General features: G+C 39.1%; 6 protein-coding genes across 20 annotated transcripts in view; 2 read left to right on the top strand and 4 right to left on the bottom strand.

The window, feature by feature from the left end:
* Window positions 1-46664: 46664 nt before the first annotated feature.
* gart (phosphoribosylglycinamide formyltransferase) lies at window positions 46665-74201 on the bottom strand. Of its 2 annotated transcripts, none has more exons than XM_017457894.3 (22): window positions 74108-74201; window positions 65920-66074; window positions 65725-65820; window positions 65425-65599; window positions 64916-65027; window positions 64245-64313; window positions 64020-64145; window positions 62755-62842; window positions 62519-62604; window positions 60670-60838; window positions 60017-60251; window positions 59020-59114; window positions 57958-58067; window positions 57669-57867; window positions 54960-55211; window positions 54156-54308; window positions 53703-53906; window positions 51940-52092; window positions 51465-51595; window positions 49962-50103; window positions 47734-47849; window positions 46665-47495 (listed from the first exon to the last, which is right to left on the bottom strand). In XM_017457894.3, exons 2-22 carry the CDS (start codon window positions 66062-66064, stop codon window positions 47304-47306), a joined length of 3048 nt encoding a protein of 1015 aa, XP_017313383.1. In that variant the 5' UTR covers window positions 66065-66074; window positions 74108-74201; the 3' UTR covers window positions 46665-47303. The 2 variants fall into 2 exon arrangements, with proteins under 2 accessions (XP_017313383.1, XP_017313384.1); XM_017457895.3 differs by lacking the exon at window positions 74108-74201 and adding an exon at window positions 72138-72309.
* A 1974-nt stretch (window positions 74202-76175) lies between these two features.
* Window positions 76176-85905, bottom strand: LOC108258902 (uncharacterized). Of its 3 annotated transcripts, none has more exons than XM_017457897.3 (7): window positions 85798-85886; window positions 85372-85440; window positions 83179-83293; window positions 82138-82453; window positions 81551-81817; window positions 79280-79432; window positions 76176-77718 (listed from the first exon to the last, which is right to left on the bottom strand). In XM_017457897.3, exons 4-7 carry the CDS (start codon window positions 82415-82417, stop codon window positions 77552-77554), a joined length of 867 nt encoding a protein of 288 aa, XP_017313386.1. In that variant the 5' UTR covers window positions 82418-82453; window positions 83179-83293; window positions 85372-85440; window positions 85798-85886; the 3' UTR covers window positions 76176-77551. The 3 variants fall into 3 exon arrangements, with proteins under 3 accessions (XP_017313386.1, XP_017313387.1, XP_017313385.1); XM_017457898.3 differs by having other exon boundaries at window positions 85366-85440; XM_017457896.3 differs by lacking the exon at window positions 85372-85440 and having other exon boundaries at window positions 85798-85905.
* Window positions 85906-89237: 3332 nt separating this feature from the next.
* Window positions 89238-97165, top strand: wu:fa56d06 (uncharacterized protein LOC795664 homolog). Its single transcript, XM_017457900.3, has 13 exons — window positions 89238-89381; window positions 90366-90503; window positions 90681-90851; window positions 90963-91088; window positions 91321-91557; window positions 91662-91787; window positions 91939-92175; window positions 92280-92405; window positions 93370-93498; window positions 94183-94278; window positions 94359-94460; window positions 95421-95524; window positions 97007-97165. The coding sequence occupies exons 1-12, from the start codon at window positions 89345-89347 to the stop codon at window positions 95501-95503; spliced, it is 1608 nt and encodes a 535-aa protein (XP_017313389.1). The 5' UTR covers window positions 89238-89344; the 3' UTR covers window positions 95504-95524; window positions 97007-97165.
* A 2293-nt stretch (window positions 97166-99458) lies between these two features.
* Window positions 99459-120571, top strand: LOC108258904 (SON DNA and RNA binding protein). 8 transcript variants are annotated; one of them, XM_017457901.3, is made up of 13 exons: window positions 99459-99615; window positions 102587-102690; window positions 102775-102946; window positions 103270-104816; window positions 107933-108351; window positions 108856-108990; window positions 109402-109623; window positions 110461-110571; window positions 112211-112327; window positions 115448-115595; window positions 115685-115750; window positions 117510-117625; window positions 118885-120571. In XM_017457901.3, the coding sequence occupies exons 1-13, from the start codon at window positions 99533-99535 to the stop codon at window positions 119041-119043; spliced, it is 3399 nt and encodes a 1132-aa protein (XP_017313390.1). In that variant the 5' UTR covers window positions 99459-99532; the 3' UTR covers window positions 119044-120571. The 8 variants fall into 8 exon arrangements, 4 of the variants coding, with proteins under 4 accessions (XP_017313390.1, XP_017313393.1, XP_017313391.1 ...); XR_006981115.2 differs by lacking the exons at window positions 115685-115750; window positions 117510-117625; window positions 118885-120571 and adding exons at window positions 114814-114901; window positions 115249-115276 and having other exon boundaries at window positions 115448-115585; XR_001810767.3 differs by lacking the exons at window positions 115685-115750; window positions 117510-117625; window positions 118885-120571 and adding an exon at window positions 113685-113781 and having other exon boundaries at window positions 114814-115589.
* A 1306-nt stretch (window positions 120572-121877) lies between these two features.
* Window positions 121878-132573, bottom strand: LOC108258906 (DNA replication fork stabilization factor DONSON). Its single transcript, XM_017457905.3, has 10 exons — window positions 132019-132573; window positions 130481-130567; window positions 128330-128533; window positions 126602-126780; window positions 126241-126419; window positions 125718-125832; window positions 125450-125584; window positions 124376-124574; window positions 123528-123743; window positions 121878-122348 (listed from the first exon to the last, which is right to left on the bottom strand). Exons 1-10 carry the CDS (start codon window positions 132361-132363, stop codon window positions 122214-122216), a joined length of 1794 nt encoding a protein of 597 aa, XP_017313394.1. The 5' UTR covers window positions 132364-132573; the 3' UTR covers window positions 121878-122213.
* Window positions 132574-135585: 3012 nt separating this feature from the next.
* The window catches only part of runx1 (RUNX family transcription factor 1), a 41003-nt gene continuing 32409 nt past the window's right edge, over window positions 135586-144179 (bottom strand). For 4 of the 5 annotated variants that reach the window (XM_017458162.3, XM_017458160.2, XM_017458165.3 and 1 more), the window contains 3 exons: window positions 143354-143521; window positions 138295-138420; window positions 135586-136970 (listed from right to left, as the gene is read on the bottom strand). In XM_017458162.3, the coding sequence (XP_017313651.1) occupies window positions 136465-136970; window positions 138295-138420; window positions 143354-143521 (800 nt within the window). In that variant the 3' untranslated portion in view covers window positions 135586-136464. The remainder of the gene's footprint in view (window positions 136971-138294; window positions 138421-143353; window positions 143522-144179) is intronic. The other variant, XM_017458163.2, reaches the window with a different exon arrangement.

Here is a 144179-nt window from a genome sequence, read left to right on the forward strand (position 1 = left end):
ACTTGGAAAGAGCTCCAGAAACACTTGGAGGCAGCAGGCACAATTGTCACAGAGAAAACAATAGGCCATGCACTCCACTCAAATGGCCTCTATGCACGCTCACCCTGCAAGACTCCATTACTAAAGAAAAGGCATGTCGAAGCTTGTTTAAAGTTTGCTAGAACTCATTTGGACAAGTCTATGAAATACTGGGAGCGAGTAGTCTGGTCAGAAGAAAGCAAAATTGAACTTTTTGGCTGTCATATTACACACCATGTTTGGAGAAGAAATGGCACTGCACATCACCCTAAAAACACTATACGAACAGTGAAGACTGAAGGGGGAAGCATCATGGTCTGGGGCTGTTTTTCCTCACATGGTACTGGCAGACTTCATATAAATGAATGGAGCCCTTTACCGGGAGATTCTTCAGAAGAATCTGCTGCCATACACCAGAATGATGAAGATGAGATATGGGTGGACATTCCAGCAGGAAAAAGATCCAAAGCATATAGCAAAGGAAACTCTCAATTGGTTTCAGAGAAAAAAAAAAATCAAGGTGTTAGAATGGCCAGTCAATCAAATGACTTAAATCCAATTGAACAAGATTTAAAGACAATATGTTTAGAAGAATGGGCCAAAATCACACCTGAATACTGGGGCCGATTAATTTCTTCATACAGGAAGCGTCTTGCAGCTGTCATTACAAACAAAGGCTTCTCTACTAAGTATTAAATAAATTTCAGTTAGCGTTTAATAAAATTAATAAATTTTATTTCTACAACTTGATTGGAGTCCACCTGTGATAAATTGAGTTGAATGGACATGATTTGGAAAGGCACACACCTGTCTATATAAGGTCTCACAGTTAATATTGCATGTCAGAGCACAAACCAAGCCATGAAGTCCAAGGAATTATCTATAGACCTCCAAGATAGGATTGTATCAAGGCACAGATCTGCGGAAGGGTACAGAAACATTTCTGCAGCATTGAAGGTCCCAATGAGCACCGTGGCCTCCATCGTCCGTGAATGGAAGAATTTTTGAACCACCAAGACTCTTCTTAGAGCTGGCTGCCCGGCCAAACTGAGCGATCGGGGGAGAAGGGCCTTAGTCAGGGAGGTGACCAAAAACCCGATGGTCACTCTGACAGAGTTCCAGCATGTCTCTGTGGAGAGAGGAGAACCTTCCAGAAGAACAACCATCTCGGCAGCACTCCACCAATCAGGCCTGTATGGTAGAGTGGCCAGACGGAAGCCACTCCTCAGTAAAAGGCACATGACAACCCGCCTGGAGTTTGCCAAATGGCACCTGAAGGACTCTCAGTCCATGATGAAACAAAGATTGAACTCTTTGGTCTGAATGGCAAGCGTCATGTCTGGAGGAAACCAGGCACCAGTCATCACCTGGCCAATACCATCCCTATAGTGAAGCATGATGGTGGCAGCATCATGTTGTGGAAATGTTTTTCAGCGGCAGGAACTGTGAGACTAGTCAGGATCGAGGGAAACATGAATGCAGCAATGTACAGAGACATCCTTGAGGAAAACCTGCTCCAGAGCGCTCTGGACCTCAGACTGGGACGAAGGTTCATCTTCCAACAGGACAATGACCCTAAGCACACAGCCAAGATAACGAAGGAGTGGTTCCAGGACAACTCTGTGAATGTCCTTGAGTGGCCCAGCCAGAGCCCAGTCTTGAACCCGACTGAACATCTCTGGAGAGATCTGAAAATGGCTGTGCACCGACGCTCCCCATCCAACCTGATAGAGCTTGAGAGGTCCTGCAAAGAAGAATGGGAGAAACTGCCCAAAAGTAGGTGTGCCAAGCTTGTAGCATCATACTCAAATAGACTTGCGGCTGTAATTGGTGCCAAAGGTACAAAATATTGAGCAAAGGCTGTGAATACTTATGTACATGTGCTTTTTTTGTTTTTTATTTTTAATAAATTTGTAAAGATTTCAAACAAACTTCTTTCATGTAGTCATTATGGGGTATGGATGCACTATATGAGACAAAAAAAAAAAAGCAAATAGATTAATAAACTTTGATCAATCATTTTGAAGAGTGACAAGTTAGCATTCCCTCATGGCTCATTTAAATCTCACCCTCTCAGGAGTTGGCTTGACTTTCACAAGCACTAAAAATACCCTAGTGGTTTATATGTTTTTCAGTCAATAGCGCAGGGCAGGAAATCCACTTTGCACTCAGATCGATAGGTAAGGGTTTCCTGTCAGGCTCAATGGCAGCCTCTTTAGTCATTCAGCAGCCGAGCTGAGAAGCACTGAGCTGAGTCCTTCTAACACTTTCCATAGCACTGATTTTAATTTTACAATATAGGGAGAATGATTCGCCTTTCCACCATAGGTTGTTTTGAGGATCAGGAGACATGGAGAAAGAAGAAGAAATAGCAAGATTAAACTGTGCTGTTTTATTTTTTTAACCCAGAAATGTATTTTATTCTTGGACTCTCCAATCTCATATCTTGGTTCAGGAACAGGCCAAATTGAAAATAGCTTATGTCTGAACTAAATGTATTCACAGATCAGGCTTTGTGTGTGTGTGTGTGTGTGTGTGTGTGTGTGTGTGTGTGTGTGTGTGTGTGTGTGTGTGTGTGTAGATACAGAACACATGATGCTCAGCACTAATATGAACGCACACACTTCCAGAAAATCTTTACCTCCACACATAAGTACTTAAAATAGCTGAAATTACTGTTACAATTTACGTTAGTTAGCAGGAGGTTGTGAGTATAAATACCACACTTTAAACCTGTTTTATATCTTAGCTCTGTAATTGTGTTGCTTCTTTACCAAAAAAATAGAAAAACTAGAAGTGGAAGTAAATATGTTGTGAAAGTGAGTGTAAATGTGTGTTTGATCAGGAATAATAAAAAATCTAATAAAGAGTAAAATATGAAATAATCCACTGTGTATGCTGAAGAACAACAGCGTGGTTCAGTATTTCAGGCCTGAGTGACATTTCTCCTGAATTCAGGGATAAAAAAAATAAATATTATTATTAATGTGAAGACAAAAATTCAGTCTCATGTCAAACACCTACACACAAGTGAGTCACTACATAATAATAACTTTTACTTGTATAAAATACACCTTCGTCACACACAAACACACCCACTCTTTACCTGAGGAGGAAAATAAAATGAAATACTAAACACAGAGTGAAGACTCAGGATATCAGTATATGACTTACTAATAATTAATATGTAATGTCCTGATTATTCTGAGTGGTCCATTTAATCAACCAATCACAAAGCTAATCATGTGACATCAACAGTAGCGTTTAGTTTAATTTCAGCACCTCAACATATTGATTATCATAAAATACTGCTTTCAATTATAAAACTATACAATTTAATACTGCTTTTAATTATAAAACACATAAGTTAGCTACTTAGCTGAAATTAATTGTAAAAACCCACAAGTGAATTCAGGTCATTTTTGACACATTTTTCTCAAAATGGATCACACTCAGGTTTTTATTTTATCATAATGAAGCTTTTGTGGAAGTAATCAGTATTGGATCAGTAATGATCCAATTTAATCTTGTTTCATGATTATTGTAAGGAAATCAGAAACCATCAGGAAACCATCAGATCTTGCTGGAGAAAGAAACTGTTTAGTGGAAACCAATAGATCAAATCCCAGAGCTGGCATTCAGTTTTGAGACATACACTAGTGGGGGTTTTTGTGTGAAATTGTTGAACATTATTGAACAGCAGATAATATGATGGTTTGAAAAGCATGAGATCGGGTTGGATTATTATTGTATTGTGAATTTTCATTGTATTGTTCATCTCTAAATCAGGTTCATAGGAGACACCAAAACATTGTGATGAAAGAAAACAATCCTACAATCTTACAATCCAGAGACCTTAGGTATAAACTACAGGCATGTGATGTTGTTTAAAATAAGCAGCAAGCACTGTGCGGTTAATTACACTGCTAATTAGTGGTTTGTTTAATACACTACATTGGGGAAAATTAGCACATTGCTATGCTAATAGCATGTTCATGTTGCCTGGATACAGTGAATTGTTTTATATGTCACATGTCTCTTTTTATCCTATGAAATTATTTTTTCTTCTGCCTGCGTTTCAGGAACAATCCTGTGTGTTTGTTTTGCAGACAGACTGGCAGACTGAACAAGTGTGAGTCATGAAGCAGAATAACACTGTGTGTGTGTGTGTGTGTGTGTGTGTGTGTGTGTGTGTGTGTGTGTGTGTGTGTGTGTGTGTGTGTGTGTGTGTGCGTGTGTGTGTGTGTGTGGGTGGGTGTGCGTGCGTGAGTGATAAAACATTTTCATAAAGCCAAGGCTCATATTAAGCTGTATTTAATTAGCACAGCTCATTCTGTGAGTGCTTGAGCATCTGCAGCAGATGGGAACTGAGTTATAAAAGCAACAATATCAAAACACAACATTTCAGATATCTGCTTTTGATTAGCCACTAAAAGCTTCTCAAAAAAGCTACACATGCTACACTCACTACATACCACAGCATGCACTACACACCATATGCTACACACCACACACACTATACCATATACACCACACACTACATGCCACACACTTAATTCATTAACTTTAATTGAACAGCAAACTGTAAAATGTTCAGCCTGCAAACATGTTATACTATTAACTAAACATGAAACACACCTCATACTCCTCATCACATGCCAAGTACTGCACACCACACACCACATGTTTCACACTATGCACTATACTTCCCCATGCAACACACAGCTAGGTCCAAATCTAGACAACAGTCTACTCATTGATGACTCCTGCTGTAGATGTTCTGAATATTTGAATATAATTTAAACTGCATTTTAACACATTTCTTTTATTATTTTGTACAATTTGATCAATATGTTGTCCTGTTAATTGCCCATCACCAGCTTTCTCTCTTTATTAGCAGAGTTAGCAAGTTTTGGTAACACGAGGAGAACATGCAAACTCGCAGGAATCAAACCTCCAACCGTGGAGGTGCAAACATGCTAACCTTTAAGCCACAGTGCCCTTTGTAATGATATGATATGTGTTACAAAACGGGAGCGGAGGCAGAAGCAGGTGCAGATCAATTTCTTTATTTTCTAACAGTCTTTGCACTTCGACGCTGCAGCACCATCTGCCGGCGGGAGCGTAACAGAACCTCCCTCCAAAGAGCACCCTCCTCCAAAGAGCACCCCCTCCACCCCCATCTAGGGCCCCTGTGTGAGCTGTCTCGCTATGCATCGGAAAACAAGGTGTCCTTCGCCGGGCTGTAGACAGGCGGAGCACCACCCCCAGTGGGATTGAAGCTCAGGGCACCATCCTTGGCGGGACTGGAAGGCTGGGCGACATCTTCAGCGGAACTGGAATTCTGGGCGATGCCCCCAGCGGGGCTGGAACTCTGGGCGACGCCCCCAGCGGGGCTGGAATTGTTGGGCGACATCCCCAGAGGGGCTGGACAGCAGGACAGCTTCCTCGGCTGGGCAGGACAGCGGGACAGCTTCCTCGACTGGACAGGGCAATGGGACAGCTACCTCAGCAGGACAGAGCAGCGGGACAGCCTCCTCAGTGTCAGAGACCTCCCCGCAGGTCTCTGGCTGGAGCTCTGAGGTCGCCCTGTTGACCTCGGGTGGAGGCTCCGAGGTCACCATGTTAACCTCGGGCTGGGACTCTGGGGCTGCGACCTCCTGCTGCCTGAATTGTGCAGTGTAGTCCCATGGCAGCGGTAAGCCCCAGTAGTTCGGGTAGCTCTGCTGCCTGCATAGCATAGGGGTATTCCCCTAAACAAGACCGCTTAGCATACTAAACGTATTTGCAACTACATTCATTCATTCACTTACTCATTTAATACTGCGCGAAGTGCACCGCAACACGAGGGGTTTAAGTAACCAACAAAATCACACTTAAGTGCTGGAACCAATAATGAGACACCCTCGAACATAAACCAATACCTGAACAGGAAGAGAACAAAACCAAAACAAAGGCACGCATCCATATTTAACAGTCTTCTTTACGTAATTTTGTGCACGCGCACGCTCTGCAGCGGTCTTTGCACTTTGACGCCGCAGCACTATCTGCCAGCGGGAGCGTAACAATATGATACAATATCAGATTTTCAGATTTTACTGTGTTTAACATTTAGACTTTTTGTAAAAGAAATGCATTTTTTCCTGATGTTATAAAAATCATGTAACATATTTGAGATGATTTGCTCGATGATGCTCAGCAGTGTTTTTTTGTTTGTTTGTTTTTTTGTTTTTTTGTATAGTGTTATTGTCTTTTTCTCCACTCTACTAGGATTTTGTTAATATTTTTCTAAAGCTATGTTACAGCATTACCTCTGACCGAAAGTGCTGTCACTGGAGACTCCATCCATAAATTTTCTATTTTTTACATTTTTTAAATTTTAATTTTTGTGCTGAATTAAAGGTCAAGTACACCATTAAAAGGTTTAAATGAAGATTAGTTGACAAAAAAGTATATATATATTACCAGTTTGATGTCAATGATGGAGTAGAAATGCTTTTGTTTGTTGTGAGTGAGTGTGAGCCTAACAGGAGGTTTTTTAGAATTCAGTCAATCTTAATCCATCCATCCATCCATCCATCTTCTATACCGCTTATCCTTCCTTCAGGGTCATGGGGAAACCTGGAGCCTATCCCAGGGAGCATCGGGCAAAAGGCAAGGTACACCCTGGACAGGGTGCCAATCTATCGCAGGGCACACTCACACAACCATTCATACACTACGGACACTTTGGACATGCCAATCAGCCTACCATGCATGTCTTTGGACTTTGGGAGGAAACCGGAGTACCCGGAGGAAAACCCCGCAGCTGGTTTTATTTTTATTTTATTTTGGTTCTGACTTTGTTTATATCCTCGACCCTGTATATCTGCCTTGCCTGTTGCCTTGTCTTGCATCACTGCAAGAAGTGACTGGAATGAACCAGCACTAAAATCTGTGTTCTGTAATGGACTAGACCCAGAAGTATTAACTGAGCTGGTATGCTGGTTTGGTATATGACAAACTCACCCTCTACTCACTCATCTGTCTCGATTGCCTGCATCAGAGCCACCATACAGCCCCAAGCAAAAGAGCTTTCACTGCACCGTGTACGACCTCGCAACCCATGCAGCTGGGATCGCACAACTCAATGAAGAGGAGAGGGAGAGACATCATCGACAGTTTCGTTGCTTCTATCACGAACAGAATAACCATCTCATCCTACAGTGTCCTCTCAAGTCACGTCCGGACTCCGGGGAGAGTGGGAGTTCCCAATACTGCTTGCAAAAGATGAGTCCATCCCAGTTACTTTCACTTAAAGCTTTTGTGTTACCAGTCATAGTTGAATGCTCGGGGGTCTCTTCTGTTCCCACAGCATTAATCGACTATGGAGCAGCGGGAAATTTCATCAACCGAGACACAGCTCAATGGTTCAACATCCCAGTTCATCCTTTACTTCAACCACGAAAGATTCAAGCCATAGATGGAGATCCCATTGGAGGAGGGATTATTTCATACTGCACAGAGCCTCTCTCCCTTCAGATCGGCGCACTCTATAAGGATAAATCACCCTCTACATCACAGTTTCGGCCCGACATCCTAGGACTCCCCTGGCTGGACCAACATAACCCCACAATCTCTAGGACAGACAGATCGCACTCTGGTGTCCGTATTGTCAAGCACATTGTTTCCAAGGGGCTGTCATCCCTCTAGCTACGACCACCATCAAAAAGGCCAGCTCAGCTCACCCATGTCCACATTCCAACCGAATACCAGGACCCCCAGGAAGTATTCAGCAAAGAAAAGGACAAGGGCTACCACCACACTGCCCCTATGGCTGTGCCATTGACCTGCTTCCTGGAACCAGTCCACCTCAGGGAAGAGTGTATCCATTGGCTGAACAATGAGCCACGTGGGAATACATTCAGGAGGCACTCCAACAGGGATACATCAGACCCCCACATTTCCTGTGTCAGCTGGGTTCTTTTTGGAGAAAAAGGGAGGCGGACTCAGGTCATGCATAGATTACTGGGGCCTCAACCAATGTTCAGTCAAGTACTGTTATCCCTTACCACTGGTTCCTGCATTCCTGGAACAGCTCAGTTCAACAAAGGTGTTGACAAAGCTGGATCTTTGCAGTGCATATAACCTGCTCCATATCTGAGAAGGAGAGGAGTGGAAGATAGCCATCAGTACCACATCTGGCCATTATGAGTACGTTATCATGCTATATGTGCTCTCTAGCACCCCCTCAGTATTCCAGTGTCTCATCAATTTTTTTGTCAGTGTAAATGACTCTCTGACTCACCTAAATCATCGAATCATTGAATCACTCTCGTGCTCTGTTCCTGGACAACTCTGGACCACTGCGGAGGTTTTCACACCCCAGTTAAAATTTCAAATCCATTGAATTTTTAATCAAACAGTTTATTTTGTTCACCAATTATTTGATTACCTGTTAATGTAATTCACACCTGTTTTTTTTTATCCTTTCAGTACTGTCTTAACTTTCTTTCTTTCATCCTTTGATCATACACAACGTACCTACACTTCAGCTACTGCACCAAGCTTCATAAATAACCTCGCAGAAACATCAATTAGATTTGGATCACCGTCAGATCACACAGAACTCGATCAGGCGACTGAAAGCTTGGAGTCAACACTCCGCTACACGCTAGATAGAGTGGCTCCACTCAAAAGGAAAATAATTAGAGAAAAAAAATTAGCACCCTGGTATAACGATCAAACGCGAACCTTAAAACAGACAACTCGGCAATTAGAACGTAAATGGCGTCAAACCAAACTGGTGATATTTCAAATAGCATGGAAGGAGAGCCTACTGAAATATAGGAAATCTCTTGGCGATGCTAGAAAAATCTATTTCTCCACCTTAATAGGAGACAACAAAAACAATTCTAGATTCCTTTTCAACACAGTAGCAAAATTAACTAGGAATAAAACCACTACAGAGAGAAACACTCAATCATTACATAGCAGTGAAGATTTCATGAAATTTTTCAATGATAAGGTTGAAAATATTAGACGTGAAATACAGGCCATTAAATTAAAACTGGACAGTACTGTAACAAACCCATTACATGACAGTGTAGCAATATCAGATCAATGTTTAGAGTGTTTTGCTCCGCTTAGAGAGACCGAATTAGCTACATTAATCTCTTCAGCAAATTCATCAACTTGCATACTAGATCCCGTACCTACATGTTTGTTTAAACAGATTGGTCCAGTAGTAATTGAGCCACTTCTAAATATAATCAATTCTTCCCTAAGCAGTGGCTATGTACCTAAATCACTTAAATTAGCAGTTATTAAACCCTTGATTAAAAAACCTGATCTTGACCCGTCTCAATTGTCCAGCTATAGACCAATATCAAATCTCCCCTTCATCTCTAAGATTTTAGAAAAGGTTGTAGCAAAGCAGTTATGCTCGTACTTAGATAGGAATAACATTCATGAAATGTATCAGTCAGGATTTAGACCTCATCATAGCACAGAGACAGCGTTAGTTAAAGTAGTAAATGACCTTCTACTGACTTACGATCAGGGTTGTGTCTCGCTGCTTGTGTTACTCGACCTTACTGCAGCTTTTGATACTATAGATCACACTATTCTCCTTGATAGATTAGAAAATGTTGTTGGTATTAAGGGAACAGTCCTCTCCTGGCTCAGGTCTTATCTGACCGATCGTTATCAGTTCGTAGATGTAAATGGTGAATTCTCCATGCGTACTGAGGTTACTTTTGGAGTTCCACAGGGTTCTGTTTTAGGCCCACTGCTCTTTACTTTATATATGCTACCCCTAGGTCAAATTATTCGTAAACATGGAATTAGCTTCCACTGTTATGCTGATGATACACAGTTGTATGTTTCAGCGAAGCCAGAGGACAGACATAAGCTTAGTAAAGTTGAGGATTGTGTAAAGGACATTAGACATTGGATGTTAATTAACTTCCTTCTGCTTAATTCTGATAAAACAGAAATACTTTTATTAGGCCCACGTGTAGCTAGAAGTATCCTTTCTGATCACATGGTTACTCTGGATGGTCTTTCTGTTTCATCATGTGCAGCAGTTAAAGACCTTGGAGTGATTATTGACTCCAGCCTATCATTTGATGCTCATGTAGATAATATTACTAGGATAGCCTTCTTTCATCTCAGAAATATTTCTAAAATAAGAAACATATTGTCACTACATGATGCGGAAATACTAGTTCATGCATTCGTCACCTCTAGATTAGATTACTGTAATGCCATACTGTCTGGATGTTCCAGTAGGAATATAAATAAGCTCCAATTAGTCCAGAATGCAGCTGCTAGAGTCCTAACTAGAACTAGAAGATACGACCATATCACACCGATATTATCCACACTGCATTGGCTCCCAGTAAAATCTCGCATTAATTATAAAATACTCTTATTAACCTATAAAGCACTAAACGGTCTCGCGCCACAATATCTAAGCGACCTTTTGGTTTTATATGATCCGTCACGCCTACTTAGATCAAAAGATGCAGGCTATCTGACGGTACCTCGAATAGTGAAGGCTACAGCAGGGGGAAGAGCTTTCTCTTATAGGGCCCCACAGTTATGGAACAGTCTTCCTATTAGTGTTCGGGACTCAGACACAGTCTCAGTGTTTAAGTCTAAGCTTAAAACGTATTTGTTTACTCAAGCCTACCCTGACTAGATTCTGTTCTACTTTCTCCCTCTCTCCTTTCGCCGAGCCCCACACGAATTTATGGAGATACTAGAGATCCTGATCCTTTCAGCCTCTGGATGGAGCTCAAATCTTCTTTAATTCCAGACTGCTGGGACTACGGCTGCTCTTAACACCATACAGACTTCATATAAATCCATAATGAACTTTTTCACAATATCTGTTGTTACCCAGATGAGGATGGGTTCCCTTCTGAGTCGGGTTCCTCTCAAGGTTTCTTCCTCTTAAAACATCTTAGGGAGTTTTTCCTTGCCACCGTCGCCACTCAGTGGCTTGCTCAGTTGGGATAAATTCACACCTTTAATATCTGTATACCGTGTTGATATTTCTGTAAAGCTGCTTTGAGACAATGTCTATTGTAAAAAGCGCTATACAAATAAAATTGAATTGAATTGAATTGAATACACTCTTCAACATTGACCTTGAACTTGAATGAATGCTATGTTGTGCTAGCAAGTCTCTATGGCTATTGATTCACCCCTTAGTATGCCAAGCATACAGACTTTGACAATGCAAGTCCTAATCTTGTAGAGTGCTTTTTAAAAGCACAGATACTAACCACACAGTCTCCTCTCTCAGAATATTTATGCTAACCTATTTGACCTAATTTTAACCATACCAGCCCCCTCCAGAGAGTGGTAATGCTAACTATTCAGCCTTCACCCTGTGTTTCAGGGACACATCACTGTAATTTGTTCTAAAATGCATCCAAGCCATTTCTCTTTCCTCTTGCAGGTTTACAAAATGTCTGCTCGCTCTGTAATGGACCTTCCACTGATCGCCACTCAGGAAAACCAGATGGGGGTCTAAATTAGCCTCAGCATGTGTTCACAGTAAAACAGCATGTAGCCAAGCCATAACAGCTGGAGTGGGAGTATTGACCCACCACACACACACACACACACACACACACACACACACACACACACACACACACACACACACACAAAGAGTAAAAAGTAGGATCTCTTGGTGTTTGATTTGTTAGCATACATGCTAAATGTGTGTGAATGGAAGTGTTAGATTATCACAGACAGGAAGCCATGAAAAACACAGGATCACATTAATCTAATGTGTACATTACTACTGATTATAGATCATTCATGTGTTAGTTAAATTACTCATATTAGCTCTCCCTCGTGTTTATTTCATGTATATTTTATATACAACATTTCCCCCTCTGAGGCTATAAAGCCTCACAAACTACAGATATATATTGTTTTGAATCCTGACTCCTTTGATTACACGTTGATTAACTGTGTACCCCCTAAATAGTGATTATTACTACTACTGTCATTAGTATGAGTGGCTAATACGAGTAAATATTTGATTGGATCTACACGTCCCTATCATTCTCAACTGGGTCTATGAGCCCTCAGTTCTGTATTTGTCGGGACTGTGCAGTGTGTTGCTTCTCCCCAAAAACCAAACCTCACACTCAGGGATGGGCAAAAAAACCTCTAAGGAGGAAAAAGTCCCACCCTGCCAGCACCATGTGCTCGACAGCACCATTATACTTTTCTCATGCCTGATTGCATCACACTTCATTGCACATCACATGTCATATCACAAACATTTTATAACAACCCAAATTGACAGTCTCTGTTGGCAGTATCTCTCTGTATGCTGGTTATCGTCGGCCCAGACACTTTATGTACCTTTGGGCCACCCTTGGGGAGAGGTTAGCACTTACACCCAGGGCATGGCTCATCACATCGTCTTCTCATCCTGGCCTGCCATTGAATTGAGAGTTCTGCGGTAATGTCTCTTGAGGGCAGACCACCCGTTGACAGCTTCGTACAGGACCTTCACGTGTTCCCCACCAACTCGTCATCGGAGGATCCTCGAGCATCCTCGGGGATCGGGGGTCGCATGTTCTTGTAGTCAGCTGCTTCAGCCATTCTCTTGTAGTCAGCTGCTTCAGCCATTCTCTCGCTGCTCATGGTGACCACCACCCCCCGTTGAGGCGGTAATGCCTCACCCTTCACTCCTGGGCTGGAACACCCCTAGGTACCCAAGTCGGGGGTCACGGGACAAGGAACTTCTGTCTCCTCTCTCGGTCCCCAGCTCTGGTCAGTCTCTCTGGAAGAGTGGAGTTGGGTCAGCCAGCAGGACAGGACTTCCTTCCTTTGTAGACACGTTCACCAATGCTCAGACCTTGTCAAGGTACAGGTACTTTCTTGAATGGGCAACCTGTCATAGAAAATAGGTGGAGGAAAAATAGAATGGACAGAGCTCATTTGTTAACAGCTTTTATCCAACTTGCATGTCTCATATTGGACCTTCTGAGGTCAGAACACCTGTTCACCTGGAATTAAAAAGTATGATTTACTGTGGGACAAAGGTCATTTTAATTTAGCACATATACAACACATCAAGCAATTTACATACATAGTCGTCTAGATGAATATTGACAGCACCTACGGACTGAGAAAGGTTAGTAGACATTTTCCAAGCCGTGGGGAAAGGTCGACCGAATAACTAACACCTCAAAGGGTGAAAGGCCTGTGGTTTTAGATGGGGTCATTCGAATTTCAGTAAGAACGGCATGTCAGATCAGGCAATACTCTTTCGGCAAAATCCTGACAATAGTTTTAGCATTTACCCTTACGCATAGAAACGATATATAATGACCAATAACATTCTATGCAGTCAAAATGGTTGGCATATGGGTAAAATTGACCTGCAGAGACTTTCAAAAAGTATCAAAAGGCATCTGAGTGGCGTAGTTTTGTAGTCATATCAAACATCGTAAGAGATGTGTCTTTATTTGAGGACGTAAGTCACGTATACAAAATGTGGAGGTCATATTAGACAACACTCCTGATAGAGACCGATGTGAGACGCCATCTTTGTTTTGACGATCGCAAGAGCCGTTGGTTTAGCACAGGAAGAGATTAGATCTTACATCGAAGGCATAGCGCGAGTCTGTAAAAATAGTGATTCTTTGACCTTCAGATATCGTGCACACACGAATTTGAGCTGAATTAAATGGCAAAGAATGTGCTTCAGTTACCACATCTGGTAAACAGTTTCTTTTAAACAATCATGATTTTCAGGTAAAGGAATGGTGTCAATTTAGCAGACAAATTTAATGGTCAAATTTGTGGTAGCACAGAGAATAGTTTCATAACCACTTCTGCACTGAGCCGTCATGTGTTTCAATGTTGGATAATACCCGTTTCACCTGTGCAACACCAAAGGGTTTCAGAACCAATCATTCTGCATCTATTACCAAAAGAGCAGCACTAGCACTCTCAGCCACTGCACGCAGACACATGCGGGTAGTCCAGCATGTTCCTGTGCCACCCCCGGAGTGTTAGTGGGCAGATGGTAAAGTTCCGTGTAGTCTGACAGACCCCGGGCTGGAGAGAGGAACATGATACAGTTTTTTTAAATGTTTAAATGCAGAAACAGTCTCAGATGTGTGTGTGTCACATGAGTATAGGTCCCAGGAGTCAACGTGGATCGAATGTTCTACGATGGCCCAGAGCTGCTAAGTAGCGGGCAGTTGACTTTGTTTTACATAGGTGCAATGTTGCACTTGGAACCTTGAATCCTTTGCGAGCCAGATGCTACAGCAGTCTCAAGGTTGCAGTTCAGCAGCAAGCTTCTGACTGGCATCGTCTGTGACATGGAAATCTTGCAGAGAGTCTCAGAGGCTCGTCTCACCAAACAAGAAAACACAGGGCCAACATAGCCCTTTGGCAGGCGTGTCCAGGTCAGCTGGTGTCCCCTTGCGTAAATGCAAACAGTGGCTGAACACTGAAACCAAAAGAGCATAATCTACCACACTAAACCACGCATGGTGTGAAGCTATTAGAAACAGGAAAAACACAACATTGAAACACAGCTTCTGCCTGAGGTCTTGTGTAACTCATCACGTGACATCAGGCTTGGGAACAGGATTTAACAGGTGTGTTACACGGACTCACACAGGGGTTCAAAACACCTTGCTGTAACAGATAATTAACAATAACATCAATATCAAGGGCTTTCGATTCAGATAAGGGATATTGTTGTTTTACATACACAGGATAATAATTTTTTGACTTAGCTGATAGGACATTGCATGTCCTTGTGGTCTAGACAGTTAGGCAGAGTCTGTAACCTGGATCTGATTCTGATTGAGACATATTCTGACAAATTCAGCTGATTTAGGAGATTTACTGCATTTCCACAATCAGAGGTTTAGAAATTTAGACCCCGAGAATGCAAAATTAAAAAGAACACTACGGCATGTTTACAAATTCAGGCAAAATTAATTCATGATCCAAACATAATAATTTGTACTCATATTCATTACAATCCCTGAACATTATATACAATGGCAATAATAAGAAAGTCTTTCGTTTGGATTCCTTTTTTTAAAAAAACAACCTGGTCATTTTATGTGGATTTTACTTTTCAGTTTTTCAATTTTCAATTTCAATTCGCGCATGCCTCTGACCAGCCGTGTACCCAATCTAAATATGGAACTGTGTACAATCCGCTCAACACGGTCTCAATCCAGTCTCCTGGTGTCATGCCAGGAGACAGAAGAGCCTGTTTTTATATATTACAGGTCTAGAAGTTCTGATTTACACAACGGGCAATCTGGCAGATGTCTAAAATATTTACAATGTTCTTGACTGCTCCCCAGTTTTTAAAATATTCATACAGCAGTTATTGATACCAATGTAATTTTTATTATACAAACAGCCCCACCAGACTCACACCCCAAAGTCTGTACCAGATTCAAACATTCAATGAAAAAGCAGAAATATCTCACAAAGTTCTGTGTTACCCATCTCAATCTGAAGATCATGCACACTTTTTTTTTTCCCCTTTCACACAGAAGCAGGTCTGCACAGAAAAGAACACACATTCACTCACACTTATTTCCAAAACTAATTTTTGGAGTTTATCACACACGCATGCAAGCTCTCACACCAATATTATATTCACACACTGTTACACCTATTTATATTATTACACACACATTTGTTAATACACATTCATACACCGGGCACGCTTCTCTTGACGGGACCTTTCGAGTGGCCGGTATCTGGGGTTTGAGGCCTCATTTCCACCTGCCTCTATTGCAGCCCTGGAATCTTTCACCAGCGGTATTGCAGGACTTTCACTCACACAACACATATACAATTTCATTAACCAACTTTATACACCTTATACATAACCCTTATACAATCACATATCGGTTCACACTTCTCTTACCTTTTCTCACTCACTCAAGGTTCTTTTGGAGACCAACTTAGTTTTTCTTCCCACCCCAGGGCTTCCCACTCGTGACAACAGATCATTAAGACAGAGCTTTGAAATAACAGGCATCTGCAGTGCCTTTTTCCTACACGGCCTATCTGTTGCCTTAGAGAGTGAAGTCCCACAGGAGAGATTACAGACGTACGGGTCTTAGCCTAGTCACATCTGGGGTGCCAAATGCTGGCTCAAATTTTGCCTATTACCTGAAGACACTTAACATAGAAACAGATACTCACATATTCAATTGGAGAATCAAATAATTAAAGCATGGTCATGATTTCTCAAGGCTATTACTTTGATAATAATCAGTTGTTTGAGTGCATTTCAAGCTACTGAAATTTACACCTCACCGGTTTTGTTTCGGTTGCTGAACCTTGTGTGTGCGTGTGTGTGTAAAAACAGCTAAAAGAAGTAAGCGCTAGGCCTATATATCATGCTTGTTTTTTCAAGGAAAATAAACATCACTGTCACCTTCACCATATCATCATCAGGTGCTGTAGAAATATGAATGAAGCACTGTGATCTGAAGGGGAAACTTCAGATAGATTCCATTCCACTGAGCAAAAGCTCAGCTTTTATTTAAAATATTATCAGCTGTCACACTTGAAAAGGTTCCCAGTCAATTCACAGCAGCGGTGATTACATCACCAGCAGACTGTAAATTGCTTGGTGCCATTTAAGTCTTTCAGAAGTAAAGATGGGCAGAGGTTCACCAATCTGTGAAAAACTGCATCTACAATTTGTGGAATAATTTCAGAATAATGCTCCTCAATGTAAAATTGCGAAGACTATGAATATCTCATCATCTACAGTACATAATATCATCAGCACTGCATTAAAAATAGGCATGATTCTTAAATGGAAATCACTGCATGGGCTCAGAAACACCTCCAGAACTCACTGTTTATGAACACAGTTCGCTGTGCCATCCACAAATTCTGGTTAAAGATCTATCATGCAAAGAAGAAGCCATATGTGAACATGATCCATAAACCCTTCCGTCTTCTCTGGGCCAAAGCTCATGTAAAATGGACTGAGGCAAAGTGAAAAACTGTTCTGTGGTCAGATGAATCGAAATTTAAAATTCTTTTATCAGCACTCAGTTCAAAAGCCTGCATCTCTGATGGTATGGGGGTGCATTAGTGCCTATGGAATGGGCAGCTTTCACATCTGGAAAGCCACCATCTATTCTGAAAGGTATATAGAGATTTTAGAGGAACATATGCTTCCATCCAGATTCCATCCCATCCCACTCTGCCTCTCTAATATACACTTTTTATACCCAATCATGTTACTGACCTGTTGCCAATTAACCTAATTAGTTGTAAAATGTTACTCCAGCTGTTTCTTTTTAATAACACTTACTTTTCTGACCTTTTGTTGCCCCTGTCCCAAATTTTTCAAGACATGTTGTGGCCTTCAAATTCAAAATTACTTTATTTTTTCCTTAAAATTTCCTCAGTTTAAACATTTGATATGTTTTCTGTGTTCTATTCTGAATGACATATTGGTTTATGAGATTTGCAAATCATAGCATTCTGCTTTTATTTACATTTTACACAGCATCTCAACTTTTTTGGAATTGATGTTCTGCAATAGTATTACACATCATATAACTCTGCAATCTCCATATCTCCACCTTCTCTCTCCCTCTCTTTACCTCCCTCTCCCTCTCTCCTTCTGTCGAGCCACACATGATTTTATGGAGATGCCAATGATCCTGACCCTTTCTGCTCTCTGGACCTGCCTGATCCATCCTGAAGCCCTACCTCTGGATAGAGCTCTCATGAACTGGAGGTTACAGCTTGGAGATTGCTTAGGATGGTACCGCTTGAAATACCATGGAAATGGTTTTGCACCTCAATTCCACATGCACATTTTCACTGTGGTTGCTGGGACTATGGTTTCTACTATGGCCTTGGAACTGCAATTACCACATAAAGTTTTGCACTCAGTTCTCCTTTTGTGAACAGTGGACTAGTTCAACAAACAGACTTCATGTAAAAACCATAATAAACTTTCTTTTACTTTCACACTGTCTGTTGTTACCCAGATGAGGATGGGTTCACTTCTGAGTCTGGTTCCTCTCAAGGTTTCTTCCTCATATAATTTTATAGAATTTTTCCTTGCTATCCTCTGTTCATATGTTTCTGTAAAGCTGCTTTGAGACAATGTCCATTGTTAAAAGAGCTATACAAATACAATTTAAATTATGTTTAGATTTAGATTAAATTAGATTAAATTATGTCTGTGTTTTTTTTTAAGGAAAATGCCTTTGTGAACATAACTGTCAGCTTCTACAACCACATAGCAAGTTATAAACAGTGTTGCCAACTTAGATACTTTAGCACTTCAGTATAGAACTAAAGAAACAAACTTCACACTCTGAACACATCTCAGTTGGTTGTCTAAATTTCAGGTAAAATGACTTTGTGGATGTTTCATTCTTAGTATAAATCTTAGAGGTTTATACCTGATCTATTAGGAATTGTTCTAGTGCACAATAACGTTTGAAACACAGTGTCACTCCACAGTCCCCCATATGTTCATATCTTTCCGGTTCTATGGCTCGGTACTTTAGGAAATGGCTTCATAATCAGAGACTCGATGTCTGAAATCCCAAAACCCTTCAGGTGCAAGTGAATGTAGTACAGTGGCAATATAGTGGAATGAGAATGGAATGAGTGGCATGAGTACAGTGGTAATGTAGTACTCTTGAAAAATAGTAATAGTGGGAATGTAGTACTGTGGGAATGTAGTAAAGAAGGAATATAGTACAGTGAGAATACAGTACTGTGGAAATATAATACAATAGGAATATAGTACAATGTGAATGTTGTACAATGTAGTAGATTTATAAATTGTGATTGCAGTAATTTGATTAAGGTTAAAATGAATGTGTTTCAGAGATACCAGGTAAACTAAAACTGGTCATCTAAACAGTATTTAATTACAGTGTTCCTCAGGGCATGTTTGGTATCATTTCTATCCATATTTCATAGTGAATGATGTGGTGATATCATAAATATCATATAGGTTTAGCAAACAACACATACATTATTTGTTGCAATATGTGCTCTTTCTTCATGTACAAACACACAGACACACGCACACACGCTGGTACCTCCTGGTTTGCATGGGAGGCATTTTGCCTTTGGAGCGGCTGTGGCTCAGGTGGTAGAACAGGTTGCCTACTAATCGTAGGGTTGGCGGTTCGATTCCTGGCTCCCATGACTCCACATACCAAAGTGTCCATGGGCAAGACATTGAACCCCAAGTTGCTCCTGATGGCAAGTTAGCGCCTTGCATGGCAGCTCTGTGTGTGAGTGTGAATGGGTGAATGAGACACCATGTAAAGCGCTTTGGATAAAAGCACTATATAAGTGCAGACCATTTGCCTTTTGTGCCCACCGACTCATTCTCAGGAACGTAATTAACAAACAGTTCCTTAGGGTTAGCTAATCAGCTGAGGGTCCATCCTGCCACAAACCACATTGTTTCATTCCCATTGGTGTCATGGACACTATACATTTCAAAGAGGTTCAGGGGTAAAAGAGAGTATGTTTGTCATAACCCAAGGGGTGCTGGTAACATCAGAAAATGGCTTTTTACCATCAGAGATGCTTTAACATCACGAATCCTATGTCCTTGGCGCAGATCAAAATTTTTTAAGTTCTCTTTGTTTCTGTTTTCTGTATATCATTCATTTGTGTTTGTACAATAAACCCATTCATTGCTTTATCTCCAAATACTCTGTGGTTCTTCCGGAAGAAAGTATGTTGCATTAAAAGTGCCTAACTTTATTTATTGGGTTATTAGAAATAGTTTCCTAAGCTAAAGTTTAGTATGTTAGACATCAAATTTAGTATGTTAGACACGTTAAAAGCGACCGCTGACAAGTTAATATAAAAGGCTAATACTTGCGAGTTTTAATTAAATTTCTGACAAGTAAATGGGAAAGGCCTAGGCTTACACATTGAAACCTCTGAGCTAACAAAATAATTGTTTATTATAAGCTATAATAACTCTGACATAGGAACTTTCATTTTATAATGAAAGTTTGCATGAAAGTGTTTTAGACTAAATATAATCAGAACACTGAGGTATTATACTTCTAGCACTAAATAGAAGATTATTCTTTGGCGTCAGATAAAAAAAGTTAATTTATAATTAATTGTAGTCAGATAATAGATTAAATGGAGGCGTGAAGCTAAAATACGCATTCAACCTTTGGCTGCACATATTTCCGTCTTTGGTTATAGGAGAGCAGTAGGCTATGTAATAAACCCTTTAATATTTTATCCCTACAACTATAAGAATATATTACTGTGATAATATAATACAATGAAAATGTAGTACAGTGGGAATGTAACACTGTGGGTAATATAGTCGAATGGGAATATCATACAGTGGAAATGTAGTACTGTGGTAATATATTAGTGTGGGAATATAGTAAAGTGGGAATGTAGTACTATGGGAATGTAGTAAAGTGGGAATATAGTACACTAGGAATGTAGTACTGTAGGAATGTAGTAAAGTACTATTTAACAGCAAGCTAAATAAGTAGCATGGTTGCTAACTGTCAATGATACACTCTGCTCATCATCAAATGCACAAATTTCACACTAGGATAAGGTGAAACTGAAAAATTTGCTACTCCCTGCATTTTCAGCAAATAAATGAAATAATAATAAATACAAATAATAAATAAAATAAAGGAGAGTAGACTTCCTTCCAAAAATGGAGAGAAATCTAGTTGTTATTCATGTCTGGATTTATGTTCTAGTTTTCAGTAAACTTATTCTCTCTCTCTCTCTCTCTCTCTCTCTCTCTCTCTCTCTCTCTCAACAAGCTTTACTGACATGACCATATACATGTATAGTATTGCCAAAGCATTACAGGAATGTAGAAATGTTATTAATATACATTAGTGTAGTGTTTGTATTAACATATGATGAGAATCGGAATGAACATATTGTATTAGTGTCTATATAGAAACATAGAGATGACAATAGAAGCCAAGCACATATGTTCAAGTTCATTTTAAAAAACAACAACAACAACACAGAAGACAAGCAGGGCTGTGTGTGTGTGTGTGGGTGGGTCACTCACTGTCCCTCAGGTTGTGGGAGGCAGATACATACTGTCCTGCTAAAATGCAGCTCTCCTTCATTTCTCCTAAGCGAAATAGCAGTTTGTTAGTGTTGAGCAGAAGGGAGAACTGGGGGTGTGTGGACTGACATTTTTAAAAATATATTTGACCTAAGTGTTTTAATTTATACACTCAGTTAGAAAGTGCAGCTCTGTCTATATGTTGCTGTTGCACTGTGTGTGCACACTCTGCTCTTTAGGGAGCCATGATTGCTTATAGTGACCAATCTCAATGGTTAGTGTGTGTGCGCACTGAGTCTGTACTTTGTCAGCGTGGTTCTATGTTGGTGTTCAGTTACTGTGCTCAGGTAGTCAGCTATATCTTAAACACTGTTACACTGTAACACTGTTACAGATCTTAAACATATTAAACACTGCACTGTTGATTTAGGACCAGATAGAACTGCACTTTACTTTGTGCTTGTGTGCTCCAATGGGTGATGTAGTTTTGTTTCTGAAATGTTATAATTTGGTGAGGTCTGATTGGTCTGATTGTTCTTGTGTCCAGCTGCTCCTGATGTAGAACCGTTTTAATGTGTGTTAGTGAGCTAATGTTCATGACCAGCCGGGTGAGGAGACTCTTCTCTCGACTCAGCTCTTGGCATTGCGAGGCTTTGTAGTGGCAGGTCAGTGCAGGTCAGGGGGTCACTGTGTTTAAGATGGAGGAATATTTGCTGGATCTTTTCTGAATTTTGAGCAGTAGAGGGAATCGGCCTAATTCGGCTCTGCAGCCATTGTTTGTAGTGTTTCGTTGAACTTGTAGAATGGATTTGAAGAGTTGTGTGTGCATAATTTCAGCTAGGTGTTTGTCCCATTGTGTAAAGTTTTGGTTTCTGACTGGCCCCCAGACCTCACTACTGTAAAGCAGAATTGGTTCAATTACTGATTAATATAATCTGAGCCAGACTGGAATTGGAATTTGGAAATGTTTTTTAATTGTGTAGCCTGTGTAGCCTGTGAATTTCCAGTGGAATTCATTTTCAGTCCTAAGTAATTGTATTCTTTGCAGTTTTTTATTTTATGTGTCCCTAAAGTGAAATGTGATGTGATTTTTTTTTTTTTAAATAATAGTTTTGGTCTTGTTGAGGTTGACTGTCAGGGTCCAGCTCTGACAGTACTGCTGCAACAGGTCCAGGTTCTGCTGTAGACCCTGAACATTGGGAGACAACAGGACCAGGTCTTCTGCATACAGCAGGAATTTGACCTCTGAGTCGTGTAGAGAAAGACTGGGTGCTGCTGAGTGATCCAAAATGTAAGGAAATTTGTTTGTATATAAATATATATTTGTATATAAATAAATAAAAATAGTGTTGGGCTTAGACAGCAACCCTGTCTCACTCCATGCACCTGAGGGAAGAATTTGGTAGAATTTCTTTCTCCCTCTCTCTCTCTCTCTCTGGGAGTGTGTGTGTGGGGAGGACGGAGCATGGTTCTGAGAGCGACTGTGAAAAAGTTTATTTTCCTTTTCTTTTTTCTTCCTCTGTTATCTTCTTTACTTTTTCTCTTTGTGTTTTTCTTTTCCTTTTTCCCTTGTTATTTGGAAGAAGTAAGAACAGAGGCAACAGTTTCTATTGTGTGCCCGGGAAAGTTCAGGCACCGAAATGACGTCCACTCCCAGGCAAACACCACCGAAATGGGTGCAGGTGTGAACCAGAGGCTGGAGTAACGATAGAAGAGCTACTTGTAGCTGTGGGAGAACAGGTAGGGTTCGACAACATAGTTTCGGCTTCAAGAATGAACAAAACGGTTGTGTTTTTAAAATCTGAAGCGCTGATTAACCAGTTGACTTTGAGTGGAATATGGGTTAAGGAAGTGTACGTACAGTACGTACTCACCCCTCTATCCACTCCAGCAACTAAGATTACCATTTCGAACGTTCCACCTTTAATCAGTAATGATGCAATCACAAAAGAGTTGCAAAGATTTGGGAAGATAGCAAGCCCAGTAAGGATGATTCCTTACATGGCGCTTAAACACGTTACTTCTTTCCACCGCCAAGTTTTTATGTTTTTGAATTCGCTAGAGTGCACTCTAGAAGTCTCGTTCCGAGTTAAACAGGAAAATAATTCTTACATGATTTTATGCAAGTACTGAAAATCTGAAGTGTTTTGTATGTGGTGAGCTAGGGCACAAGCGTTTTACATGCCCACATAAAGACGACCAGTGGCCGTCTACATCACGTGGAGATGTGGAAAGTGAGGAAAGATCAACATCAACAGGACCCGGAAAAAGAAACCACTGAGAAATAGGAGGAAGGTACCTCAGAAGAGGTGAGTGATACTAATGTAGATGTTAGGAGTATTGAGAAGCCGGATAGTGACTCTGAGATTGTAACTGATGAGACTGATAAGAGTGAAGTACAAGAAGGTAATGAAGGAATGTGTGAACTTAAAGAATCACAAGCAGGAGGCTCTGAAGATAATGTGCCTGATGAGTTAGATGAAATGTCCCAATGTGTTGATGTTTATAGATGGGAAGATAAACATTCCTGTGAGATTTTTTAATTTTTCTGGGAGTCTTGGAAAAGTGAGAGAATAGGGAAAGTACAAATAAGGAACTTCTGTCAACAATACCTATCATATTCTATGTTTTGTATTTAAAAAAAAAAGTCAGTGGAATGTCTTGAGAGAGAGATTATAAGCATAGAACAAAGCATGACAAAAAATGATTCTGCACACCTTAAAGACCTGTGGACTGAAAAATCTAACCTGCTGAGCTCGATTTTAAATGAAAGAGTAAAAGGAGTTCTTGTAAGAAGTCGCTTTTTAACAACATGAGACATGGATGCTCCCACTTCTTTTTTTTTCTTTTTTTTCTTTTTTTTTTAGAGCATAAAAAAGAACAAGAGAAAATTATATACGTTTTAAAAGACTGTAATGGTCCAGACACCTCGGACCCTACGGAGATGCGAAAGATCACTGTGGACTATTACTCAAACCTATATGCTTCTGAAAATTCAGACGAGCAATGGAAGAATGAACTGCTTTGCAACCTTCCAGCTCTATCGTCGGAGCAGAAAAACTCCTTAGAGACTGCACTTACCTACGAAGAAGTCACAGGTAATGAGACTCTCTGTAGGCCAAGCACCTGGAATAGATGGACTGCCTGCTGAATTCTACAAAGCTTTTTGACCTGTTATCGGACATGACTATCTCAAAGTTCTTCAAAAAAAGTATCATCGAAAAAACCTTCTCAAGAGCTTCGAGTGTGTATTTTTAACATTGCTTCCCAAGAAATTGCACCTGACACACTTAAAGAACTGGAGACCTGTAGCAGTTTTGTGTTCAGACTACAAAATCTTTTCAAAATGTTTGGTAAACAGAGCAAATGATGTACTGCACACAATCATACATAAAGATCAATCATATTGTGTAAAAGACTGATCTATTGCAGATAATGTGCCCCACCTGTCCTACAGGGGAAGGGTACTTATATGTAGCAACCTCGTGGCCTCTTCTCTCTGGCACAAAACGATGATCCTCGAACCCCCAGAAGATCTCATGAGACACATTCATAGGTGTCTGGTGGACTTTTTCTGGTCAGGTCAACACTGGTTGAAGGCACCAGTGTTGTATCTGCCCAGACTGGAAGGAGGACAAGGCCTAGTGGACATCGGCGCTAGAGTGAAAACTTTCAGATTCCAAATGGCTCAGAGCTTCCTCTACGGGAAGGACGTGAGCTGGGCTGGGATATCGTGTGCCTTATTGAGGAAAGCAGGCAACATGGGTCTAGATCGTTACTTGTTCCTGATGGATATAAGCAAGCTGGATCTGTCAGGATTAACATCATTTTATGGATCGTTCCTAAAAGTATGGACACTTTTTAAGTTTTCTAGGAAATCAAACAACGCCCAAAGCATGTAGCAAGAAGAGCCACTACTCTTCAACTCTGCTCTGAATCTGGACGTTTTTAGAGACCTGTCACTCAGAAAAAGTCTATGGGCGTCAAAAACGACAAAAATCAGACACTTGATACCTAGAGGCGAACGAAGTTCAGCTGAGATTTTCACAAGGAGATGGGCATAAGATCAATCCGAGTGGCAGAGAAAATTTTGACTCAAATTGCTGAGTTGTTACAACAGAACTACAGAATCGCCTTGGAAACTTATAATGGGAGACGGCTCCGAATTTCCAGAACTAGAAGTTTCAGCCAAGACTAAATGCTGGGAGGAAACTGAAGGTGAAATATTATCCTTCAAGACACCCCGATTGGGAACCTTCAGGAACACAAGGAAAAATTCACTTTACACATTGTGTACAAAAATGATGCATCCTCAAGCCCTTGCAAACGGAAAGCAATCTAAATGGCAGGAGGTGTTTGGACTCAGTGCCTCCCCCAGGGACAGCTGGAGGACCTTGTACAAACCTGGTGGTGCATGGTATAATAGGCACTAACAGACACAGAGCACGTCTTGATCCGCAGGTGAGGGAGGGATGCCCCTTCTGTGGCATACAAGAAACTGTTTTTCATTTGTTTTTAGAGTGTACTAGATTACAACCGTTGTTCCCAATAACAGAGGGGTGGTGTCAGGCCCTGGGAGAAGCCTTTTCACCTATGTGTTACATATGTGGACCTAATTATAAAAAGAGTAAAAAGGAATCTCAGGTCCTGCTGAACTTTTTATTTGGACGAGCTAAAATGGCCGTTTGGCTATCATGAAAAGAAAAACTGTGTGGCAAAGAGCCTTGTGAAGTTGACCTAGTTGTCAGAGGGCTAATAAGATCAAGACTAAGAATCAAATACACCAACTATAAATTGGTAAACGATCTTGAATCATTTAACTGCAAATGGGGTGTAAAACAATGTATTTGTGATGTTGATCATAATGGAAACCTGAAAAATTTATTGTAATTTTTTTTTTTTTTTTTTTTAGCAATCATGTGATGTGCTGAAACATGATACTCAACGAACTTTATGTTCCTTCTATGATGGAAAATTTTTAACTTTGGATATTTTTTGTTTACCATGAAGAATCCTCGAGGAACCCTTTTTCTAAGAGTGTGGAGGGAAGGGTCAGAGGATGCCACTAGTCTGAGTCAATTCTAAATACAGTGCTTTGAATAAGCATTTGATTTCTTCTGTTTTTGTGTATACCTCATACTAAATAGTTTTAGATCTTCAAATGAAATACAACATAAAACAAAGTCAATCTGAGTAAACACACAATACAGTTTTAATTTTTATTTATTGTTTATTGAAGCAAAAAAAGTTATCCAACACCTAATTGCCCCCTTAAACTTAAAATCTGGTTATGCCACCTTTAGCAGCAATAACTGCAACCGAACGCTTCAGATAACTTGAGATCAGTCTTTCACAGTGCTGTGGTGGAATACTGGCCCACTCTTCTTTGCAGAAATGCTTTAGTTCAGCCACAGTGGTCGAGCATGAACTGCCCGTTTATGGTCCTGCCACAGCATCTGAATTGGTTCAAGTTAGGACTTTTACTAGGCAACTCCATAACTTTCATTTTACTTTTTTCTTAGCTTTTCACAAGTGGACTTACTCCTATGCTTTGGATCATTGTCTTGCTGCATAATCCAGTTGCGCTTGAGTTTCAACTTATGGACTGAAGACCAGACATTCTCCTTTAGGATTTTCTGGTAGAGAGCAGAATTCATGTTTCCATCAATTATTGCAAGTTGCCCAGACCCTGAAGCAGCCAAGCATCCCCACACCATCACACCTCCACCACCATGCACAACCGTAGGTATGATGTTCTTTTTGTGTAATTCTGTGTTTGGTTTACACCAGATGGAACAGGACCCCTATCTTTCAAAGCAGCTCCATTTTCAATTCCTCAATCCACAGAAGTTTTGAGGATAATCAAGGTGTCTTTTGGCAAAATACAGTGGTTTTCACCTCGCCACTCTTCCATGGATGCCATTTTTCCCTAGTGTATTTCTGATAGTGGAGTCATGAACAGTGACCTTTATTGATGCAAGAGAGGCCTGTAGGTCCTTTGATGTTGTCTCTTTTGTGACTTCTTGGATGAGTAGTTGTTGTGCTCTTGGAGGAATTTCAGAAGGTTGGCCACTTTTGGGAAGATTTACTACTGTGTCGAGTCTTTTCATTTGGAGATAATGGCTCTCACTGTGGTTCTTTGGAGTCCCAGAGCCTTTGAAATAGCTCTGTAACCCTACCCAGGTTTATATATTTCAATCACCGTCTTCCTCATAATTTCTGGAATTTCTTTCAAATTTGGCATAGTGTTACTGGGTAAGAAATTTTAACCAACTTCATTCACACTTTTAGGGTTAATTTGTTTGAACAGGGTTTGCACTATTCACGCCTGGTTGTGTTTAGACCATCTGAACCCTATTATGAATTCAGTTTCATAGATTTGGGGAATTAGTAACTATGGAGGCGAATATATTTTCACACAAGCCCAGTTGGTATTGGATAACTGTTTTGCTTTAATAAATAACATTATAATTTAAAAAGAGTATTTTGTGTTTACTCATGGTGCCTTTGTTTTATGTATATTTTGTTTATAATTTCTGAAACAATTTAGTATGAGATATACACAAAAACAGAAGAAATCAGGATGGGGCAAATACTTTTTCACAGCACAGTATATCATTAGGTAATATTTCCTCCTCTGAGGACATCAATTACTTTCTCTGTCTCAGAAGTGGTCACTTGGTACAGAGCTGGAACCTGTAATGAATCCTCTGAGTGCCTTCAGTTTCCCTTGAGGCACCGAGACAGAAGTAAATACTTCCAGAACATTTACAGAGGAGTGTGTTCCCATTCATAGCAACTAATGATGAGGAACCGACAAGGAAATCTCTCAGGAACTGTGATGCAGCTTCAGGGACAAGCCAAATTGATCCATTAATAGCATGGAGAGAGAGTGAGAGAGAGAGAGAGAGAGAGAGAGAGAGAGAGAGAGAGAGAGAGAGAGAGAGAGAGAGACATACTTGAGAACACCTTCTGGACTTTCTGTGGTCTGAAAATATATATATATTTTTTATAATATTACAAGATTTTTACAAAAATTTTTTTAGAAATCTTGCCTTGTGAAACTTTCATGATTTTTCTGGAATGTAAATTTACTAACTTAGTCATATTACTATAGATACATATAGTGACATTGCTTTGCACCCCTTGTCCACACCATGTCACATGAGTCTAAGAAGGTTTCATTCCCTATTTGAAACTACAGCACTTTCATGGTGTAAGAATATAGGTTCATGTTTGACAGTGGATCACTGTCATATTTATGTGCCATATTTTCTATGATTTAACTGTGCTGCATTTATGGTAGTTTCAAGCAACATGGAAATGCAGGTTAGCATTTTTATTAAAGACACTAGTAATCAGATCCAATTGTCATGTGTAGATAGTCTCTATAAGTTGTGGAGATAATGAAAAATGAAACAGGTTGAGAACTGTAAGCTAACCCATAAAGGAAATTAACATTAACCAAACAAACAGCTAGCTAGGTGCCAGTGCTCACTTTGGCGCCCATAATGTAAATTATTTAGCTAGCTTTCTTGGTAGAATTTGTTATTTTGCTCAAATTGGCTTGATATCTTGAGCTTTTAAAGTATATACAGAGTATAAAAACTGACATTTTACCAAAGGTGTTCTGTTTATGTAAATGGGAAACCTGAGGCACCACTACATCTACTGTAGCATGCAGATTATAATGCTAACACTTTCAGACAGATATCCTATAGCTGACCTCTGGTTTCAACACATAGCATTCTGTCTGTGTGGCTAACGCTAGCTTTGTGTATATGGTGAGAACATAAAGAAATAAACTATCACACTTTGATGTGAGCAATCACAATGTTCATTTATGAGAGCTTCAGTCAATAACTATGGTATAGATTAGCATAGTTTAGCTCTCAAATGAATGTGACCTAAAGGACACAAATCCATGCTAAATTACCCTTGTCTCCCACATCATATGTTCCTCATCATATGTTCTTCATGTGGCAGTCTGTCATATCTGTCCCAAAATTTCATATTTGACTCTAATTCATAGCTGAGGTTTCTCTATCTCATCTGCCATCTGCACTCACTTCCTTAATGAGATCCAAACACACACTGGAGATCAATCTCAACTGAGCTCCAAATCACTCACACTGCCATTCAGACAGACAGACAGACAGACAGACAGATAGACAGGCAGGCAGATGTGCCTCGCCTCATCTTCCTGCCCCTGTGAGAGAAATAGGAGCCACTCAGCACATAACCATATGGGACAAACAGAATGTGTGTGTGTGTGTGTGTGTGTGTGTGTGTGTGTGTGTGTGTGTGTGTGTGTGTGTGTGTGAGTGAGAGAGAGAGAGAGAGAGAGAGAGAGAGAGAGAGAGAGAGAGAGAGAGAGAGAGAGAGAGTTATGTATATACAGACATTTGAGAGATAGTCAGATAGACAGACAGACACAGACAGGAAAAGACAAACAGTCCGACAGACTGAGAGACACGGAGAAAGAGAGATGGACAGACAAGCATACAGACAGGTATATACACAGACACACAGAGACACATAGACACAAACACCCAGAGAGACAGACAGACATACAGAGAGATAAACAAGCAGACAAACACATCGAGAGACAGATAGGCAGACAGACAGCAAAACAGACAGCCCAACACAGTGACAGACAAACACACAGAGATACAGACAGTAATGAGTATGTAGTCTGGGTTGTCCTTTCTATCTCTCTCTCTCACACACACACACACACACACACACACACACACACACACACACACACACACACACACACTTTTAACTGTGATAAAATCAGATCAGTAGGAAATACTGTATGTACTGTAGCTATGTAGAATTCAATATTGTGTAATATGTACCAGTAGAGGGCAATCTCTCTCTCCCTCTCTCTGATTCAGATTTAGATTCAAGGCATCAGATGGTCAGAAGTCTATTTCATGGGTTGTAAAGTGTGGAAAAATGTTTCCCGAATTTGTGTATGGCCCTAATGGCATATTGTTAAAAAGTGCAGTTCTGTTTCCACTTCAATTTGTGTGCAGTGGAGGCACAGCCTGTCTTCTTTTGGTAACCAGGTCTGCCCATCTCTATGATGAGGTTGTGTTCACTGAATCTGCAGAGTAGTATTTCTAAGTTTAGGGTTGGTCACTGTGCTCATGTGCCAATTTATATTCTCTGTTTAGGGACTGCATTCTAATTTACTTGTTGGGCTGTTGCATCAGTCATGTGATTTGGTCTCACTGGGAGTTTGTTCTTGGGTTTGGCTGGACATGTTTTGGATTGTAAAGTCAGCTCTAAGACCAGCTTGCTGAGGGGCTTCTCTCTGGGGTTAGCTTTTGGTATGTTAGGGCTTTGTGATGCAGGGTCTCTGTATCACTATTTTTTAGGTGAGTATTGAATTTAATGGCTCTTTTTTTATTTATTTAAATTTTTTGTGGGTACTGTGCTAATTCTGATCTGCAGGCATTATTTTGAGTTTTTGTTGTACTTGTAGTATATTTTTGCAGAATTCTGCCTGCAGAGTCCCTATTGGGTGGGGACAGAGCCCATGTCTGACAGAAGGTGTGCAAGAGGTCTAGATGCTGTTGTAGACTTTCTTTTGTGGGTAACAACAGCACCAGATCATCTGCAAACAGGAGGCACCGGACTTGACAGTGTTTAGTAGCGTAAGATTGGATGCTGCAGACTGTTCCAGAGGCCTTGCTAATTCATTGATGAATATATTGAATAGCATGGGATTCAAGCTACAGCCCTGCTTCACTCCACTCTGAGGGATGAAATCTGTGTGTTTGTCTCCAAGTTTAACTACAAATTTGCTGTTCGTGTTCACTGATTTGATGTTTTACTTTAGTTGATTCAGTGCCGCATCAAAGGAAAAATTCTCTCATGCCAAATTGAGTCAAAAACATTTTTGAATTCAACAAAACATGAGAAGATTCTACTTTTGTTTTTGGATGATTTGTTTGTAGAATATATATATGGTCTGACGTGAGATATTTTGTTTGGAATCCAATTTGGCATTTACTCAGGATAGTTCTGTTAGTGAGAAAATGGTCTGCTCTTTATGATGTTGCTTTACAGTTTACCTAGGTTGCTGTTTCACATATACCATGATAATTATTGGTGTCAAATTCGTCTCTGCTTTTATAAATTGGGGTTACGAGACCCTGGTTCCAGATATTGAGAAATACAACTGTACTGAGGAGTATGGCCAATTTAAATTTGTAGTCTGGGTATTTGATCATTTCATTTAGGATGCTATCAATACCACATGCTTTGTGGGCTTTTAGGCTCAATATTTTATATTGACTGATAATTCAGCTAGTGTTTTTATTTACATTACTAAAATGCTTTGAGAAGTGGTTTACCCAGACATCTCCATGGCTAGTTCTTCATGATGAGATTTTAGTAAGTTCCAATGTTCCCAGAAGTGATATGATTCTAAATATTGTTCAGTTTCTTTTAACTGATCTTCTACATTGTTTTTTTTTTCTTCCTTAGAGTATTCCTATACTGTTTAAGTTTTGCATGATAAAGACATTGGATATTTTCATTGTCTGCATCTCTGTGTTTCTGATTTTATATAATTCTCACTACTTCTCTAAGATCTTTGCACTCATTGTCAAACCATTTCACACTGCTATGGTGTCTGTTTTTTTATTAGTGGTTTTTAGGTAGTTAAAGAGGTAGTTTGAGGTAGTTTCAGATACCTCAAACTGGGTTCAGTCTGTGTGCTGTTAGATTGACATTTTCATACATTACATTAGAATTTTTGGTTGGCCAATTATACTTTGGTATGTATCTTTACTATTTTGTTTCCATTTAATATGTGTTTCTGAGGGGGTGAAGTTTTGAAGCCTGTTGGTTGGGTGTTGTTTTGTTTAGGTAGAGGGTGTTAATAGTGATAATGGATAATAGTGGGCTGACTGTGAATGCTCTGAGACAGTTTAGGTTTAGGTCTGTCATAAAGTAATCTATGCTACTGCTGCCAAGTGATGAGCTATTAGTGTACCTACTGTGAAAATCCCCTCATAATCTGCTATTGACTATATACATTCTCAGTGTGCTTCCATTTGTTCTTCCAAGATATCTTCCATTTGTGTTTTTTGTTTCATCACATTTGTGTCTTGTTGTGTGTGTGTGTGTGTGTGTATAGGTGGGGTGAAGGCATCCTATCCAGGCAGGTGTTTCTGTCCCTGAGGGTTGAGTGTGTTGAGTTCTTAACCTGTTCTGGCATTTAAGTCTCCACAATCAGTATACTGCCCGCTTTCCTAAGTGATTGATATCTTTTTCTAACATGAAGAAACTGGTGGGCTATTCCTCTCTGTTGACATGACTGTCCTATTAATTTCTAATAGCTAAATAACATGCCCCCTGAGTCTCTTCCCTGTGTCATTCAAGGAAGTTTAACGGATGATGAGTTCTCTGTAGCCTGTAGGACAACCAGTGGGTCCATCTCCTCTGCTCCATGTCTCCTGTAGGATGATGATGTCTGAGTTTTTGATTTCTGAGATAAAGTCTGTGTTTTTGCTCTTGAGTCCAAAGACAGATGATCTTAATCCTTGAATATGCCAACATGATATGGTAAATGCATTGTTGTCCATGGGGTTTTAGTTTTGGTAGCAGGTTTTGTCCTAAGACAGTAGGTATGAGTAGATCCGGCTGAGCATCTGATGGATGTCTCTCAGGTCAGTTGTTGGGGCTTGTGTAGGTGGGGCTGTGTACTCGTTTGATTGTTTGGATAGGTGTGAAGGGGTGACAGCAGGCTTGGATGGGCAGCTGGAAGAGGATGCTCTGGTTTTATGGGCTTCCTTGGTGAAAGTTATTGTTGTTTTGACAGGGGTCTTTCTGCAAGTCCTGTGTGGTTCTTCACCGGTCGGGGTGTGTGCTGCCTGGCTCTGTTTCTCCTGAGGGTGGTGTTTGGATTCCAGTTCAGGACAACATCTTTTAGCATCTTGGCAAAGACAGGAACATTTGCTTTGTATAAATGGACATGGTTGTAAAGGCATTTGAGGTCCAAGGTTGATATGCCAGGTGCACGTGAGTTTTGAGTGCACAGGCTCAAGAGAGATTTCCATGTTTAGCAGTTTGAGGGCACTGTGGGTATTCGGGCACCAGAGTCTGGCCACTCTGTGTTTAGGGAAGAGCTTCTTCTCATCTATAAACTTCCCATTTGAGTCTATTAAGAGAACAATGTCAAGTTTTGGTGTGTTTTCTGTGGGTGTTGAAGGGTCGTCTGATTCACGGTTTGATGGGGGAGGATGGTTTTGGTTGGGCTGTGACTCTGTGGTCTGGGAGCTGTTTTTCAGAGTAGGGGGTATCCTGCACCACTGGTTCCACTGTTGAGGTGAACGCTGTGAGGTGGATCCCTTTTTCCTGCCTCAGTTCTCTAATCTCCTCCCTCAGGGCTGTCAGCTAGGCCCAGTGACTCTCTGTTTGGCTATTGACTCACTAGCTGGGCCTTTAGTCTCTTCCTCTCTTGCAGGAGTTTCCTCATTTCATTCTGTAGTGCAGTTTTCCCCTGAGGTCATTTATCTCTCTTTGCTTGACTGTGGAGCAGTTTCTGTGCTGGTCTGTGCTTTGGGCTGTGTGTAAAGAAATTATCATTTCTCTGAGCTATACCAGCCCCCCTTCCAGCACTGTGATTCTTTCCCTCATGTCAGTGCAATAACAGTTTGGATGGGGGTCTTTGTTTTGTTCAGTGCTGGGAGGATCCCTCTGCTCTAGGTGCTCATTTAAGAGGGAAGGGGAAGCAGGTATTCTGTCTGACTCCTCTTTGATGAGGAGTTGTTCATTGGTCATCTCTCTCTCTCCCCCTCTCGCTCTCTCTGTGCATGTACTGTGGAGGAGTGAGTGTGGTGTGTAGAGCGTGTGAGAGCAGTTTGGCATTTTGCCAAATTTTCAGCGAATTTGTCTTTTTGTTCTTCTTTCATTTAATTATTGAATGTGGAAGTCATAAGTGAGTATCAGTGACTTATCAGTAAAAGTTGAGAGCGGGTGAGAGTAAGCGGGACGCCATGGCCTCTGAGGCCGGCAGGGAGACGCTGTCTCTCCGGCATGGCATCAGGTGCGACAACATCTACTCTGCCTCCCAAATGAACAAAGCTGTGGTGGTTTTCCTAAAAAAAGGAAAGATTCATCAATACATTCAATGAAAGAGGAATATGGCTAAAAGGTGCCATGATACACGATACCCCTCTATCTGCCCCTGCAACGCAGGTCGACATTTCCAACCTGCTCCCATTCTAAAAAAAATGAGATGATCATGAAGGAGCTGGCCCTCTTCGGAAAGTTTGCCAGCCCCATGACAGCAATTCCGCTCGGCTGTAAGAACTCTGCAGTGAAACATATCCTATCTTTCCGCAGCAAGTTTACATGTTTCTAAACAACCATGACGAAACACTGGATGTAAATTTCAAGTGCAAAGACGGCGACAACAGCTACACCGTCTTTGCCACCACTTAACGTTTGAGATATTTTGGGTGTGGGTACATCGGGCATAAAAGGCTGAGCCTCCCACGCAGAGCTGTGCAGCCGGGGAGCTCCTTGGGGGACACACCCGGATTATAGCAGCAGCAGCATGGACCCAGCCAGGAGGACAACACCGGAGAAAAGGAGAGCAGCAACACACCTGAGCCAGAGCTGAAAGAGGTCAGTGAGGAACACAGCAACAACACTGAAACAAACACAACACCAAGTGATAACATTGACACCTGTGCCAATGCTAACACTAAAACAAACACCAAAGATAGCATTAATTGCAAACCCTATACCGCTACCCGCTTCAGAGCTAGCAGTGACCCCGGCCCTCATGTCCACACTGAGGATGAGCCTGACTCCATACAACAACAGCAGAAGAACCCACAGGCACTGAGCAACATTAATTAGAACAAGAAAGCTGAGCTGGAAACAACGGGAGAGAAGATGGACAAGGTGGTAGAATCGACCAAACAGCCACAGCACAGTGTTGTGAGATCGAGGGCCCAGAGTACAGCGCAGGAGCTACAGGAGGGGAACCGCTCACAGACATGGAGTAAGCAGAGTTCAACCCAGATCAGCCAAATACTTTTAACTTTTCAGAACGGCCTGAACAACATTACACCTCAGAACAGATTAAATGGTTTTTAGAACCCTAGCCCTACGCTAACCCTAGCATAATAGTAACCCAGGCCCAACCGTAACACTAGCAAAATAGCAACCCCAGCCCAACCCTAACACTAGCATAATAGTAACCCTAGCCCAACCCTAACACTAGCATAATAGTAACCCTAGCATAACCCTAACCCTAGCGTAATAGTAACCCAGGCCCAGTCCTAAAACTAGCATAATAGTAAGCCTAGCAAAATCGTAAAACTAGCATAATAGTAAGCCTAGCAAAATCGTAAAACTAGCATAAAAGTAACCCTAGCCCAACCTTAACACTAGCATAAAAGTAACCCTAGCCAAACCTTAACACTCGCATCATAGTAACCCTAGCCAAACCCTAACCCTAGCATAAGAGTGTCCCAGGCCCAACCCTAACACTAGCATAATAGTAACCCTTGCCAAACCCTAACAGTCGCATTATAGTAACGCTAGCCAACCCCTAACTCTAGCACAACAGTAACCCCAGTCCAGCTCTAACCATTGCATTATAGTAACCCTAGCCCAACCCTAACTCTAGCATAATAGTAACCCAGTCCCAACCATAAAAGTAGCATAATAGTAACCCTAGCCAAATCCTAACACTTGCATAATAGTAACCCTAGCCCAACCAAAACCCTTGTATAAAAGTAACCCTAGCCCAACCCTAACACTCGCATAATAGTAACCCTAGCCAAACCTGAACACTAGTAAAATAGTAACCCTAGCCCAACCCTAAAACTAGCAAAATATTATCCCTAGCCCAACCATAACACTAGCATACTAGTAACCCTAGCCAAACCCTAACCCTAGCATAAGAGTATCCAAGGCCCAACCCTAACACTAGCAAAATAGTAACCCTAGCCCAACCCTAACACTAGCATAATAGTAACCCTAGCATAACCATAAACCTTGCATAATAGTAACCCTAGCCAAACCCTAACACTCGCATAATAGTAACCCTAGCCCAACTCTAAAACTAGCATAATAGTAAACCTAGCCCAACCATAACACTAGCAAAATATTATCGCTAGCCCAATCCTAACACTAGCATAATAGTAAACCTAGCAAAGTCATAAACTAGCATAATAGTAACCCCAGCCCAACCATAACACTTGCATAATAGTAACCCTAGCCAAATCCTAACCCTAGCATAAGAGTATCCAAGGCCCAACGCTAACACTAGCATTATAGTAACCCTAGCCAACCCCTAACTCTAGCACAATAGTAATCCTAGACAAACCCTAACCCTAGCATAATAGTAACCCAGGCCCAATCCTAAAACTAGCATAATAGTAAGCCTAGCAAAATCGTAAATCTAGCATAATAGTAAGCCTAGCAAAATCGTAAAACTAGCATAATAGTAACCCTAGCCAAACCCTCACACTCGCATTACAGTAACCCTAGACCAACCCTAACCCTAGCATAAGAGTGTCCCAGGCCCAACCCTAACACTAGCATAATAGTAACCCTTGCCGAAGCCTAACAGTCGCATTATAGTAAAGCTAACCAACCCCTAACTCTAGCAAATAGTAAGCCCAGTCCAGCCCTAACCATCACATTATAGTAACCCTAACCCAACCCTAACCCTAGCATAATAGTAACCCAGTCCCAACCATAAAAGTAACATAATAGTAACCCTAGCCAAATCCTAACACTTGCATAATAGTAACCCTAGCCCAACCAAAACCCTTGTATAAAAGTAACCCTAGCCCAACCCTAACGCTCGCATAATAGTAACCCTAGCCCAACCCTAACACTAGCAAAATAGTAACCCTAGCCCAACCCTAACACTAGCATAATAGTAACCCTAGCCAAACCCTAAAACTAGCATAACAGTAACCCTAGCCCAACCATAACACTAGCAAAATATTATCCCTAGCCCAACCCTAACACTAGCATAATAGTAAGCCTAGCAAAGTCGTAAAACTAGCATAATAGTAACCCTATCCCAACCCTAAAACTAGCATAATAGTAACCCTTGCCAAACCCTAACACTAGCAAAATATTATCTCTAGCCCAACCCTAACACTAGCATAATAGTAAGCCTAGCAAAGTCGTAAAACTAGCATAATAGTAACCCTAGCCCAACCATAACACTAGCATACTAGTAACCCTAGCCAAACCCTAACCCTAGCATTGGAGTATCCAAGGTCCAACCCTAACACTAGCATAATCCTAACCCTAGCCCAATCCTAACATTAGCATTATAGTAACCCTAGCATAACCCTAAACCTTGCATAATAGTAACCCTAGCCCAACCCTAACCCTAGCATAATAGTAAACCTAGCCCAACCCTAACACTAGCATAATAGTAAGCCTAGCAAAATCGTAAAACTAGCATAATAGTATCCCAGGCCCAAGCCTAACACTAGCATAATAGTAACCCTTGTCAAACCCTAATAGTTGCATTATAGTAACCCTAGCCAACCCCTAACCCTAGCATAATAGTAACCCAGGCCCAACCCTAAAACTAGCATAATAACAACCCTAACACTAGCAAAATAGTAACCCTAGCCTAACACTAACATAATAGTAACCCTAGCATAAACCTAATCCTAGCATAATAGTAACCCTAGCCCAACCCTAACACTAGCAGAATAGTAACCCTAGCATAACCCTAACCTTTGCATAATAGTAACACTAGGCAATCCCTAACACTTGCATTAAAGTAACTCTAGCCCAACCTTAACCCTAGCAAAATAGTAACCATAGCCCAACTGTAAAACTAGCATAATAGTAACCCTAGCCCAACCATAACACTTGCATAATAGTAACCCTAGCCAAACCCTAACCCTAGCATAAGAGTATCCAAGGCCCAACCCTAACACTAGCATTATAGTAACCCTAGCCAACCCCTAACTCTAGCACAATAGTAATCCTAGACAAACCCTAACCATTGCATTATAGTAACCCTAGCCCAACCCTAACCCTAGCATAATAGTAACCCAGGCCCAACCCTAAAACTAGCATAATAGTAAGCCTAGCCCAACCCTAACACTAGCAAAATATTATCGCTAGCCCAACCATAACACTTGCATAATAGTAACCCAGGCCCAACCCTAAAACTAGCATAATAGTAAGCCTAGACAAATCCTAACACTTGCATAATAGTAACCCTAGCCCAACCAAAACCCTTGTATAATAGTAACCCTAGCCAAACCCTAACACTAGCAAAATAGTAACCTTAGGGCAACCCTAACCCTAGCATAATAGTAACCCTAGCCAAACCATAACACTAGCATTATAGTAACCCTATCCCAATCCTAACACTAACACAATAGTAAACCTAGCACAACTCTCACCCTTGCATTATAGTATCCCTAGCCAAACCCTAACCCTAACATAATAGCAAACCTAGCCAAACCCTAACACTAGCCCAATATTAACCCTAGCGCAACCCTCACCCTAGCATAATAGTAACCCTAGCCAAACCCTATCACTAGCAAAATAATAACCCTAGCCATACCCTAGCATTCGCATTATTGTACCCCTAGCCCAACCCTAAAACCCTAAAACTCTAGCACAATATTAACCCTAGCCAAACCATAACACTAGCATTATAGTAACCTTAGCCCAACCCTAAAACTAGCATAATAGTAACCCTAGCCAAACCCTAACCCTAGCAAAATAGTATCCCTAGCCCAACCCTAACACTAGCAGAATAGTAAGCCTAGCAAAGTCGTAAAACTAACATAATAGTAATCCTAGCCCAACCCTAAAACTAGCATAATAGTAACCCTAGCCCAACCATAACACTAGCAAAATAGTATCCCTAGCCCAACCCTAACACTAGCATAATAGTAAGCCTAGCAAAGTCATAAAACTAGCATAATAGTAACCCTAGCCAAACCCTAACCCTAGCATAAGAGTATCCAAGGCCTAACCCTAACACTAGCATTATAGTAACCCTAGCCAACCCCTAACTCTAGCACAATAGTAACCCCAGTCCAACCCTAACACTAGCATAATAGTAAGCCTAGCAAAATCGTAACTCTAGCATAATAGTAACCCAAGTCCAACCCTAACACTAGCATAATAGTAACCCAGGCCCAACCCTAACACTAGCATAATAGTAACCCAGGCCCAACCCTAACACTAGCATAATAGTAACCCTAGCAAACCCTAAGCCTAGCATAATAGTAATCCTAGCCCAACCCTAAGACTAACACAATAGTAACCCTAGCACAACCCTCACCCTTGCATTATAGTATCCCTAGCCAAACCCTAACCCTAGTATAATAGCAAACCTAGCCCAACCCTAACACTAGCCCATTATTAACCCTAGCGCAACCTTAACCCTAGCATTATAGTAACCCTAGCCAAACCCTAACCCTAGCATAATAGTAACCCAGGCCCATCCCTAACAGTAGCATAATAGTAACCCTAGCCAAACCCTAACATTCACATTATAGTACCACTCTCCCCCGCCCAACACTAACATAATAGTAACCCTAGCCAAACCCTAACCCTAGCAAAATATTATCCCTAGCCCAACCCTAACACTAGCAGAATAGTAAGCCTAGCAAAGTCGTAAAACTAACATAATAGTAATCCTAGCCAAACCCTAACCCTAGCAAAATATTATCCCTAGCCCAACCCTAACACTAGCAGAATAGTAAGCCTAGCAAAGTCGTAAAACTAACATAATAGTAATCCTAGCCCAACCATAACACTAGCAAAATAGTATCCCTAGCCCAACCCTAACATTAGCATAATAGTAAGCCTAGCAATGTCATAAAACTAGCATAATAGTAATCCTAGCCCAACCCTAACACTAGCATAATAGTAACCTTAGCCAAACCCTAACACTCACATTATAGTAAAACTAGCCCAACCCTAACACTAGCATAATCGTAACTTTAGCCAAATCCTAACACTAGCAGAATAGTAACCCTAGCATAACCCTAACCCTAGCATAACAGTAACCTTAGCCAAACCCTAACACTCACATTATAGTAAAACTAGCCCAACCCTAACACTAGCATAATTGTAACCCTGAATTCTGAAGTGTAGAGAATACTGAAGTGCAGAGAATACTGAAGTGTACAGATTATTGAAGTGTACAGAATATTGAAGTATATGGAATATTGAAGTGTACGGAATGTTGAAGTGTACGGTTTATTGAAGTGTACAGTTTATTGAAGTGTACGGAATATTGAAGTGTAGGGAGTATTGAAGTGTACGGAATATTGAAGTGTACAGATTATTGAAGTGTGGAGATTATTGAAGTATGTGGAATATTGAAGTGTACGGGTTGTTGAAGTGTACGGAATATTGAAGTGAATTTTAAATATTCTGTACACTATTCCATACACTATTGAAGTGCATTCCATACACTTCAATAATCCGTACACTTCAATATTCCACATACTTCAATAATCTCCATATATCTCAATATCGAAGTGTACGGATTCTTGAAGTGTACAGATTATTGAATATTCCATACACTTCAATATTCCATATACTTCAAGAATCCGTACACGTCAACATTCCCTACACTTCAGTGTTCCGTACACTTCAGTATCCCGTACACTTCAGTATTCCATGCACTTCAGTATTCACCACACTTCAAAAGGTCAATGTTAATTATTATTGCATGTTCATTCCTATAGCCTTTCAGGTGCATTCCAGACACACACACACACACACACACACACACACACACACACACACACACACACACACACACACACCACACACACCACACACACAGACACACATACACACACACAAGGATGATAAAATAATGAATTTACGTACACATACAACAAAAAATATTACACACACACACACACACACACATAGAGACACATGCATACATACAACCCTGTCTATAAAAGCACACACACATCCAACCAAAAATATGACAAACACATACAAATCCAACCAAAAATATCACGAACACACACATCCATACATAAGGCTGATGAAAAAATAAGTAAAAGATTAATAATGAATTTCCGTACACATCCAACCAAAAATATGATACACACACACACACACACACACACACACACACACACACACACACACACACACACACACACACATCCAACCAAAAATATAACACATACACACACAAACACACACTTTTATTTCACATTATTTAAAAGGAATTTAAGTGTTATGTACTTAATTACTGTAATTATGAACACAAGTTGTTATGTTGACAATCATTTTTAAAATTCTGTTGCTCCAATTAGATTTTCTCCAGTAGAATACATCCTTTTAAACCATGAAAAATTACTAACTTTAAGTTGTATAAAAATAGTTACTAAAAATCCGGTGTAGTTTACAATACAAATCTCATACCTAACATCTCTGCAGGTTTTATAGACATAAAAACACTGAATGAAATGAGCAATATAGACAAAAAAGAAACACTCTGTGCCTACTACTTTTATCCCTCTCATAGAACTATCCACAGTCCAAAGGCTGCTAATTCTGCTCAAAGAGCAAACTGACTACAATGGAGCTAGAATGCTATATGTGTGAATGACAAAAGATTTAATAATAATTTTTTTAAAAAATGTATCAATACATGAAATTAGATTACACAATGTAGTTGACATTTACACAAATAAGCAGAAATGTAATCATGCTTTCCTATAGCACAAATGGAAAAGCCCTCTCTAGATGAGCACAATTGTCAAATGAAACTTTTTCATTCTTTTCCACTACTACGGTAAACTAAAGATTAGATTTTCAAATTACAATGCTAAATATGACCAGCATTAGCTATGTGTAGTAGTGCAAAATAGTCCATCAACTGTATTAGCAGGTGTAGCCTAACCTATACACGAGTCCACTATTGGTCATATCACAATTGAGAATATGTCCCAAATTCATTGCTTTACTAGAATTTATGTGTAAGTGAAATGATACTCACATTGAAATGTCCTTTGTACAGTATTGGTTCAGTCTACAGGTCCTCCAACACAGTCTTAACTGTCTGAATTCGTCCAGACATGTTAAATGCGTACGGACTTGACATTAGTGACTTGAAGTTATCAAGCCAAATTCGTTATGTTACTACTTTCTTCTAGAACTCAATTAATAGATCTTGTATGGTAGCACTACTTGTACTATTCTCTGCTTGATAGATTGCTTTGCTTGTATTCTTTCATTTGTAAGTCGCTTTGGATAAAAGTGTCTGTTAAATGAATAAATGTAAATGTACTACAACTTAAACTTTGTTTTAAATCAATTATGCAGAAATTTCAGTTTAAATTACACACAATATTAAGTTGATGTAATTATCAACATTATTATGTCAACACAATTCATCAAAATAATGTTTACAACTTTAAATATTTAAATAAATCAATAAATTATCATTTTTATCTTGCAACCACAAATTTAATTAAGTTGTGGTAATAGGTCCCTGAATTACTTTTTAGACAAAAGCGTTGTGATTATTTCTGACTACGAGTTTCCCGAGACAACCGCTCTGTGTTCTTTCACACACACGCACACTCACACATACATGCATGCATATCCTGTCTAACACTCCTGAGCCAGGTCAAAGGTCATCACCAACCGTCATTATCTTCACAAGTGTAGGTCAAAGATTAATATCGGTGGTCCTTCACATAGATCCGTATGTTAAACATTTAAAGATGATGTTTTAAAAGAAACGGGTGTTTCATCCATAATGGTAAAAAAGAAAAATGGTTGTATTGCAATGTGAAATAAATCGGTGGAGACACACTGAGTACATTTCTGTTCCACAGTCTGTAACGATCCCCACCATTAATGTAGTGTGACAAATGTACAAATGTGACTATATTACTTAAGGTTTAAACATTTTTATTTTGTGATGGCAGCAAGACAAAACTGTTTTACATTTGGTATCTGGTGATTTTAGAATTAGGCCTCAACTGTCAAATATATATTGTGAATGTCGTTGTCAGGCAAAGAGCACGTTGGTATGGAAAGAGTATACAAGAGTAATTGTGGTGATCTAATGCTTAGGAGTTCTACAGTACTTCGACTTGGGAACATCCCAACATGGTCCTCAGAGAGGCATTATCTAAGGTACGTATATATAATATAGATCAGATCACCAGTCTGTCTTTACCCACTCCTGATCTGGAGTCAAAATGATTACTTTTTATTTCCTTGTATGGGTTTATGACAGTGAGCAATCATATACACTATAAGCCAAAGGTATAGAAGCAGGGGTTCTATACCTTTTAAGCTTAATTTTCCGACAGAATTGTATAGTAATGCTAGTCTAAAATACATCTAATGTAATGTATGTATTTAAGTTTTTCTTCATATGATGTGAAACTAATTGACTTAAACAAATCTCTACAGCATGAGTATTCATTGATGGAACTAATTTGGATTATAATGAAACTTTACAGCAACAGAGACATATTTCATGAGCCCTCTTAAGTGTAAGAGCATTATCAGTCAACTACATTGTGTAATCTAATTTCATGTATTGATATTTTTTATTTTTATTTTAAATCTTTTGTCATTCACACATATAGCCTTCTAGCTCCATTGTAGTCAGTTTGCTCTTTGAGCAGAATTAGCAGCCTTTGGACTGTGGATAGTTCTATGAGAGGGATAAAAGAAGTCTATATTGCTCATTTTATTCAGTGCTTTTATGTCTATATAACGTGCAGAGATGTTAGGTATGAGATTTGTATTGTAAACGATACTGGATTTTTAGTTACTATTGTTATACAACTTAAAGTTAGTAATTTTTCATGGTTTAAAAGGATGTATTCTACTGGAGAAAATCTAATTGGAGCAACAGAATTTTAAAAATGATTGTCAACATAATAACTTGTGTTCATAATTATGGTAATTAAGTACATAACACTTAAATTCCCTTTAAATAATGTGAAAAGAAAGTGTATGTTTGTGTGTGTGTGTCATATTTTTGGTTGGATGTATATGGAAATTCATTATTAATCTTTTACTTGTTTTTTTCATTAGCCTTATGTATGTATGTGTGTGTGTGTGTGTGAGTGTGTCATATTTTTGGTTGGATGTATGTGTGCTTTTATAGACAGGGTTGTATGCATGCGTGTGTCTGTGTGTGTGTGATATTTTTGGTTGGATGTGTACAGAAATTCATTATTTTATCATCCTTATGTGTGCGTGTGTGTATGTGTGTGTCTGGAATGCACTGGAAAAGCTATAGTAATGAACATGCAACAATAATTAAAATTATCCTTTTGACCTAGGCCTATCTCAGGAAAGCAAATAACAACCTAAACAGGGGATATGCGTGGAAAAGCTATCGGTATGAACATGTAATGATAATTATCATGAAACTTTGGGCCTAGGCCTGACTCATGAGTGTTAGCCTAAACAGGGGATATTCATGGAAAAGCTATAGGAATGAACCTGCAACAATAATTAACAGTAACCTTTTGACCTAGGCCTGACTCATGAGTGTTTCACAATCTATGTGAAAGGAAAGAACTTGTGTGTGTGTGTGTCTGGAATGCATTGGAACCGGATTTAACATAATTATATTTGATGATGACATGCCCACATAATTATAATTGGTTATGATTGATGATAATGACCCTTTGACCTGTCATCATTATATTTAATGATGATGATGACGACCTTTGACCTAGACCTGTCACATCCAATTAGTGATTTTTAGTAGCTTACAAAATATACAAAGTACCTCTCTCTGAGATGGGCTCAAGCCACCATTCCCTGAGCCAGATTACTACTGTAGTTTCACTATCACTTCTAGATGTAGACAAATTGTCCTCCATTCACTTAATATGGAAGTGGTCTTGGAATTGTCTCCAGGGCTGGGCTTACATCATCGAGTTCTATTACACACTATCACATGACTCTGGTTGTTGTGATGTCATTTTGCTTCTATTAGAATCTGCTGGGCCTATATAAATGAGTTGTAGCATTGTAATGCTAGTCGTAGCACTTGCTAATGTAAGTTAGGAAAATAAGCCACATTAAGATAATTGAACTCGAATTTTAGTACAGACAACTTGAAAAAGTTAAGTTCACCTTACTTTTATAACAGTATTTCAACTGAACTTGGGAAGTCTATATTACTTGAAACGAGTAGTTGAGTCAATTATTTAATTATGTCAACACAACTTTTTAAGTTGAAATTACTTATTTTGTGTAAATACAACTTAACTGAGTCAAAGCAAAAAGACAACTCAATCAGTTGAGTGAACAAAATTGTTTTTTTTACAGTGGATTTGGGCTATAATAACAGGATTTTTATCCAGATGTCCCCTCCTTTTTCACTAAATAGAGCTGAAAACTTTACAATATACATCTGTTCCATTTGTCTTTCTTTTTGTAGTTATTGTTGATATAATGGCAATTGACTTTTTGTTTTTTGCTCTTTTATACTGCAGGAGCAAAATTTACAAATAAATAAATTCATAAATACATGCTGGAAAAATAAATATACATCTTGGGGAGAACAGGGATGGGTTCAAGCCACCATTCCCTGAGCCAGATTACTACTGTAGTTTCACAGTCACTTCTCGAAGTAGCAATGATTTTTCCCAGTTCACTTGCTGTGGAAGATGTCTAGGAATTGCCTCTGAAACTGGGCTGATATCATTGAGTTCTTTCCCACGCCAGTCACATGGCTCTGGCCACTGTGATGTCATTTTGTTTCTATTAGAATCTAATGCGCCCAGAGTTCCAGCAGCTAGAAACAGAAAGCCAGTGGCAGTATTCTGGCTACAAGTGATGTATGTGCTGTTTTTTAACCTGATGATATCCTAATGGAATGCTTTATTTTCACTGATTTGATAAACATTCTAAGGGCTTATGAATTTACTTTTTTCAATGTTTAGTTAGACGTAGGCTTTGATTCGAGTTAGATATGGGCTATAATCTGGATAAAAATCCTGTTATGTCCCCTCCTTTTTCACAAGTAAAGCTGAAAATTTTACAATACACATCTGTTCCATTTGTCTTTTTTTTTTTTTTTTTTTTTGTAGTTATAGGTGATATTGATTTTTAGTTATTGGTCAATTGTTTTTTTTTTTTTTTTTTTTTTTTTTTTTTTTTAAAGCACCATATGTCACTTTGCTCTTTTATACTGCAGGAGCAAAAATTTATGAATGAGGAAACGAGCAAGTGCTGGAGCTTCGTGAGCATGGTTGCTTTAACGTGTGGAGTTGCTGTGGCAGTAGCTAGTTACTGAAACGGCTGTAAAAGCTCTTCCTTCAATGTGATTTCTGAATCAAGCAAGGAAATATTTAATACAAATGGAAGCATTTATGTTTGAGAAGAAAGACATGTCATGCTGAGAGTCCATCACAAATTATAGCGTTAACTAGAAAGAAGGTCAACGCTTCATTTGCCCAATAGTTCATAACTACTAATTTCATAACTCCATATTTTGGTCCAACAGAAATGACAATCTCTATCTGAAAAGAATAACTGCAACAAGACACCAAAACATGAGAAGTTTGACATTTTTTGACACCATTTGACCATGTTATGTTGTGAAACTGTTCACCTCTGGATCTGAATTGAAGCATTGGTGTTATACATTGATGCATTTTTAGAATCTGCATTAATATAGTAAGATCAAGTTGTCAAGATGTAATATAATATTCCAGACCAGGCAGTGTCACAATATTGGCTTTTACATGCAAAGAACAATTAACAGTTAACTGCACTTTATCACCAGCCATAACTGTTGTTTTTCTTTCAGTTGTTGAGACATGCCATGCAATTCATCTAGCGAACCCAAGTGGCTTTTTAAGTAATTATTGCTCAACACAATAAGAGGAAGGGGTAAAGTGGACTCAATAGCAGCTAAGTTACTAATATAACTACTTTCTTGATTCAGTATGGAATGTTCAGTAATACGTGATGGCAATGTACGGTTGTAACAGTTTTACTCATTGTAAAACTCTACAGAGGAAGATGTACAACACACTAGCATCAACATCTGAAATGAGATGAAATGAACACTCACTCAGTGTAATTGAGACTAAATCAGAGTCACGGACAGAGGTACTGTTACCAGTGGACCATATCTATGCACTACTGCATTAGCTCTTAACTCTATATTAAGCTCAAGCCCCAACATCTATCCTGACTGGTTCCAGATGATGTGCCCATCTTCCCCAAGTCTCACTGTTCCACTCGCTACAAGCTCTAAAGCAGTGGGGAAGGCCCGATGCTCCGCCTCCCGGATGCGCTCTGATAGACTGTCCTCTGTGTCATTTGTCAGAATGGGAACAGCTTCTTGTACGATGATGGCACCTGCATCCACCTCCTCCTGTTAATGTGTTACAAGATACCAGATGAAATAATAAGGTTAAGTTTAGTTTTGATGGCAGAGAAAAGGTAATCGAAATCAGGGATTTGGCTATGGGAGAGAACTACCCCCAAATTACTTCACTGTATGTTAATTTCTTTTGCTGTCAAACATTCTTTCAAAAGAACATTTTTACTCCTAAATTCTAAAGTGACCATGGACTTCATGTTAACAAACGCTATGAAAGAAGCCAACTTACAGCCACAAAGTGCACAGTGCATCCGGTTATCCGAACCCCAGCCAGCAGTGCTTGCTTTTGTGCATTCACTCCTTTGAAGGAAGGCAGCAGTGATGGATGGATATTCAGCAGCCTGCCTGTTACACAGAAAATAGTTGCTTATATTGTGCACAGCTCTTCAAGTACACCATTACATAGTAAGTAAATTCATTCACAGAGATTGAGATGTCATCTGACTCCTCATTAGATCACTACTATCCGATACTATAAATCAGCATTTACTGGCCTAGTTTTATAATGAAGTAGGGCTGGGCGATACAGTGCATCCGGAAAGTATTCACAGCGCTTCACTTTTTCCACATTTTATGTTACAGCCTTATTCTAAAATGGATTAAATTCATTATTTTCCTAAAAATTCTACAAAACAGCACCCCATAGTGACAATGTGAAAGAAGTTTGTTTGAAAGCTTTGTAAATTTATTAAAAAAAAAAAAAAAAAAAAAAAAAAAAAAAAAGCACATGTACATAAGTATTCACAGCCTTTGCCATGACACTCAAAATTGAGCTCAGGTGCATCCTGTTTTCACTAATCATCCTTGAGATGTTTCTACAACTTAATTGGAGTCCACCCGTGGTAAATTCAGTTGATTGGACATAATTTGGAAAGACACACACCTGTCTATATAAGGTCCCACAGTTAATGCATGTCAGAACACAAACCAAGCCATGAAGTCCAAGGAATTGTCTGTAGACCTCCGAGACAGAATTCTATCAAGGCACAGATCTGGGGAAGGGTTCAGAAACATATCTGCAGAAATGTAGGTCCCAATGAGCACAGTGGTTTCCATCATCCATAAACGGAAGAAGTTTGGAACCACCAGGACTCTTCCTAGAGCTGGCCGCCCGGCCAAACAGCGATCGGGGGAGAAGGGCCTTAGTCAGGGAGGTGACCAAAAACCCGATGGTCACTCTGACAGCACTCCAGCATGTTTCTGTGGAGAGAGGAGAACCTTCCAGAACAACCACCATCTCAGCAGAACTCCACCAATCAGGTCTGAATGGTAGAGTGGCCAGACGGGAGCCAATCCTCAGTAAAAGGCACATGACAGCCCGCCTGGAGTTTGCCAAAAGGCACCTGGAGGACTCGCAGATCAAAGATTGAACAAAGAGTGAACTCTTTGGCCTGAATGGCAAGCATCATGAAACTGGAGGAAACCAGGCACCACTCATCACCTGGCCAATACCATCCCTACAGTGAAGCATGGTGGTGGCAGCATCATGCCGTGGGGATGTTTTTCAGCGGCAAAAACTGGGAGACTAGTCAGGATCGAGGGAAAGATGAATGCAGCAATGTACAGAGACATCCTTGATGAAAACCTGCTCCAGAGCACTCTGGACCTCAGACTGGGGTGAAGGTTCATCTTCCAACAGGACAATGACCCTAAGCACACAGCCAAAATAACAAATAAGTGGCTACAGGACAACTCTGTGAATGTCCTTGAGTGGTCCAGCCAGAGCCCAGACTTGAACCCGACTGAACATCTCTGGAGAGATCTGAAAATGGCTTTGCACCGACACTCCCCATCCAACCTGATGGAGCTTGAGAGGTCTTGCAAAGAAGAATGGGGGAAACTGCCCAAAAATAGGTGTGCCAAGCTTGTAGCATCATATTCAAAAAGACTTGAGGCCGTAATTGGTGACAAAGGTGCTTCAACAAAGTATTGAGCAAAGACTGTGAATACTTATGTACATGTGCTTTTTTTGTTTTTTATTTTTAATAAATTTGCAAAGATTTCAAACAAAGTTCTTTCACGTTGTCATTATGTGGTATTGTTTGTAGAATTTTGAGGAAAACAATGAATTCAATCCATTTTGGAATAAGGCTGTAACATAAAATGTGGAAAAAGTGAAGCGCTACTGAATACTTTCCGGATGCACTGTAAATATGGGACATATTGTTCTCATTTACACTATTTACCTGCAGTTGCATGAATGTTTTACACTAATCCTAACTTTAGAATTAGACACAATGTGAACAAATCAGCAATTCATTTGATCAAATAAATAAATAAATAAATAAATAAATACAGCAGTGGTAATATTTCACGGTGGCATTAAAACAGTACTGACTGGTAGATAGCAGGTTTTGTCTTCATTTTGTAACAGAAACAGCATCCCCTTACTTTCCCCTTTAAATCAAGCACTGGTACTAACATAAAAACAAGTGTATGACCAGCTTGGTTCCATACCATTCCACTTTCTTACAAAAGGCCCAGTGAGGATTCTCATAAAGCCAGCAAGACACACCAGTTCCACTCCAAACTCCTCCAGAACACGGTCGATAGTACTGTCAAACTCTGCACGACTGCCATATAGCTTATGGTCCACCACCTGGACAAGTACAAGAACATTTGGAGGAAAAAAATAAAAATAAATTAAAAAAAAAAAAAAAAGACTGGAGCTTGGTTCTTTGCAAAATAAATTAGGATCATATTTGTCAGTCCTTGTATGTTTCTTAGGCCAGAAACAAACTTGCTTTCAGAAAGTAAATGCATCATTTTCCAAAAGACAAATCACAGTGAAATTCTTGGATTGCTGCAGTGAAGACACACAGCTGGATACACAAGATATGAACAATGTAAATTGTGTAATATGAGATATTGCATGACAAGTCATGAATAAACCGTATCAGGGTCTAACAGACATTTAAAGGCTGCAGGTTGTATCCTAAACAAGCGAATACTCAAGCTGGCGAACACATTCAATGGCCAAACAGCTAGCTAGCTAACTCACTCATCCATGCACATACAGCACCTCCTCGCAGGTTAGTTCCCCTTCTGTCTTAGCAGAACCATGCTGTGTATGTTTTAGACCAGAGGTCACCAACCGTCTTCCTTGAGATCTACCTTCCTGTAGGTTTCATCTCCAACCAAAATCTAACATCTGTTTCGGCTGATCAATAACTGCTTAAGGCAATGATCAGATGAAGGTAGATCTCCACGAACATGGGTGGTGACCACTGTTTTAGACTGCGTTTGACTTGTTCCAGCTTCACCCTACACAATGTAGATGCCTTCTGCATGCCTTTTAAGAGTGAACATTTTTAAATTTCTGCTAAGAATGTAATTTTAAGCATCCAAACTGCTATAAACTTTCACTGTTTCTCAGGCGTAAATGCACTCTGTATCAACAAGATAATGCTACTTATCAGGCAGTCACTTCAGGTAAAAGTTTTAAGCCCATGGAAAAATCTTTTGTATATTTGGTTGCCTTTTGGGAGACTTAAGAAGACTGAGCTAGTCATTTAATCATTGAAAATGTCTAATGCTTTAGGATTGGACATGCACAATTCGGTTATTGTTTACCTCACTGCAATGGACTATAGCTATAGGCTTTTACAAAACGCACAATTTTGAATTACAGACTTAATACATGTGCTTGGGTTTGTACATCTTTGGATTAGGATTCCAGTGCTTTGGACAGCACTAATCATTTGCATCATCCAGCAAAGTATTTTTTTGTCCTATGACTTTGTCCTAATCGTTTTGCTTTTTCATAGATAGTCTATAGGTCATCCTTTCAGTTAAATTTAAAAAAAAATAAATAAATTTTTAAGTGCACTCAACGTCGGGTGACAGTCATGATATGCTGTTCACTGTGGAATTTTTCATAATACTATTTAACAGAAGCAGAACTGAGAAACAGGCATGTAAATCACAAACTAGATTAAATTACAAACTACTAAGAGATACCCGTGTCTGAATGGCTGCCATAGAGGCTCTCTTCAAACCCAGCACGCCTGGCCGGTTTGAGATGACCACCACAATCTCAGCAGAACTTGATGGCTTCTTGGTCTGCTCCATCAGTGCCTGCAGATTGGTGCCTACAGCACACACACACACACACACACACACACACACACACACACACACACACACACACACACACACACACACACAAATATAGTACGATATACAAACATACATGGTTATAGACTGTACTTATGAGGCATGAGTGAGTTTTATTTACAGGAGGAACAAAAGATCCCATGATACTTTTCTTTAAATTCAAATCTATATTATACCTTAAATGTATACATATCTATGGATATTTACAGGTGAAGGAAGAAATACAAGGCTATACTATACATCACATAATCTCTGACATTTAGTCAGTTTAATAAAAGAACTACGGTTAGTAATACCAAATATAACCAATTACACACACCTGTCCCCGAGATAAGCACAGCCACTTTGGTCCTCCTGCGAGAACTGGAAATTATTTGGTGTGCACTGTTCTGAGCAATGTTGGTTTCAACAGACAGACTGGGATCTGCTTTCAGACTGTGCTCCAGGTTTCTAATGACCACAGCTTCTGCACCTATTTGCCATGCACACAAAAATGAAAATCAAATTAAGGACAGGTTCTGAATTATGATGGTACAACCCCTGGCAAAAATTATGGAATCACAACACTTGGAGGATGCTTTTTTTTTTTTTTAAACTTCGTAGCAAATAAAAATGAAAAAAAAAAAAATTAAAAAAAATAAAATAAAAAAATCACAAATGTCTCATAAAACAATTTTTGTTTAATAGCCGGACATTCTGGCATTGTGAAACTAAATATAATAATATATTATATATTATATTATAAATAATATAATAAATTTAATTGTTTTTATTAATAGCATATTTTTTCCAGATGAAGTACAGGAAAATTATGAAAATCACTCAATGTTGAACAAATTATGGACTCCTCAACAAAATAAAATCACAATTAGTACTTTGTTGCTCCTCCTCGGGCTTTTATGATCGCCTGAATTCTTTGAGGTACGGACTTTCACTACAGAAAAACAAGATTCTCCATTCTCCTTTCCTTTTACACAGGCCTAATATAATAAAACAGTAGGTTTTCAAAGCTCTTAGAGCTGCAACTATTTTTCTATTGATGAGGATATGTTGAGACACACAAACACACAAGTTATGAACAGATTTACTGGAGGTTGTTTCCTAGTCTGGGCTAGTTTTATGCATTTCAATCCACATCAACTGCATTCAAGGATCATAAAACTCAAATCTGTCATGTTTCCCTTGTTTTCCTAGGTCACTGCTATTTTTTTTTTACCACTACTGTGCAATAGTGTACTGTAAACTCTTTAGAGATCCACTGAAAATCACTTCCAAAACATATTCTACAAAGATGTCATGATTATGCAACCTATAGTTTCATAGAACAGGATTTTGTGATCGCAGAAACGAACGCAAAAATCAAGGAAACTTCGCTATATTTGGAGGAGCTTGCCATTTTTCAAAATTCCCCCTGATTTTCCACAGATCTGGGCCAAGGCGCGTCATCTGACAATCACAACGCACATTCAGCTAAAGCTCTCTTTGACTCAGGTACGTCAAACATGAGTACAGATAAAAGGTCTCATTTACCAACAAACATCAATGCCAAAGACCGTGCAAAACAATGTTCAAGACTGTGCACAAAAAAAATATAAATAAATAAATAAATAAATAAATAAATAATAAAAACTTTTTTTCACAAATTTAAAAATAAAAAAAAAAGCTGCAGCAAAATTAAGAATTTTTGGCCACAATGATCACAAAAAAACCTCCAATACTAGACTGATAGAAAAGCATTTATATGGTTAGTGGCATTCATAGATTTAAAAAATAATAATGAAAATGACTGTTCATTGACCCACAGTGCCGTATGTGTTTACTGAGCCGTGTTGTAATTTCAAAAATAATTACAGAACTTAAGAATTTTTCAGGATTGAAAAAAATATTGCTTTAAACAACACTAAACACACGCACTTAATTAATTAATGAATTAAATTATTGTAATTTGGCATATTTGATGAAAGGCGTTGACTATCTCTAACCCGTAGCTGTTCTACTGACTGCAATCCAATACCAATGATTTGTGGATATTAATCTTCTTCTGGATATCAAACTGTCATTTCTCGTCCATGCTAAGCTCACCAGGCAGTTTGTGTGCGACTGAGCCCACAATCCAAGCCTCTTCCTGGGCCTGCACTTGTCTTAGGACCCTCTGTGCATCCTGTTTGCCCACGACTAACACCGCTCCGAGGCCGCAGTTAAACGTGCGACTCACTTCCTCCTCAGAGAGCGCACCTTCCTTTTGGAGCCAGGAGAACACGGGAGGAATCCGCCAATGCATGGCATCTGAACAAAATAAATTAATGAAATGGGGGGGGGGGGGGGGGGGGTTGGAGACGGACGACGCACACATTTGCAGTAATTTTTTATATTTATTAATTGTATATATATATATAAAAATCTCATAGCAGAAATTTCTCCATCATTATTTGTAAAGTTGTGCATATTCAACCACATCACAGGAAGCAAAAAAATAAATAAATAAAAAATAAATAATAATAAAAAAAATAGCTAAACTGAAGTTCTCCCTCCTACCCATGTCAACAGCCAGCTCTTTAGGCAGAACTCTAGGAATGTTCTCCAAGAGCCCGCCTCCAGTGATGTGGGCGTAGGCTTTCACTGCTCCACTGCGCAGGATTGGTTGGAGAAGGCGGCTATAAATTTTAGTTGGTGTGAGCAGCACCTCGCCTGCAAAACCAAATTGATTAACAATGGTCAATAAATCAAAGTATGACTGTTTATAATCCGGGCATAATTTGGAAACATTGTCGTTAGTACTGGGTTTATTTTGCTGTTTATCTGCTTATAAACTAAGTAAGGATCTCGAACATGCATACATTTCAGATTAAATACGTCCCCAAGAATAGGAAAGCTGATTATGATGTTTAATGTGTGGGACAGAATAATGTATGTATGTAACTCCTTATAAAGTCACGTAACTCCCTATAAGAAGAAATACATCAAGCATCGTCTTATATCAAAACAGTTCAAAACTTTTTCAATTATTTTTGTTTTATTAACAGTATGGATTTAATGTGGCTATGTACGCTTTCTTGACTATTGGTAAATAACATTTTCAAGATTATGCGACAATTCCAGTTACCCTGAATTACTGTAAGATTTCTTTAAAATGTGTGACATCGACCATTTCTAAATATAAGTAAAGTCGAATTTATGTTTTATCCTTCACTTTTATTGCCTCAGTTCATTTTGATAATGTATTATCAATTTATTTAAAAAAAAATTATTCTACATTGAGATGAAAAGGTAGACCCTAATTAATTTAAGGATAAGAAGAATAATTGCAAACAAGCAAACATCACCTTCACTCAGACTCACCTACAGTTTGTCCTGGTTGTCCAAATGAAGCTGGAGAGCTATATTGAAGTCCGGCTCGCTCCAGAATCTTCCTCACTAGACTAAAGCCATTGCTGTGCACTCCGGAGGAGGCTACTCCAATTAGCACATCACCTTCCTGAATGTCTCCTAATCTGGGGAGGAGGGAGTCACGTTCCACAGCACCAACGCAAAACCCAGCCAGGTCATACTCTCCTGCACCATATACTCCTGGCATTTCAGCCGTCTCTCCACCTGAACAGAGGGAAAAAGCAAAAGAGGGGAGGAAAAAAAAACAAAAGGTGCCAGTTATGCTGGATGCGGAGCCTACTGAGTTTGAGGCTTGAATACACACTATTTTGGATGCCAGTAAATCGCAGTGCAACTTTGTAGTCTTTGTAGGCTGTTCAGACAGCCAGGGGAAGTTTAGGCAAACTAGTGTGGGCTGGAAGTACAGTACAGGAACCAGTGGAGGGACGAGCACAATGGTGTGATGTGGGGGAAAATCAAATGTGATCACTGTGTAATCACAAGTAAGCTAATTCTCTTCCTGTAATGTCTGTTCTAACTGCTAGATTACTTGGTGAATCTTTGCCCATTCTTCTTTACATTTGTCATACACTGCCTTTTCCAAACCAGAGCGGCATCCTGAATGGCTTACTTTGCATACTTTTATGCAAGTTGAGGAAGGGATGTGGGATTCATCACAGTTCATTGCTTAAAGGTTCTTTTTAAACCATTTTTCCCCAGTTACATTTGCATTATGTTTTCTTCATTGGTGCCTTATTTCTTACACCGTATAACAGGGGGCAGGGGGAGCTGGTACTTGGTACATTGTTGCCATATACAGTAGAACAGTGTGCAATGGTGGGAAGTATCATAATAGTTAAAAATAACAAAATGCATCAGATTACAAGATCAATTATTGAATTTTCCAACTATAAAAGTTTTTTTTGCCACCTATCCTTTCTCTTGAAACATAAAATTTAGAACATAAGCTGCAATTGCAAAATGTCTGAAATCACAACAACTTTTCTTACTTTTAATGTAGAAAAAAAAAAAAAAATACTACTAGAGAAGCCTAGTGTCTTTTTTGCTATGTAGGCCTGTTTCAATGAATGCACACACACACACACACACACACCAGTTCCATTATTGCATGGAGTTTTACATTTTAACAATTACATTTTACCATTTAACAAAATACTCAAAATATATAAATTTGTTTAAATGACAAAAAATAAATGTTAACTTCTCAGATAGTTTACATTTTTTCCTTCAAATAGTTTTGCCTAAATATTGAAAATGATCAAATCTTTTAGAGTAAAACTAAGTGCAAACAGCACCTCCTGGTCATGTGACATGACTTTATTTTGTTATGTCAAAAGTTAAAGCCCTCCTTTTCCAGTTACATAGGAAAATAGTCATTTTGTATTGTTGCCCATCAAAAAATTGGAGATAAATTAATTTTTGCCATATGGCAACACATGACGTAAAGAGTTAACCATATTTGAACCATGCTACACATAAGCCTGTACTGAAATGTACATAATATTTACAGCGCTGTGAAAAAGTATTTCCTAATTTTTGTTTTTGTATACATCTCTCATACTAAATAGTTTTTGATCTTCAAATGAAAAACAACCTACAACAAAGGCAACCTGAGTAAACACACAAGCAATTGAAGCAAAAAATAAATTTAAAAAATAAATTAAAAAAATGTTTCAATTACTGCAAGTTGCAAAGGCCATGAAGCAGCAAAGCATCCCCACACCATCACACTTCCACCACCATGCTTGACCGTAGGTATGATGTTCTTTTTGTGGAATTCGGTGTTTGGTTTAGGCCAAAACAGACCCGTCTTCTAAACAGTTCCACTTTTGACTCCTCCATCCACAGAACATTCTTCCAAAAGGTTTGAGGATCAAGGTGTGTTTTGGCAGAATTCAGACAAGTCTTAATGTTCTTCAGGTTTTCACCTCACCACTCTTACATCTATGGCATTTTTGCCCAGCGTCTTTCTGATAGTGGAGTCATGAACCTTTATTGATGCAAGAGAGGCCTATAGGTCCTTTGATGTAGTCCTTGGCTCTTCTATGACTTCCTGGATGATTTAGTTTCTGTGCTCTTCTGGAAAAGTTCACTACTGTGCAGAGTTTTCCATTTGGAGATAATGGCTCTCTCTGTGGTTCTTTGGAGTCCCAGAGCCTTTGAAATAGTTTTGTAACCCATCCCAGAATGATGAATTTCAATCACCTTCTTCCTCATCATTTCTGGAATTTCTTTCCATTTTGGCATAGAGTGTTACTGGGTAAGACCTTTTAACCAACTTCATGTTGTTGAAAAAGTTCTATTTAAGTGTTGATTTGATTGAACAGGGTTTGCAGTAATCAGGCCTGGTTGCGTCTAATCCAGCTGAACCCCATTATGAATGCAGTTTCATAGATTTGGGGAGCTCGTAACTACGGAGGCAATTATATTTTCACACAGGCTCTTTTGGTATTAGATAATGTTATTGATTGAAGCAAAAAAAATTATAATTTAAAAACTGTATTGTGTGTTTACTCAGGTTGTCTTTGTTTTACTTCTATTAAACTATTTATGTGATATACAAAAAAACAGATGGAATTTCAAAGCACTGTATTTTCTATAACTGTTATGAAATGTGTGTTTATTTCATTCTATTTACAAAAATGCAACAGCAGTGCTCACCCAGTAAGGCACAACCCGCCATTTGGCAAGCCTCCGCAATCCCACGAATCACAGAGGAAGCCACGCCCACGTCCAGCTGCCCACAAGAGAAGTAATCCAAAAAGAAGAGTGGCTCTGCTCCCTGAGCCAAAACGTCATTCACACACATGGCTACCAGGTCCTGGCCAAGGGTGTTGTGGATGTTGCATGCCTGTGCGATCTTCATGGATGCGGACAAGAAAGGAAACTATTACTCTCCAGCAATACTTCAGAAAATAAAGACAAACTGGATGAAGGAGAATGTCAGTACCTTAAGTTTGGTGCCAACTCCATCGGTTCCAGCAACGAGTATGGGGTCAACAAATCCAGCGTTTTTTAGGTCAAATAGCCCAGCAAAGCCTCCAAGCTCAGCATTGCAGCCTGGGTCAGGCAAGATAAAGAACCTCAGAAACAAATACTAAATGTATGCAAAAAAGAATTAATTAATAAATAACTTCCTTTATTAAATTACACCAGCCAAATCATTTAAAGTGTCACTAAAGTTTGAAAAAAAAAATTTGATTAGAACTTGGAAATTTGATTAGAAAGGGAGATTTTTGTATTAGCATAATTGTCTTTTTTTGAGGTGGGGCGGGGGGGGGGGGGGGGTCATGTACTGTGGTCGTCTCAATCTTGTTGACGTGTGTGAAGGCAGGAAGGCAAAGGAAAAAAAATAATAAAATAAATAAATAAATAAAATAAAATAAAAATTAACCAATAACATTAACCCCAATTATTATGGAGTGGAAAATATTAGAAGTATTCAAAGTATTAAAGTGAGAAGCATGGCACAGTTATATTCACTTAACCCCCCAAGTCATCTATCCATCGATCTTCTATACCGCTTATCCTTCAGGGTCATGGGGAACCTGGAGCCTATCCCAGGGATCATCGGGCACAAGGCGGGGTACCAATCCATTGCAAGGCACAATCACATACACACATTCACACACTACGAACGCTTTGGACATGCCAATCAGCCTACCATGCATGTCTTTGGACTGGGGGAGGAAACCAGAGTACCCGGAGGAAACCCCTGCAGGGGAGAACATGCAAACTCTGCACACACGACCCTGAAGGCATGAGGCAAACGTGCTATCCATTAAGCCTGCGTGTCATTTAGTCTTAAAAATCACTTCCAATCACAAATGAGACAATACATTCTTGCCTGCTACAAATGACGCAAATACATCAGTACTATATGTAGTCTTTAAAGAACTTCTATCCTTAAAGCTTTAGTATAAACAATTACAGTCCAGTCACATGTAACTGGCATCAGTATTGTAGGCCATTATTTTATTTATTTACTTTTTTTTTGCTAAGGGTTAAGTACCTGAGCGAGATGTGGCCTTGGCTAGAGGTTTGATCATGTCCACCAGCTTGTTCCCTGCTGTTATGTCCACTCCACTGTCCTTGTAAGTCAGTCCTCTGTGGTATGGAGATATGAAGTCAGTGGCGTTTGATGATTTAAAGAATATTCTATTTTATTGTTCATTCTGGCAAACTTACATGTGTTAAAAAACCAAAGTATTTTCAAAATATTTTCAAAAGCTTGGTGAACTTTATTCAAAAAGTAAAAACAGACAGTACATTTACAGGGTTAGAGTACATAGCAATACAACATTGGTCCCATTATCTAATAACATTTCCATTAGGATAGTCTGATATACTGTTTACTCATGATAACATGTAATCGAGAAGGATTCGTACTTAGTGCAGACCATAGTACTGGAGAACAGCATCACTGAGTGAATAAGTATCAGATTCAAGTAACTGTCGAAAAAGCTGTGTATGAGTGTCAGCCTAACCATTTCAGTAAGATTTTTGGCACATCTCTTAATGTTTTGAGTAAATCAGCAATCTTCCCATTCAGTGATGATCTCTACCCCTGCATACGAGTAACATTTTAGTTGCATCACCCAGGTCAAATGTGTTTGATTTAATAGAACAATAGGAGAACTGTGAAAAGGAACACAACTTGTTATTATCTTACCAATCAGCTAGCTAACTACCAAGAAAGACAAACACAAAACATTGTTCTACTGAATTACAGATTATGATGCTGTGTGGATAGGTTCTGCCCTTTAAATCTATGGTCATGTTAACATGATAATTCAACAGTCAAAAAACTCATCCAACAATCCTCAAATGATGTCTAATTTATTGCTATTGACATTAATATTGAGACATGAAATTCCCCACGGGCAACTGACAGGAGCAAGTCAATGAGCAAAAAAAAATAAAATAAAAAAAATTAATAAAATTACAACAGAGCACATGCAAGATCAGCATCTTACAGGTGTGGAATTGTCAACTCCTCACACACGCACCTGGAACGACTGAGGTAGGCGATGGCACGGTGGCCAATGTCACGACGATACACTGCATTTGGGAAGCCCACTGCGGCCACACCCACATTCGCGCTGTGCAGGGCACTCTCCAAAGTGGGACAAACCGCTGTAACTGTCAGAACACGCCCACCGCAAGACACAACTCCACCCCCTTCCTTTAGGGCAGTGCCAGCATGGAACACCTGCAGCCCCATTTCTGTGAGCTGAGATAGCCCTGAAATACAGAAATATTGCAGACGTATTATTTAAAATGCTTACATACATACACACACACACACACACACACACACATATATACACATATACACACACACTTTATACATATATTATTTTACAAATTCTACAGTTAAAAATTCACTCACTGAAGCAATGGCAGTGAAAGATACAAAAAAATAAATAAAAATTCAGCATTACTTATTTAGAAATGGCTGAAACCTCACATTTATAGCCACCTAAAAGTAAGTCACGGTAGATGTGGTATAATCCTGAAGATTCAATCAGAAGAACTGATGAACAGTGTAAAATCTTTGTATAGTGTGAAACCTTACAGAATTTTACTTTACTTACTAATAATACAAATATTACTTCAGCAATAAGCGACTCCGAAAACTGAACCCGGTTATAGACAATACCCGTGATCTCGACTCCTTTCTTGTAGGCTCCCGGATATCCTTCACTGGCCATGACGACAGTCACTGCAGCGCTGTTTTCTAGCCAGATAGGAGGACTGGAAGCAAGTTTGCCCTGAAGCGTATTCTTCAGCACCTCGTACAGATCACTCTTCAGGAGAGGCAGCAGCACCTGAAAATACAATGCTACCTTAGTGCAAAAGCAAAAGCGAGAACACTTCATAAGAAGCGTTTCAGCTTAGGCGATAAAGGATATTACGACACTAAATTATGTAAAAGGAGAGGATTTAATCCTTGATTTTCCATGAATTAATTAAAAGATTTCATATTTCCTGCAATACTTTATTTATTCATTTCAAACTATGCACAGCTTTAAAAGCCCATAATGTACTTTAGGGTACAAACGTAAGGTATTCATCCAGTAATGAAATGGATTCTCAATACGCCAAGCAAACGAACTGTTTCTTAGCTTTCATTTTGTCTCACAGACAATAACACACGTTTTCTCTCAAGCACACATATGGTTACAGATTCGGCTCCTCCTATAAGAAATATTGACTGGGTCAGTGTCGGACAATACATTCTATACATTTATGAATCCTAACAGTCAGCTCATCTGTTTTAAAATTATCCACAGAGCATATTTAACCACATGAATAAGACATCACAGGCTTATAAACCCACCCTTACTGTAATTGTCATGGGCCAGGGAACCTGGGCACATTGATGCACATGCTTTGGGAATGTACAAAATTTTGGGGATATGCTGCTAGACGTGCAACGTCATAAGTATACGTGTCTTTTATTGTTGAATAATAATTCTCAAAGTGAAAAAGGACCATACATTTTGCTTAGATGGCATGACTGTCAGAGATGATGATGATGATGATTATTATTATGATTATTATTATTATTATTATTATTATTATTATTATTATTATTATTATTATTATTATTATTATTATTATTACTACTACTACTACTACTACTACTACTATTATAGCATTGGAAACTGCCTCATGACCCCTCAACCAAACGTTAGAGGCATTCTTTACTTGAGTTAATGACCGTTCCAGATACGGTAACACATATCAAGAACACCAAACTTGATACCTTATCTATGTGAAAGAACACAATATCTACAGTTAGAGACCTTTCGCACTGTTAATTAAATCTTCTTAGAATGTACAGTGGGGTGGGTAGGTAATTTGTCAGATACGTTTCTTTTTTCATGCGTTTTGTATGACTTTCTTTGAGGGAAAAAAAACAAAACAAAACAACAAAAAAAAAACCCACTGAATTACAAAAAAGCACTTCAGATATTTATTGTTTCAATGCTTCCTACCTTGAAACCCTATCAGGAAGAAAAAAAAAAAAAAAACCCAAAACCCTCACCTGTTGTACAGTTCTACATGCTTTAAGGGTTCAGAGGGATAAGAATCCCTAATAGCACTAGATTTGAGTGTATGGTATATGCTGTATGCTCTGAGAAATAATGTACTCAAATACTGTTATTGTAATACAGGCACAGTGTAGGCATCTGCAAAACCAAAATAGCAGAAATGTGTAATATAATATTCTAATAAGAACTCGTTTGTTCGTTTGGTTTTCATTGTAATTCTGACTTCTCCATTAATGTTTTGTGGATGTTCCAATTAATCAGTGCACTCCTGTTACAAACAATATAAACTAGCTCATTACATTCATCATACTATAAAGTGTTAAACACGTTACTGGAGCATTTGTTTGGTTGGTTGTTTTTTTTATAAACAAAATCCAAAAGAGGAAAAAAAAAAAAAATCTTGATAGTAATTGAATTGCAATTGAAATACTAAATACTGTGTTAACTAACCTGACATTCGGGATCGCCAAATCGGCAGTTAAACTCCAGCACCTTTGGCCCCAGCTTAGTCAACATGAGCCCCGCATAGAGCACACCTAAAGAGGGGGAAAGGGGTCAAAGGTATCCGACTTGCTGTTCAAACAAAGCCTTTTCAAACAGCTTTGGTCATGAAACTTTATTTTCTTGTTTCTAGTATTGGCGGAGGATTCTGAAATAGCTAAACATTGCTTTTAAAAATCACCTACCAACATACGGCACGCCCTCTTGTTTCATGCCATCTACAGTCTTCTGTAGTACAGTGGTTTTAATCTGCTGAAGCAGCTCCTTGGGCACCTAAATAACACACAATGGTTTGACAGTGTTGATCATATCCTCAGAGATAAATGGGCAAATCAGATTTTATGATGTGCATAACTTGCATCTATCTGGGGAACACTAATGATGATGTATACGTATTAAGCAAAAAAATAAAAAAATAAATAAAATAAAAAAATTTTAAAAAATAAAAAATAAATAAAGGGTACTATATAGGCTTGTGTGAAATTGATCATCCTCGCTCACAATTTTCCATTCTAAAATATTGCAATAAACAGACCATTGTCCAGAACAGTTCAAATAAATAAATCAATAAATAATAATTCCCACCATTTAGTTTTAAAGAGAGAGTACAGGAGTGTGTAATATTACCAGCCTTTTACGAACAGGTTATCTCATGTCTACATGGCAGACATTTTCACTGTGTACAGGTGTCTCTCAAAAAATTTGAACATCGTGGAAAAGTCCCCCCGTAGTTTAATTCAAAAAGTGGAACTTTCATATATTCTAGATTCATTACACAAAGTGAAATATTTCAAGACTTGTTTTGTTTGATGATTACGGCATACAGCTAATGGAAATCAAAAATCCAGTATCTCAAAATATTAGAATAAACAATTTATAATAAAGAAATGTCGACCTTCTGAAAAGTAGGTTGGAGGGCACCACAAAAACAAACAAACAAAAAAAAAAAAAAAAAAACACACAACAACCAAACACACACCACTGTATTTAAATCACTTTCTAATCAACAACAACATTATTTGTAAAGTTGTAGATGTGACATCATTGTAGGGCTATTTAATGTTTTTGGGTGAAATTCTGACCATTTACAGCTGAAAATTGTCATTGTATTTGTCTAACGTTAACCAAGTTACGCTCATACATAGAATATAGAATTTATTTCACATAAAACTCGAAGCATTCTCCATTTACTTTAACAAAAAGAAAAATGAGATCAATACACCTGTGGGGGAGGGAACGACTGCTCTGCTGGCATATTTTTGAGTGTTAGCTTATACAAGTGTACACCTACGCAAAATGCAGAATAGCTGGTATGTCCCTAATATAATACAAGTGGCAACAAACATCAGTGGATATCATGGCAATGTAAAATTGTGTAGGGATGAGAATATTATTATAGCACACAAGCCTAGTACTATATAAATATTAAAGCGTAAAGGCCTCTGTTCACCTGTGGGGTGGGGCAGTAGGCCCCCATTCCCCCGGTGTTTGGACCCTGATCTCCATCTAGCAGCCGTTTATGGTCCTGTGCTGGAGGCATAGCAGCCACTGTGGAGCCATCACTGAAACACAAACACTGAAGAAAAGTCAGAGTGTTTAGTAGATAAACACAGGCGCAGAAATGGTGTGCGTGAGAAATAAGAAAAAAAATTATAAAATAAAAAACTGCACTCACTGAAACTTCCTCTCCCTCAAGCAGTTCTTCAACCACCACAGTATCACCTGCAGCTCCAAATGTCTTATCCTAGAATATTTATTTAAAAAAGAAAAGAAAAAAAAACCCCACACATATTTAACACACACATTTCTGTGCTGGTTCGATGATATATAATTGAGTATGTTGTTTGTTAACACAATATTAGCAGAAAACTCATGCAAATGAAAAATGTAGTAACACAAAAACAGAACTGCCTTACATAAAATCTTATATACTTTAAGTCTCATCAGAGCACTGATCATTTCCTCTAGCACTTTATTTATGATGTCCACATGTAGCAAGGGTACAACTTTATTTCTGATATACAGTGTACATGCCACCTCATACAAATCGAGAGCGTAAACTCTACACCCTCTTGTTTGTTGTGTTGCTGGTTGCATATGAGAAGTACTTCGTAGTAATATAATCATAAAATGTTAAATTTTGTCCTTTTCTGAACAAATCTTTTCAAGATCACTGTACTTTCATGCCAACATACCCTAAGCTGAAACATTCAAGAACCAAGGTCACTCTTGGTTTGAAGGAGAGAGAGAGTATTAAAGCAACAAAAATAAAAAACATTTGGGGGAAAAAAAAAAAAGAAAGAAAAAGAAAAAAGAAAAATCACGAAAATGCAGGTACTGACTGACCTTCATGATGTCCAGTACTGCCTGACAGGCCTCGTCCTTATCCTTTGCTACTATCACTCCTTTCCCTGCAGCCAGTCCGCTGGCTTTAACCACTAGTGCTGGGAAATCCGCTCTACCAAAATAAAAATAATAATAATAATAATAATAATAATAATAATAATAATAATAATTTCTTGATTCACTTTCACTATTCCATGGATAGATTTTCAACATTCAGAAACATCTGTCTGTGTATAAGTAAATAAATAAAAGGGTATAATTTTGAATGTGCAAAAATGTACTTGGCAATTTGTTTAACCCCCCCCTCCCTTTTTTTTTTTTTTTAAATGTATGATTTTGCATGATAAGATTTAAAAATTAGTACAATTTATTAGAAAACTCCCAAGAGTAGAGGACAAGAAATCCAGTTTGGTAAGTGACCAGTGACCCATCGAAATTAAAAAGACCACATGCAAGTCACCAATTTCTAATTATTACTTTTCTTACACACAGACTCCCTTTATACATACTCTCGAATGTAGCTGCAGGCCTCCTGGGGGTCAGTGAAGGAGCTCCAGCGGGCCGTGGGGATGCTGTGACGGTCCATGAAACTTTTAGCAAAACTTTTGCTAGCTTCCAGCTGTGCGGCCTTTGCAGAAGGCCCGAAACACATTATGCCTGCTGCAGTTAGATCATCCACCATACCTGTGGCATGAAGAGATTTTACACTTGTATAAAAGCACTTTTTCCTACTACTCATTGTTTAGTCATTATACACAACACAGGTTGTGTAGTAAAAAAAAAAAAAAAAAAAAAAAAAAAGCTCTTACCTGCAGCTAAGGGAACCTCTGGGCCAACCACCACCAGTCCCACATTATGATCTTTGCAATACTGTGCCAGGATGGCATGATTACTCACACTCACAGCTGGAGAGAGTAAAAAAGCAAAATGTGAATTCGACAGAAAACAAGACATTAGAGCAGTTAAAGAACAGACGTACTTGAGACACACACGCTCACACTCACCTGAGTTGGAGATCTTTCCACAGTTGGCTGTGCCTGCATTGCCAGGGGCAACTAGGACTTGCTGGATATGAGTTGACTGAGCCAGCTTCCAAGCTAGCGCATGCTCGCGCCCACCACTCCCGATAACAAGCACACGCTCAGCCATGGCAAACCGTCTACAAAGAATATAATAAGCAATCAGTGGAGGCCCAGATTCCCCTGAAACAATTACCGAGTGTTCCAAGTAAGGCACTTAAATATATTGAGACCACACCATTAACCTCTGCAATATAACACTGCAAAAGGTCACAAAATGCAAATGAGAGCTTGGACTTAATGATGCTATTCTGTTGTTAGGTGTATGTTAGATGAGAGCACAGGTAAATCCCAGACATTACAAGCAGTCATATTTCATCATGCAGCTAGATCTTTAAAGAAATATTTATGTCTTTGCATGCTGTAACATTAAGATTCCTCTTCACTGGAGCTAAAAGGCATAGTGCCATTTCATTCCAGCATGACAATGCCGCTGTGCACAAAACGAGCTCCGTAAAGACATGGTTTGCCAAGGTTGGTGTGGAAAACCTTGAGGGTCCTTTGGGATGAACTGGAACACCGACTGCACACCAATCACACCTGATATCAGAGCCTTCCCCTAGTAATACTCTTGTGGCTGGAATGGCACAAATCCCCACAATCATATAGCTAAATCCACTGGAAAGCATTCACAGGATAGAAGGGGCTGTTATCACAATAGTGGGAGGCCCAACTCCTCATCAATGCCCATGGATTTGGAATGGGATGGGTACACAAACCTTCGGCCATATTGTGTATAACTATGGACAAAAGTACCACACACAGCCAAAACAGTAGCACTGGTCATCCTGAACATATAACCTTTGTCCTCAGCACATCGTTTGGCAAGTGTGATGCAATAACACTATCTGTATATTAACACTATCTGTGCTTGAAAGTTTGTGAACCCTTTCAAATATTCTATAGATCTGCATAAATGTGATGAACATTATCAGATTTCCAAAGTAGACAACGAACCCAGTTAAACAAATGAGACAAAAAATATTATACTATTTATTTGTTGAGGAAAATTATCCAATATCACATATCTGTGAGTGGCAAAAGTATGTGATCCTCTTGGTTTAGCAATTAATTTGAAGGTGTTATTAGAGTCGGGTGATTTCAAACAATGGGATGACAATCCCAATACGCTTGAGACAACACCCATTTTGCATACTTGTGCTGGTGTGAGGGATTCTATTCAGGGGGTTAAATAATTTTGAGACTGGAGAAGCATTTTCAGTTGAATTTGATGAAAAAATGGGGGTTGAATAGTTTTGATTGCCACTCTATGTAATACAGGATCAATTTCCTCAATAAATAAATGACCGAGTATAATATTTTTGTCCCATTTGTTTAAGTGGTCTACTTTTAGGACTTGTGTGAACATCAGATGTTCTTTTAGGTCATATGCAGAAATATAGAAATTTCTAAAGGGTTCACAAACTTTCAAGCACCAACATACGCATTTAGTGCACCAAATATCCGTATCTGCTATTCAGATTTATACCAGAAGTGGGATTATAGTGCTTTTAACAGTAGACATCATCACAAAGCAGCTTCACAGCAATCCAAATGTAGATCTAGGTTCCCACTGAGCAAAGCAAAGGAAAGACCGTGGCAAGGAAACGCTCCAATGAGAGGACATGAAGAAACCTTCAGAGGAACCAGACTCAACTGGGTGACACCAGATTATAAATTTTTACTCTTTTACAGCTGTATATTCTAATCAAACAGTACTAAATGTTTTTAAAAGGATTATCGGTAAGAGCACATTATGAATAAGAGTCCTGGAATAAGCACAACACACTTCGACAACTGTAGACTATAAGATCGAACAATACTGTGTATGTTGAAAGAATATTTAGTATGAACAAGTTTTAAATATGAGACTGAATATGGACCCTACCACTACACCTCTGGAAACATTGGAAAACCTTTAAAACACACAAAAATGCCAGGAGTGTCATCATGGTCTGAATTCTGGTTCTGACAGTTCCTCAACCTCACTTGGGTCACTCGTGCTTATAACTGGTCTGAAGTAGAGATGTCTGCAGAATTTTTTTTATTTTATTTTTTTAAGGCTCGCACAGTTATTTATCTATAGTTTCATATATGACCGCATGCTCACCTCCACATGAAACCCTCCCACTTTATACACACCTCTAGTCTCAATCAAGCAGATACGCCATGAACCATTCTAACACGATTTCTAAAATAAAACAAGAATAGTGCACCTCTTATTTGCAATTGTATCCACTTAGAACATCTGTATACCTAACTAGTTAGCAACTTAATTTGATGCGAGTGTATATGACTGCTATGATCAAAACAACTCTAATAAGTAGGTCAGGTTCCAACAAGTCTGTTCAAGTCAGATACATACAAATGTCACCAACTGCACAACTATTTCCCTCCATCCAGATCCTGGAAAATGTAACATTTTTGGCTAACTTAGCAATAACGAAGACATCATGAATCATTTTCCTATACCTATATATCGTTGGTAGTTTCTGAACACAGATCAATTGCATGTTACCTAAAATATACTCTGCAAAAAAAGAAACGTCCCTTTTTCAAGAGACTATAATTTATAGATAATTTTGTAAAATCCAAATAAGCTTTACAGATATTTATTGGAAAGGGTTTAAACAAGGTTTTTTCCATGCTTGTTCAATGAACCATAAACAATTATTACATATGCACCTGTGGAACAGCCCTTAAGACGCTAACAGTTTACAGGCAGTAGGTAATTAAGGTCACAGTTACAATAAGTAAGGACACTAAAGAGACTTTTCTACTGACTCTAAAAACACACACCATAAGAAAGATGTCTAGGGTTCCTGCTCACCTGCGTGAACATGCCATAGACCTGCTACATGGAGACATGAGGACTGCAGATGTGTCCAGAGCAATAAACTGCAATGTCTGTAATGTAAGACACCTAAGACAGTACTACAGGGAGACAGGAAGGACAGATGATCTTCCTCGCAGTGGAAAATTACATGTATGTCCCCCAAGATGTAATCGAGAACTTGTAAATGCCTTGTTGGAAGAGTGGAGTAACATCTCACAGCAAGACCTGACAAATCTGTTGCAGTACATGAGGATGAGATGTACTGTAGTACTTAAAGAAGCTGGTGGACACCAGATACTGACTGTTACTTTTAATATTGACCCCCCCTTTGTTCAGGGACTCATTACTCCATTTACGTTCTTAAATTTCTGAAAATTGTTCAGTTCATTTCTCAGTTGTTGAATCTTTTTATATTAAATGTAAATATCTACATGTTAAGACATTTGCTGAAAATAAAAGCAGTTGACTATGAGAAGACATTTCTGTTTTTGCTCAGTATATGAGAAGTACCGATTATAGAAAACAAGCCTTCAAAAGACTAAATATTAAAGTATTGTGACTTGAATCATGAAACGGTCTTTGAGTCCTCTTCATATTATTTTTGCCATAAACCCACCTCAATACAGCACCATCCAATTAGATTAGCCCTATAGCCTCATGGAAGCAGTTTAATTAACTGACCAGAAAATTGACCTATGGGATTCAAGCATGAAATGGAGCCAGTGAACTTTTCTGCTGTACTCACACTCTAAATCTGTATATGACATAAATGCAATAACAACAAAGATGCATGCGAACATAAAGCACCTTTCATTTGTCTGAAATAGTAGTTCACAAGTAGTCTGTGAATAATGAGGTTGTGAAATAAGTTTCCACACCTTTTACTCTGTTTGACAAATCTGATTCTGTGCTAAATTGATACTTTTGGTCTGTTTGCTATTTGGTTTAGTTTGGTTTCACATAAAATATTAGATAATTAGAAAATAACTAGGCATGAGATGATTCACTAAAGCTACAATATGAGATGTATCCCAATACAGGCTTCATGAGACGATACTGACAAGATGATATTGACAAATAAAATTCCATTTCATTTTCAATACCACTTATCCTATACCAGGTCCCAGGGAGTCTGAAGCCTACCCCAGAGGACTTGAGGCACAGGACAGGGGACACCCTGAACATGATGCCAACCCATCGCAGGGTACAATCGCACACACATTCACACACTACTCACAATTTAGAAATGCCAATCGCCTACAACACATGTCGTTGGACTGGGGGGTCGGAAACCGGAGTACCTAGAGGAAACCATTGAAGCACAGAGATAACATCCAAACTCCACTCACTGGAATCGAACCCCCAACCCAAGAGGTGCTAGGCAAATGTGCTAACCACTAAGCCATATTATTACCATGTTATTTTAATATTTTTCAGTGTCAAATGTATTTCATGGCGACATTAGTAATATGGCAAGATTGTTTGTCGGTAGATTGCCCCTTAAATGATTTAGACACAATAACAAATTTGAACCACTGGTATGCTTCAAAGAAACCACTGGTGTACTAACAACCAGACATCAAACAGGTTAGCCAAGGTAAACAGCAGTTGATGACAAACATTGAGTGAGCTGTGAGGAAAACCACAAAAACAACAGTCCGTGACATCAACAACCTCCACAGGGCAGGGGTGAAGGTAACACAAGCCACCATTCGAAGAAGTGCAGAAATATAGAGGCCATACCACAAGATGTATACCACTCATGAGCAATAAGAATAAAAAAAAAAATCAGACTGTAATTCGCAAAGAAATACGGAGATGAGCCAAAAAAAGTTCTGGAAGCAAGATTAACGTCTACCAAAGTGATGGAAAGGCCAAAGACTGGAGAAAAAAAAAGGATCTGCTCATGATCCAAAACATAGAAACTAACCAGTCAAGCATGGTGGTGTGAGTGTTATGGCTTGGGCTTGCATGGCTGCTTCTGGAAAAGGTGAACTAATCAGTCCGTACAGGATTTTGCAGAGTTTTTTGTAATTGCTGCGGCCAAAAATGCTTGATTTTGCTGCGGCTTTTTTCAAAGAGCTTTTTTGTGGAAAACTATTTGAATCGGCAAAATAGCAATTGCATGAAATTGTTTTGAACGGTCTTTCACAGTGATGTTTGTTGTTAAATTAAACCCTTTCTCTGTACTCATGCTCGACGACGTGAATCAAAGTGGGCTTTGAAAGAACGTGCATTGTGATGAGGTCACACGATGCGTCTTGGCCCAAATCTGCAAAAAATCTGAAGTAATTTTGAAAAAATGCAAGCTCCTCCAAATTCCACATAGTTTTCCTTGATTTTACATTACATTGCTGTGATTGAAAAACATGGAGGGACTGACAAATCTTTATTAACTAATCTGTTGCGTCTACAGAAGCAAACTGTCCTCCATTTTACAGAGAAATGCATCCGATTTAATTGGGAGGAACGTCATGCAGCAAGACAGTGAACAAAAACACATTGCCAATACAACAAAGGACTTCATCAGGGGGAAAAAGTGGAAGGTTTTAGACTGGCCAAGTCAATCACCAGACCTTAACCCATCAGGGCATGCATTTCACCTCCTGAAGAAGAGACTGAAGGGAGAAACCCCTTGGAAAAGCAACACAAAAGAAAAATGCAACAGAATGGTGATATCAGTGGGCTTGATGCAGTTATTCCAAGTAAGGCACACGCAACAAAACATTAAGTGTTATTTACTTTGAGCCTATGTGTTCCAATTATTTTGCTTGCCTGCAAATTGGGTGGTCTGCCAGCAAAGGTCCCAGGTTTTAAGTTCTGAAATACTGACCTATCTCCATACTAAGTGCATCTGACATTACACTCCTGTGACTTGACTTGAAGAACTGTTGTGAAAAGCAAATCTGCACACAGAAATTGTCCTGGAGGGCAAAGAAAAGGGGACAAACTGCTAAAGGAGGTCATAGTGGAACAGATTTTCCAAAAGCAACCTGAATTGGAGAGACACTAAGAAACATATACACCTAACAGTACCACAATTTGTCCGCAGCTTTCTGGCCAGTCCATCAGAGTATACTGGGCACTACAGGGTCACCGGAGCAACGGGGGCGAGCTGGCAATTTACCCAGCAGTTTTCAAACTACTGGGGCGGTGACCCAGCACTTCAGGAAATAACAGACAGGTCTGCAAAGTTTAAAAAATCAAAGCGCACAACAAACAGGGTTATTGACTCCCAAAACAAGGAACAGATTCTGAACAGCTGAAACGAGTCATTAGTAATTCCAGACTTACTTCCTGTACTAACCTACGTAGGTCTGTAACAAAACACCGGGTTCTGGTCTTCAGCGGCTGCTCGTGAATAGATGGAGTTGATACTCATTATGAGCTGTGGGCGTTTCCTTTTCGACACACACTGACAACAGTAGACCAATCACAACAGACTGGGACATCTGACCAATCAGAGCAGAGTATGCTCTCTGAAAGGAGGAGTTTAGAATGAATCCTTTAGGACGGAACATTGAACAAATCGTTTTTTTTGACACTGGGTTTAAATTATTAGCACATTAAAGTGATGACCTTGGATACATGTAAAGCTATTGTATGAGACCTTTAAAACAAAATTAGGCACGTTTCAATACCATAACAGGTGCTCTTTAAGTGACATATGCACATATTCTGTATTCTGAAGCAATTACATGGACATTCCTCAAATGACATCCTTCAAATAAAGTAAATAAGGCTTGCTGAAAAACATTTAGTGAAACAGACAGTGACAAACAGCCTATTGCGGACCATGAACATCTTCGTCTTCGATTTTTAAAACATATTTTAGAATTAGTGTGATCTAAAATCCGTGAACGAATTGTTTTGCCGTTATTAACTGCGCAAGGAGTAAAATGAGAAATGATGGGTGTGAGGTTGAAACAAAAACTACGCTGACGTTCATTAAAAAGGCGAGCTCTGTTAACGTATTATAATCAGACCCTGGCTCCATAGCAATATTATACTTATATATATATATATATATATACACTCCCCACAATAAGAATTAGTCTTCCCGTGATAATAACAATAAAGCCTAGTTGATAACGTATTTGTGCGCGACGGTCGCGACTAATTTGCAGCGCGAAACAAGTACGCCGGAAGGCGGTAGAGAACCTGAGGAGGAATTTATCACTAAATGAGGAGCTACTGCTACAATCTGGAACTGGTTTGGTTACAGAAAATCAGTTTTCCTTTTAGATCAATGTTTGAGTTTCTGAGGCTCTAAAGATCACAGCTATCCCTTTTAGCTAAATACAGTAGTGAACAGTACTAAATTTATATCACCACTGATATCGTTATCGCAATAAACACCAGAAAATATCATGATATAGTTTTAAGTCCATATCGCCCATCCCTACTGTATGTTGTTTTTTTTTTGTTTGTTTTTTTATATAGACAAATGACAGGTGTACCTCTTCTCTCAGACAAAAAAAATGCCTCACCACTTTAGAGTAGTTGTGCCAGCCCTGGTGCACTGAACACTCAGCCAGGGCGATACACATGATCATGTCAGTGCAAAAATAACAAAACAAAACAAAACAAAAACATCTACTCAGTGCTGGTACTATGGTGGTCCCTTCAGAGTGATAGAGTTGATGGTAGGGGTGTGTGTGTGTGATGTACCTAATAACATGGCAAAAAAGCAAGAGTGCATGGACAGAGTAAGCTCCTAAGTAGCAACTCAGTGCATGGTATAGTTTAGTATATTTACCAAAATACGAGGATTATTGTGTTTCCCCTAAAGCATTCTTAAATACAACTTCCGGGTTAAGATCGACTTAATATCTTAAACGAGACGGACAGAAGCACAGCCACTCATCTGACCCGTGACATCCATATCTGCAGATAAGTGAAGGATTTCAGGGTTGTGAAATGGAGCACAGCCTGACTCTGATCAACACAAAGCTACTGAGCAAAGACGCACGTGGCTTCTGTAACTCACTGGTTTTTGATTAGGATTTGCAGTCACGTGATTCAAGTTCTGGAAACATGCTCATCTTACACACAGCTGAAGAACGATCATGTATAACTGCTTGAATAAACGTACTTTTAAGATAACCCAGCATTTGTTATGGCTATATCCTAATAAAAGTCTTCTTTCTTCACACATAACTGTGAGCTTCTTCCAAGTTGAAAAGAAACTTTCTTAACACAGCTAAAAGTTACCTGTTAACTTGGTAAATAGTAGTAAAGCTTTCAGAGAGTGAGAAATGTAAACATATGACTGACCTTCTGATTACAAGTGAAGATAAAGCGAACTGAAATGTATTAAGGCTTCAGGAGACACTGGAGACTCAACTCCACCTCTGTAGAGAGAACAGAATAACAGCATCCGCCCCCTGCTTCTGGATTGGCTTAGATATATAAGCTGTGAGCCAATCATAGTGCAAGGCGCGGGATCTGTCGGTTGTGGAAATCGATGATGTGAACGCTGTGTAGTTTATATAAAAGCACCGAGATTGTAAAACCAGATCAAGAATTAACAGACAAAAGTGTGACTCAGTTTAAAGTAGAAAGTATGCTTCACGTTTTACGAGTACACGTGACGCAAATTTCGTCAGCAGCAAAGTACGCGCACCGCCCTATTTTTCTAAGCGCGCGTAGCGCAGGCCGCACATGCGCATTTAATTCTTTTGCACTATTTAATTGTTCCTCAAGGTGGCAGCAGTGACCCAGGGCCGTTGATTCTCCAGGTGGTTGAAGAATAAACTGAAGAGACGGAAACGAGTGCAGGTATAAAAGTACCCGCGTTTGTATAATTCTAGCCTTAAAGAGCATATAGATTTGTATACGTGTGCTAATCGTGGCGAGAGATTGCCCAAGCATTCTTCTTCGTTGTCGCCCTTCACACCGGAAGACCTGATTTACTGCTCTGTACTGACTCTTGTAGGCCAGGAGGGGTAGTGCAAGTTGTCGTAATGCGCATGCGTCATGGAGTATACTTTAAAAGGCTATGTGTATGTGTTAAAAAATGAAGTATATCGTAGCCTTTAGTTTGAAGAGTGCTCAGCAAGATTGACCTTGCTTTAATTTTGTTTTTGTTTTTTTCAGTCATGGTTAATGTAGTTCAATTAAATCTAATGCCTCATCAGGTTGCTTTCTATAACATTCAGAACAGGTGGAGGAAAGCAACCTGAGCCTTATTGTAGTGAGAACACACCAGTACTGTATCCTGCTACCTTTATTCTTGCATATTGATTATTTTGATTATTAATCCCTTGTATGAAATGGTTGACTGGGTAAACCAGCCAAGTCATCCTCAAGTTCTGTTAATTACTTAAGTAGAATGATTTGTGTGCTTAGGGTCCAGGTCTTGCTGCATGTCCCACTTTCTCTTGAGATTCAGTTCATGAACAGATGTCCTGACATTTTCCTTTAGAATTCGCTGGTATAAATCATATTCATTGTTCCATCAATGATGGCAATGAAAAAAGTTCTATTTTTGTCTCATCCATCCACAAAACATTTATTTCCCAACAGCTTTCTGGCTTGTCCATGTGATCTTTAGCAAACTGCAGATGGGCAGCAATGTTCTTTTTGGAACACAGTGGCTAGAGAGCAGTGGCTTCACATACTTTTGCCACTCGCAGATATGTAATATTGGGTCATTTTCCTCAATAAATAAATGACCCAATATAAATAAGTATAATATTTGTCATATTTTGTTTTATTGGGTTATTTTTTCTACTTTTAGAACTTGTGTGAAAATGTGATAACACTTAGGTCATATTTAGACAGAAATATAGAAAATTCTAAAGGGTTCACAAACATTCAAGCACCACTGTAAGCATCCGACTGACCCAGGACACCGCATGTTTATTTTTATGCCTCAAACAGAACATAACCAACTTAATCTGAACTGAAAATGTAGTATGATAATTATACTATTGTAATTAACTATTTTTGTACAAGTAACATTTTAAAACTTCCTCTGGAAATTCATTAGAGAGGTTTTTTAATGATAGTGTCAGGTTGTGAGGTTATGACACTATGAGGTTCTCATAGTGATCTTTCCCAAGCACATTTAGCTGCGATTCGGAGAAATGCAGTGGCATGTCTCCAGTGAAGCATGTGTTAGCCCTAAGCCTCCTAGAAAGATATATGTAGCTTACATATGGGAGAAGTTGCTAATGGATGGGAAATGTTTTTTGTTCATTAGGGATAAACATACATTTAAAATTTAGATACAGAATGTATATATTTATGTAAAGATGCTTTGTGACAATTCCTATCGTTCAAAGCACTATACAAATAAAATGGAATTGAATTGGCAATTAATAATTCAGGACAAATAAAATAGTTTGCCATACTTTCATTTTTTAACTGAAACAACTGATCAAATTGTAAACAAATTAAAATCAGCACATTGCAATCAACCACATTTCCACTCTTCCTTTTTAATGACATAAATAAACAGCTTTAACAGTGTTATGACCCTTTATTTTTGTCTTCGTTTTTTTTCTTTCTCTCTCTGTTTCGGAAGTGTTTGTGTCCAAGTACGTTGCTGATTGGCTCCTGCATTCTAACGAGTGATCCATCCTGATTGGTGCAGTCGATTCCAGGAACGCCTCATAAGCCCTGCTGTCACTTCCTTCAGGAATTGACATTGTGTAGTGTGGGGGAGGGTTGTTGATTTGACTGTTTGTTTAGACAAAGTTTGAATGTTTAAAGCTCTGATTGTGTGTTAGAAATTGTAAGAAAAAAAATGTTTGGTATTTCGACCTCATTGCCTGATTAACGACGTTACGTGTGGTTTGCCCTCTTAACTAGTTTGCTTGACGCCATTTTGTTTACCCACTTCTGGTCTTTGTTGTGGTATAGGTAATCAGAGAAGGTGATTGTATTTTTCTTTTCTTTTGTTTTAGGTAAATAAGGGTTGAAATCGGTAGTGAGTTTTTGTTTGTTATTTTTGGCTTGGTCAACTCCCGAAGCAATCTCCCTATTCATGTTTGATTGTTGGAATCTTGTTTATATCATTAAAAAAACACAAAAGATCTACCTGCTTCCGCTCTCTCCTTTCATGTTGCACCCTTTTCCCCTAGACGGGACATTACATGAAATTATAACTCGCAATCAGAGCTTTAAACATTCAAACCAATGACACTCCCCCACAGAACACAATGCCCTCCCAAAGGAAGTGACAACAGGGCTTAGGAGGCGTGCCTGGAATCGACTGCACCAACCAGGATGGACCACTCATTAGAATGTAGGAGCCAATCAGCACTGTACCTGGACACAAACACTTCAGAAACAGAGAGAGAAAAAAACCAAGACAAAAATAAAGGGTCGTAACAGACAGACATGATATATTGCTGATAACTTCATGTTACAGGACAAGCCCACATGTAAGATGAACATGCACAACAACGAAGCTAGCAAATTCCAATTATTTGCAGGACTTATTCTTTGTTTTCCAATTAGACAACAGGATGTTTTCTGCACCAAAGGAAACTTGTCTTGGTGGTTCTCCACTCAGACATAGAATTGCGGTTACATACGTAACCTTCTGTTTCAAGATATCAGCGAAAGTCTGAAATGCTGGCAGACCTTGTCATTATTGTTAGTAATAAAGTATAGTGAATTATTAACAGTTTCTAACACCATATAATCAATTACAGTTACAGTACTGAAAATTAGACCAAACACAGCATAAGAGGTCCAGAGATTGTTAAATCACAGCAAAGGCAGTTCTGGGGCACAGAGGAGCTCTTGACCAATAGATGAATCCCTGAGGGCAAAAAGTGTAATCCCTGAGCTGTATGCTGCTGGGATTGTTATGTGTGTCATTTTTTGGTGGTCTTCCTCACAGTTTTCTTCTTCAATCAATTTTTGAACTTGACCTAAAATACATGCAAAAAGAAGATATCGTTTAAGGCGTTTGTAATAAATGCAGAAATATACAAGCAGACAGCCACAGATGACATCAGAGTTACAGTGCGCTCCAGAATTACTGGCACACACCATCTTTGAGCCAAAACGTGATAGTTTATTTTGAGCTAAAATATCCGTGGATGCTGTATACTATTAACACAAGCCTTTTTACTTAGGTACTGAATTTTCTGTGGAAAAAAAATGCTTAGACCCTTGACAAAGGGATTTTCCATGTGTGCAACCATATAATTATTCCCCAAGGAAACAAAAACTGATCAAGGGCATCAACTGATTATTTTTTTTGTTACCGAGAGAAATTTAAAAAGAATACCATTGATTCAAATGAATTTTACCATATTTCCATGGAAAATACTATTATTTAAAGCCGTTTGGATTTTCACCATAAAAATGCTATTGCAAGCTACTTGCAGACACACATTTCATAATGTGGGTTGTGCTGCACCCTTCTACACTGTGCCAATTAATCTCACTGAGATATAAACTTAATGAGCACTTTATTAGAACCAATTTAGATTTGGATAATAGATTCACCCCAGTGCTTAACAGTTGGCAGGTGTTCTTTTTGATTTTTTACTTCATCAGTCCACAGCAATTTGGTTCTTCTATGTACATGTTATTTTGAATACAGTGCATCTGGAAAGTATTCACAGCTCTGTGAATGTCCTTGAGTGGCCCAGCCAGAGCCCAGACTTGAACCCGATTGAACATCTCTGGAGAGATCTGAAAATGGCTGTGCATCGACGCTCCCCATCCAACCTGATGGAGCTTGAGAGGTCCTGCAAAGAAGAATGGGAGAAACTGCCCAAAAATAGGTGTGCCAGGCTTGTTGCATCATACTCAAATAGACTTGAGGCTGTAATTGGGGCCAAAGGTGCTTCAACAAAGTATCGAGCAAAGGCTGTGAATACTTATGTACGTGCTTTTTTTATTATTTTTTTTAATGAATTTGCAAAGATTTCAAACAAACTTTTTTTCATTATGGGGCATTGTTTGTAGAATTTTGAGGAAAATAATGAATTTAATCCATTTTGGAATAAGGCTGTAACAAAACAAAATGTGGGAAAAGTGAAGTGCTGTGAATACTTTCCGGATGCACTGTACATCAGATGCTCAATGTAAGGTTTCCTTCTGATGACTCTTCCATGCAGATTATGTTTGTGCAAGCAACGCTGCACAGTAGAATGCTGAAGCACTACTCCTGTATCAGCTAGGCCCCCTTGTGAGTCCATATTGCCATATGGGGGTTTTGCTTTGCATTTCTGCCCAGCATATTATATAGTGGTTTTTGTCCCTTCATGCAGTAATCAAGTCTTTTAGCAAAACAAAATAGCTTAAAAATGTTCTTAGCAAAATCTTTTTGATAAGTTTTATTTTATGTAGGTAGTTTCTCTTACTGTTTGAGTAGAACATTACAATGAGTGTGTGCACTGTTTATACAATTATTTTTGCTCATTCATATTAAGGTTGGCAATAATTCTGGAAGGCCTGGAAGAACAGCTTTTGTGGTACCTTCCACATTAAAAGTTTTCCAGCGGGGATCGTTCTGATGGTCTGAGATCAGTCGAAGAGGAGAGTCTGCCGTTAATCTTTTTAAGACATCTTCACGACGTACCAGCAGCACAGAATCACTGCACAGACGCACAAGTAACTCCTCTTCGCTAACTGTGGAATCAAAGTCACATTATCATAAATGTGCACTCTGACATACTGCTATATATGATGGGTTACAAAGACATGTAATTGGCATAATTTATTAAGTTTTGGACAGTTATGTTCTTTAGTTTGTCCTGATTTTCTCTCTCTTCTGTATAGTTACTGTATATTGTGTAGTAATAATATTCCTAATAATATTGCTAATATCTTGTATGTTGTAGTCCATGTATTTTCTTATACTTTGCACACTGGTCTGGGAAAGATGCAGTCATTTGTCCCATTTCAAATAAAGTGGTGCTTGAAAGACCAATTGTGTACAAATGCAGGAAATTTAAGACCACTGTTACCCTCCCCAGGAGTGCCAAGAAAGATCACTCCAAGAGGAAGACATGTAATAGTCTGCGAGGTCACAAAGGAACCAAGGGTAACTTCAAAGCAACTACAGGCCTCTCTCACATTGGCTAATGTTCATGAGTCCACCATCAGGAGAACACTGAACAACAATGGTGTGCATGGTAGGGTTTCAAGGAGAAAACTGCTACCCCTCTGCAAGTTTGATTACGCGGACAAGCCAGAAGGCTATTGGAAAAATGCTTTGTGGACGGATGGGACTAAAGTAGAAAATTTTGGTTTAAATAGTAAGCGTAATCACTCACTATTGAGGAACAAATTATGGCATCATCAAAAAAAATAAAAAATCACAATTAGTACATTGTTGCTCCTCCTCTGGCTTTTATGATAGCCTGAATTCTTAGAGGCATGGACTTTACGACTGAAAAACAATACTCTCCATCAAGCTGGGTCCAACTTTCTCGAATAGCAGTTGACAGATCAGCTTTGCAGGATGGAGCCTTGTCATGGACCGATTTTTTAAATTTCCACCATAAATTTTCAATCAGATTGAGATCTGGACTGTTTGCTGGCCAGGTCATTCAGTTGATATGTCTTTCCTGAAGAAAAGCTTTAACACTTTTTTCTCTATGGCAAGATGCATCATCATCCTGAAAAATGACTTCATCATCACCAAACCGATTTTCTATCGATGGAATGAGAATAGTGTCCAAAACTTCAGTGTATACCTGTGCATTGACTGTTGAAGTCTCCCCTGCTCCTTTACCTGACATAAAACCCCATATCATAAATGAGTGAGGAAATTTGATTTTTTTTTTCCCATAATGATCCCATAATTTGTTCCTCAACATTGAGTGATTCCATAATTTTTTCCTCTACTTCATCTGAAAAAGAAAAAAATCCAATTAATTAAAATAATTTCATTTAACTTGTCTGAGGTATGTTTCACAAACCCAGAATGTTCAGCTATTAAACAAAAATTGTCCTGTGTCATATCTGTGGTTTGTTTATTTGCTACGAAGTAAAAAAAAAGCTGGGTGAGCAAATGTGGTGATTCCCTAATTTTTGCCAGGGGCTGTACAAAGAATGGTTAAAGAAGAATAAAGTTCATGTTTTGGAATGGCCAAGTCAATGTCCTGAGCTAAATTCAATGGAAATGTTGTGGAAGGACCTGAAGCAAGCAATTCATGTGAGGAAACCCACCAACACCAGAGTTGAACCTGTTCTGTACTGAGAAAAGGGCTAAAATTCCTCCAAGCCGATGTGCAGGTCTGATCAACAGTTAGCCCAAATGTTTAGTTGCAGTTATTTGTGCACAAGGGGGTCAGACCAAATACTGAAAGCAAAGGTTCACATACTTTCCCCCCTCACAGATATGAAATATTGGATAATTTTCTCAATAAATAAATGACCAAGTATAATATTTTGTCTCATTTGTTTAATTGGGTTCTCTTTATCTACTTTTATGACTTGTGTGAAAATCTGATGATGTTTTGGGTCATATTTATGCAGAAATGTAAAATTCACAAAAAGGCTAAAGGAAGACTTTCAAGCCCCACTGTACGTACTATACTATATATGGACAACAACAAAAAAAACTGACTAAATAAAAATGTTGATAATTTGAGGTAACATTTCATTTATGTACAAGTAAGGGCTAATTCAGGATAAATATAGAAAACCTGCGCAAGTAAAATTGGACATGATGAAACTAACAATAACGTGACCGTTTTACCCAGCTTTGAACTTGCAGGCCTCTAATATCACTCCACATACCCAAGTCCAGTGGATTAGTCATGAAAACAGCATTGGCTGCCACCCCAAATATCAGTTGGTGATGCCAGGCATCAGGGATCTCTTCTCCTTCTGGCACTCCACGCTGCATGTTCATGGTGGCGACAGGTACAGCTCTATTCCGAATCCAGTGTGCCAGCCAAGGCACTAAATTTACCTGCCTCGGTGGGTAGAAACCAAAGAATCTGCCCAGCACTCGTCCACCACTAGCTTCCTTTGCACCATCTATCAACTGCTTATGTGTGGCACCTATAAATGAATACCATAAATACACAATATATAAATTGTATACTGCCTTGCTCAAAATATGATTTCTTATGTGTTCACAATGCATCTGTTCCTACAACTAATAAACTTAGCATTAATTCTAAATTCATTAAATTCTCCTGAAATCCAGTGGGTATAATGAACCTGCTGATTATTTTCACCAGTTCTGTTAACATGATTGAAGCACTTTTTTCATTTTTTCTTGTATATCAAGAAAGTAAGCTAAAGTATATTCAAAATTGCATCACACACATCTGAGAGGCATCATCTCTCTGTGTAACATGTAGTGTAAGGCAATGTACCAGCTTCGCTGCGAGAGTGAAGGTAATCAGGCAATGGGGAATTATTCCTCCTCAACTTAGTCCGTACACAGTGATCAGCTGTTTCTGGTGCCACCACAATCCCCAGAGCCTGCAGCACATCCACCACTGCTGTAGCACCACAAGCTGAAACCCCAATCTGGACTGTATGCCTCTCCGCAGCTTCTTGGATTGACCACAGCAAGGCTTTGTGCTGCTCTCCATTCCCTTCCTTCTCAGTATCTGTAACACTGCTTGCTGTACTGAATGAAACTTCCTCCATCTTAATGCCTGGATGTTAATTACAAGACTTTGGACACTTGAAAAAAAGAAAAAACAAACAGGAAAACAGAATGGAAAGAAAGAGAGTGAGTGCTTTTTGTGATGGACTATGTAAAGTCCATGATCTACGATCGGAAGATCGGGGGTTCAAGCCCTGGCGCTGCCAGGCTGCCACTGTTGGGCCCTTGAGCAAGGTCCTTAACCCTCTCTGCTCCAGCGGTGCCGTATCATGGCTGACCCTGCACTCTGACCCCAACCTCCTAACATGCTGGGATATGCGAAGAAAAAAAAGAATTTCGCTGTGCTGTAATGTATATGTGACCAATAAAGATTCCTTATCATTATTTCCCACACGGGTGAGGGCAGAGAACCCAGATATATTGACAACCAGCCAAGTCTTATACTTTATATAGTCAAATACAGCATGTCTTTGCCACTGGCTCATCATGGTTGAGCTCCAGCCTGTCGTATTCAGCTCTCCTATTCTGTGCACTTTGTGGCTATACCACATTACCAATAGAGGACAGTACGCTGGAATAGAGTAATGCTGCTTGAATAAAACTTAACTCATAGGTGCTGGCTATTTTGCCTCATTACTTCGTGTTAACTATGTGACTACTATGGGTTGCCTAGACTAGTTAAATAATAAACTCAGTAGTTGCTACTGTACGGAGTGTCGAGTAGTCAGGTAAAAGAGCTGTCTTGTCATGCTAGTAAAAAAAAAAAAAAAAAGGGTTATTCCATCCATAGCCATTTACTCACCGTTCATTATCATTATCACTGCATCATTTTGTCTGCATTCTTGACAGAATGTATAGCATTGTGCAAATGCATGAAGAAATGCATTTGTGGTGCCACGACCAAAGATGACTTCTTTCTATAAGAAACAAAAAATCTGTTCTGTTAAAACTCTATTCTATTTTATAATACTAGTGTGCATTTTAAAAAAAAAAGCTTTCTTCTTCATATACCCTAATCTGTAATTTGATATTACAGTAATCATGATGAATAAATGAATATACAAAATAGCAGATGATGTCATCTTGTTTAAGCGTGCTTAAGTCCGAACAGGATTTCGTAGGATTTTTCTTATGATTGTCGCAGCCAAAAATGCTTGATTTTTTTTTGTGCTTTTTTTCGTGGAAATCTACATGATTTTTGCAAAATCGAAATTGCAGGAGATTGTTTTGCACGGTCTTTCACAGTGATGTTTGTTGCTAAATGAGACCCTTCTTCTGTACTCATGTTCGACGGAGGTGAATAGAAGTATGCGCTGAATGCACGTTGTGATGATGTCACAAATCTGTGCAAAATGTGTGGTAATTTTGAAAAATTGCAAGCTCCTCCGGATATCACAAATTTTGCTTGATTTTGCATCGCAAAATCCTGGAAGGACTGGCTAATACAGAGTCAGATCAGCGGTACAGGCCAATACAGACTCGTTTTTTGGTCGCTACCGAAACTGTCCAGAAACAGTTTTTGCTATAAACATGGAAAAGATGACTGGCTGACTACTTCTTAAATTACTGCTAGACTGTAAAATTAGTAGTCGTGCGACCTCCAGTGAACACATTACATGGAAAATGTGGCCTAATGATAAATGTAATTCAAATCGCTATCAATGACTATGTTTACATGGACAGCAGTAATCTAATTATTGACCTTATTCTGAGTAAGACAATAATGTGATTAAGTTGTTTCCATGAGTCGCTTTTAGAATATTCCTTTCATGTTCCCGTTTTACATGTTATAGAACATAATTAGATTAACGGCACGTCATTACGTCACCGCGCCACGCCGTCCGATATTCCCTCCAGAATTTCACGTATCAACATACAGTTCGTCTTCGTTATGGTACCATATACAGTTTTGGGTGTTTTTGTTTAAAAAAATTTACGAACGCTTCAAGTGCTATTAATTTTTTGTCATGCCATACATGCTAATAGACAACTGCTTGAAGCCGTGGGCTGCGTCCCAAACCGCATACTTACCTTCTATATGGTAGCAGAGATGCATGTATTTCGCCTACTACAGGCCTATAGTAGGTAAGTACGCGGTTTGGGACGCAACCGTGTTCTCTTGTTTGCCGTAAAACGGTTGAGCACTGCCGTGTGCGTACGTCTCCTGTCGCAAAATGCGGTGAAAACTCTTACACGACGTTAATAGTGTGATTAAGGTGTTTACCTGTCTGTAACACACCTCGACAATGCGACTAAAACAGGAATACTCCACACATCTTAATTTGATTTGTGTTTACTTCGACTTTAATCGGCTTAAGGTAATTAAAAATGGCTGTTTATATGGTAGTTTCCAAATCAGAGTATTGTCTTAATCCGGTTAATATTGGATTATTGTTGTCCATGTAAACGTGATGATTGTCTTGTTGCAAATTATACGCGGTGACATCTGAACGCTCTTTATGCTCATACTGTTTTATCTGCACTTGATCGATTAATGAGGAGAGGATCGGATTGTCTCTCTGGAGGAACTGTGAAGAAACCTACAGCACAATAATGTTGCGTCTCAGAAAGGGTTCCGAGTAGGACACTTTTGTCAGTCCCTCCAGGATTTTACAATCACAGAAATGAACGCAAAATCAAGGAAGTGCCCCCAATATTCGAAGGAGCTTGCACTTTTTCAAAATTACCACAGATTTTCTGCAGATGTGGGCCAATACACGTCATGTGACGTCATCACAACACGCAGTCTTTGATTCAAACGTGTCGAACATGAGTACAACTAAAAGGTCTCATTTATCAACAAACATCACTTGTGCAAAACAATATCGTGCAATTGTAATTTCACCAGTTCAAGTAGTTTTCTGTTAAATTTTCGTTTGCATTGCAAATTCTCAAAAACAAAAGCCGCAGCAAAATCAAGCATTTCTGGGTCCGCAACAATCACAGAAACCATATAAACAGTTCAGAAATACTATGATTAAAATAGTACCGTCACCATTGATGGTGTTGACGTGTGGTTTAGTACAGTATGCCGTTTGTTCTGTATCCACAGAAGGCACTCACACTGCAAATAAACAAAGTAGATTTAAACTGCACCTTTCTTTGAGGCTGGGGTGGTGGTACCCTCAAAGGAGCACCTTTACTAGCTTTAATGTAAATACAGTATACCTTTAAAGTGATTTAAGGTAGATAAAGAGACCATAATTCATTTTGGTCCACACAGACTCAAACCATTCTAACTGGAACCTTTTCTGATAGGAAAACACTGTTATATTCACACTCATAAAATTTTTATGAGTGTAGGCCATGCTCTTAACAAACTAACATAAGGACATTTAAGGGGTAACTAGCGGTAGCAATAACTTCTGACTGGTTATTTAATATTGCCCAAGAACAAAGAGCCGCTAAATTCAAAACATACCAATCGCCCACTTCTCACAAACTTATTCCCCTCTCCGGTCGAACTGGCTTTATTTTGCTTCCGTGATTTCCCGATACAGTCGGAGTCAGTTGTCAGGATTGGCTCAGAACTCTCGGCTTGCGCATGCTGATTGGTCCGAGCTTCCGTCAATCAAATCACATAGCTCTGCTGTCCAATCTGCTGAGAGTTTTAACCACACGATGGCAGTGTTATATTTATCAGTATTACGTTAAGCTGAAGTTTAAGTAATGCTAAAATAATATTAAAGGTGCTATCTGTAATGTCAGGTTTCTATCATCACTACTTTTATGGTCTTTTGTTGTTGTTGTTGTTGTTGTTGTTGTTGTTTTGAAAGGTTTTCTCTCATTATCAAATAAAATAATTAAATCAGACGTCCAACTCAAGGCCGGTGATCTAAATACAGCCCACTGCCTTGTTTCCTTTTATTTAATCCTGAAATAAAATGCTGAAACAGTCCACAATGTCTATTAGCCTAAAATTTTAACTCTATCTAGATATACCGCCACTGTACAGTGTATGAGCTCACATCTCACAGTGCTGAACCACTGCTTAAGATCAACACCTTGTCTGTTGTATTTGTCAAATCCTAGTCAAAGCCCGGATTTCAGTCTCATTTAAGTTCTTTGGTGGGGGGGGGGGGGGGGGGGGGGGTGATATTGCATGGAAGTGTGGTCAAAAATTCCAGCAAGCCGATGTCAGGGACTGGCGGACGATTATGCAAAACGCCTACAAGAAGTTATTTCTGTTAAACAGGGCAATACTAACTTCTGGGGCCAAGGGTGTACTTACTTTTTCCACAGAAGAATATCATATCTATTGATATTTCTATTGAATAAATGATTGAAAAGGCTCATTTTCCTTGTGATTTTAAAAGTACATTAACTTTATCAATAGGCACTGTTTCAAAGATGATCAAATGTTTGCTTGTCCAAATATGTCAAAAAAGCCAACAATTCCATGGGGTGTACTTATTTTTTCACATGACTGTTTGTTGACCACATACATACATACAATAACTCAGATAAAATCTCTGATTTTGGAGTTGAAGCCACATGCAGAGGCTCAGATGCCATTACGAAGCACTCCAGATTGCCCAAGGTCCAAGCCTTCCTCATGGTGCTCAACCAAAATGCACAAGAACTGCAGGTCCATTTCTTGAAGTCTTGAAGACTTTTTCAACCAGAAGATGAACCAACAGCTGAGCTCGTGGTCGGCTCCAGTGATGGCTAGTAAAGGACCCAGTCCAGCATCCTGCAGCTCAAAGCAGCTTGAAGCAGGTCGACCTGCTTCTAATCAGAGATGACTATCACACTTAAAACCACGACAGTGCATCTAGGGTTGGACACGGTAACTCAAGTCACTCAAGTCAATGCAAGTCACTTTATTGGCATACAGCTGGATGATGGCTTCCCTTGCACCTCGATATGTGACAGACATCCCAGAACTCACCACTAAAATGCGAGCTGGCCGCTATGTCCAGTTCCAACTCCTACTACGGATACCAGGCCTACTGACCATGGCTGTGGCAGTGGTGCCATTGGACCTTCTAGAACTAAGGAATTTCAGAGATGTGTTTTAATCTATGGCTCAACCCCAAGCATGACCAGCAGTGATATGTCCTCATGTCAAGAAAAGGAGCATGAGCCCCGAACCACTGAAGAAGACATGACTTTCCTCACAATAGGTGTACTCTTAGGGCTGGTGCCCCACTGGAGAGTGACAATCACTATGGATCACCCACTGGATGGGGGGTGGCGCAACAGAGGCGCAGGGGACATGTCTAACCACAAGATGAGGTCAGAACACATAAACCTACTAGAGCTAAAAAGCAGTCTGTCTAACCCTCAAGTTATTCTTGTACATCCTGACCTACTCGGACATAAATCAGGTACTTATATCATCAGAGTGGCACAAGGTCAAGAAACACCCTACAACTCACACACAAACTCACCTGTGGCTAGATTCACTGAGGGCAATTCACCTGCCCAGTTACCAGAACAGAGCGGCATATGCGCTATCCAAAGCTGCTGCAGGAAAGCATGTTATATTCTGCCCTTTTTTGTAGAGGGGCCATAATAATATGGTAGTAGTAAATTAAGTAAGGAATGAGTCATGAAGCAGTGGGTGCTCAAAGGTGATGTCACTTACAGGGTTGTGTGTATTACCCAACCAGGATATTATTATTATTATTATTATTATTTATTAAAACATATTATTGTTATTAAAGCATACACAGATCAGCCACAACATTAAAACCACCTGCCTAATATTGTGTAGGTCCCCCTTGTGCCACGAACACAGCTCTGACCCGTCGAGGCATGGACACCACAATACACAAGAAGGTGTGTTGTGGTATCTGGCAACAAGACATTGGCAGCAAATCCTGTAAGTCCTGTAAGTTATGTGGTGGGGCCTCCATGGATCCGACTTGTTTGTCCAGCACATCCCACTGTTGCTCGATTGTATGGAGATCTGAGGAATGCAAGCCAAGTACCTACCAAAAGTGGTCCAAGGAAGGACAACCAGTGAAATTGTGACACGTCATGGGAGCCCTTGGATCACTGATGCATATAGGGGAGCGAAGGCTAGCCCATCTGGTCTGATCCCACCGAAGAGTTACTATAGCAAAAATTTCTGGAAAAAGTTATTACTGGCTATGATAGAAAGGTGCCAGAACACACTGTGCATCACAGCTTGCTACGTATGGGGCTGCGTAGATGCAGACCGGTCAGAGTGCCTATGCTGAGACAGGGGATACCCTGGATGGGGTGGAAACAGTGCATACATATACTAATTTTTCAGTATCAAATAGCATAAAACCTTTCACAATTTAATTACTCTTTCTGTAATATTCTGCATCAAAAACACATTTAAAATCAGTGTTCTGACAATAGCCTCATCACTGCAGTCACCCTGATTAGAAAATCAACTGGTATTCACCTTCAGTAACTTTCAGTAACCTGGTCATAGTTGCACTCCTACATTATGGACTATTTGTGCAGATTCATTACATATAATCCCAATTAAGTCCATTTCAGTTGTAGTTTGTTGGACAACAAAATGTGGATAAGTTCAAGGGGGTGAATACATAAGCAAGGCTAAAGTACTTACCTGTCTGCCATAAATTGGTGGATTATCTACCTCTTGTGTGAAAAATTATATGCAGTTGATGGCAGTCTGGAAAAACTAGACTTACTTAGTGTTGTTTTCCTAGAAATGTTGTGATAGGACTATTAATAATTGACAATTATTTTGCACAGATGATGTCAGCAGTGGGTCAACATTTATAGCTATTGTGATAAGAAAGGCTTTAAATTATGTAAAATTATACTTATACTTGCTGATACCAGGTTTAGGTTCAAAGTCTAAGACTATGGACCTGCTATATTATTAGTGATATCTATTTAGGGCAAAGAACAACAACTTAATATTTAAACCTGTGCATATCTTAAACAGGTTTAGTGTGCTAACTGCACATGCTGCATGAAACCTGACTATCCCGCTCAATATTTTATCAATTGGAGACATGTTAAAATTTGTATTGCTACTCTTTGCTGTGGCTGGTAAGAGTTTTGGGTTATATTTTATGTTTATCAAAACAATTTTAAATGAATACATTAGGTTTGTGCTATGTTCATATTATTTCGCTTGTCAAAAGTCTAACTTGTATTTTAGAGCTTTTTACAGTCTCTGCACAGGCATATTTGTTAACACTTACTTTTCCAGCCTTTTGTTCAAAATTCAAAATTACATTAGTTTTTTTCTTAAAATGGTACATTTACTTAGTTTAAACATTTGATAGGTTTTCTAGGTTCTATTGTGAATAAAATATTGGTTTATGAGATTTTCAAATCATTGTATTCTCTTTTTATTTACATTTTACACCATGTCCCAACTTTTCTGGAATTGGGGTTGTACTTTTTGTTGTAACAATTAATACAAAAGATGTGACAAATACAATTATGATGAAAAGAAAATTATTGTGAAAGTATTTATTAGATGATAAAAAAAAATGATTTAACCATATAATAATATAACCAACTATTTAACCATAATAGTTAAACAGTAGATTTCATTTATAAAAGCAATAGTCTAGGCTGTTTGAATTTTTTATATTATTATTATTATTCCAATATTTCCATTCATTGAATTATCTCCAGCCTATTACACTGGATCCAAGGCAGGAATACAACCTGTATGGGGTGCTACTCAGGGCACATTTTCACAGTCATTTACACCTAATTTGGCAATTTGGAGTAATTCACTAGGGGGGACCTAAAGGAAACCCATGAACACTGGGAGAACATATGAAACCACACACAGGCAGTAACCCAAGCTCAGGACAGAACTGGGGATGCTAGAGCTATGAGCGAGCCACTATGCCTCCAATAACATTTGATGAATAACAAGTCCACCAAGTTTGGACAATACTTATAGTGGGATCTTGGACTCCTCCATGTAGAATATTTCTACTTCTTAGGAAAGCAGCAAATGTGTTGGTAAAAAGATGTGAATGTTGTGAAATATTAATTTCTGTGTCTATGTAGGCTTTAATGCTAGACCTTTGCAATATAATCCTCTTCAAAATGGTGTATGGGTTATTGGACTCCCACAACTGGTACAAGATGGACAAGAATACATGGCGATATCTGGGCCTGATGAACACCAAAGACAGGACACAAAGAGTAAGTGTTTTAAATTTCAACAGGAAATGATAGAACATTATTTCTGCTCACATTTGAAGTGTGTACTGACTTATGGCTACATTACCTAAGTCTGTGATTGTTACAGTGTGCATAACTCTCTTACATTACTAGATATTATTAGTCTTGCTCTCAAATAATTTATTTGTAACATTTTAGCTGAACCTCAGTGGGAAGTTGTTCTTGCTCCAGAGCATACAGAGGTGCGAGATGATATGAACCAGAAAGTTGCTCCCGCTGAGGAGCACAGACCATCTAGGCGCTTTGTGGTGGACCTGAACACAGGCTTGTTAAAGGAATATATCAGTGAGATGGACAAGAGAGCTGAAGGTTGTATGTGTCCTCTGATGTTAATGTGGATAATTATTATTTATTTATTTTTTTTGCATTTACAGAAATTAACAGTATTTTTATATTAACATACACTCCTTTTCTCCACAGTCTACAATCCTACATCCAATTCTCAGTTCAGACAGGGCACTCAGAACTCTCAGGTAACTCTGGTGGACACTAGAACAGGGCAGCAGTTGCCTCAGCTTTCAGAGATGCAGAGGAGAGCAGCACCATGTAAGTGTTTTAGTGACAGAGCAGAGCGTCCATTCATATGATAGGTTCCTATATCAATTATATCACTTATCACACCTATATCATATAACTACTTTAGGTTGACGATTAAACCGACAGTGGTGTGTATATATATATATATATATATATATATATATATATATATATATATATATATATATACGATACTATGTGGATTTCTTGAGTTAGCTTTTTATTGCTATTCTTTCTCCAGTGTCTCAGTTCAGACAAGGTACAGAGTACAGTGAGGCAACCTTGATGGAACTCAGGAAGCACCAGATGATTCAGAGAATGGAGAAAGCCAAAGTTAGCAAACAGGAAACCACCCACAAAGCAGTACTACCTGAGCTTCGCAGACAAGGAACAGAACCTTCTAGACGCTTTCTTGTGAACCCAAACACTGGATTAGTAAAGGAGCACGTCAGTGAGATGGAAAGAAGAGTTTCAGGCTGTATGTATCGCATGATATGTTGTATGGCTGTGTAGCACAGCTAAATAAAGATGTTACTAGTGTATGTTAAAGTTTTAGAGTTATAAACCTCCGTTTTTCCACAGTTTACAATCCTGCATCCAATTCTGAGTTCAGACAGGGCACTCAGAACTCTCAGGTAACTCTGGTGGACATTAGAACAGGACAGCAGTTACCTCAACTATCGGAGATGCAGAGGAGAGCAGCACCATGTAAGTGTTTAAATATGTTTATCAGGGCATTTCACATCCGTCCCTACAATGGGGGTCACTATGATGTCTTTTATGGTAGAAGATACATTTTTGTATGTATGGCATGGATTTCTAAAGTTGAACTGACTTCTTAATGCTTTTCTTTCTCCAGTGTCTCAGTTCAGACAAGGTACAGAGTACAGTGAGGCAACCTTGATGGAACTCAGGAAGCACCAGATGATGAAGAGAATGGAGAAAGCCAAAGTTAGCAGACAGGAAACCACCCACAAAGCAGTACTACCTGAGCTTCGCAGACAAGGAACAGAACCTTCTAGACGCTTTCTTGTGAACCCAAACACTGGATTAGTAAAGGAGCACGTCAGTGAGATGGAAAGAAGAGTTTCAGGCTGTATGTATCGCATGATATGTTGTATGGCTGTGTAGCACAGCTAAATAAAGATGTTACTTGTGTATGTTAAAGTTTTAGAGTTATAAACCTCCGTTTTTCCACAGTTTACAATCCTGCATCCAATTCTGAGTTCAGACAGGGCACTCAGAACTCTCAGGTAACTCTGGTGGACATTAGAACAGGACAGCAGTTACCTCAGCTTTCAGAGATGCAGAGGAGAGCAGCACCATGTAAGTGTTTTAGTGACAGAGCAGAGCGTCCATTTATATGATAGGTTCCTATATCAATTATATCACTTATCACACCTATATCATATAACTACTTTAGGTTGACGATTAATCCAACAGTGGTGTATATGTATATGAGCATCACCATGTAAGTGTTTAAATAAATTAAACAAAGCATCACACATCATTCATTATAATGATGCCAATGGTGCCATATGAAAACAGAGAGTCAAATTTAGTGAAGATGGAACAAACCACAAAACACTATCTCCTAATGCCTGGGCCACATTAAAAGATTTATCCAACCCTAGCCAATTATGCCAATTATGAAAATGGGAAAGAAGTTAGATAACATTAACTTAATGATAGATTTTACAGACCTTTTGTCCTGAATTCAGTAGTCAAACCTCTACATGACAAGATTTGTCCAGAATAAATCACCACACACTACTTTCAGATTATGCTCACAAATCAGAGCAATGAACCTGACTCTTAGAATCTTGGATTTGACAAAATTTCTAGTGAACAAAATTACTTCAAATCAAACCAAACATACTAGACAACAGGCACTTGTAACCCATCATTCAGAATAAGGTCAACATTGCATTTTTACACAAGTTCGAGACAGTCAACATTGTTTTAAGCCTAGCCTAAAATTGGGATACTTTTTGCAATTGTCAGCGAGAGCAAATTGTCTGCAAAATCATCCCAACTATCTTCTAGTGTGGCAGAAATGCAAGCTGCGTAATGAAGGCAAGCAAAGTTCTAGACACTTTCTCATGACCCCAAACACAGGCATGCTAATGTCAACAATATAAACAGGACAGTGTCACACTATGCACATATTCTTACAGTGAAAATGGCCCATTGTCAATATTTGTGTGTATCATAAACAATAGAAAACTGACAGCTTGGTCTGATTATGCATACCTTGAGTTTACATTTGGTACTATTCTTTGTTTTGTAGATTCAGGTTTCAGACAAGGCACTGAGTACAATTTGGTGACCTTAATGAATCTCAGGGATGAACAGATGATGGCCAAAGTTGCTAAAGATAAAATCCTACACACTGTACAGGACATGGAAACCAATGAGGGTACGTACTGGCAAATTACAGGCATTTGAAAAAATACGTTGTTGTTGTTGTTTTTACATATTTGTACAAGCAAACATTTGATCCTCTTTGAAACAGTGCCTATTAATAAAGTTGATACACTCTATCAAATGACACACATGATGATACATGTTGTAGTAATATTCCCAATTTAAATTAACAGTCACATGGAAAAAGTAAGCACACCCAAACACCTTCAAATCCATAAAATTAGAATCAGGTGCTCAAGATTGGGTGCCAGTGATTAGAATCTGCTTAGGGAGTGCAGGTGGAACCTGTTTTATTTATACTCCTCTCATATCTAGTGTCTGGAGTTCCCTCTGCTATTTAGGTGTGCGGTGTCATCATGCCAAGATCTAAAGAGTTCTGTAAGGCCCTCAGAAAAAAAGGTTGTGGAAGAAGAAGAATATCACATCTATTGATATTTCTGTTGAATAAATGATTGAAAAAGCTGTTTTCCTTGTGGTTTTGTTCAAGTATATCAACTTTATTAGTAGGTACTGTTTCAAAGATGATCAAATGTTTGTTTGTCCAAATATGTCAAAAAATTCCAACAATTTCCATGGGGTGTACTTATTTTTTCACACGACTGTATTTTGTCTAAATGTGTCCATATCTTTGTCTGCTGAAAACCAATTGACCGTCCTACTTCATCATCATCACCAGTGTTCCCTGAGTTCAAACGTGGCATTGGATATTCACAAGCCCAAAGACAACGCATCATGGAGCCACTTCGTTTGCAAGCTCTAGAAAATAATGAAGGTGAGCAGAGAATTGCAGCCCCTGTATCTTTAAATCTTATTGTTGCCAGTATTTGACTGATCTTATATTATTTTGTTCAGTGGCTATTTCTTCCCCCATGGAGGAGTTCAGCTATGGTATGGAAAACAGCCATGCCAATATAATAGGCAGACGATTCGTGGAGCCTTCTTATGGGAAGCAAAGTAAGTATAAATAAGAATGGTATGTGATTAGTTACTGATGAATCCAAAAGATAAAGCTAGGATAGTAATTATAAATAGTAATTTTAGGGAGGGGGGCGTCTAGGAAAAAAGTCAAAATAAAACTAAGGATGCTACAAGAGACACCATAGTGGAAAACCAGTAAACAAGACTTTGCATTGAACATTGTTAGCTGTCCAATTCTTTCACTTTCTCATCATTACTACAGTGAGCATTTTGTATAATTAACGGATACATTTCTGTGATACTAACTAAATATTGACAATAGTGAAAATGCAGACACTCCATAAAATGTACTCAGTTTCACTATTGGCCAGTTATCTTTGTGCAAACACAAGTACAAGTGAAATTGCTGCTACAGCTCTATAGCCATTTCCAGTAATACAGGGCATAGGAAGCTTAGCCGTTTAACTGGTATTCTCCAACAAGGTCCAGTAAGATTTTTGGGCTGTTTGACAGGTAAATGCACAGATAGTTATTATTCTCCTGAAAGATTTTTCATTCCTTAGCATCCTTTTTGATTTTTTTTTTATGTGTTCTTATATCCTTTTATATACAAAGTATGCAGTGCATAAATGTACAGAGTTGGATCCACCTGCAAATGTATCGTCAGTGTTTGGTAGAATCAAGAACACTTTTCAGTATTTTAACTGTGCTCATTGTTTATGTTCCTTAGAATTGGAAAAGAACATAGATAAGGGAAGATGGTAAGAAATGCGTATAGTAGAACACAAACAAGAATGTATACTTACAGTATCCCCCAAATGGTGGAACAGGAAATGGGGCCCCTTGTGTAAAACAAGATAAATATTTTAAAAATTCTGCTGTACTCTACCTAAAACCATACTTACTGTAAAATGAAGTAATATGACATTTTTACAGTTTAAAAGTATTTACCTTTCCCCCCCACAAATTTCTCACAAGGTTTTGTGTTTTTGACAGGTGATGAAGTTGCTACCTGTCAAGGAGTGGTTATTGATGGCAAATGCTACATTTTCAATCTTAAAATTACAGACCTTCCATGAAACTGAAGATGTTCGGAATTGGTAAGATCCTTGTTGTTCCAGTCTCCATAGTTCAATATTTACAGAGATGACACTTGAAATTCAAAATTCGCTCCTCCACTGCACCCTCCATGCCGCCCTCCAGTTCTGAATTGTGCTCTGACCTGGGAAAAGCATCAATACTGCTGATATTGATATCACTGGCACAAAGTAGTCAAAATATTTTTTGATAACATTTAACATAACTTAATAAATCTGTGAGCTGTAAGCTTAGTTTACTTTAGTCAACTTTACAAATTGTGATTGGTGAGGAGTTAATTCTGAAATTGAACACATTGGTATTCAGACCTAAGTAACTAAGATGTAACTACGGATTCATGAGCTACTAAGACAGCTGCATGAGAATTGCCCGCATGGGACGGAGTTTTATTGCATGATAACAGCTTGAGCAATAAGCAGCATCAAGTCAGAGCCATTGTCTGACTGTTTTTTTCTCACGCTGAAATATCTTAATATAACACTAGTCATTATTTAGCCTAATTGTATCACCTTGTAAAATTAAAAACTCATAATCATTATTATTATTTTCCACTAGGAGGAGATCAGAGGAGATAGCATCTTAATGGAAGGCATTACTTAAAGGCTCGAGGGTTTAATTTCATATGAATAACACTGTAAACTGCACTTACTTAAAGTGTAACTATAGCAGATGAGTATTTAGCAAGCTTATCCTATATTGCATTTTTATCATGCATTTGTAGGGTGCTGAACAAATGCTAAAATTTCAAGAATTCCAGTGTCAATCTGTCAAATAGTTGTTCCAGAACTAACAAGATCACATTCAACATGGTATTAAGCAGTGAAGCAGTTAATATGCATTGCTCAGGTCAGCTTCTTCTATATGCTCTGTGCCGGTGCTTGTTGTAATTAAATATATACTGTAGATATATTGTTATTAATCATTTATTGTTCCCTTCAAGTGCAATTTAAAAGATAACAACTAGGACACAGAATAAAGATACCACACATCAGGTTACCTACGTGTTCTGATCTTATCAGCAGACGTGTAATTCAACTTTGAACTAAAGCTGTGGTGGATAATGGGAATAGCTATTTGGGATTAAAAGAGATTGGATTTAAAGTCTATTATTGTTAATAAGTGATTTGTATTTTATTCATGCACGTAATACGCTTGCTTATGTACGTAATAACCGCATTTACTTTCCTAATGTACTTTCTTATATACATATCTATTTAGAGTTAACTATCACTGCTGGCACTACTACTACTACTACTACTACTACTACTACACTTACTCCTACTATTACTACCACAACTACTACTACTACTACTACACTTATTCCTACTATTACTACTACTACGCTTACTCCTACTAGTACTACTACTACTACTACACTTATTCCAACTACTAGTACTACTACTACACTTACTCCTCCTCCTCCTCCTCCTCATTCTCCTCCTACTACTACTAATAATAATAATAATATTTTACTTTTGTTTTAGATGAAAGCTGGTGGACAGCAGTAGACCGTGGCCATTTTTTCACATCCTGTGACAGTGTAAAATCTCAGAGGAATAAAACCGTCTGTCATGTTTTGTCTGAAAGGAATTTGCAATCTGTTAGTGTTTTTCACAACAATAAAGAACATTGAGCATTTACAATTATGTGGTTTTATTTGTTATTTATTTATTTATTTTTTTTTTACATGTTTGCTACCTCAATTAGTATAAAATGTCTCGCAAAATATGAAAAGCCATTTCATTTTCAATACCCAGCATCACTTTAGACTTTCAATGTAAGTATGAGTCTTAAAATGTGCTGCTTGTTCTAGAACAGCTCATCTCAGGGGAGAGAAGGTATATAGTATATAATACAATATCACATCTGTAGTTACTGTTGCTGGAGTGTATCCCAGACATAAATCTGTTCCATCATTTACTGAAAACATTCAGCACAAGATAATAACAGCAAATAGGTCAACCTAAAGTCCACAGAGACTATACAGCAGGTTACCTGAATGTTCTCTTCCTATCAGTACTGTGAAATATCAATATTTCACCTTTGAACTACTAACGTTGCATTGACTATATGAAAATTACAATCTTTTTTTGTTCCCAATAAACATATATACCTATTTAGAGATAACTACTTTTGTTACTGATATGCAATATGATGTAATAAGAATTTGATATGCAAAGGAAATCGATGTAGCACTGCATAAATGTGCATTAGGTCACTATCACACAACTCATCCACACATCAAAATCACACTGGATATTGCTACCACTATAGGCCAAAGGATGTCATCTTATTCAACAAACCAAGAATTTTGTTTTGATAAATAAAGTAACATTATTACATATGCATATTTCTATCAAAGGCTATATAAGTGTTTATATTTGGGCAAGACAAATTAGTATTATAATCATGAGAATGGCTTCATTGATTATGATGAACAATAAAAAAGAGAACACCCGGCTCAAAATGCCCAGACAAATATACACCAAAAATAAATATTGCCATGTTAATAAGTTATATTTTAATGCACACATTTTGGCCATTTTAACATGTTAAATTAGTTTTGCACTTAATGAGGCATTTCATTATTTGTTTCTAACGGAGAGAAACTTGAGGAAAGCTGCCGTTTATCTTTCTTGGGTTCAATGGTGGACACACAGTGACATCCTACTTCCATCTACTGGACATAAGTAATACTCTGGCTTTACTACACAGACATGATAAAGGGGCTAACAGAGTAATGGAAAAATGCTTTCAATGTTTATGCCATGAATAAAATTCTTTAAAAGTTTACATTTGTTACACTGGATGGTTGAGTGGTTTTGAGCAACTAATAGGAAGTTTCTTTATCAAGAGATTATGGGCAAAGTTGTGGAATAGGCTAGTCTGGTATTTTTTGTTGTGGTTACTTGTGTGATGTGTCACGATGTGTCTTGTTGTAATGTATAATGTACAGATACATGTATGAAGAGCCTTATATGGTTGCTGTTTTGTTCTTTTCAAGGTATTTGAAATTTACAATACAGTACTCATTTGAAATAATAACACGTTGAGCTTTTTTAGATACAGTATGTTGTTTGATTCCCTGCATAGTAATCATGTTTTCAAATATCATATCACATGTGTATATCTTTTATACACGATATACATAAATGAAATACAAGATACTATGACCATGATCTAGTGATAATGTGGCTTTTATTTTTTATTTTTAAATATTTAAAATAATAATTTTTTTAAAAAAGCTTAATGCTTTCTCTTTGGTTACAAAAGTTAAGGTTAGAGTTAGATTTAGGTGTAGCATACCATTAATTAGCTGTTTTAATAAGTACATCAATGAAACGTCACAAGCCTAGTAACTTGTGTGTGTATTTGCCTATAAGACCTGAAAGAGAGAACCCAACCCATGGTTAGGACTCCTTAATTCATCTCTTCCTTTTTTAATTATATACGTCTGTTCTCTGGATCGGTATATTTAATGCCTCGCTCTTCCTCATTCTCTCACACTCCTTCTCTCTCTCTCGCTCTCTCTCTCAATTCAGTATTTAAATTGCTGTATCATATCGTACATTTTATGCAACCAGGTTATTGTCATTTTTGTTCTTTTTCCTAAAACGTTTCTAGTTGTTTTCACTTGAATTTGGTTGGTTTCTATATAAAAATTAAAGGTGTAAAAACATCTGATGATTTATCTTTTGTGTGTGTGTGTGTGTGTGTGTGTGTGCGCGCGCACAATTGTTTTTGTTTTTCTTTCCCCCTAAAAGTTTTCTATTTGTTGTTGTTGTTGTTGTTTTTTTTTTAGATGAATTTGTCCACTTGAAATATCTGACATGATTTATCTTTGTTTTATTATTTTTTTATTTCATTCATCCTAACAGGGATGTGTAGACTTTTTATATCCGCTATTAGACGAAAGCGGAAGCCGGAAGTTAAGCACACCCGTCTTCCTGTTTCTACAGTGGCATTGTGGGATATCAGCCATGAGAGTCCTCCGAGCTTGACTGAAGAAAATGGCAAGCAACATCGAACAGATTTTTCGTGATTTTGTAATGAGTAAAATAAAAGAAATAGAAGATGAAAGCCAGGATAAAAGGTAACTTGAACTTTTTTTTGCGCTAGGAATATAAATTGGCGATCTCGCGTGTTGTGTTTTCATCTAGCATTAGTTACTAACGCAACCGCTAACGAACTGATTTTGAGGCCTGCTTCAGGACCAAACTAACCGGCTACATGAAGTCACAGCGTTATGGCTGTGCTGAAGTTAAACAGTGATGCTGTGGCGGAAAAATCAACAGTCTACACGTTAGTGAATGGTTTAAACAGATATTGTTGTGTACAGAGTAATAATGCTATTATATAAGGGTAATTTGGCTGTCCTGACCCACAGCTAGCCGGAGTTTACCGACAGTTCATGACTCACTGCGTGTTTTTGTTGACTGTTTTTGTTTACATTGGCTGAATTTGCATGAATGATACGTCTGCAAGCTTAACAGACACCACCTACATTTCTGTCTAGATCATTAGCAGCAGTGTTTTTTTCAACTCTTTCCAGGAGAAAGTAGGTAACGCATGCCTCAGAAGTCGCCACATGACGTCACCGAGTAAATCCATCGTCACTGAACCGCCATGATAATGTTACACGAAGAAGGGAGATTTGTTATAAACATGTAGAATAATACAGTATAACTTATAAATTACCATTATAACCATTGTGTTATTCCTTACACAACACACTGGTATTAATAATAATATTATTATTAATAATAATATTAATATTATTATTCCTTTAATAATAATAATAATTTCTAATACCTTACATTTATAGAGCGCTTTTCTAGACACTCAAAGTGCTTTACATTGTGTGAAGGGACGCTCCTCAACCACCACCAGTGAGTAGCATCCACCTGGATGATGTGACAGCAGCCATAGTGCTCCAGAACGCCCAGCACACACCAGCTATTAGCTATGGAGATTATTAGGGGATCATGATAGATAAGGGCTCATGGGGGAATTTTGTCAGGGTTATACCCCTACCCTTTTATGAGAAGTGAACTGGGACTTTTAATGACCGTAGAGGGTCAGGACCTCGGTTTAATGGCTCATCCGAAAGACAGTGCTGTTTTTACAGTATAGTGTCCCCGTAGGTGAGCGCCCCCTGCTGGCCTCCCTAATACCACTTCCAGCAGCAACCTTAGTTTTCCCCAGGAGATCTCCCATCCAGGTACTGGCCAGGATCAACCCTGCTTAGCTTCAGTGGGAAAGCAGGCGAGTACTGCAGGGAGATATGGCTCTGGTATATATAATATACTTCAGTATACTTCATCTTTTGCTATTTACTATTTAAAAAAATTCAAAAGCAAGTGATGTTTTCATCTAAGTTGAGAATTTAACTTGCGCAGAAAATTGGAATGTCGTATAAAACTGCGAATAAAGCACCGTTTTCAACCCATGTTCAAGAGAACAAAATTGTCACAGAGTATCAAAACGAACGGCAGTTGGTGCAATCGGGGAAGCCACTATGGCTCTTTTTTCCAATATAATAAATGATTTGCGCTTCAGAGCGTGCAGAAGAAACGCTATTGTAATACGTGGATGGAAATGTAGCGATAGGCATGAATTAGACAGTTCTGGATGGAATAAATCACTTTATTACTTTAAATAGCACTAAGAAGAAAGTTTGAAGTGAAAACCGATGAAGTGCTTGCTAAGACAGACAGTAGCTATGTTTCCATTCACATTTTAATGCAAGTTTTGGGATATCACCTAAAAAATGCTGGATGGAAACACCAGATGTGAATAAAATCTACAAAATGTACATGAAATACTTCTGCTCAAATTAGGCAGATTTTTTTTTTTTCATTTGATAAGAAGACGTGCACATAAACTATCATTGACACCTTCAAAAGAAACACATTTACTGAATAAATTCCTCGGTGCGCATCAAAAAAAGTCATGTCTCATGTGATTGGATAATTGGCTCGGAAAAGCAGACCGATCTAGTTGCGCAGCATCTCAAATGTTGTTCTTTGAAATTCTGAAATGCCTGAGCCAAAGTCTATCTTCAAAATGATTTGGTATAATTACCTCGCAAAACTGTCTCACACGATCCTGTTCCAAAATATCAGGAATCTGCAAATTTCTCGTGTATATGCTCGAATTTATGAATTAAAACTAAACTCTGTTACCAAAAATTGTTCAGTCATGGTTTGAGGATCATGACTGAGAGTTCCGGGTGTTGACTTGGGGTCCAAATTCCCCAGATCTCAATCCGATCGAACATCTATAGGATGTGCTTGACAAATAAGTCCGTTCCATGGAGACCCCATCTCGCAACTTACATGACTTAAAGGATCTGCTGCTAACGTCTTGGTGCCAGATACCACAGCACACCTTCAGATGTCTTGTGGAGTCCATGCCTCCACTGTGTCTCTGTTTTGGCAGCACAAGGGGGACCTACAATATTAGGCAGGTGGTTTTAATGTTATGGCTAATCAGTGTATTTTACTTTCCCACCAGACAAATTCATAATAAAAGTAAAATAAATATCCGCTGACTGTCACTGAAATTCTCCAATGCTAAATAAATTTTGGGACTGGCTCTTAGTTTGTACCGTGTAGAATCAAAGAATTCACTCTTTTTGGGAATGAACAAAAAGCAGGATGAACACTATGTTTGCAAATACGTATCAAGAGCAAGGTTTATTAGGAGGTTAAAGATGCAGAGATGTTCCATCGGCTTATCGGTATAAGCAGAAATAATATTAAATCACTGTTAAAATACAGATAATATCTTTTTAATGTTGTTTAAGAACTACATATATGAACACAGTATAGTGTGCAAAAAGCAAACACACAGATCGGATGAAATAGTGATCTGAAATGGTAAGATGGTCAGAATGGTGTGTGTTCTGCATGTTTGTTTCCCTGAGAGGTTTGAGACTAACTGCACAACAGAACACAGAGAACACAGTTTGCTCTTGCCTATTCATTTACAATGCTTAGTAACATATCATTGAGGAAGAGGTTTAAAAACTGCTGTATTTTATTATTTTTTCTTTTCCCCAGCCATACAGACCAGGTGGAATCTAATAATGGGGAGTCGCACTCTGACTTGGGGACAGGAATAAATAACGAAGCACCTCAGGTTGACGCATCGAGCATAGCCACAGGTGGGTCAGTCTTCTCTTCTATGGATGACAGACAGAAACTCTGATGATAAAACGAATATTTATCTTTCCATTTCCCTTTTTCAGATAAAGTCTCAAAAGCTACATCCCAAGGCAGCAATGGCAAAGAGGAATTTATTACTAAACACAAGAAATCTAAAAAGCACAAAAAACACAAAAGCAAAAAGAAGAAGAAGAAGCATAAGGAAGTAAAGGAGAGCAGCTCAGAGTCAGAGTCTGGCGGAGAAACAAAAGAAAGGTATTTACACACTGATCATCGCTACGAATCATACCACCGTTTAGTCTGCCAAAAATACTAGTCTGTCAAACATCTTTTACATGGAGCTTCCATGATATCCACGCTTAATATCCAAGCAGTTCTTATGAAAATTTACCTTACTTACAGTAATGTTAAATTTTACTTAAGAAAATGAAAATATATTGTAATAAAATGGTAATGGAGGTCTGATATCGTACAAACCTTTAAACAATTTTAAACTTTGTGCTATGGGACTTTGTTTTTTGAATACCGAAACCCTCAGTTTGGTAAATTAAATTTTGAATTGGTTACTGTTTTTGTAGTGTAAAGAAGAAGAAGAGAAAGAAAAAGAAGAAACATAAACATGGGGAAAAAGGAAAAAAGCTTGATTCACAGTCTGGTAGCTCTTCCGAATCTGAGTCCGAGTCTGAAATGAAACCTTTGGGTGAAGCTGCTAAAACCTCAACTGGGAACATGCCTCAAGATTTACCTGACATTATTCCTAAGCTTGAGACTGCTTCTGACGAACACGAAAAACATAAAAAAGCCAAAAGGAGCTCTAGTCGGTCAAGGACATCACGACAAGACAAGAGTTTGAGAAGGCAGCGCTCCCGTTCCAGCTCAGGCAAACAGAAAGCAAGGCATAGATCCAGGTCCCAGTCACCGAGGCGATCTCCGAGCTCAAGATCAAAGTCACTATCAAGGAAAAGTCAGAGAAAACTGTCTACACAGAAAAGATGGAGAAGTAGATCCAGGTCGCGTTCAAGATCACAACGACGTAACAAACGTTCCAGATCTCATTCAGCCAGAAGAGGCAGACGCTCACGATCCAGGTCGCGTTCTAGACAGAATAGATCAGGGTCTAATGTAAGGAAGAGCAGGAGAACTCGGACAAAAAGTAGATCTCGTTCACATCATTCCAGGCGGTCCAGGTCTCAGAGAAGAGACGGGAATTCTATGTCAAGTTCCCGGTCAAAATCGAGATCTTTTTCAAGCGATCAGCATCCTGAGAGTGAGAAACAAAAGAGCAGTACGGCTGCAGAAATCAAGCATGACAATAGCTCTCTGAACCAAAATGTAAAGGAAGCAGAAATTGGAGACAAAGAAGAAATTCAGACTATGCCATTGAGTCCGTCTGCCAATTTTATTAAAGATGGCATTCTAAATGATGGGCCAGTTATTAGACTTGCTGGCTCATGGAAACCAATTCCTTTCTTGGATGCAGGTGTATCTGTTTCTGGCTCCTCTGAGACCAACCCTACAGTGAAGTGTATTACACCCACCATGCCTTTGGATATGAACGACGTTTCGGCATATAGCTCAGGTGGGTCTAGGGACCTCCACAGCACTGAAAATAAAGAAGAAATTACTAGTGTTGAACTGAACAACTCCCAAATATGTAAACAGAAGTCCATATCACCAAACCAAAGGCACTCAAAATCACTTTCAAGAAAAAGATCAACATCCAATTCTCCTTTTAAACGAAGGAAGTCCAGATCATCCTCCAGGAACAGCAGGAAGTCTCCTTTGCAAAGGAAAAGATCCAAGTCCAGAAAACGGACTAGGCGTTCTAAATCCAAGTCTCTCAAAAGGAAAAGGTCAAAGTCCCATTCGCCAGGGCGCCGGAGGAGGTCTAGAACCTCGGATAGAAACCGATCAAAATCTAGACACAGGTCTCGCTCCAAACCAAGAAGGTCTCGGTCTGGCTCGTGCCGGAAAAGAGGTGGTTTCAGGAACCGAATGTTTAGTCAGCGGGACCGGTGGAAGCGAGAACCGAGCCATTCTCCTGTAGTCATCCTGCGGAAGAAGAGGTCGACCTCTCGAACTCGCCGTAGCGCTAGCAAGACACCTCCACGCCTTACTGAGCTCGGTACAGTGACCTTTTCTTTATTTCCATTAAAGATATCATCAGTAATCATGTTTTGTCATTGTTTTAAGTGGTATGCTTTTCATTTAGTGAGTTGCAGAGAAAGAATATGGCAAATAAGACATAGGTACACCATGACCATGGGAATATACAGTGAGGGGAAAAAGGTATTTGATCCCCTGCTGATTTTGTACATTTGCCCACTGACAAAGAAATGATCAGTCTATAATTTAAATGGTAGGTTTATTTGAGCAGTGAGAGACAGAATAACAACAAAAAAATCCAGAAAAACACATGTCAAAAATGCTATAAATTGATTTGCATTTTAATGAGGGAAATAAGTATTTGACCCCCTCTCAATCAGAAAGATTTCTGGCTCCCAGGTGTCTTTTATACAGGTAACGAGCTGAGATTAGGAGCACACTCTTAAAGGGAGTGCTCCTAATCTCAGCTCGTTACCTGTATAAAAGACACTTGTCCACAGAAGCAATCAATCAATCAGATTCCAAACTCTCCACCATGGCCAAGACCAAAGAGCTCTCCAAGGATGTCAGGGACAAGATTGTAGACCTACACAAGTCTGGAATGATCTTGGACCATTGCCAAGCAGCTTGGTGAGAAGGTGACAACAGTTGGTGCGATTATTTGCAAATGGAAGAAACACAAAAGAACTGTCAATCTCCCTTGGCCTGGGGTTCCACGCAAGATCTCACCTCGTGGAGTTGCAATGATCATGAGAACAGTGAGGAATCAGCCCAGAACTACATGGGAGGATCTTGTCCATGATCTCAAGGCAGCTGGGACCATAGTCACCAAGAAAACAATTGGTAACACACTACACTGTGAAGGACTGAAATCCTGCATTGCCCGCAAGGTCCCCTGCTCAAGAAAGCACATATACATGCCCGTCTGAAGTTTGCCAATGAACATCTGGATGATTCAGAGGACAACTGGGTGAAAGTGTTGTGGTCAGATGAGACAAAAATGGAGCTCTTTGGCATCAACTCAACTCGCTGTGTTTGGAGGAAGAGGAATGCTGCCTATGACCCCAAGAACACCATCCCCACCGTCAAACATGGGGGTGGAAACATGCTTTGGGGGTGTTTTTCTGCTAAGGGGACAGGACAACTTCACCGCATCAAAGGGACGATGGACGGGGCCATGTACCGTCAAATCTTGGGTGAGAACCTCCTTCCCTCAGACAGGGCTTTGAAAATGGGTGGTGGTTGGGTATTCTAGCATGACAATGACCCAATACTCACGGCCAAGGCAACAAAGGAGTGGCTCAAGAAGAAGCATATTAAGGTCCTGGAGTGGCCTAGCCAGTCTCCAGACCTTAATCCCATAGAAAATCTGTGGAGGGAGCTGAAGGTTCAAGTTGCCAAATGTCAGCCTCGAAACCTTAATGACTTGGAGAAGATCTGCAAAGAGGAGTGGGACAAAATCCCTCCTGAGATGTGTGCAAACCTGGTGGGGTGGCCAACTACAAGAAACGTCTGACCTCTGTGATTGCCAACAAGGGTTTTGCCACCAAGTACTAAGTCATGTTTTGCAGAGGGGTCAAATACTTATTTCCCTAATTAAAATGCAAATCAATTTATAACATTTTTGACATGCGTTTTTCTGGATTTTTTTGTTGTTATTCTGTCTCTCACTGTTCAAATAAATCTACCATTAAAATTATAGAATGATCATTTCTTTGTCAGTGGGCAAACGTACAAAATCAGCAGGGGATCAAATACTTTTTTCCCTCACTGTAGCGATTCTTCATTGATCCAGAAAAGATCTATAGCAGCTAATCAGTTATGTTTATGATGTATTGATTGTCTTAAAATCTTTGGTGGCATTGAAGGCATCTGACATTAATTAAATAATAATAAAAATGATTGAGTGATTTTTATTAAGAAGGAAGCTTTCATTTTAGTGGCATTATATTAAAATATAAACTAACCATTTGGGTACTTGTGCCTTAAGCATGTTTTTATTATATGGATCATCATACTTTGTTTTAAGGTGCACGTTCTTTGACAGTAATATGACGCATCAGAACCATGCAATTTGGCACACCTAGATTATTTTATTTTGATTTCCGGAACATTTCTCACTCCTGTGCCATGCTCTCCAAAAACATGAATGAATAATGAATGCTGAGTCATGTTGCTTTAAATATCACCACATTTGTATGGTTTCAAAATATGCACTATATGGCCAATGGTTTTGTGGACACCTGACTATCACACCCATATGTGGTTCTTTCCCAAACTGTTATCACAAAGTTTGAAGCACACAAAAGTGTGTAAATGGCACACTTATATAGCACTTTTATCCAAAGCGCTTTACACTGGTTCTCATTCACCCATTCACACACACTCGCACATCAATGGTAGCAGAGCTGCCATGCAAGGCGCGTACTTGCCATCGGGAGCAACTTGGGTTTCAGTGTCTTGCCCAAGGACACTTCGGCATGTGGATTCATGCGGGCCGGGAATCGAACCGCCAACCCTACGATTAATGGACAACCCTCTCTACCACCTGATCCACAGCCGCCCCTTTTGTATGTTGTAGCTTTACAATTTCCCTTCACTGAAACTAAGAGACTCAAACCTGTTCCAGCGTGACAATGCCCCTGTGCTGCACAAAGCATGCGCCATGAAAACATGGTGTGCCACGTTTGGAGTGGAAGTACTCGAGTGTCCTGCGCAGAGCCCTGACCTCAACCCCAGTGAACACCTTTGAGATGAAGTGGAAACACCGACTGCACCCCAGACCTCCTCACCTGACATCAGTACCTGACCTCACTAACGCTCTTCTAGATGAATAAACATGCATCCCCACAGCTATGCTCCAAAATCTAGTGGAAAGCCTTCTAAAGAAGAGCGGAGATTATTGTAATAGGAAAGGGGACTAGATCTGGAATGAGATGTTCGGAAAGCACCTATGGATGCGATGATCAGGAGTCCACATACTTTTGTCCATATTGTAATGTTGTGAGATTTCACAGTAGAGTTTAGCAGAGATTAGAGTTTATCTAATAATAATAATAATAATAATAATAATAATAATATATTAGTTTCACATTTCTTTTGTAATGTTTCACCTAACCATTTTTCCCCTTACAGATAAAGAACAGTTGCTTGAAATTGCCAAGGCTAATGCTGCAGCTATGTGTGCTAAAGCTGGTATGCCAATTCCAGAGAGTCTGAGGCCAAAAACCATCCTTCAGCTTCCCTTGCCAGCCCCAAATCCCACACAATTGCCCTTACCCCTGCCCCTACCTGTTAATCTCCCCATGGGAATACAAGGGATGTCAAACATGACCATGAATGCTGCTATGGCTAGCATGACTGCTGCCACCATGACCGCAGCTTTATCTGGCATGAACGCACTCGCTGCCATGCCACAGCTGGCCCCCTTGCCCACAATAACCAACAAGCCTCCACCCTCAGCCACACCAAATCTGAATCTGGTCACTATCGAAGAAGCAAAAAAAAAATTGGCAAAGCAAGCAAACAGCTACAGCATCAAGGAGCTCACAGAAGTATGGGTTTTTGTTCAAAATACAGCGTGTCCCAAAAGTCTCCGTACATAGGGGACTATGTTTGCCAGCACCACGTTGGTTGTGCCTTCGTCAGTAGGTATTGGTGGGCATCCGCTTCTCGGTTGGTCCGCTACACTTCCAGTCTTTTTGAATTTGTTAACAAGTTTGGCAACAATGTCGTGTGCATCACGTTTCCTGTTAAAGTCCATCGGAACCTTGCGACAGCTTCCCGATCCAGCCGTGAGAGTGATTTCAATACGTCCTTTTGTCAAAGGCATTCTTAACGTTTGTCTGAAAACAATAGTAGTACTATTATAAACAAAGTAAATTTTAACTTCCAAAATGAAGTACATTTTGGAAGACTATTTGGTAAAAAGCGTTAATTTCCCCTATGCATGGAGACTTTTGGGACACCCTGTAGTTTCTGTTTTTCCATATTTTATTGCAAATACAACACACATTAAAAAAAATTAAAACACATAACTCTGTCATGATTCTCCTCAGAAATGCAAGAAGATTGCGGAGAGTAAAGAGGAGATGGCTGTTGCAAAGCCACATGTTTCAGATGATGATGATGATGACCGGCCCTTTGGAGGAGTTGCCCTTAAGGAGAATAAGGGCATTACGTTCAGTCTCAGTGTATGTATGATTTAATACCTTTGGTGCATTTTTTTTCTTTTTTCTTTTTTTCTTTTCTTTTCCTGTTTTTTTTTTTGCCTTTATTTCGTCAATAAATAATGACCTCCACCGTATCCCACCCTGATTTCTGATATCAGATTCAGTGGTTTTTGTGTAACACCCAGCTGCATTCTCTGTAATAGTGGTGGAAATGGAAATGTACTCAACATCATGAATGGTTGAAGATGGACTGTTAGAGACGTTCATTTATTTAATAATTGTTTAGGTTTGGTCTTCCATTTCAATGATGCAGACAGTTGTTCTTCAACCACTCATGTTGTTGAATCTGTTTTTTTTTTTTTTTTTCCCCTCCTAATTTAGCAGTAACCTCCCTCCCCTTCCTGTGCCACCATGTCCCTCCCCCTCCTTCAGAACCCCTCTGTGAAGCCAGCAGTCAGGTCAGAGGCTGCTTTTGCCAAGGAGTTCCCAGTGTCTTCAGGTTCACAGCACCGCAGAAAGGAGGAAGACGGAGTGTATGGAGAATGGATGCCTGTGGATAAAAAGACTGAAAAAGCAGGGGATCCATCAGTATCTGCGGGGGCTGAGGAACAGAGCAAAGCCAACGACAGTGTCTTTCCTGAGGCACCCTCGCAGGTCAGTTCTCCCTAATTTAGGCTTCTGTGTGTCTTTTTAACAGTGACTAAACGTAATCTAATTATTGACCTTATTCCGAATAAGACAATATTGTGATTAAGGTGTTTACATGAGTCGCTTTTAGAATATTCCTTTCATGTTCGCGTTTTACATGTTATAGAACATAGATCGATAAACGGCACACGTCATTACGTCCCCACGCCACGCTGTCCGACGTTCCCTCCAGAATTTCACTTATTGATGTGCAGTTGGTCTTCGTTATGGTACCGTATACAGTTTTAGGTGTTTTTATTTTTAATTTTTACGAACGCTTCAACTGCAGTTCATTTTTTGTCGTGTTGTATGTGCAAATAGACGACTGCTTGAAGCCTTGGGCTGCGTCCCAAACCGCATACTTACTTACTATATAGCAGCTGAGAAACATGTATTTCACCTACTATATAGCAGGTAAGTACGTGGTTTCGGACGCAGCCGTGTTCTGTTGTTTGCTGTAAAACGGTGGAGCACTGCCATGTGTACGTGTCCTGTCGCACAATGCGGTGAAAACTCCCACACGACGTTAATAGTGTGATTAAAGTGTGTACATGTCTATAATACATGTCAATAATGCGACTTAAACAGGAATACTCCATGTCTTAATTCGATTTGTGTTTCCTTCGAGTATGACTTTAATCAGATTAAGGTAATAAAAATAGCTGTTTACATGGTAGTTTCTTAATCAGAGTATTGTCTTAATCGGGTTAAAATTGGATTATTGTTGTCCGTGTAAACGTACTGATTGATGCAAGTTCTGAGTAATCCTTTCTTTTTTTTTTCTTTCTTCCTGGATGTCTTTAGCCAGTGGACATCACACTTGCAATTAGTGAAAGGGCGGTGGCACAGAAGAGATTGGCAGAGAATCCCTTTGACATCAATGCCATGTGTATGCTTAATCGTGCACAGGAGCAGGTAAGCTTGACATAAATATATCACAAATAAATCATAAATTCATTGATCGATAATCTATGAGAATTATGATGACTCATGAAAATTATATAACAGGTTCTAACAAGAGCAAAGAAGGCTAAGTTAAATAAGTATAAGTATGTGTATAGTCTATAGTTAAAAACATTCGTTGAGTTGGCATTCAAATCCTCTCTGGAACAATATTTCAGAGTATAGGGGTTATGAAAGGAAAACATCATCCACCAGCTGATGCTTGGGTTTAACCGGGGTTATCAGGAGATCAGAGTTCCGCCGTGCCTGAAACATTCAGAGCTTTAAACATAAGGAGCAGAACCTTGTAGTAAATGCAGAACTGAATAGGCAGTTAGTGTAGCTTGAATAAGACGGGTAATGAACACTGAGCTTCTTTTGTGGTAAGGATGTGGGCTGCTGCAATCTAAACAAGCTGGAACTCTTAAAGACTTGTGAGCAAGCAACAGCTCTATTATTTAGCATCGCAGAATAATGTTCAAGGTTCAGGGTGAAAGCAGCAACCTTATTCCAGCTGGGCCTAGTACCTTACCTACCTGTATCCAGGTTAACATTCAACCTTGAAAGGTTAGCAAGATAAATGTTTGTATATTTATGAATCTTGATATTAACTGTGAGTTGCCCTTATCACATTATCTCTTGGTCCTGTTCACTTGTTTAAACATGATTTCTCCAAGTGGGCCTGCAATTCAGCAACATTCAGCCGGATTGACCGCATCCCTTGGCTTATTCCAAGGGGTGCACGTTAGATTAGTGAAATAGGATCAAAAGTTTTTATTTATTTATTTGAATACCCTAAGCTCATCCTCATTATCAAGAAAAGCTTTACCAGAAGGTTATTTATACAAATTAAGGTAAATAAATTGAGACAAATTGGCATTATGCCAGTTTTATCAGACTTCTGCTGATGAAAAGCCTGTTCACATCCCAACCGTGTCACAGCCATCCATGGCCACAAGGCAAGAGATCATAACTGGCCATGCTCTCTGTGAGGGACAGATGGCATACGCTCCGTTACTTCTCAGTCAGAGTAAAGCTTTCCAATCGCAGGCATCTGTAAGCTCATGTATGCAGAAGAGGGTAGATAGCACTTTCCTCCGAATGTGTTATGATGCCCTGTGACATGTGAGCAGTAGTTAAAAAAGATGCGGAAGTTGGCTTCATGTGTCTCAGAGAAAGCGCGTGTTAACCTTCACCCTCCCCGGGTGATAGTTGTCGTGTTTCTCTTCAAATTGGGGAGAAAATGGCAGAAAAATATACGTTTTTATTCACCCAGTCTTTTCCACACTGTTAACTTGAATTGGGCCAAACTGACTTTGTGGGACACTGTACAGTAGTTTTTAGGCTCTGAAGAATGTCCAGTTATTCTAACAAATAACAGTCCGTCAAATCAGATCTAACCGAGGCAAAAACATATCTAACCTAACTGCATTTTCATGCCTGTTCAGTACAATCTCACGGTCAATACTCATGGTCACAAAATGCAGCACTCGAGTCCACCAGTTCTAGAACAGAAACATATTCCCAATCTGAGTCAAGCAGTGGGACTTGACTCGTTTTCTTCAAACAACTCAAATGATTTATTTTCATTTAATGGGTTGTATATTTACAGGTGGATGCTTGGGCGCAGTCCAACACAATCCCAGGTCTATTCACTGGTTCTACAGGTGCTCAAGTGCTCTCATCTGAAGAGCTGTCCAACAGTGGCCCACAGGCTTGGATTAAGAAGGTAAAGTCATGACCTAGTGCCAGAATTTAGATCAGGGAACTAGTGTTTTGTTTAAAAGTGCTTACTTTCCGATTTATTGTGCTTAAGACAGCCTTTCCCCCCCTGAGTCCAGTAGATACGCATCCTTCATTGCTGCCCCAGCACACTTGGGAAACATTTAATACCTTTTCCACCGACACATTGCTGGTTCTGGTGCCAGGGCTGTTGCTGCTTCAATACCCAACTCTAATATAAAAATATTTTTGATGTCTGATTTGTTAGCATTGGAACGCACAACTTCTTCCAACGAAGTAATTAAATTGGATATGTATATTATACAGTGGTGTTTGAAAGTTTGTTAACCCTTTAGAATTTTCTATATATCTGCATAAATATGACTTAAAACATCATAGGATTTTCCTAATCATATCATAAGAAGTCCTCAGAGTAGATAAAGAAAACCCAGTTAAACAAATCAGACAAAAATATTATACTTTTTATTGAGGAAAATGATCCAATATTACATATCTGCGAGTGGCAAAGGTAGGTGAACCTTTCAGTATCTGGTGTGACCCCCTTGTGCAGCAATAACTGCTAACTAAATGTTTCTGGTAACTGTTGATCAGTCCTGCACGTCGGCTTGGAGGAAATTTTTTGTGAGAGAGGCCTTTAGTTGATTAGAAGTTACCCTGGGTTGCTTTGTAACCCCGTGGACTATTACACGTCTTGCTCTTGGAGTGATCTTTGTTGGTCGACCACTCTTGGGGAGGGTAACAATGTCTTGAATTCCCTCCATTTGTACACAGTCTGTCTGACTGTGGATTGGTGGAGTCCAAACTCTTTAGAGATGGTTTTGTAAACTTTTCTGGCCTGATGAGCTTCAGCAACTGTTTTTCTGAGGTCCTCAGAAGCTTCCTTTGTTCATGCCATGATACACTTCCACAAACACGTGTTGTGAAGATCAGGCTCTGATAGATCCCTGATCTTTAAATACAATAAGGTGCTCACTCATAATTGATCATCATCCCAGTGATTGAAAACACCTGACTCTAATTTCACCTTCAAATTAACTGCTCATCCTAGAGGTTCACATGCTTTTGCCACTCACAGATATGTAAAATTGGATCATTTCCCTCAACAAATAAATGGCCGAGTATAATATTTTTGTCTTATTAGTTTAATTGGGTTCTCTTTGTCTACTTTTAGGGCTTGTGTGAAAATCTGATGTTTTAGGTCATATTTATTCAGGTATATAGAACATTTCAAAGGGTTCACAAACTTTCAAGCACCACTGTATTTCTTTTTGTGGAGTGGGTACACCTTTCCACCAGGGTCATGCAGATTTTTTTTTGTCTGTGTGTGTGACATTCTGTTGTAGCAGGTGCATTGCAAGAGGGGCATCACATCTCAGTGATTGACTATAGACTACTTAGTAAGTTTTCTTTGAAAGATGGGAGGAAGGAAGAGCACCTGAAGTAAGTCACCTGGAGCAATCCTGTTGAATGAGATTGAAAACTCAAAGTTGATTATATGAAAGAGAAGGGAGTGAACTTCCAGCTGTAGTGGAAGGTAGGAAATCCTGGTAATAGGAAAGCTATATAATAGACATTAGCACTATGAACCAGGAATTATGCGGTGACCAAGATGTCAAATCAAACCTATTTATATCTAAAAACTTCACCCAGGAGGCTTTTCTTAATGTTCCCAAGTAGGCCAAGCTCCTCACTGCTTCACCAAGGTTATAAATGAAATCCAGTTATTTGTGAAAGCTAATTATTTATACCAGGAAAAATACATCCTGGATCAGAAATTAAATGATAATTCATTTAAAATTTTAGAATTCAATCAAATTTTGTAATTAGTTTTAGAAACAGATTTGGACTGTGTTTGTGTAGAAATAACATTCCCTGCCAGTGTCATAGCATTGACACAACTGGAGAGAAAGAGAGAGCAGTCTGTTTCATTAGTGGTATAGTTCTGGCATGGCCAGTTTCACTTAGTCACAAACTTAGACTGTAATTATTAGCTCCTTTTTAAAAAAAAAAAAAAAAATGGCAGGTCCTTAAAAAAAAAATGTGTGTACATATGCAGTGTTGCTTTCTATAGCATTTGATCGACACTTCATTTGAAAGGGGGATCTGCAAAACATTGTTTAAGTAGGTGATCTATAAACAAACTGGACAAAATTTGATCTAATCATGCTGACAATGACCATCATGTGAAGGTTTTTTTTTTCTTCTCTTCTTTTTTTTTTTTTTTTTTTTTTTTTTTTTTTTTGTCCTTCTCCTTTTTTTCTTTTTTTGGTTAACAGTGCAATTTATGTAGCATTTATCATCCATTGTCAGTATCTCAGTTTCTGGGTTCAAGGATTTTCACAAGGTGTTTCACTATTTACTATTTTTCCCTGCTGGTGGGGTTTGGGGTGGGGCGGGCAGGGGCGGAAGAGGGGTGGGGGTTCACAGTGTGCCCTGTGAACTCTCACCACTCTATATGGAAACTTGTTGCAGGGTCAGTCCTTGTAGCTGCCTTGTTGCCATGGTCACTGTCAGGCCCCTTCTATTCACGTCAGATGCACAGCCGATGATGAGGGCCTAGGTACGTACGTCATACAGCACCCATATTTCTATTCATGTGGATTTGTCTCCACTCTAATGAAAACGTTTCTGCCTGTGTGTGTTTCAACTGAACTGGTGGGGTGGTAAGGTTGGTTTTGATTCCTCTGTCACAGGAAACGATGACATTTTAAATATATTTATGATTTATGTAGCATGATAATTATAGTCTCTTGTTTAATTTTTTTGTATTATGCTTATACAGTTAGGACCTGGTAGGATAAAAAAATTTACTTTAAAATATAGCTGCTTTTTCAGATCATTCTTGAAATTCTTAATCTAGATGTAAGGGTTTTTTATTATTATTTGTGATTTTGCTGATATCTTTAGGTAAACCCATGGATACAGAAGATAGCTAGTAAGTTGAGTAGTCCTTAGTTTCAGTGCAGCTCAAGTCCATTTTTGATCTGTGACCTCTTACTATTTCCTTTGTGCTTCTTTCTTTCCCTGTTTTTTCTCTCTTTTTCTCTCTCTGTCTCTCCACTCCTTCCCTCCATCTTCTGCCCATATCTGTATGCTTTTCATCCAGGACCAATTCCTGCGTGCTGCCCCAGTCTCGGGAGGTATGGGAGAGTTTCTGATGAAAAAGATGGGTTGGCGTGCTGGAGAAGGCCTCGGCAAACACAGAGAAGGCACAGTGGAACCCATTGTAATAGACTTCAAAACCGACCGCAAGGGTGAGGCTTTCTAACCGTGTATTATACACTTTTACAAGGCGGTTATTCCTAACATCTAATAATGCATTGGATTTGGTTTGTCCATGTAGGTCTGGTAGCAGAGGGGGAGAAGACCCAGAAATCTGGCAATCTGGTCATGATGAAGGATCTTTTAGGTAGGTGTCTTTTTGAAAATATTTGCTGTAAACATTTAATGCAAAAATGATTAGGAAACAGTAGCGTTAAAAATAAAATACAATTTAATTTATGTAAGTTCAGAAGGCACAGATAGACAGATTGTATAGTGTGTGTATTTGATTGGTTAATGCTACTTAAAATAAAATTTGCCATCAATCAAGTAAAAGGTATGGTGGGTGTCTTTGTTTACTGACTGAATCACAAGTTGTACATGTGTTTGTACGGTACATATTGCAGTAATAAATTGTCCTATTAACCATAGCACACCAATCTTGAGATACTCTGTCCATAATTTTGTAGACACCGGGCCATCACACCCATATGTGCTTCTTCCCCAAACTGTTGTCACAAAGCTGGAAGCACACAAATGTCTAGAATGTCTTTGTATGTTGTAGCTGTACAGTTGGTCTTAACTGCAACTAAGAGGCCCAAACCTCTTCCAGCGTGACAATGCCCCTGTGCTACACAAAGCAGCGTCCATAAAGACATGGTTTGCCAAGGTTGGAATGGAAGAACTCGAGTGTCCTGCACAGATCCCTGACCTCAACCCTACTGAACACCTTTGAAATGAACTGGAACACCGACTGCACACCAGGCCTCCTCACCTATCAGTGCCTGACCTCACAAATGCTCTTGTAGCTGAATGAACACAAATCCCTACAGCCACGCCCTAAAATTTAGTGGAAAGCCTTCCAAGAAGAGCAAAGGCAATCAACTCCATATTAATGGCCATAGCATTGGAATGGGATGTTCAACATGCACATATGGGTGTGATTGTCAGGTGTCTACATGTAGTGTATCTAAATACAAAGCACACAATCCATCTGACTGTGGACTGGTGGAGTCCAAACTCATTAAGAGATGGTTTTATAACCTTTTCCAGCCTGATGAGCATCAGCAGCTCTTTTTCTGAGGTCCTCAAAAATCTCCTTTGTTCATACCATGATACACTTCCACAAACGTGTCACGGTCTTGTTGTCTACTTATAGAACTTGTGTGAAAATCTGATGATGATTTATAGTGTTGTGAAACAGTATTTGCCCTCATCCTGATTTCTTCTGTTTTTGTGTACATCTCATAATTAATTGTTTCAGAAATGTCAAAATACTCCAAGATAAAATGAAGGCAACCTGGGTAAACACAAAATACAGTTTTTTAAAATAATAATTTTATTTATTGACACAAAAAAGTTATCCAATACCAAATGGGCCTGTGTGAGAATGTGTTTGCCCACATAGTTACTAATTCCCTAAATCTACGAAATTGCATTCATATTGGAGTTCAGCTAGACTGGATGCAACCAGGCCTGACTGCTGCAAACCCTGTTCAATCATATCAACACTTTTTCCAAAAAGAACTCAGAACTGATGAGGAAGAAGGTTATTGAAATACATCAGTCTGGGAAGGGTTACAAAGCTATTTCAAAGGCTCTGGCCGAAAAAAAACACGTATAGTGTGTTTACTCAGGTTGTCTTTGTTTTATGTTGTACTTCATTTGAAGATCTAAAACTAGTATGGCATATACACAAAAACAGAAGAAATCAGGATAGGGCGAATACTTTTCCACAGCACTGTAGGTCATATTTATGCAGAAATATAGAAAATTCTAAAGGATTCACAAAGTTCAAGCAGCGCCGTATTAGCAGCTTGATGTACGTGGACAAAAGTTGTATTAAAAATTAAATTATATTCCTTTCTGTTTGCTTTGGTTCCTGATCTTGACATTATTTTACACAGGGAAGCACCCAGTGTCTGCTCTAATGGAGTTGTGTAATAAGAAAAAATGGCCACAGCCTGAGTTTGTCATGGTGCTCCACAGTGGTCCTGATCACCGGAAGAATTTTCTCTTTAAGGTTAGTGCACAGTATACAGCTGTGTGTCTGTCTATCTGTGTGTGTGTGTGTGTGTGTGTGTGTGTGTGTGTGTGTGTGTGTGTGTGTGTGTGTGTGTGTGTGTGTGAGAGATTGGTAAATGGAAAGAATGAAATTAGTATTTTAATAAATGTTTTCTTCCAGTCAAATGAATTAAAATTGGCAGGGGGGGGCGGATCTCCGCAGACATAGTGCGCCAGAATGCCCACCACACACCAACTATTAGTGGAGAGAAGAGAGTGATGTAGCCAATTCAGAGATGGAGATTATTAAAGGGCCATGATAAGGGCCAATGGGGGAATTTCGCCAGGACACCAGGGTTATACCGTGGTGTGAGTGAGTGACAGTTTTGTGGGTGGAAACGCCTTGTTGGTAAGAGAGGTCAGAGGATAATGGCCAGATTGGTTTGAGCTGCTAGGAAGGATATAGTAACTCATATAATCACTGTTTACAACCGTGGTGAGCAGAAAAGTATCTCTGAATGCACAACACACCAAAACCTTGAAGTGGATGAGCTACAACAGCAGAAAACCACATCAGGGTCCACTCCTGTCAGCCAAGAACAAGAATCTGAGGCTATCATTGGCACAGGCTCACCCAAACTGGACAGTTGGAGACTGGATGAGCAGGTGTTTATTTTTTATAATCTTCAGCTGTCCAGTTTCAATGAGCCATCCAATATGTCCACTGTAGTCTCAGATTCCTGCCCTTGGCTGACTAGGAAAAAAAACTGATGTGGTTTTCTGCTGTTGTAGCCCATCCACCTCAAGGTTTTGTCATGGTGTGCATTCTGAGATGCTTTTCTGCTCACCACGGTCCAGTGGTTTCCAGGGAATTTGAAGCAGAAGAAGCCTTTATAATTCTTTACATTACAGTACAGTGAAATTATTTTCTTCACATGTCCCAGTCTGTTTAAAAGTTTGTGAAGGGTCCCCCCCCAGCCACCACACAAATATCTAGGTCACCCCTTCACTCTAGAGATGGTTGGTATCTTTGATAAGGACTCTCTGATAGGAAAGCGTTCAGTCTTGCTTGCATCCCCTTTTTGAAGTGTCTTTTTCCAAGCTTTCGAATGCTTCAGAAGCCTGTTTGAAATCAGGCTCGACTCTTTCAAGCCTTTAGTGTGTAATTTACTGTAATTAACTGTAATTTACACCATCAACAGGTTTACATTTGATTGAATGTTTGGTTCAATAGAAACGTTGCGAATGTGTTAATTTTTCTTGCCCATCTACTTTCAGGTAGTAGTGAATGGATGTGATTACCAACCCCAGACAGCCAGCCCCAATAAAAAGCATGCCAAGGCCATGGCGGCTACAGTAGCTCTCCAGGCTATGGGGGAGATCGCAGGGGACAGCGTGCATTCAGGACCTCAGTTCACAGCAGCCACTAGCACCTGATTAGCACAGCAACACACTAATCATTTCTCATTTGACTTGCCTGCTGGATATCCGTTCCGAGTCCTTTTTCTTTTCAATTTTTTTTTTTTTTTGTTATCCCTGATTTCAAGTTTCCTTCTTTCCTAAACACATCCTCACAGAACTGGACCTGTCCAAGGTTGAAAAATCAGTAAGTTTAATGGTACATGTTTGAGCTGAAGTGTAAGCCATTCGCTTGGCCTTAAAGCTTAGCCAAAAGTCATTACTGATTTAGTAGACGGTACAATGGTAATAATTCACAGCGCTGAACTTTTTTCCACATTTTGTTATGTTACAGCAAATTTATAAAAAAAATATTTTTTTTTTTGTTTTTTTAAAAAAATGAACCTTTTTTTTGTTTGTTTTTTATTTGTAATAAATTTGCATAGATTCCAAACAAACTTCTTTCACGTTGTCATTATGGGGTATTGTTTGTAGAATTTTGAGGAAAATAATGAATTTAATCCATTTTGGAATAAGGCTGTAACATAAAATGTGGGAAAAGTGAAGCGCTGTGAATACTTTCCGGATGCACTGTACCATTTTTAGGCTTCACAGAGACCTTTTTTTATTTTTATTTTCGGTAACCCAAAGTTTTTGTTCTCTACTTGTAAGCTGTACTATAGGCTTAATTGTTAAATGATCTATGTTGATGCGCTCCCGTTACTCTGGATTCGATGTTTTATACATGATTTAGATTTAGGTTAAATCTATAATTTTTTTTTTTTTTTTTTTTTTTTTTTTTTAATAAATGTCTTCATTATGAAGAATTTGCTGGTGTGGTGTAGTGTTGCCTTGGTCTACGTATGTGCATATCATACATATGATGTAATTTGGTCCACTCCCGTTAATAAGGTGTTTTGGGTTGTGGACATGTGGAATGTTTTATTTGATAAAATGTAATACATTTGTTGTCTCCAAAAAACATTGTGAATGACTGACTGTATTAGATGATCACCGTATTGGGTGAGTGTAATGTGTCTGTGTGTGAAATGACTGATTATTAATTAGTGTCTCTTTGTCAAGAGTTTACAATCACAATATTTTTTTTTTTTTTTTTTTTTTTTAAACATATAAAATGTTTTATTTTTGTGTGACTATTACATGCTTTGTAATCAGGCTAAAATAAAGTGTCTTAGACAGCTGTTTTATATTATACCTATTTTACACTGCTGAAAATTGAGCTCTACATTGTAATGTAATGTTTTCGGGATGATCACTTCCTCCTGAAGAGAATAACAAGGCATTTAAGACCTGACGAAGACATTCTGATATGAGAAATGTTCAGAAATATACAGCACTAATCTAATAAGGGTAAGAATTCTGAATTAGGAACGGCCATCTTGCAGTCCTTGTGGAATCTCAAATGTTAAATATTAAACATAAGCATTATTTAGCATTATATACAGACCTGCAAACTCATGAGGTGAGGGGGTGTTTGTGATTTTAACATGTAAATGAAGTATTCTGGTGCACTTTGACAAAAAAATAAAGGGAAAAGACAACCTGCTATTCTTTGCAATGAAGGAAAAAAAACCCCAAACATTTATTGACACAATTTCATCATAAAAGTTTTTTTAGGCTAATCTCAGCTGCATCTGTCAACTTAAAATAATCCACCAGAGCTGGTGTTTCGGTCTAAAGCAAGAAGTCCAGCGCACTTGCTGATCGGAAAATACTAGGGACGTCCTCTGCCCCACAAAAGATTAAAAAAATTTTTTTTTTATATATATATATTAATCTGTTTTCTGTAGTGTAGCAGTAATAAACTATCACAATGCATTTGGTTTTATACGTGTAACTCGTAGTCAAAGTTAGTGACTTTTGATTGTTTTTCTTTATAAAAATGTAAAAATATTAAAATCAGAGATTTTAAAACCCATATTCACTGTAGTTCCTAGCATTAATAAATATCATGCAATTGGTTTCACACTCAAGAGTCAAAAAGTTATTACATTTAAATTATTTTTCTCTTTTGCTAAATAAATAAAAAAAAAACATTATAAACGGAGAGTTGAAATTCTATTTGCTGTAGTTCATAGCAATAATAAGCTGTATCATACTACATTTGGTTTTACACGTGTAATTCCTACAAGCAATGTTACTGAATTAAAAAAAAATACAGTGGTCTTTGATAAGAATGGAGTATACTAAACTGTGAATCATAAAATTTGAGTAATTTCTATTTGCTTACAGAAACATTCTTAGCAATAAAACCAGCATTTTGCTGTAGTTGCTAAGACTAAACCTGGGTTTTATATGGCACAATAAGTTTATATATGTAATAAAATATATGCTATAAAAAACAGGATACAGTATAGATACAGTATTTAACACTGCAATACATTAGTTATCCTGTGAAGTAGATGGTTATAATCTTGGTATAATCGTATACAGTTGCCCCATTACTGACTTCATTACTATAAAGAGCTGATGACCTGCGTTTCCGAAAGATTGGCTTCAGCTGGCTTTAACGGGAGAAAAGTTGTCCATGGAAAAGACGATCCCGTTATCTTCGTTACAATTGGCCAAAAGACTTGAAGCACCGCACAATACTGTCTACATAAGTCTCTGTCTCTAAACCCCAATTCCCCTTACGAAGCCCCGGTGCTTTCCAACAGGAACATAAGCAGCCTTGTGAGTGAAGGGTTTTCTCACCTTAACATCTGTTTTGCCCTAAAAATGCTCATAAATAGCAGCCAGCTTGTTATTCTTTATATCTTACTTATTACTGCATGAATATGATTACTCTGCTTACATTAACATTACACTTTAAAAAAAAAAAAGAAAAAAAGTAATAGTCCATGACACAAAAAAAAAATCCCAGTTCATTTAATATACAATACATACAATGCCACGTGTAAGGATAAAATGAAACACACCTCATCGTCATTCAACAAAGCTACATTTTCAAACACATTTCTGTTCTCAGCACAGAATTCCTAAATTAGGAAATTACAAGATATTCTATTCTGAAGGCTACGGTTAATTCACCAGCATTTAAAACACCAACACACACACTCGGTGAAGTGTTAATGTTAAACTACTGACAGCTAAACAAACAAAAAGACATCAGGTTAAACAATCAGCCTTTAGAACGATTGACTTGTTGTGGAGTCACAATGCACAGGTTCACGGGTTAGAGTGAGGCATCAGGACCTCCAGCTGTACGAGTAGTCCCTCATGTCGAGGTGTCGGAGTGCACTCTTACCCAGCGTCGCCTGCTCCATCAGCTGCTGCACTGTGTGTTGCTGCAGACCGCACCGGCTCAACTCCAACACGTTACCCTGTTTTTTAAATAACAGGAAGTGATCAGGGATAATAATCATAATGAACATTTCCTGATCTGTTCACGACTATGAGATGTCAGAATATTTTGAAAAGACTTTGAACCTTCTGAAGCAATTTTTTTTCTCCCATTTGAGCTGCAGAAATATTGAGAACTTTACTGATTAATAAAAGAAAAAAAAGAAAAAAGAAAAAAAAAAAAACCCCTTAAGCACCACAGACATCATTTAAATATTGATAATGGTAAAATGGTAAATGGTCTACACTTATATAGCGCTTTTATCCAAAGCGCTTTACACTGTGTCTCATTCACCCATTCACACACACTCACACACCAATGGTAGCAGAGCTGCCATGCAGGGCGCTAACTTGCCATCGGGAGCAACTTGGGGTTCAGTGTCTTGCCCAAGGACACTTCGGCATGTGGAGTCACGTGGGCCGGGAATCGAACCGCCAACCCTACGATTAGTGGACAACCCGCTCTACCACCTGATCCACAGCCGCCCCTAATATTGAATGCGATATTTCGCACTAGTTGCGTTACGGTTCGAAACATATCCAAGGTTTACACAGCCGAATGCTTTTCAGTACACTCTGCACAGATGAAAAAGAAAATGCTGTCGTATGATTTATCGACATATCTGGGGGAGTTGCAGTCAAATGTGAAAGGGATGAAAAGCACTGTAGTAATTCTTTAAAATTAACAGACAGACCGTAATGGAAGTGCATTTTAATCTGTATTTGGGGGGGAAGGGAGAAAAAAAAAAAAAAAAAAAAAAAAATGGCAACAAATAGTGAGGGAACTCTCCAATCACAACCCTAATGTCCACTTCTCCTAACTGTAATGGATTTTCCTTCTTTCGTTTTGCATTGAAGTACAAGACTATCCATCCATCTTCTACCGCTTACTCTTTTTCAGGGTCACGGGGAACCTGGAGCCTATCCCAGGGTGATCGGGCACAAGGCGGGGTACACCCTGGACAGGGTGCCAATCCATCGCAGGGCACAATCACATACACACTCACACACCCATTCATACACTACAGACACTTTAGACACACCAATCAACCTACCATGCATGTCTTTAATGAATATTTAACAGTCATAGTTCATGTTTTCTGGCAATGAAATCTACAAACAAACAAAATGAACATGTTATTGCTCGAGAGTAACATTACCTGTGTGTCAGGTTCAGACGGCTTGGTGACTGGAACATTTAGAACAGCGCTAGGCTCGTGTGTGTAGAGCGCCATGGAAAAGCCTCCTTTCTGGGCTGGTCTCAAGAGCTGTGTAAGTGTGTGTAGTGCATGGGGCATTATGGGGCCAGTGACCTCCAGACTGCACACATCCTGATAGCCTGTCCTCACCTGGGTCTTCACATTTACACTCCGTGCCTGGAATAACACAGCAAATACATTTACACTACCCGTCAACAGTTTAGACATACTCATTCTTTATTTTATTTTACTTTATTCATTCTATCATTTATTTATTTTAGAATAATAATAATAAAAAAAAACCTGAAATAATACGAATGGGACTATGGGAATGATGATGTGATAAAAAACCCAAAATAAAAATAACTTAGCATTTTAGCATCTTCAAAGTAGACACCCTTTTTTCCAGAAATGTATTCTTGGCGTTTTCTCGAGCGATTTCTTGAGGAATTTCCCTGAGATGCTTTTTAAACAGTATTAAAGGAGTTCACACCGATGCTGGACTCTTATCGGCTGCTTTTCTGAATATTTCGCTCAGAGTCCTCCATTAAAAAATAATTTTTTGGAAATCTAATGAAAGAAACGAATGATATTTTTGTCTACAACACCGATTTCAAACATTTAATCATACGCCTTCAGATCAAAAGCTTTTTAAGATCATGAGAAACATTTCAGTCAAGTGTCTCTAAACTTTTGACCTGTCGTGTACGTGCCTTTTTTTTTTTTTTTTTTTTTAGTGGACAGAATAAACATTTGAATAACTGCTGTAAAAAGACGATATAATGGCGTAGAAGACTCTGGCTCCTCACCTTCAGCGTGTGCAGTGTAGCTCCTCTGAACGCTGTTGGGGCCAGCAGTGTTGGGGGTAACCCTGCCTGAGGTCCAGCTGCAGCCACCAGGCTCTTACAGTTGATGAGAAAGTTGATCAAGGTGAAGGTGTTTGAGCCCTCCACCAGAACTACCGATTCGGGCCTGTGGTCCAGTCGTACCTCGTCGTGCTCTTTACGCCTGACGGAAGTGATACGCAGTGTTATCCTGTTATTCTAATAACAACAGACTTGCTGGAAAGTTGTAAAAAGGGGATGGAGGCATGTTGGCCTTAATAAGGACCCACGGTTGGTCATTTCAGGTCTCTGGGTAATAATTAAATAATGAAGAATTAAATAACGGGAAACACAATCAGATCTTAAATATTCTTTCTATTTGTGAGGGTGTGTGTGTGTGTGTATTTTCACTCGTTGTGTCTGATTTATCAAGCTGGATTAGAACATACTTATTAATAAAAAAAAAAAACTTTGTAAAAAAAAGTTTACGAATAAATTTGCTATTCATGAAAATCCAGAAAATTCCAGAGTGTGCACGAGAAGACTTAACTAACGTAAACCTAACGTTGAATATAACATGCACGGACTACTGCACTTTTGTGTACGGAATAGACGATCAAGTTTAAACTGCTTGTCCGTAATTTCTCCATCTGGTGATTAATAAAGTATTATCTTATCTTTATTACGTTTACGTTTATCCGGCGCGATGTACAGAAGATCTTTGGAATCTCGATCAAAAAAACAAATCCTCGTGATAGTTCGTTAGGTCGGGGAATAACAGTAGCCTCGAGAAAACCGTCCTGTGAAAAAAAACCCACTCGTTTTATATCATCGACATTAATTAAAGAATATGAAAAAAATAACAAAAGCGAGCCAACACGAACCCGTAAATTAAGCCAAATAAAAACACATGATTTATCTACAATGACAAAAGAAATGCTGCTGTATAAACGGAAGAGGGGCCGGTCTGAACAGAGCTATATAGACCTGACAAACAGAAAGGCCTACTGTTATATCAACAGCATTAAAAATAAAACCATAGAAAAAGGCTTAACATACAGCTTGATTGAGATGGCATCAGGCTTCTTGATCTTGTCTTGCACCCCCATCTCTTTCAGCCAGGAGAAACATTCATCATCATCCTCCTCCTGCATGTCCTCCTGCTCCTCTTCCTTATCACTATACTCTGATGTCCTGAAACAGAAAGAGGCAGCAGTGTTGCGTTGTAGTAGTGAAGTAGCTAAAGTCACACTGGAGCTTTTAAAAAGCAATAATAATAATAATAATAATAATAATAATAATAATAATAATGCAGCTCAATACTCACAAGGTACTACTTTCTTCATCTAGGTCAGTCAGCTGAGAGTTGGCATTTAGATGTGAGGAGTTGTTCTCTTTGCTTTTCCTTTTCTCTTCCAGTAGAGGGAGTGAGAACTCTATCCCTGCGGAGAAACACAACGACATCCTGACAATCCATGCATCAAATGCTGATGTAAAAGTAGGACTGAGTGATTCTCAAAATTCTCACCAAGTGGTTTACTTGAATTTTGTCAAACTTTTTTTTAAACCATATATAGATTATTTCTACATTATAATCACTGCATAAATATGTTTACTTGTACTGCCTTCTTATAAAGGGACTGTTTTAAAGTTTTTATGAAGCTGGAAGTTTATTGATGACCACATGACCCGGACCATCCGCGTGGTTTCAGTCTCAGTCCTGCTGCAATAAACTCGCACACATACTGTGGTTGTTTATGAGCTTTCGTGTACTTGGCTCTGAATCTTACAGTACATTGGGCATTTTAATAAACAGTCATGTTTTGTGTGCGTGTTTTTTTTTTTTTTACCATCAGCTTTCATGGCTTCACGCAGGCCCCTGGTGGTTGGGGAAAGCAGTGCCGTGATGCCTTTAGCTCCACTCAGTCCTGCTGCTCTGAAAAGCACGGTGAACTGGTAGGAACACAGGTAAAAGTATGGACAGAGTTTGGCCTTTAGGAGACTGTACAGAGAAGTCAAGCTCACCGACCTGTAAAATGGAGGAAAAGGATACGTTAATACCAGCAGCTAAAATAAGAGAAGATGAATTACACAGATATAAAACACTCACAATAGTCATTACAAACAGGACCGAGTCAGACGCTTTAACAAACGAGACAAGTTTAGCGTGTACAGCCGCGTATATAACAGAGTGTTATCTCCATCGCTCACCATTCGCTCATCAGGCTCTGCTGTACGACTGCATCCTGTGCCCATGGCGTACTCTTGCCAGAGAAACTGCGCTTGGCACCGATCCTGGGGAACAGAGAGAGCCACGGCAGAGAAGGATGCTGCCAGTACTGCAGGCACTGCTGGAAACCACAGCGGAGCTCTGCGCAGCTGCGAGGGTCCTGTGTTGGGGTATGAGTATGAGTTAATGCATGTCGATATCTGCACCATCTTCCAAACAGCACACCAAAGCTAGCGTCAGCAATCACAGCGATAAGTTCAAATAAGTTACCGAAAGGCTGTACAGGTTACATCTCCGCAAAGCTAACCGTATCAAGACCGTCAACTTTAAAGAGACCCAGCAGTACCTCTACTCACGTTTATATAATATAATAACCATATAATATTTATATAATATCAACCACCTCAGGTTTTAACATACTCCCATAGTTGAGATTAAACATCTCAGCGAGAAGATGAGGCCTGCCCAAACAATCAATTAATCATCGTATCATATATTGTATAATCCCGTAATGTAACACGAGACCACGTACGCTACACGTCAAAAGTTTAGACACACCCATTCTTTATATTTTTTTAAAAATAATAATAATAATAATAATAATAATAATAAAGTCATCAAAACTCACAAATAGAACACAAATGGAACTATGGGAATTATGTCAATCAAAATAATTTAATGTTTTAGCATCTTCAAAGGCGACACCCTTTTTGCATCTCTAGCATTTCCAGAAACGTATTCTTGGCATTTTCTCAACAGATTTCTTTTTTCAGGAGTTTCCCCTGAGATGCTTTTTAAACAGGATTAAAGGAGTTCCCACCTACGCTGGACTCTTATCGGCTGCTTTTCGGAATATTTCACCGAATATTCCGTTTAATAAAAGATTTTCGTAAATAAAATTTTAGTTTTCTAATGAAAGAAATGAATATGTCGGCACGATTATATTTTTGTCTACAACACCGATTTCAAACATTTAATCATACACCTTCAGATCGAAAGATTTTTAAGATCATGAGAAACATTTCACTCGAGCGTCCCCAAACTTTTGACGGGTAGTGTAAGTATGTATTAATATCCTGTCTCATTAATTCCACCGACAAGGAATGTCCCACATGTCCCCTTCACTGACTGCTCGGAAAACACTGAAGCAACATATAAACGTTCATCGTCCGGTAGTCCGGTGATGAAGATGATTGATTATAAGAGGTTTCTGCCAAAAAAAAAACAAAAAAAACAAAAAAAAAAACAACCTGCAAACCTGACGATGTTCGGAGAATAACATTAAACACTGAACTAGAAATTTGTGTGTACAAAAAATCTCAAACGCCACGCTCTCTTTCCCTTTTATTTTTCAGCATACACAGCCTGGATTACTTCTGCGTGACCCATCAGGTTTAATTGTTAGATTATTAGTTGTTTAATAACTACAAATTCTTTATTTTTAAAACAATCAGGTGTCATAAAATCGGATGGAAACATGGCGTTTAATTTGAGTGTAACACTCGAACAACGTAAATCAAATATAATAATACAATAATTTGCTGCTTATCACGTTGTGTGTTTCGTGAATCAGATCATTTTTCAAGGATTTGTTCGAGCTCAAGTCCTTGCACTCGTTTCTACACAACCCTGATGATTAAGGCCCACTGTATTCAAATCACAGTCTGTACGAAAGTGTAACTCTCTTATGAACTACGTCTAAACAGTACCTGGATGTTCTGTGGTAGAGGAGTGTACTCTGCCCTGCAGTGCAAGCTCAGGCCCTGGGCTTCCTCTTGAGCTTTCGGCTGCTCGGCCCAGGAGAAAGACTGTGGGGAGGTGACGAGCGCTCGGGTCTTCAGGCTCCAGTCTGCTGGATATTCTCTACACACTTCCAGACGGGACTCACTGTGAAGATCAGGAGCCTCTGGACTCTAATTATAGAGGGGAGGAAAGCCAGATCGATTAGATCAATCCAAAAAGGATCCATTATATTAAAAGCTCAGCAAACTTTTGAGCACAGTGATGTAACAAGACGAGGAAACACCTAGAGCCAATGAAAAGAAGAAAGGTCTGAAAGGTCGAGTGATTAAGAAACAAAAGAGCTGCTAGTCATTTGTGGTGAAGATGATATTAAATGACACTGATGATTTCGGAGTCATTTTTGAGCGATTTGCCAAGAAACTCCTAAAATAATGCCGAACTAGAGAGAGAGCAATACGGTATGTACCGTACATTACATCAAATAATTGATTTAGGTAGGACTAGTGGTTGTAGCAAGCACTGTCATATTTTGCATCAGCAGTGAACACGTCGCGTCCTGTGTAACAAGACAGTCATGCAAATAAAATAACGCTCTGAACGGCACAACGCCTGCAAAGACATGCTGCTTCGACACCCATTAGTCCTTTTCATGGTCCGAATAAGAGTAAAATTGATAGGCCTGGCTGAAAATGTACTCGTTGGTAAATAAACAGCCCGTTGTGAAGTGAATGCAGAAATCACCCAAGTGTACAAATCAAACAGAACATGGAGCTGGAACTAAACAAATGAGTAGAAAAGTGTATAAATAATGAGCGTAAAAACAGACTGTCTGTTAGATCGTCTCAAGTGTTTATTTTCTTTTTCTGTCTGTCTGTCCGAATCTCACAAAAATAGTGTGTTTTTGCAGAACTACAGCTCTGTCCTTTGGCTCAGCTTGCCAAAATGCTGCCTGTAACTCATAATAACTCATTTGGCCTGGCCAAATAAAAACAAACAAACAAACAAATAAATAAATAAAAGGTCTCTGTTTGGATTTAAATAAGCAAACAAATAATTATTGCAGTGATTAATACCTTTCAGCTGGCAACAATTCTTTCAACCCTGACGCAGTGTGTAGCTTCTCATTTCTTAAACGACCCTGTCATCAGAAGACGTATCCCGTGGACGTGGAAAAGATTTAACTGTGTTTCAGAAGGGGCAAATTATTGGCCTGCATCAAGCAAAGAAAACTAAGGAGATTGCTGAAATGCCTGGAATTGGGTTAGGAACTGCACAACGCGTTATTAAAACCTGGAAGGAGAGCGTGAACTGTCCACTCTGAGGAAGAAACGTGGTTGGAAAAATTAACATTCAAAATTGAACGATCATGAATGCTTGGTGAAGTCACATCGTAACAAAAGAATCAACAGTAGAACTCATGGCTATGTTTAATAGTGAAAGTAAGAGCATTTCCACGCGCACAATGCGACGAGAACGTACAGGATTGGGACTGAACAGCTCTGTGACCTGATCAGTGTGAGGATAATCAGATAAAAATGATTTCAGTTTGTTAGGGAGCATAAAGATTGGACCGTGGAGCAATGGGAAAAGGTCATGTGGTCCAGGTTTATCCTTCTCCAAAGCGATGGGCGTGTCACAGTAAGAAGGGAAGCCTACTGTACAAGCCTTTCAATCGCTCAGGTCGAGGCTCAGCAACATTATGAAGCAATAAAATGAACTCAGATGAATACTGAATGTACCGAATGACCAGGTTCTCTCAATCAATGGTTTTCTTCTTCCCTGATGGCACAGGATGACAATACCAAGATTCATCAGGCTCAGAATGTTCAGGGAGCATGAGTTATCACTTTCACATTTAAGGTCCTGACCTTAACCCCTAGTGAAAGTCTTTGGGACGTGCTGGAGAAGACGACTTTATCGAGTGGTTCGACTCAAACGCAACTCTGGATGGAAATAAATGTTGTGATGCTGCATAAGGTTGTTGAAACAATGCCGCGACGAATGTGGATCATAATCAAACCTCAAGGTGGCCACACCGATTTACATAAATGTCAACTTCGACACACCGATTTACATAAATGTCCGTTCTTTTAGAAGGAGGACCAGGTTTTACACACCTTCGGGTTCGGGGTGGAGTTGTCTGCCTTGAATACGTCATCTTCAAATAAGAACTGATCTCCAGAAAAAGACACTGGTTCCTCCGGCTGTGAGAAAAACACCAAGAACTGTATTAATAATTCGTACTATTATTAGAACATGAAATTGTATTAAGCAGGAATGTCTAAAGACAATATATTTACACAGTCAGTGCTTTGAGAACAGAATATCTACTTTTCTGAATATCCACATTCATGCCAGGTATTGAACCTGAACAGCAAAAGTATTAATACTATAAACAGAAAATAACTGTTTTTACTTTCAGTTGAAGAAAATAAATAGATGCAGGCCTTATAGTTGCTAACACACACACACACACACACACACATATACATACATTTTATATATATATATATATATATATATATATATATATATATATATATATATATATATATATAAACACATATACACACATATATAAATAACCACACACACACAGTTGTTGCCAAAAGTTTGTATACCCCTTCCAGAATCTGTTGATCTTAATACTGTTAACAAAATAAGAGAATATAAAAATCCTGTGTTGTTTTTATTTAGTTCTGACCTGAATAAACTATTTCACATAACAGATGTTTACTTATAGTCCACAAGACAAGATAATAGCTGAATTCATAAAAAATTACCCCGTTCAAAAGTTTACATACCCTTGATTATTAATACCGTGTGTCCTTACCTGGATGATCAGCGACTGTGTTTATGTTTTGTGAGAGTTGTTCACGAGTCCCTTGTTTGTCCTGAGCAGTTAAACTGCCCAATGTTCTTCAGAAAAATCCTCCAGGTCCTACACATTCTTTACTTTTCCAGCATCTTCTGCATATATGACCCCTTTCCAACAGTGACTATATGATTTCAGATCCATCTTTCCACACTGAGGACGACTGAGGGACTCGTATGCGACTATTACAAAAGGTGCAAACATTCACTGATGCTCAAGAAGACAACACGATACATCAAGAGCTGGGGGGTGTAAACTTTTGAACAGGATGAGCGGTGTAAATTGTTAGTATTTTGTTTAAAGATATATTCTTTCCATTTAGTATTGGCCTTCAGATGCTAAATAAGATAGTTACATGTCTCCCAGAAAACAAAATACTAACAATTCACATCCCATCATCCTGTTCAAAAGTTTACACGCCCCTGGCTCTTAATGTATCGGGGTAATTGTTTATAAATTCAGCTATTATCTTGTCTTGTGGGTTATATGTAAACATCTGTTATGTGAAATAGTTTATTCAGGACAGAACTAAACTAAATAAACTATACACACACATATTTAGAACAATGTCTATATGAAACTTTCCCCAGCTTCACTGCTATGTTCTTACACACTATTAGCACAGTCTGTTGTTAGCGAGTTAGCATCAGTGCTATGGGGTTAGCGCGCTATCTAACCTGAACCGAGTGGAAGGAATGAGATGTTGGTTAAAAACACGCCCTGGTTGATGTGGATGTGACTCTGAGGATCCAGGGTGAACTCGGGAGGAAGTTACTGTACCTGTCCACACCGGTCTCTCCGCTCTCCGGGGTTTTCTCCCTCACACAAAGCGCTAAACGGGTCTCTGTCCCCCGCAGGGTTTTCGGAGCGGTTTCTCTTCTTTGGACTGTTGTAGGTGTTTTCGATGTTGGCGAACGGGTTTCTGCGCTTCACTCCGTCGCAAGCTCGAATCTGAGTGAGGAGCCGCGGTCCGGGAGAGAAAGGCCGGATATCAGCTCCCGCCGAGCCGCTGGACGCTGCAGAGGCGCTCCGGCTCAACACCTCACTCCGGGCCCGCTTCTTCCTCATGCGCAGGACATCACGCGGCTTCTTAAAGCTCGGGGAGTAATAACTCTGATCCGCCATCGTTAATAATAATAATAATAATAAAAAAGAAGTTTTTTTTAGATAACGTTTAAAGGCAGCGGAACGAAGACAGCGAAAACAAGTACAAACACACGCGCGCGCTCCGCCGCTTGTTTTCCCATTCTAAATTTCGCGCGTGACGTGAACACGTCAAAGTCGTCATTCTCCCCTCGAGCTACACTACTGCGGCTGCGTTCATTTTGCGCAGACTTTTCCCCCAGAGCTGCGCACAGTCCCGCACGACTTTTACTGGAGCTGCGTAAATGCTGCGTTGATTGAAGACACCCGGATGTTGATATTTTTTTGTTTTGTTTTTTTGAAGAACGGAAATATCGACAAAGTTTCTTCTGATGCACAATAAAAGACTCTCAAATTACAGACTAGATCACGGAAAACGTTTGGTAATTAAAATGTTTAAAATAGGTTTTATATTTGACTAGTGACATGCGCAGTCGCTGATAATATATATATATATATATATATATATATATATATATATATATATATATATATATATATATATATATATAATGTTTTTTTTTAAATCAAACAACTTAAATATATTATAAAAGAAGTATAAAAGTATAAATATTATCAACCATATTTAGCATATTTAAAGGCCCACACTGTAGTTTGATTATAAAATGACATTATATAATATTATATTACATGATAATTGTAATATAATTCCATCCATCCATTTTCTATACTGATTATACTACAAGGTCGCAGGGAACCTGGAGCCTATCCCAGGGAGTATGGGACACAAGGCGGGGTACACCCTGGACAGGGTGCCAATCCATTGCAGGGCACGATCACACACACATTCATACACCCATTCATACACTACGGACACTTTGGACACGCCAGTCAGCCTACTATGCATGTCTTTGGACTGGGGGAGGAAACCGGAGTACATGGATGAAACCCCCACAGCATTTGGAGAACATGCAAACTCCACACACACAGGGCCATGGTGGGAATCAAACCCCAACCCTGGAGGTGTGAGGTGAACGTGCTAACCACTAAGCCACCGTGCGCCCAATTATAATATAACATAAAAAAAAGAAAGAAAAAAATATTTTATATATCCTCTATATAATATCTACAGTATATATCTGATTTGTTTAATAGCTTATTGGCCTTATTGTTGGCTTTAATAGCTTATTGGCCTTATTGTTAAGGCTACACCAAATGGCAAGTATTAATTACAATGTAATTACTCAATTCCAATCTCTAGAATATGAATCTGATGTGTAAAGCCTTATTTTCAGTGGGCAGCATAAGAAGAGTCCATGCTTCTCATCCAGTATTATCTGCATGCTGGAAATTAATGTTCAGAATTCCATGATAAGTCTGACATGAATTTGACTCATTTGGTGACTTTTTAATATGTTCCCTCATCTCCTAATCCACTCCTTCAGTGTCATGCGTTTAGATTAATGAAAGTGCTCTGCCTCTGACCACAGTTAATTTCCCAGTTTACCGTTATCATTTGTGATTAATCACAGTGTGGAATCCGCGAGCGGAACTCAGCTGAAATGACAGGAGATGGGAATTGTTGAGGCAGACGAGTTTGCAGAGGTCAGTGCCCTGACTATTGATTCTGTTGGCTGTCAGTGCTGATGCGGGAAAGAAGCGTCCACTTGATGAATGGTGTGTAATTGATAGGTAAGCGACCTTGACTCTTAATCAGTCTTGGTATGTTTAGGCTAAATTGTGTAAGAATATGGAGATTGGGCTGGATGATCATGAAGAATTATCAGCGGTACGTCAAGAGATCGGAGCTGAATTTTAAGTCCTTTTTCAACCACTTGGTCGATTCAACAGCACTGACATAACTATTGCTCATAAATGACGTATGCCGTCCTATTTATATTTACTTTGGTTGCTAACTATTGTTTCATAGTGCCACTTTTATCTTGAGCATGATTTTAGAGCTGTGAGGTCTGATGACTGAGAACAGAGTTTTATTTTAAACAGTATTCTAATTTCTATAAATAGCTGCCGTTACAAATGAGGCTGTGGTTAATGTATCCTTGACTCTTTTTTTTTTTTTGGTCTTTGTCTCTATTTCTCTCTCACTCACACAAGCACACACACTTGGGTAACTGTCTCTACACAGATTTTCCATGTGTGTAAATGTTGCTAAGTCGAACTGTAACCCCAGTAACTGAAAATATTTTGAAAATGTGAAAGTCTCTTTTAGTTTTTTTTTTTTTTTTTTTTTTTTTTAAAAAGCACTTTGCTTTGCAGTAATAGCAAAACGGTGGGATTGTGCTTTCCTATCGTTTGTGGGGAATGTGATCCTAAAGTAATGCACACACACACACACACACACACACACACAAACACAAACACACACACAGACTAATTTCTACATATAAATATAAACATTGATGTGTGTGTGTGTGTGTATGTGTGTGTGTGTGTGTGTGTGTGTGTGTGTGTGTGTGTGTGTGTGTGTGTGTGTGAGTGTGTGTGAGTGTGTGTGTGTGGTGTCATGCTGCTCTGACACCCTCTGCTTTTTATATAATTTTTAAAAATATATTTCATGGACCTTGGCCTGAATCCTGCAGCTGGATTATAGCTAATGCTCTGTAGTCCCTTTGCACTGACTGTTGGGCTAGTCTGCATTTATATAACCCCATGTCCTCTTCTCTCTCCTCCGTGTGAGTGTGTGTGTGTGTGTGTGTGTGTGTGTGTGTGTGTGTGTGTGTGTGTGTGTGTGTGTGTGTGTGTGTGTAGAGGAGCTAGAAAGCAAGAAATATAGGTATCGCAGAAGATGAGTGAAGTAAGCTAAACGAGATGGTGAAAAGCAAAGAAGGGAGACACAGACCTTAAATTGGGGAGAGAGAGAGAGAGCGAGAGAGAAAGAAAGAAAGGGAGGAGTCAAAAAAAAAAGAAGAGAACTACTGAGACGAGTGAGTAAGGAGAACATATAAAGAGAGTGCGTATTTGTCTGTAAGATAGTGTTGAATAGCATGGGCAGGTCAGGGCTAGTCTGCTTGTCTGTATAAATTCTTCTTGGGTCAGGAATAGCACATGGAAGCAGGGGCTGGCAGAGGGGGGTATTAGAAGCTGGCACCATTTTAGGAGCCTGGCCATTCTTGTCCTATCAGCACAAGATGACACTGACAGACAGAGTCTAGCCCCTTTCCCGTTGATTTCTCACGGCCCTGACCGTTGAACAGTGAAGAGAAAGAAGGACGCCACACGACATTGTCTACAAACAATCAGCTTCTTCACAAGGTTTACATTCACAAAATAAAGCAGTTCTAAAAAAAAAAAAAACATATAGGCTATGTATCATTTCTAGTTTTCTCAAGTGTGGATGTCAAAGACACCGTCACTGTCAACGTCAATCAACCAGTGATATCAACAAGTAGTTTACAGTCTATTTACATAAAAGTGGGTGATCTGTGGGTTACGGCCAAACTCAAGCGGATATCTGAAATACGGATGGGTTTGCACTGTAAAAGGACAACCTTAAAAGGCAGTGACGGATGAGGTAAAGCCTCATAAACCTGGGATTGCATGTGCAACAGACCTCCATGTCTGGTTTAACTCTTAAATGGAAATCGTCCAATCTTGGTGCTGGTAGCGCAATGCTAACCTTAGCACGGTGAGTCACGGGACATGCAGCAATCTACAGGTTACAGTTAGAAATCTCAGAACTGCGCGTATGCTGGAGCTCAGACGAAACCTCATCGAGTGATTGTAAAGGAACAGGTGGCCGTGGGTGAAAATCATAATTCGTTGCCTTAAATGAATAGTTCCCAGCATACAAGCCGTTGTTTTGGCAGATATACATTTTCTGGCTAATATTTTGAAAGTATGATGATACAATTCTTCAGATTCAAGTTTTATGACAGTGCCATGGCAGGGTATTTCTTTAGAAATAGAAGGAACTGGTGTAATAATAATAATAATAATAATAATAATAATAATAATAATAATAACAACAACAACAACAAATTTTCCATAATTATCTTAAGAAAAACAAAACTGAGTCTCATGCTGTGGAAAATCGAGTCCATGCATCAGCTCTACACTTCATATTGGTCAACGTGTCAGTCCACTATTCAGTAAAGCTGGTGCTCAGTATGGCCTCCACACTGCCTCAGCAGACATGCTGGTCGGAGAGCTGCTGTGGCTTTCCTCTGCCTCAACAACAATGTCATTCTGATTTGGCAGTGAGGGGTGGAGGAGGGCCGAGCCCGTCGAGGCGCTGGTGCAGGGCGGCAGGATCCTGGGGGGCGTGCGATCACCCCCACCTCCTCCTGACATCATGGAGAACTGGTACGAGCCGGTAGCGCTGCTGTAATAGAGGTGATAGGGAGAAGAGCTGGCCTGGAAGTGTCCACTCTGGCCCTGGGAGGAGCCAGCAGGGTAGGGAGGTGGTAAGTAAGTGTGGTAGCGGCCAGCAGGCGCAGTCATGGCTGACATGCCGATACCTATAGCGTTAGTGACAGGGGTTGGGGTGTAGGTGAAGGCTGCAGTGGGGTAGGGAACCCGGGGGTCGGTGAAGCGGTTGTCTGGTAGCGAGGGGATGGAAGAGAAGGGGCGCTCCAGACCGACACGCGGGTCACTGAACAGGTCTGAACCTGCAGGATGAAAAGTTTTGGGTTAAAGTACTTACAACATTGTACAGAAATGTATCCACAAAGACGTGGTACTGTATGTATCCAAACCTTCCAGCTAATGAAAGCTATACTACATGTGGACTTTAAAAAAAAAAAAAAACCATCAGCCAAACATTATATCAGCTAACTATATCAGATAACTGTGTGCATATTATACATTTACATCGATACAAGAGCATCTTAAATGGCAGAGAGAGATTGTGTCCAATGTGATGCTCGCGTTACCATTTAACAATGAGCTTTGTGCTGCTATGCTTTTGGGAAATGTAGTCCGGGTCATCAGAATTTTCTTGTTTCATATCTTTATACATGATATCTGATGACTGTATAATAAAAAAAAAAACAGACAACGGCCCTTAATCATAAACGTTGCTTCGAAATGAGTGAAGATTTGTGCACAGAGAATGATGTACAGACAAATCTGCGTCCGATTTGTGAAATGTGCGACGTCAGAATGAGAAGTGATTAAAGCACAAATGACGAATCGGCTTCAGCTGCATGGAAAAAAGCGTCTGTCAGCTAATTGCTTATTAACGTGGCATAAACCTGCAGTCCATTCCAATTTACCCTCACATCTCTCTAATATAGGTGTTTGACAGTGAGTCATTAAGGACAAAGAATTCAGAAAAAGCCAGTGGAAACGAGAGCAAACTTAGAAACTGATCTAGAGTCGCTTTGGTTTGAGGTTACTGCAAATAAACGCTGTTATGGAAGTGTGTTTCTAATAAAGCTGTTTAGAAAACTGAACCGTTTTCCAGTGTCACCTGCAGATAGTTATGAAAACTTTATTTATATTTTATTTATAAAATATCGGGTTTATATTCGTTTTAGAACTTGATTACGTCAGACCTAACTGAAGTCAGATTTCATTCAAACTATAGAGCTTTTATGACTATAGATGAGCCATGTTTCCATCCTGAACAAATAAACAAATCCATATTTAATAGTGATGAGATTATTTATATTTCTATAATGCACAGATGTACGTATCAATGTTATTTGCTATTTTTATTATTATGAGCTAAACTACTCTGCTTACTATAGCCTACGGGCTTTTCATGATATTGATACTGATTTTATTGAACTGCAAGTCAAGCTTTTTCCCCTCATTTTCCCCCCATCATATTTATATGCAGAAATCGATACAGATCAACCAAAGTTGACCGTACACAAGTGCGATTAAAAAAAAGGTCCGTTGCGCTGGCATGACCTTCTCAGTTCTCTATCAGTGATGCGCAGATGATGCGTGATCAGATGTAAGACGCTAATGCGTTTGAGATCTTACAGTGTATTGGATTGCGGCTCGGAGAGATGGGTGTCGTAGGGTGAATAGCGGGTGCAGAAATAGCACCCAGGTAAGGGTAGGATTGTTCATAAGACCAGGACGGAGACGTCTGCATTTGCCTGGAGTCTGAAAAAAACAAAATATTATTATTATTATTATTATTATTATTATTATTATTATTATTATTACATCTTTGAATGAGTTTAAAAAGAAAAAAAAGAAGATATGAACACAAGCTCTTGTTCTTAACCTTCATAATTATTTATTTTTTTTTACTAAAAATGATCATTCTCATAAACTCGTAAAGAAATTACACTGAGATGTGAAAAAAGATGATTTCGACTACACAGGTAACATGTTTTATTCATATTATTCCTTTGACTAAATTTGCCGGCTTTAATACGCAGATGCCAAATAACAGGATAGCATTAAAACTTCCACAGAGCCTCTATTAAACACTGAAGTCTGAATCTTAACAACTATAACCAGTTTACAGGGCTGGAATATTGCATTAGGAGTGGATTTGTGAGCGCTGTTATGTACACCTGGAAACAAGCATAATATCATTACATGCTATCGTGTCACTACCAGGAAACACAACGTTTTGGGAAATAAATAATTGTTCAAACCTGTGATACAGCCTGCTAACTCTGACCTGGATTTCCCTTCATCCCACAATATTATCAGGGCTAATGCGCCACTGCACAACAAACAAGACACTAAAGGATAGAAAAAGACAGAGACGTTCTCTCACTTTTCCTTTCTCTATATCCTGCTCTCTCTCTCTCTCTCTCTCTCTCTCTCTCTCTCTCTCTCTGTGTGTCTCTCTCTCACTCCCTACGATCCAATAAATGCTCGCCGATAGCCTGCAGACTTCCAGACAGAAGAGGAAGGCGAGCCATCAGAGAGGAAGCAAATTACGTACAGCGGCCAAAGCGAGCGTTTCAGGCTGTTTCAAGTGGAGCCAGACTGCGGCGCAATGCCAAGTCTCCCCCCTCGAATCCCTACGGCCTCTTCCAGAAGCCCCCCTCTCTCCTTCCTCCACCTCCCCAGGCCTAGTGCTTCTGCTATGGGCCAGGAGTCACACATGGCTGGGTGGGTGGCTTGAGGCGTCTTTGTGCATCCGGTACAGGCAAAGCTCGTTCGTGTTTTACTGGACTCCCACATACACGCACATGTGGATGTGAAATGTGGAGGGTGCAGAATGAGGACTGAACCATTCAGTGTCCATACACTTACTTCAAGACTAGGCACAGACAGAAGTGTAACACACACACACACACACACACACACACACACACATCTGGGGGGGGGGGGGGGGGGGGGGGGCATTTTGTGCACTAGAACCGGGCAAGTTTGGGTTTATTGAGTATTCCATGTATTCCAGCTTGTCGATGTTTTAAACCATGGAGATGTTGGGAAATGGGTTTGTAAGTTATAGGTGCGTGAAGAATAAACTAGTTCGTTTAATTCATAAAGTGATGCAGAGATTGTTTTCTCTTTTTCTTTGTGATCATACACACCTTTCACTATTTATTCGTTTCAACACATCAGAATATTTTATCGCTCTTTGACAGTCTCAGTCTGCACTTCCTAAAATTCCACTCACGCAGTGAAAAACACTCATTACATTTCACCGTTGCTATGTCACTTCCTGGCAAAGCGCTAACAACTGCACTACACACACACACACACACACAACCACACACACACACTTCTCCAAAAATTTTTTTTGATAAACATGAATACAACACAAAAGCTCCAAAACACTGATCCCCTAAACACTCTAATGCACTCTAATTCATTAAAACACACACACACACACACACACACACACACACACACACACACACACACACACACACACACTGCCTGTGGTTCCAGCTGCTACTGATTTACTATATTGTGAAAAAACGCAGAGAGAAAAAGAAGAGAGAGGACAGTGTGTGAAAGAGAAAGAGAGAGAGGGAGAGAGAGAGAGAGAGAGAGAGAGAGAGAGAGAGAGCTCTTGAATGACTTAATAACAGTTTCCGCTGGCGGTGCTTCCACTGCTATTTCTGGCGGCAGGATCAGAGAGGAGAGAACAGCACGCAGAAGGAAACACACTGTTTCAGGGCTCTGCGCTTCCAACAGCAGTGGATCCCTCCATCTCTCAACCTTCTGCATTACTCTGCGCTCGCTCTATCACTCTATCTCTTTGCCATTCATTCCTTTCGTCATGCTCACCCAAGCTCAACTGTCCCACCCTTCTTGACTTGATTTCATCATGTACTATAGGGCGCATGTTCGGTGTGCAATTCTCATTTAATCTCTCTCTTTCTCTATAATAATAACACTAATAATAATAATAATAATAATAATAATAATTATAATAATAATAGGGAGATACAGTGACCTCCACTAATATTGGCACCCTTGGTAAATATGAGCAAAGAAGGCTGTGAAAAATTGTCTTTGTTGTTTAACCTTTTGATCTTTTGTCAATTTTTTTTTTTTTTTTACAAAAATACTCTGCTCTCATGGATTTCAAGCAATTGCAAACACAACACAGATTTATCCAAGAAAATATCTTTGTTAAACATAGGTTTGAAACAATTACTGACACCTCTATGAATTCATATGTGAAAAATATACTTGAACTATAGTTCCATTGATATTTTACATTAATTTTAGTACAACCTGGTAACTAGGAACAGGAAATTGTTCAACCATGACTTCCTGTTTCACAGGGGTATAAATATGACGTAACACGCAGGCCAAATTCCCTTAGTCATTCATAACAATGGGTAAGACCAAGGAATATAGCTGTGATGTGCAGCAAAAGGTTGCTGAGCTTCACAAAATGGGAAGTGGCTATAAGAAAATAGCACAAGCATTGAAAATGCCCGTTTCCACCATCAGGGCAATAATTAAGAAGTTCCAGTCAACTGGAGATGTTATGAATCGACCTGGAATTGGACGTGTGTCTATATCGTCTCAACGCACTGTGAAGAGGACGGTTCGAGTGGCCAATAAATCTCCAAGGATCACAGCTGGAGAATTGCAGAAGTTAGTTGTGTCTTGGGGTCAGAAAGTCTCCAAGACTACAATCTGAAGTCACTTACATCACCACAAGTTGTTTGTGTTTGTGTCTGTGGGGTGAACTGAAGAGGAGAGTCCACCAGCGTGGACCTCGAAATCTGAATGATCTGGAGAGATTCTGTATGGAGGAACGCACTCAAATCCCTCGCCATGTATTCTCCAACCTCATCAGGCATTATAGGAGAAGACTCAGAGCTGTTATCTTGGCAAAAGGAGGTGGCACAAAGTATTGACTAAAAGGGTGCCAATAACTGTTGCACACCTATATTTAACAAAGATATTTCTTTGTTTTGTTTGCAATTGTTTAATATCCATGAGAGCAGAGTATTGTTGTGAATTTTTTTAACAAAAGATTAAACAAGAAAGAAAATTTTTCACAGCCTTATTTGCTCATATTTACCAAGGGTGCCAATATTAGTGGACAGCACTGTATTATACTTATACTAGATATATCTTGGTCAAAATTCCTCCATTGTTTTGGTGACCATTTCTCTATTCGTCCTACCTGCTAAGTCTCTCAGGGTGTATATATTGCTTAATGTTGAATTATTCCCACAAGCCTGTTTTAATAAAAGGTCCGATTTTCTCATACAGCTGCTTCCTGTCGGTGGATTCTCACTTCCCTATTTTCCCTGGTCTGCTTCCTCTAAGAATACATATGCAATCTCTCTCTCTCTCTGTCTCTCTCTCTCTTTCTCTCTCTCTCTCTCATGCACACAGACACACACCTCACTCCTATTTACACTCCTTCATGGAGGAAGAGAAAGTAACGATCAATCTCTCAAAGAGGCCCTCCTGCGTAACTACCCCAATTAGGCATTACACAAAACAATGAACAACAAAAAAAAGGAGAAGTACTGTTAGCATGCTAATACAATACCTAACTGTTATAGTCAGACACATTTCCCAGAAATTGGCTTCTGTTTTCATCTGGGAAACGGGTTTTTTTTTAAAAAGAAAAAAGTCTTACTCACATTTCACAGTCAGCAATTACTCAGATTTAATGTATAAATGCTAAGCATATGCTAAGAGCATGATGACGTGGCCTTCACCACATTGGAATCTGTTCAGCAACTGCTTTGAAATCTTTTCGTGTATTAACCGTGATTAAAAACAGTCTCAGGTTGTACTATTTTTCACGCAGCAGGATGAAATGGGGCTTTCCAGTCCAAAAGATTCAAAGTGAAATGAGGAAATTATATTTATGGCCTCTGTTTCATTTTACAAGACTCGGGTGGATGTGTATTAGAGTGTGTGTGGTAGTGGAGAGGCATACATGTTTGAGTGGGAATGTTTGCCTGGTGGCACTGAGCGTGTGTGTGTTTGTGTGTGTGTGTGTGTGTTGTGCCCTGCTCAGGCACGCTCATCTAAGTTGCAATCAAAGGTGGCCTTGTTCTCTTCATTTGTTATGTCTGTATCCTCGATGGTGTGTCACTACATATCCTCATGTCACTTGGTAAGAACAAATAAAACATCAAACATCTTCAACAGTAAACTATAAGAAATAAACAGTTCCGCAAACTGTCTTTGGTTGTGACTTCACGGCAGAAATGACATTTTAGCAAAGTGAAAATATCTTGAATCTGGGTAGATTCGGCTTGTATTTCTTATCGTGAGATTATTATCAATCCGATAAAATGTTTCAGCCTGTTTTTAGATGCTTTTAATCATTTCAATAGGTTTAACAATCTTACATTTGGTATATTTCAATCCTATAATAAGAACTAGTAGAAATATTGGACTATATTGAAGATATTTTCACTTGTTCTTTATGCACTTAAAAATAAATAAGTAATAAAAGAAAAAAAAGAAAAAAGCAACTACGCTCTGGCTTCCCAAAGTTGGTCTTGGGTAAAATGAGAGGTGTGTGTAGAACCCTCTCAGGGAGTACAATCCTATCTGATGAGCGAGTTAAGCACATCTTTAGACAATGGCGTTTTTTTTTTATTACGTTCTTTAAAATCATCAGGTAACTTACCAGGTATTTGGCTGTGGGTGGGGCTACCAAAGGGAGGTGTGTTCAGGGTGGGGCGGGGATTGGGCGCAGAGGCCTGGTGAGGACTGCACCTCATGGCGCTCCTTCTCAACTGCTCGGAGAAGGCCAGCGCGCCTGGCTTTACAACTTCTTCCAGCTTTTGTCTATGACCTGAACACACACACAAAAACACCCCGGGAGAGATGTACTTATATACGGGAAGAAAGAGCAAGACGATCGTGTGCATCCCAAAGACAGGTGGCTGAAAATACACATAAATCGTCCACATTTCGATCAGCGCTTCACTGCCCTCTGATTTTTCCAGCTCATTTCCTGATTCCATTTCAAATGGTAATAATGACTCCCAGACCCCATCATCTGCTGTATATCTGACTGTTAGGACCCCGCTGGTGTAGTGGCACCAGAACAGAATGTTTCAGTTAGATGAAGAGGAAGCAACTTGGCAGGGCCTGTGGACTAAATGGAGGGATGAAGGGGGGAAGGATGGGAGGATGAATGGATGGAAATACCAGGAAGAGAAGTTTAGTAGAATAGACAGTGTTGAGCATATGGAACATACCGGTATATAGAATATGAGATTTATAACGGAGTCACGAATAACGGGATGAATTATTTATTTATTTATTTATTTATTTATTTATTTATTTATTTATTTATACCTCAGATGCTTAACATGCATTGAACCTGAGCTTTGTGAATATGAAGCGAAGTGAAAAAGAAATAGTCATTTAAGAGTTAGCAGAGGTGAACATTCTTAATCTGTTTGGTGCCATTGCTGTTGGAGGTTCTAGACTTCGGATTGTTTCTT

The sequence above is a fragment of the Ictalurus punctatus genome, chromosome 26 (genome assembly GCF_001660625.3).
Source record: "Ictalurus punctatus breed USDA103 chromosome 26, Coco_2.0, whole genome shotgun sequence".
NCBI classification, from domain to species: Eukaryota; Metazoa; Chordata; class Actinopteri; order Siluriformes; family Ictaluridae; genus Ictalurus; species Ictalurus punctatus.

Bases quoted from the DNA above. Each gene is read 5' to 3' on its own strand.
- gart (XM_017457894.3), bottom strand. From the start codon at position 66,064: ATGGCTGAGCGTGTGCTTGTTATCGGGAGTGGTGGGCGCGAGCATGCG. The intron at 54,309-54,959 runs GTGAGTCTGAGT...TTGGTTTTGCAG, and splicing joins ACAACCAGGACAAACTGTAG to GCGAGGTGCTGCTCACACCA. The intron at 50,104-51,464 runs GTATCTCTTAGT...GTACTTGTCCAG, and splicing joins TGGCAGCCATTCAGACACGG to GTGGTGGACCATAAGCTATA.
- LOC108258904 (XM_017457901.3), top strand. From the start codon at position 99,533: ATGGCAAGCAACATCGAACAGATTTTTCGTGATTTTGTAATGAGTAAA. The intron at 108,991-109,401 runs GTATGTATGATT...CCCCTCCTTCAG, and splicing joins GCATTACGTTCAGTCTCAGT to AACCCCTCTGTGAAGCCAGC. The intron at 117,626-118,884 runs GTTAGTGCACAG...ATCTACTTTCAG, and splicing joins GGAAGAATTTTCTCTTTAAG to GTAGTAGTGAATGGATGTGA.
- LOC108258902 (XM_017457896.3), bottom strand. From the start codon at position 82,417: ATGGAGGAAGTTTCATTCAGTACAGCAAGCAGTGTTACAGATACTGAG. The intron at 79,433-81,550 runs GTATGTGGAGTG...TTGATTCCACAG, and splicing joins GACTAATCCACTGGACTTGG to TTAGCGAAGAGGAGTTACTT. The intron at 77,719-79,279 runs GTACCACAAAAG...CATGTATTTTAG, and splicing joins GAAAACTTTTAATGTGGAAG to GTCAAGTTCAAAAATTGATT.
- wu:fa56d06 (XM_017457900.3), top strand. From the start codon at position 89,345: ATGTTAAAATTTGTATTGCTACTCTTTGCTGTGGCTG. The intron at 92,176-92,279 runs GTATGTATCGCA...GTTTTTCCACAG, and splicing joins GGAAAGAAGAGTTTCAGGCT to TTTACAATCCTGCATCCAAT. The intron at 92,406-93,369 runs GTAAGTGTTTTA...TTTGTTTTGTAG, and splicing joins GCAGAGGAGAGCAGCACCAT to ATTCAGGTTTCAGACAAGGC.
- LOC108258906 (XM_017457905.3), bottom strand. From the start codon at position 132,363: ATGGCGGATCAGAGTTATTACTCCCCGAGCTTTAAGAAGCCGCGTGAT. The intron at 130,568-132,018 runs GTACAGTAACTT...TTTTTCTCACAG, and splicing joins GGAGAGACCGGTGTGGACAG to CCGGAGGAACCAGTGTCTTT. The intron at 126,781-128,329 runs GTACTGTTTAGA...ACCCCAACACAG, and splicing joins CTCTACCACAGAACATCCAG to GACCCTCGCAGCTGCGCAGA.